This window comes from Staurois parvus, unplaced genomic scaffold, assembly GCF_062004578.1.
Source record: "Staurois parvus isolate SC_StPar_1 unplaced genomic scaffold, SC_StPar_1.0 ptg001314l, whole genome shotgun sequence".
Taxonomy (NCBI): Eukaryota; Metazoa; Chordata; class Amphibia; order Anura; family Ranidae; genus Staurois; species Staurois parvus.
The window spans coordinates 1-144,179 of record NW_028319110.1 but is presented as its reverse complement, the minus strand read 5'-3'; the positions used below and the strand labels follow the sequence as shown (position 1 = coordinate 144,179).

The 144,179-nt window shown below is 38.9% G+C and overlaps 2 protein-coding genes across 2 annotated transcripts; both read right to left on the bottom strand.

Moving 5' to 3' along the window:
* Positions 1 to 10,634: 10,634 nt before the first annotated feature.
* LOC149437112 (forkhead box protein I1-ema) lies at positions 10,635 to 12,900 on the bottom strand. The gene is made up of 2 exons (XM_089661112.1): positions 12,255 to 12,900; positions 10,635 to 11,761 (listed from the first exon to the last, which is right to left on the bottom strand). Exons 1-2 carry the CDS (start codon positions 12,826 to 12,828, stop codon positions 11,223 to 11,225), a joined length of 1,113 nt encoding a protein of 370 aa, XP_089517238.1. The 5' UTR covers positions 12,829 to 12,900; the 3' UTR covers positions 10,635 to 11,222.
* Positions 12,901 to 41,524: 28,624 nt separating this feature from the next.
* Positions 41,525 to 144,023, bottom strand: LOC149437111 (dedicator of cytokinesis protein 2-like; the record flags this gene model as incomplete). Its single annotated transcript, XM_089661111.1, has 24 exons — positions 41,525 to 43,720; positions 47,858 to 48,000; positions 52,333 to 52,453; positions 55,126 to 55,309; positions 61,984 to 62,105; positions 63,273 to 63,410; positions 68,483 to 68,566; positions 90,962 to 91,138; positions 93,619 to 93,705; positions 98,860 to 98,944; positions 99,636 to 99,717; positions 101,880 to 102,021; positions 104,732 to 104,836; positions 109,329 to 109,418; positions 111,787 to 111,906; positions 117,169 to 117,259; positions 118,748 to 118,788; positions 121,110 to 121,266; positions 122,139 to 122,224; positions 124,864 to 125,012; positions 128,585 to 128,643; positions 134,315 to 134,415; positions 139,433 to 139,511; positions 143,929 to 144,023. Coding segments are annotated over 24 exons (2,613 nt in total), but the record flags the coding sequence as incomplete, so codon positions are not given.
* Positions 144,024 to 144,179: the final 156 nt, after the last annotated feature.

The window sequence follows — 144,179 nt, the reverse complement described above, 5'->3', positions numbered from 1 at the left end:
AGACTTCTCCATAGGAACAAAATTCTATGTAACCTATTTTGTAAAGAAAGCCTTTTTAAAATAGATCCTTTGTTCCACTTCTGCACCCAATGTGTAATGTAACACAAGTGAGCTATTTCATAGGACTGTCTTAGGTTTTGGAGGATAATGCACCTAGTTAGGTCAAATTTTCAAATTAAATTGTTAGTCCACCCAAAAGTAATTTTTTATTTTTTAGGAGATGATTGGATGGTAAGCCACCTAAAAATTTCTAAAGTCTTTCAGGGACTCTGTTAATGCAGATCTATAAAATAGTCGTAGTAAAGATTAAAGGGTCACACCTTCCTCACTGGATGTATAATTTATTTTATATTATGAAGCTTGCAACAGGAGATGCAAGAACACCCAAAACTCAAAGGTGGGTTGGCAGGTGGAAGTAATTTCTTTATAGCTAATTAGGTCTCAATGAAATTGTTACATCAATATCTAAATAAGATAGCATAATTTAAACAAAAAAAATTAATTATACAGTATATGAAAAACAAATCATGTGCAAATTTCATGAGCTGTAAATATACATGTTATGCTATATCAATGAATATAATCAAAACAATACTGTATGTGCAACAAGCATTGAAAATTGGCAAAAAAGTGCTTAGTTCAATAAAGTGACTAGTGCAATAAATAATCAAAAATTCCTATTGAAAAAGTTCATCAATGATGTTTCAAACTGAAGCAGATCCCCCACTGACACTTAACAGCTACTTTAGTGCACCTCAATCACCCAAGTGAGCCCAAAGCTTGCTTATCAGAGATCAAGGCCTTAAGAAAACAGGTCAAAAACATTTAGATATGTTCCTCTGGCAACCACCAGCAGAGGAGACCAATTCTTCAAGCTGTGGACATGCTAAACACATCCAAAGTGCTGAAGAGATTAAAGAAATTGCAGAAAAAGGCATGGAATTTTCCATCCAAATAAACACATAGACAAAAAAATGGTTGTAACCAATAAAGGGTGCCAAGAAGTAAAACAAAATAAAAGACTAGAGTAAGTAACCAATTTCCAACATCTTGGATGGTGGGTTAATCCATTTGATTCCCTTGAATTAAGGCTTACATCAGCAGTAGTGAGGGGTTCTAACCCCCTATGTCAGCCCCTTATGTCATTGTGATAAGCTAAATGAAAAAAGTTTTAAAAAGTTACCCAGGCGTATGTACACTCACATAAAATATAGACTCATGCATAGGGGGCACCTAATTTTTAAAGAGTCAATTGTACTATACACAGAACAGCCACCTTTATGACCACCCACCTAATATTGAGTAGGTCCCCCTTATGCTGCCAAAACAGCCTTGACCCATCAAGGCATGGACACCACTAGTCCTCTGAAGGTATGCTGTGGTATCTTGCACCTAGCTGTCAGTAGCAGATCCTTTAAGTCCTGCAAATTCTGAGATGGGGCCTCCATAGATCATACTTGTTTTTAAAGCACATCCCAGAGATGTAAGATTAGATCGAGAGTTGGAGAATTTGGAGGCCAAGGCAACACCTCAAAGTCCTTGTTTTATTCCTCAAACCATTCTTGAATCATTTTTGCAGCATGGCAGTATGTATAATCCTGCTGAAAGAAGCCACTGTTATAAGGGAATATTGTTTCCATGACAGGGTGTACTTGCACAGTAACAATGTATGGGTAGGTAGTATGTGTCAAGCAGCATACATATGAATGACAAGACCCAAGGTTTCCCAGCATAACATTGCCAAAAGCATCACACTTTCCCTGCCAGCTTGCCTTCTTCCTATAGTGCACCCTGGTGTCATCTCTTCCCCGGGCAAGCGACACACATTCATCCATCCATCCACCCACATGATGTAAAATAAAATGTGATTCATCAGACCAGGCCACATCCTTCTTTTGCTCCATGATCTAATTCTGATCCTCTGTGCCCATTTTAGGCACTTTTTGCTGTGGACATCATAGGCACTCTGGCTGTTCTGTGCCTACGCAACTTCATAAACAACAAACTGTGATGACCATTGTCCCGCTTTCAACCCATCAATTTCAGGGACAACATCTTTACTTGCTGCCTAATATATCCCACTAACTTGCAGATTTTATTCACTTCATCTGTCAGTGATCATAAAGTTATGGCTAATCAGTGTAATTTATGGTTAATTCTAAACTAATCACCTGTAAAGGCTTTGAAAGTGTCACCTATAGAATATTTTGTGTATCGAAGTTTGTCATTATTTCACAGGTGCATGCAATTTTAGGGCTTGACATATTTTTTATTTGTTTATTTGATGCAACCTCATCTTTTATTTTTTTACCAGCAAATTGGGTAATATTATTTATGTGCACTAAAATTAACTCTGACGTATTCTTTCCTGAAAATATACATTTAATAAATTGCCAGTAAAATTTGACCAAAGCCAAACAAAATTTCGGGAGATACAAAATGCTGATGAAGGATATTATCTCCCCATACACACAAAGAAAAGATCACTACAAACACAAATATGATCTGTTCTCAGGTGTGGTACAGAAACATTTTCCCTCATAATGTAACAAAAAAGATCACAAATGTTGAACTATGGTACTACAGAAGGACCTGGAAAATTAGCTACACGGACATGGTCACGAATGAAGAGGTGCTGCAAAAGAGTCAAAGAAACAAAATTACATCTATTGGAAGGACTGGTGTAGAGAAAGGCAATTTTTGGCCATATTGCAAGAAAATGAGCTGGAGTGGAGCAAGATTGTGGAAGAGTGCAAGCTAAAGAAAAGAAGAAGACCATGTGGATGGATGACATCCAGGAAAAGACACGCAATGCCAAATACAAAGCAATGGTGGAAGTAAGGTTCACAGTTTAAAGTTCATCATAGACCACAAGATGTCATATAGTGAAAATAGCAATATTTAAAAGAAGACTGATGCATGTGTGCTTAGTACTCTACTGATTTTGAGACTCTGAAGGCAATGGAACGCAATTCTTATGAATATAAGAGCAGAAAAAAGAAGAGCCCAGTGATGGGACCTGTCAGAAGTACAAATGTGTGTGGCTCTGATGTTGGATTCTTCTGCCCTTCCCAGTGGTGACCCACCCTAACTGGACCGGAAATTCACCAACACAGCAGTAGTATTAAGTGGGCTTTATTTAAAAAAGGAATACATTTTCTGCCATGGTAGTTTAGTTCAAACAATAGCAATGATAACAGTGTTAATCCTAATAGTACAAGCAGTATCAGTACAAAATAACTAACAATGCAATAAAACAAGTAGCCTTAAAAAGAAACTTGGTGGGAGGCAACATTCAGGGAGAGATTTACTAAACATGGAACATGCAGAATCTGGTGGACCTCTGCAACAAATCGGCTTCCTTGTTTTATTGTCAAAGCTTAATTGAACAAGCTGAAGTTAGAAACACAGCTGCATCAGATTCTGAGTGCTCGAGGTTTACTGAATCTCCCCCACAGTATCTACAATTTTAAGGCCCTAACTACTCTTATGGTCAATGGAATTTCAGATATGAATCTGCCAGCAGTAGGCCCCCTAACTCTCATAGGAGCGCTCACTGTCATGGCAAAAGTATTTTGAAATATCCACTGTCATGTTTCCTTAATTTACGGCTTTTCGGTAGTCAAATCCCTGCAATAGCAACAATTTGGTAATACACTGGTTAAGTTTCCTCCAGTCAGCGGTCAGTCCACACTTCCTCCCCGAAGGGCAGGTGAGAGGTCTCATCACACTAATGAGCTCCCCTCTTGTTCTTTCTCTATCAATGGGGTCCTTATTGCAAATCTGGGACAAGCCCTCTGGAGTTGTCTCCTCTGCGGTCAGCTCAGCACAGTACAGTAGCTTGGTTCTTTCTGCTCTGCACCCAGCACTACACAACAGCCCTGTTTTCTCTCCAGGCTCTGTTGATTGCAGGACTCACAGCTTAGTCTGCTCTGCCGCCTAGCAGACTTTGCCTCTCCTGCTTTCACTATTTTGTTAAAAGGATGCTCTTTCCACAGAATCCACAGACCTTCATAGTTTCTACTGTAGTTACTAAAGTAGACAAAACTTTAATTGATTTATGAAAGCCAAAAATGTTATTTTTAGGAACTTTGTAACCCTACTTAATACACTGCATATCCTTCGTTCTTTTTAAGATTGGTCCCTGAGAATCAATAATCTGAAAGAATAAGCAAGGTCTCTCAGTATAAAAGGGTGGGCTCCAAGCAGCCATATCATGAGTGTACTGTATGTTGGAGCTAACTTTGGGCACATCTGTTTCAGGAGAAAGTGGGAGTGCTATACAGTACTATGCTGTGTTATATTGTGCCATACAATTCTATACGTTTATAGTGCCACAGGAATACTGTCCAGGTTTTCCCACAGCCAGGCACATAGGCTCATTCACACAGGCCTCTAGGGCCTCTGCTTAAAATATATATATATATTTGAGAGTTTGAACTAATTTTCTGGCAGATGTTTACATGTAAACAAATTCACTCATCCCTGTGTTGGACCACATCAGCATTAAGCCAATTAGCATAACAATGTTACTTTATATACACAGTTACCTAATAGGTTTGCTTTCTTTTTCTCAGTCACTAACTGACCCGCATCCTAAGACTATGGGGTTGACTTACCAAGGGCAAATAAGCTGTTCACTTTGCAAGGGAAGTTTCCCTTAGATTGTTGATCGAGGAGAAGACCAACTGACATCCATCATCGTCCAATGATGTGAAAAAAAATGCTGTTTTTTTTCCTTGCATGTGGTTGGGTATTCACTGCAAAGTGAATTTTTATCATATTCACTAACCTTTGGTGTTACTTATATAGAAGTGAGGCATACTGTATATTGTCTATTTTGGGGACACTCAGGATCAGTGCATATTGGGATCTGCAGTGTAACCATTATATATCCCAGGATTCTTAGCGCTCTGCATAGAAGTCTATAGGCTTGCTTGGCTTTAGTTCTTCCCCTGCTGGCCAGAGGAGGATGGTGCAGCATAACATCAGTAGTAGAGGATATAAGAATAAGGGGAAATGTCTCCATCTCCATAGTGCTGTATCCCAGCACCTGGCTACATAAATATAAAGAGTAACCCTTTTAACAGATTCCTGTCCTATAAATGCTAAAATAACATAACAGGCACTTTTTCAACTGTGACCTATATTATTTTTTGGACTATACATATACGCAAATGGTTAGCACTTCCGCCTGGCAGCACTAGGGTCATAGGTTCAAATCCCAGCCACGGCACCACCTGCCTGGAGTTTGCATGTTCTCCCTGTGCCTGCATGGGTTTCCTCTGGGTACTCTGGTTTCCTCCCACTTTCAAAGACATGCTGGTAGGTTAATTGGATCTTGTTTAAATTGTCCCTAGTATGGGTAGCTAAGAATGTGAGTTAGGGACCTTAGATTATACACCCCTTGAGGGTTAGAGACTGATGTGAATGTACAATATATATATATGTGTAAAGCGCTGCGTAAATTGACAGCGCTATATAAGTACCTTAAATAAATAAATATACACTTGCTAAAAATTAGTACTATTTATTTTAATCATGTCATACTCGCAGCTCACATGTGCATATTGCATTAAAGTGCCCTTTCACAATTACTGGCCAGATGTAGATGCCTTCTGGCCTAATATACACAGAGATGAGGATAGCAGTAGAAGATTTTCTTACATACCTGGAATACAGTGAGTAGTACATACAATAAAAAAAAGTTCTCACACTTGAAAAAATGGAACAGGCATCCATCAACCTCAATCCATCCTAGACTTTATAAATTAGCTTAAAATACTTTTACATTTATTATTGTTATTATTGTTATTATTGTTATTATTATTCTTTTTATTGTTATTAATATATTAAATGAGAAATGTATATTTACCTACAAAGGGTTGTCACAACATTTGAAGACAATACTTACAAGCACCAGATTCATGTATAAAAAAGCAATGGTGGAATTATAGTTATAGTAGCCCATGCAGTGCTTATGAAGCCAAAACCAAAAGTAGGGAGGGGGTCTGTTCAGGGTCTCTGAGATAAGAAGTACTGGGCTGAAAGAAGTTACTTTTGTGTATCCTAGCTTCCAGCACACTCTGCAGAATGGTAGCTGTGCCCAATGCTAGAATGCTAGTGTTCCTGCACCAAGGACCACTTGTCTTCTTCCAGTCATGTGACCTCTAACAGGAATAGAGAGAGATTGAAAGGGAAGTTTCATTATCACTTCCTGTGAGGTGTCCATACTGACAACAGGTCTAAACAGTAACTGTGTGTAGGTGGGAGAGTGAGGGGGGGGGGGGCATGCAATCCCTTTTTTGCAAGTTCCACTCCCTCTACTTCCTGCAGCCTCCAACCCTCCACAGTGCTTTTTAGCCCCCTCAAAATCGACCTTCTCACTAATCCCCCTGCTAGCCACAACAACCCCCTTCCCCAACTTACCTCCTCGCTGAGCTGCTCAGCATCCCCCGCAATGCCCCTATAGCCCTCTGCAGAACACTTACCCTCAGTAGGGCTCCCAAGATTGCCCCAGCATTCTCTTCCACTTATAAAGTCTTACAGCCCCCACTATGCCCCTTAGTTTGCTGAAGATCTCCAGCCCCCTGCAGAGCTTCACAGTGCCTCCCAGCTACCAACAGCATCCCCAAGCCCCCACAGAGCTGCTCATCCCCCTGCAGAGTCCCTAATATTTTTCCTCCCACTAGAACTAGTGGCAGGGCATTTCTTCTACTGACCGCCAATGCTGGTACGTTTTATGCCTACTGACAACTGGAAAGGTATTACCTTACTGACCAGACCACTGCAAGACATTTTTTCCTCCTATTGACCACTGATGCCAGGATATTTTTCCTCTAACTGACCACTGATGAGTAATTTTTTTCCTCTACTGACCAGACCACCAACAAGGCATTTTGTTCTATACTGACCAGACCAGACTAGACCACTGACAATGCAGTTTTTCCTCCTATGGATCATTAATACCAGGGCATTTTTTTCTACTTGCTGGCCACTGACGTCAAGCCATTTTTCCACCACTGGCCGCTGATGCCAGGGTATTCTTTCCTCTACTGACCACTGGTAAGGCTTTTTTTTCTTTTTAATGACTACTGACACCAGGTAATTTTTCCTCCTACTGATCACTGTCTAGGCATTTTTTCCTCTTTTTGACAACTAACACCAGGGCATTTTTTTTCCTAGGACTGGCCATTGACAACAGAGTATTTCTCCCTCCTTTTAAACATTGATGACAGGGCATGTTTTTCTTTGACTGACGACTAATGTGGGCATAGGTTTTCTTTCCTCCCGCTGACTGACAGGCTTTTTTCTTTTCTTCTAACCACTGATGTTGGAACATTTTTCCACCAATGAATCATTTAATTTTACTTTACATCTTGGTTTAAGTATATGACCTAGGGCCACTGGCTTCAGCGCCATGAACAACTGCTGTTGATTAGGGAGCAAGACAAATGTTGATATGGAGCCCTTTTATTTCCCTTTATGCCCCTGCAAACAAGTATTGTGTTGATTGCATAGTTGAATGAGACTCCATATATACTTGCTGCTATGGAACCTCAAAATAAATCCCCAGTCCATTGTGCTGTCATGATTATGAAAAAAATCGATTGTTGGCTTATTTATATCTGTCTGTATATGACATGACAAAAATTACTACCTTGAAATGAACAGTGTAACATTTAAATGGCAGAAAAAAAACACCAAAGGTGCCTTCAGGAGAGGAGCTGAAGAGCAGAATGCAGAACTAAGCTAAATGTGCATAAATGCTAGACACGTCTAGGGTTAGTTAGAGCATTAATACATTGTGATGGGAAGAAAAAAAAATGAATAATTAATATTCTGATCAGTATAATGCATTAACACTCAAAAACTAGATGCCCCTAAATGTGCCTAAGCACGTGCAATATGCTGCTTTTAGCGCATTTTTAGCGCATTTTTTAAGCATCATTTTCCTGCCATGAGTTCTGGAGTCCAGAAAGGCTTTTACAGATGCCTCTTGTGCATGGGGCCTTTATTTATTTCAATGCAAACTGTTATAATTATATGAATTTGACTTGATTTCAGCCTCTTTTAAACACCTGTACAGCAGCACTCAGACTGGAGGGGGAAGAGCACTAACACAATCAAGTGGCTCTAATTTACATATGCTAACAATGAACATACTGATAGGAGGATAAAACTTCAGAGAAATGATCTCATTAGTATGTTGCTGTTCCTTCACTGTCCAGTCACAGGCTGGAGTCACAGAGGTATCCTAGAAAAACAGGTCACCAGGCTGGGTGTTCTGTATGGTTGGGCTGTATAAGGAATGGATAGCGTAAATACATATAATTTGGCAATTCTAAAAGCCAGGATTGCTGCATGTCAGTTCTGCAGCTGGAATATTGCAATATGAAGTGCCCTCTTAGATTTTAGTATTGCAGTTCCTGTAAAGGTGCTTTAGGTCAGGCATCACTAAATGGCAGACAACAGTCTGGATGCGGACTGAGCCATTGTTCCATCACAGCACAGAGAGCGGGAGGCAGGGGACAATAATGAATAGAGAGCAGGAGGCACAGTCACACTGGATGGAGGGTGGGAGCGAGAGCTGCATGAGTTAACTTTCCAGATTAACTAGCAGGTTACTCGTTGTTAGGACATGGCGTAGGACCAATCACCAATCACCAACCAATCACCAGCTTCTTAATAGGAGTTAAGCTCGGCAGCTCCCTGCTCCAAACCTCCATCTAGTGCTGCTGTGCCTCCTGACCGCTCTCCACTTGGAGTGGTAGGCAAGAGGACATGGCTGTGAAGGAGGCATTGCTGTGTGTGTGTGGGGTGATTTGAATGGAGTAGCAGATGTGAAGCAGCAGAGTGCACTATTGTGTTGGGAGAGGGTGAGGGAGATGTGAAAGGGGAGCAGTACTGTGAGGGGAAATGTAAATGGGGGGCAGTACTGTGGGAAGGGAGATGTAAAGGTGAGCGGTGCTGTGGGGGGAGGGTAAAGTGAAGGGGAAGAAAGTGCTGGTGGGGAGGGGAGATGTGAATGGGGGCAGTCCTATGGGTGGTGGCGGGGTGATGTAAAGGGGGGCATTGTTGTGGGTTTGAGATGTAAACAGGGTGGGGAGTGCTGTGGTGGGGAGATATAAAGGGGGGCAGTGTTGGGGGGTAAATGTAAAGGGGGCAGTACTGTGAGGGGAAATGTAAATGGGGGGCAGTACTGTGGGGAGGGAGATGTAAAGGCGAGCGGTGCTGTGGAGGGAAATCTGAAGTGGGGAAGTGCTGTGGGGGAGATGTGATGTAAAGGGGGCAATGCTGTTGGGCGGGTGATGTAAAGAGGGGCAATTGCTGTGGGGTGGGGTGAATAAAGGGGAGCTGTGCTGTGGGAGAGTGATGTAAAGACGGGCTGTGCTGTGGGGGGGCAGTGCTTTGTGGGGGTTATGTAAAGGGGACAGCAGTGCTGTGTAGGGGTTGATGGGAAGGGGACAGTGGACACTAATGTGAAGGGGACTGATGTAAGTATGGGATTGTGATATAAAATGAGGGGGCTGTGATGGGAAGGATTTTAGACATCGCACAAACATTGGACTTCTGCTGGAAGAAAATTTTACTAATCGGACCTAGTGGAAATCTGATATCCATGACATTGATTTTATTTTCTTTATTATCATAACGATTTATTATGCTTCATTGGTCATGATTACTTCTACCTAGTTTTATTCCTATCATATAACATTCTGAAACCTAGCTATATATACTACATGTTTCTATCACAGTTAACCTTTAATGTACAGTATATGCTATGAGATTGGGTGTGTGCAAAGTCTAGCAAGGCTCTATAACAAATTACATCTTCATGAATGTGGCATGATGACATCATTACATTTTTCTCTTCACTAATGAATTTAATGCAAGAAGGGGGCTTATTGCTTCTATTCCTATGCATAAATAGTAAAAACATGTTTTATTTTATTAGAATCAATATTTAAATTGATGATCTGTTGCTATAGGAGGTGAGGGTTTGCCGGCTTTGAACTGGGAATACTAGATTATATAATAGAGGTAGGTGGACCCATAATACAAGGTCATGTTTAGTAAATTCAGCATTGCCAGGGACCAGTTGGAGATTAACATAACCTTAGTACCTCTGGGGGTCAGACACCATTGGTTCTGCTTCTCCTCAATATATCAGATTGAAGGAGTTATTTTTGGTACAATGTCCCCCTCTCTCCTAAAGTCTAACACATCAGCAGCAACTGCACTCACTGCTCCTATATAGATTTACTGGTCCATATTATGTTTATTCCCATGTGTAATTGATTAAAGAAAACCCATAGAAAATTGTATAGATATAAACGGTGCAATATGCAAAGTGCTAGTTGCAAAGTGCAGTAACCCATAGTCATTGGTTTGAAGTAAGATCGTTACAGGGTAGATTCTGGTAGCCTGCAATGGTAACTAAACTTTACAGTTAGTGCTTTGTTCTTTGGCCTGTTTCACAGAATACATTTAAAAATGATGTAATTATACACTAATGATGTATAGTGGTTCTAATTTCAGTCCACTCTGGTCCTAGCAGCAACAGAGAAGAGGTAGTTATGATGTAAATGATGTTCTACATACAACTAACTGAAACAAGAGCACAGACTTCATTCATTTTAAAAGATTTTATTACAAAATAACCCATTTCCCCTCAGTGATGTCTGATCAATATATAAAATATTTAACATTAAAAAAAAGAAAGACAAATGTATTTAAGTCACTACTGTACTACATCAGTTGCCCCTACCCAGGTTTTTTACTCCACAGTAAACATCTATCAGTACAGACTGTAGAAAAAGGACCTTATAGTAAATGTATACCAGCTAAAGCATTGTCTTTCAACACAGTGACAATTTGCATCATCTTGCACAGTAATATTCAGATAAATGAACATATTTTGAAACAAGAACATTTCTAAAACATACAGTATGCACTACTTAAAATGTATAGCAGTAGAAGGCAGTGTGTAACCAGAGGGCAGTCCAATGTGACTGGAGAACAGTTAACTACATAAAACTATTATTTGAAGTACATACATACATTGTGTGTATGTTTTGCGTTAGCATCAGCTTGTGTGTACCCATAAATACTATACACATACACAAATATTCAGGTTATCTGGTACAGTGATATTTTTTGCTGATGAAGGTACACTTCATTTCAGTATACTGTAAGGCTTTTCTACCTTATTCTGGTGCTTAGACCTCTGTGCCTTCTCGGGAGAAAAGAGTATTGTTGGTGATGCTGTTGTAGAAGTGGGGATTGAACTGATTTAGTAAAGAACCAGTGTAACCAAAGGGATTTGATGACATAGTAGGGGACCAGTCTGATCCTCCGTGACTTGGTATGTTTGTAAGTGGTGAGTATGAGCTGAAACCAGTTGTGTTCTGTGCCACTTTGTCAGATGTTTCATTACTGAGTCCAAGTGGTACTGATCTACTTACAGGACCGGCATTGTTAACAAAAGCAGTCATGCTAGAGAGAAAATTGTTAAGGCATGGTGTTATGGCGGGTGGAGATAGTCTTTTTTCAGTTGAGTCATCAGTTCCTGGTGAGGAACTCTCCAGCATGTCTTGATGTTCTCCATTTTTTGGGCTGTCAGGCAGTGAACTCCCTTCTGCTTTATCTGAGGTTAGCTGGCCATTGGTGTCAGACTTTCTCTTTCTCTTTCTGCGGAAATTTCCATTGTCAAACATTTTTTCACAATTTGGGTCCAGAGTCCAGTAATTTCCTTTTCCTATTAACAGAAAATATAATGCTTAGGATATATTTTTCTCTTTAGATAAAAGAGCATTTAGATCATATATGGTACTGTATGTCTAGTTTAAAAACACTTTAACTTTATCAGTAAGTTTCATCAATATTTTACTGGTATTCAGATTATGAAATGTGCGGCTGGGCATATGATATAGAGCTTTAGACACAGCGATGGATAATAATCAACTAGGGACACAAAGGAAAACAAAATTGACTTCAGCGTGATATTTTTTCAGTCCTAAAATACACAAAGCATCAATCTACAGCAAGAGGCATAGACATTTCCTCATAGTTACTGTTTAAATTCCTTTGTTGTTTTTTTTTAAGCACACTTAAGCATTTACATTTTGATGATATTATAGCATTTATTTCAGATATTTCATCACTTATGAGAAAGGCATTTTATATAAAGAAAAAAGGGTATATTTTTATTAGGAAACATTACTAAGTGTCATAAAATAAAAGTCACTTACCTGGATCGTCTTCATCCCTTGGAACTTTTTTGAAGCAATCATTTAGGGATAAATTATGCCGGATAGAGTTTTGCCAGCCAGCTTTGCTTTTGTTGTAGAAAGGAAAGTTGTCTGCAACATACTGATAGATTTGGCTGAGTGTCAGTCTTTTATCTGGGGCACCATGTATTGCCATTGCAATTAGGGCTGAGTAAGAATAAGGTGGTCTCACCAATTTCATGAGTTCTTCTTGGGATGGAATTGGAAGCCAGCCTAACTCAGATCCTCCTAAGCCATGCATGTTAGGCAAAAGCTGTCTCTGCATACCGTATGACTGAGGCATGAAGTGGCTGGTGTTGGATCCTTGCAGGTAGGGAGGTGGTGTGATGGATGGCCCATTCAGCCATAGATAAGGATTAGCAGTAGTGCTGTAATCTCCAGTCTCAAAGTTTGAAGGTCGTTGAGGACTAGGCATAGTCTGAGGGTGGAAGATGCTGTCACAGTAGATATTGATCTCTGGAGGTTCTTGCCCAATGTTTGGAAATTGTGGCCCACAGCGAGGTGGAGAATGTGTCTGTGGATCAAATGCACTCATGGTAGAAGGCTGGTAGGCTGGAGAGCCAGATGCACCTGTGCTTGCAACTATCCCTGAAACAGGTGTATCACCTGTGCCCTTCCTCAGCACTTCTTATACACCTGTCAGCAGCTAGGTTTTTGAATATGCTCCGCCTAGCTTTCACTGACTGGCTGGAGATGAAATGATATCCCTTTTTGGAATGCTGGCAGCCTATAAGCCCATTTAAAATTTATGAGAGTTTATCTTTCAAATGAATGGAATATTTTTTTCAAGTTCTCTAAAAAAATACTACAGTTTCATACAGATTTCAGACAGGTAAAAGTCCTAACAGAGATTAAAAAAAAAGCAGTAACAAAATCATGGCAATACAAAAAGGGACATGATGCATTTATAACAACATGGTAACCTTTTATAGATGTGTATAAAAGGAGATTGTATTGCAAAATATGTAGGGCAAAGTGTTCTTATTTTAGCAGAAAGCGTGTTTTACATCTGATACTCTGCATTCTCTATAACACAAACACTTAAAAAATTCTTGCACATGTATAATAAAGAACAGCACTTATTTATTTTATGTCAGAAATGCATTTCTGAAATGTAAAACATTTACTGCTACTACCAGTGTACTGGCTTCTGTTTACAGTCTGGAGTTTGTGCTGTTTAATTACCATATAAAGAGAGATAAGCATCACATATCATCTTTACCCTTCATAATGTTTAGTTTCCTGCATACAGTGTTTGTGCAGACCTATTGCCATACAATGAAGTGTGCATTGATTCATGAATATTTCCTCCTTTACTACTTTGTTGCTAGTGTATTAATGGCTTATTGTAATTACAACTAGTTTTAGTGTAGTACAATTTACATACTGCTGTAAAAAACAGTGCAAAGGAAAAGGCAAACATTTCACAAAGAATACACATTACACATGCCTTTGGGGGCTTACAGTCTAATTGTCATTGAGAGCAAGAATAATAGTTAAGGAGCTAGTTGGAAAAATAATTGTATTTTAACTTCTGCACTAAATTCATAAATCAGATGTGGGGGGTGGGGGGCTTTTAAAGCTATCTTTCTTGATTTCATATTGCTTTAGATTTTTTTAGGCTGTTTTAAAAAGAGCACAAAATATATTAATAACAGAAAGTATTTGTATGGTCCAGATAAAAAGAAGATTTTCCTGTTAATATTCTACATAGTTTTTATAGCATGGGTAAAAAAAAAAAGATTGCATGATAATTTTTAAGTGTTAAAAAGAGTACCAGTTTAAAAATATCTCGCTAGACTGCAGAAAAAAAATCTCAAACACTGTATTCATAAAATCTTAATTTATTGGAATGTAATAATGCATGCAAAAAAGTAATGTGTACAAAAGCAGAAAATCATTTAATTTATGTGCACATAATTTGTTTTGATTTAAAGCCAGATTTAAAGGCCTGAGTGTAAAAAGAAATGTGGCACCTAAGTTCCATCTTTATTAAGACGTTTATATGAAATGTATATTTTAAAACAACTGTCCACATCAGCTCCAAAGGGATAGTCCCAGGTAAGTCCAAGAATGATAGCAAACCTTGAGCTATTCTGTGACATATTGTTTATATCTGTTTGGTTGTTGTTTTTATCAGATAAGAATAATGGTGTTTATGTGATGCAGTAGTCCCACTGCTGGCTGTCTTGTCTTTGATGATGCTGTCTATTCTGTTTGTACCATGAGTGCTACTGAGTGCTACTTCATTACTGATAAGTGTCTGTGTTTGTTTGAAGGGTGGAGATGGCTCTCAAGACAAGAAATGTTCCCTGTTCTCCACATCTTAGCACCTGCTATTCAAAGTGTGGACATGGGAGATACCAGACTGATAATTTTGGATTCTATTTTTTTCCTAAAGCCCTGTAAACATGATGAGAATATCAGACGCAGGGGCGGACTGACAACTCATGGGGCCCCCGGGCAATAGGGGATCATGGGGCCCCTGTGTCCTTGCCCAAACTCAAAGTAGACTATGAAAAAGGTACCAGGGGCATCTCATGGGGCCCCCTACTGACCCCGGGCCCTCGGGCAGTGCCCGAGTTTCCAAATGGTCAGTCCGCCCCTGATCAGACGAATGATCATCCGTTTTTTTTTGCATGCTAGGCTCATAACAAAAGTGAAGAGTTCACTAGAGTTATGAAAATTCTTGCACGACAGAATAAAAATTTGAACGGGATTTAATGTATTGTATTTATGGATGAAAACTGTCCTGATTAAGTGAAAATTGTACGATCTGGTATAGTATGAGAAAAATTTTCAAGCTTCTCCTTTTGGATAGTTTCAAACAAAAGCTGTGTACTAACGATTAGATTATCGTACAATTGCTTTGAAAGCTTTTTTTTGTATGATTTTCTGATCATGTGTACTAGGCTTTAGTGCAACCTCAGTGACATACTTGGCCATACAGGGAGGATTTTGATTAGAATATTTTAAATTAGACTCCGGAAAGAGTAAATAAGCATAAGGTAAATAAGCATCTCAGTAACTAAAGAAAAAATATACATTTTAGCCAGAAAAACTTTAGATACAACCATTTAAAATTTCAGTTGCATAGGGTCTAATTATTCATAAATCAGTCATTAGACCCCAGTCTTATCCTATATGTATGCATGCTGTAAAGTACACTATATTGCCAAAAGTTCATATTGCCCAAATCATTGGATTCAGGTGTTCCAATCACCTCCATGACCACAGGTGTATAAACTCAAGCACCTAGGCATGCAGACTGCTTCTACAAACATTTGTGAAGGAATGGGTTGCTCTCAGGAGCTCAGTGAAATCAAGTGAAGTACCATGATAGGTTGCCAGCTGTGCAATAAGTCCATCCATGAAATTTTCTTGCTACTAAATATTCCACGGTCAACTGTTAGTGGTATTATAACAAAGTGGAAGCAACTGGGAACAACAGCAACTCAGCCATGAAGTGGTAGGCCACGTAAAATGACAGAGCGGGGTCAACGCATGCTGAAGTCGCCAACTGTCTGCTGAGTCAATAGCTAAAGACCTCCAAACATGGCCTTCAGATTAGCACAACAACCGTGCGTAGAGAACTTCATGGAATGGTTTGCAATGGCTGAGCATCTGCATCCAAGCCTTACATCACCAAGTACAATGCAAAGCGTTGGATGCAATGGTGTAAAGCACGCTGCCACTGGACTCTAGAACAGTGGAGACTTTTTCTCCGGAGTGACAAATCACGCTTCTCTGTCTGGCAATCTGATGGACGTGTCTGGGTTTGGCGGTTGCCAGGAGAACGGTACTTGCCTAACTGCATTGTGCCAAGTGTAGAGTTTGGTGGAGGGGGGGATTATGTTTTTCAGGGGTTGGGCTTGGCCCATTAATTCCAGTGAAGCTGATTGTTGAATGTGTGTACTTTTTATAAACAGTTTTCAATATTGCTGGTCAAATCAGAATTTTTTTTTATATATTTTTGCCTTGAGAATAGAAAACAACTTTTTGGGAGACAATTCCACCAAACGGAAGTCAGTTTAGCCCCATATTTTATGTAGCATTTTGGTAACATAAGTAATAAAAATATTATTGCCAGATCAATAGACCCATTGATGGAATGTAAAAAATTGCTATGAAATCTAGTATGCTTGCCAGAACTGAGTTTATTAGAGCACGTGGCTAAATGGTTAGCACTTCCGCCTGGCAGTACTATGGCCGTAGGTTCAAATCCCCTCCATGGCACCACCTGCCTGGAGTTTGCATATTCTCCCTGTGGCTGCGTGGGTTTCCTCCAGGTACTCCGGTTTCCTCCCACACTCCAAAGACATGCTGTTAGGTTAATTGGATCCTGTCTAAATTGGCCCTAGTATGTGTATGTATGAATGTGAGTTAGGGACCTTAGATTGTACACCCCTTTAGGGTTAGGGACTGATGTGAATGTGCAATATATATGTAAAGTGCTGTGTAAATTGACGGTGCTATAAAAATGCCTGTAATAATAATAATACTTCATTACTGTACCCTTACGGGGATTGGCCCTGAAGGCATCTGATCATACTTGCAAAATCAATTGGTCTCTACTGTTTATGATCATCTAAATGTATCTTGTATCTCTTTACAACTTAACCTGTTTATGCAGACAGTATGCAAATATGTAGCCTCTCGGCGGCTGGGCCTTGATGCCGAGCAGTCACATGTTTGAGTATCAAAAGTAAACAAACATGTGGCAGGAGTGCATACCCTGCGTGCTCCCAGCACATTTACTGGCGCCTCACAGAAAGGTCCCGAAAGATCACTACCTCGATCACCCTGATTAGGACCTTTCTGCTCATGTGACTGCTGTGACAGCCAATCACAGCAGTCACATGACCCTAAACCCCACCCCGCCTCCTGGTATCATAAACCCCTTAAAGGGCTGGCAGGCACCAGTGCCAAAGGGTTAAACTGATCCTGTATTCTGTAGTGACAAAGCAGCTAGTGGATGAAACCACAGTGCCCAGAGGAAAGTGCTTTTTGGATAGCAGTGGTGCCCCTTGCTTTTCAAAAGAGCAAAGGTTTAGGCAAATTTCCTGATGAACAGTATTCAATTTTTTTTATACTGGCTGTTTGTCAATTTTATTTTTAAGTGTGGCAGCAGTGTTGCTTTAAGGAAAACTGGGTTGTATGAAAATCTAACTATACAGTCTTAATGTATAATCCAAATGTGCACTGGCACAAAGAAATGCAGGCACAACAGCCCATTCAAATAAATGGGCTGCTGTGTCCTCCCAAATGCAACTTGCCACTTAGGTGTGAACCTAGCCTTAAGGAAGGATTGCTAAAATTTTGAAAATCACCACGTAACTGAATCAAAATATACTGTATGTACTATATTACTACTATTGCTGTCAAGATCCTGCCTGTTTTCATGAGATTTAATAAATGCTTTGAGGGCTGTTGTGCCATTGAGGTTTTGTATTTATGATAGCATTTGCCTCCTCTGTGTGCCCAGAGGATTGGTACAGCAGCACAGGACACACAAAAGGTAATTTTTTCTAACTAAAAGAATTAACATGTTATACTTACATGTTCTGTGTAATGGTATTGCATAGAACAGCCCCACACCCCTTCATCTGGGGTCTTCCACAAGTGATTAAAAAAGGTTTTTGGGCTTTATAATCAATTTATTATCTCAAGAAGCTGGCATCATAGCTGGTTATATATGCAGCACCATGGCAACTGCATCAGCAGACTCTGGCATAACTGTTTGCATACTACAATACACCCTTACACATTTCTAGCAAACCTTTGCATGAAAACTGGGGTTCACAAATGCTGAAATACATTTTTAAGCTGGCCAACTCTGTCAAAGTAATCCCACTCTGGCTAGTCCCTATACCACACTTCATCAGCAGACTTTGTGTGGATCACCAAATCATTGCACAGCTCTTCTTACAGTAACCATTGTGGTAGTTCCAGTAAGAGTGAGGAAGTGGTCCCAATCTGACAGGAATAGCTTAAACAAAAAAAAGGAAAGTAGAGCCATGCTGGTCACTGATTTAATAGAGTTACAGTACTATATATTTCTAAACATGTGTCAGACCATATGTGGTGGAGAGTGGGCCTCCTTTGCCTCCCTTCCATGCTGGAGGCATACCAGAGACCATCTGGTACTGTTCTTCTTGCCTATCTCCAGCATCTTCTGTTATATTGCACCTCTTGTCCACTCCAGTGTACTGCTCCTTTCACTCCTCCAATGTACGTATTGTATTCCTTCATTTCCTATCTGTTTTTGTACTGCTGCTCTCATGCTCTCACCTGCTTCCACCCTGTTGTACCTTTCCTCTCTTCTTGTCCAGTACTCTCCTCTCTAGACTACTCTTCTAGTCCACCTCTGGTACTCCTCCAGTACTGCTCCTCTCATTTACCTCAATTTACCCAATCTGTGCTGCTTCTCTTTTCCACCTTGAGTGCCCCTCTGTACTGCCTCTCTTGACAACCTAAAGTACTCTCTATACTGCTCTTCTCATCCACCTCCAGTTCTCCACTTCTCTGCAAAGCTTCTTTTTCTCTACATCCTCACTGTACTGTGTCGTTTGTCCATCTCCAGTGCCCTTCTGTTCTGTTGTTCTTATTAAGCCAGTGGCTGCCTACAGGCCTCTTTTGTGTTACTCCTCTCATCTGCCTCCACTGACCCTTGTACATCTCAACTGCCTCTGGAGTCTCCCATTTCTGCAATTCTACTCTTGACCTCTATCACATCTCAGTACAACTCTCTAGTCTACCTTCAACACTTTCCCCAAAATTATTTTTTGTCCACTATTCCCTCCCCCATACCCAATCGGTACTTCTCATCTTCATCCAGTACCCCACTGTGCTGCTCATCTTTGTCATTTTACATGTACTATACTCTTCTTTGCCTTCTCTATAGATCTTCACACATTATTTATCTTTATCTGTTTGCCTGTATCTGGCTCTGCAGCTCTAGGGGAGGTTTGTGTCCCCGAAGCTGTTAAATTTCAGGTGACTTCTGTCTCCAGGCACAAGCTGAGTCAGACACCAACAAAAAGCGGGAGTTGGTAAAATGTAATAAATATACCTTCATAGTCGTACTAATATTTTCAGGTTATTAAATAAGCTCAACAGTAATTGGCTCCATTTGCCTTATAATAAATACACCATAAAGTGATAGTTGATATGAATGGCAATACATGATAATCTGGCTTGAAATTCCCCTTGAAATAATGTTTATTGTTTATGTATAGTCACCTTCATATTTCTCTAAAGATTGAATATCAGTTTTAGCAAACGTTTCAGAAAAATATTTAAAACATTTTCCTGATACTGTTTATATATTTTGTCCTCGGTATATTTCACCAGCTCCTAGAAAGTGTATTTTTTACAGCAGAAATCCCATAGTTAAACATACAAAATGGAAGCACAGTGCTCTCCTCCTGTACTTATCCACTCACTAAAATGCATATGTGCAGTAACCTAAATCTTGTTTGCCTATGATGTAATTGTGTTTAGGGCAGAGAATTCACAGCAGGTATCTCCTTGGCAAGATTAAAAAGTGTAAGGAGGGCTATACATATGCAGATAAAAGTAATCTAAACAACCTTTTGGAGCACTGCATGCAACAAATTAGCTACTTATAGGTTCAGTAAGAAGCAGTTCTCTATGTTGGATGAGACCACATGAAGAGGGAAAAAACATCTTAATGACTGGTAGTCAACTTTTTCTAAGGAGAAAAGAACAACAAGGCATTGACTACAGTTTTTGCATCAATAAAAAAATAGTGTTGAGCTCTAGCGGCATGTGACTTGTGGAAGTACAAACAGATGTCTCACCAACTTTGATTCTTGGTGAGAATGTTGAACCCTTAGTTGAGATACTGCATTGCCTTTTTGTAGCAGAAGATCTTTACATATGTTCACTTCCAACACAAAACCCCAAAACAATGAGCTTAGTCTCTGCTTATGGATAAATGGTTGGAGTCATAAAAACCATTTCATTTTGTGCCTCTTAGCCATCTGTGCACCAGAACCAATGGTATATAGCACAGTTATAGACATACTTTAACACATTCAGTGTTTCCACCTTGTATACAGCTGTTTCAGGATTCTTTGCCCTCCTCAGTGCAAGATATGGCTTTATTGGTTCTATGATGTATGGTTTGAGAGCCCGGGGAAGAATGCAACCAATAAGGCCAAGGACGTAAGCACCCATAAGCAGAGACTGAGCTTCCAGCCCTGATCCAGAAATACCAAATCGGAAAAAGCACATAACATAGTTTCCTCTGTTCACAATCAACCTGCCAGAGTTTCTCAGACTGCAGCTTTGAGAATACATTGTCACTTTTATGCCCATTTACACAGGCAAGGCCTCACACTGTAACAATACTTTCAGTTACAAGAAATCAATGCTTTATCTCACAGTACTTTAGAGGTGGACTTTTTGGAACCTTTTATATTGCCTCACTGCAACCAGACTGTAGAAAACCACATGACTGGTATTCTAGTTACCACTTCTATAGATACACAGGGTTTGTATTGTTCTTTTGAAGTGTAACGTGCTCTTTCTTGAGCTTACGGTAATTTATAAGAAAGAAAATTATCATTTTCTGTGGGTAAATTGTATTTTTACAGATAGGATAGACATCAGTGAGATGCAGTGGGACTATTATTGACACAGGAGAGATGCTTATGGTTGCCATACAGGCTACATGAATCAGCAAACAACTGAATAGCCATAACTTCTCTTCAGACCAATTTAGGCTTGAAAAATCATTGATCATTTTATATTGATTAGCAGCACTGAGATACTTTGTTCATGAATATGATCATATTTCGACTAATTGGACTATAAGATTACATGGTGGAAACAGGGATGTGATCGATAACTTGCAATTGTAAGTCACAATCATATGTTATGAGTGTATCTTAACTATTAAATATAATCCACTTTCCCATGTGTGTTATATTGATTTATTGATTGATTGGGTTGTTGGCTGGAGATCGATTATTTCAATTGGAGGACCTTTTGTATTGAACTGTATCGTTGCTGTATTGTCACCCTTTTTATTGTAAAGCGCTGAGCAAAGTGTTGGTGCTATATAAATCCTGTATAATAATAATAATAATAATTGGAGGAATCAATCAATTATTGTATCAAAGAGTGTTTGGCCACCATAAAACTAAAACCGTTGGCTCCACAGATCTAAAGGAGAGACCAGTGGGGCATGCTGGTACAAGCAGTTGAGTTATAGTATATATGATACTGGACTACACTGGTACTAAAAACGTCAATATGCTCTAAAGTTTTTTATGACAACTTTGTGGACAGAGGAACGTAAGACATAAGCAATAGAAATAGTCCATAAACAGAAGACATGATATGCAAAGAAGTACTCAAATGCACCTATAACTATGCAGCCTATTTCCCATGTCATGCAAAGTACAAGGTCCAGTACAATCACAATAAAAATTGTAGTTCAGCAACTGCTGGAATGTATTTGTTACCCAGGTCTGTGTCAGATGTCTAAATGCCCCAAATTTTAGTCTCTAGTACTCATAGTTTAAGCATCTACCAAGAGGGTACATTCACTGAAAAATAATGGAGTGGCTGCAGACAATTTATGATGCAAATGTATTAAATGGTTTAAAGTCCTTCTTTGCAGTGTGCATTGTATGGGGTTCAAAGGAATTTCTCCCCTCCTCACTGGAGTTCACAAAATCTAGGCAAACTTTTGGTAAAAAACTCAAGAAAGTCTTATTTTTAGTGACTGAGAGAGGATGAGCTTTAAATAGAAAAATATTATTTCACACTAGAGGCCTCAGACTTGTATAAGTTATACTTACTGAACTTCTCAATACAGAGCGACAAGCATACAAAGCAGTGTAAAGACACCTAGCATTGAACATAGTTGTGGATTCATGAAGAAGGAGGCAATTCCATTTTGTGAACTCTTCACTGCTAAGCTTAAGTTTTATAACATACTGATTTGACCTACTGTGATAGAAGCACGGTATTGTGAAAACAGCAAAATGGTGAATTAAACTGAAGCTTGGGATCAAATACCATTGTGAATGTACTAACTTTCTGTCCTTAATATATGATGCTGTATTATACATGTATAAAAAATTATTATCACTACTATCGTGAACGCTCTTCTGTGATTGCAAATTAGTTCTCAGATTAAAAAAATATTTTTATGCCCAAAGTAAAAGTAAACAAAAACAAAATTGCAGAACCTCCACATAAATACCAGCTTGGGGGGTCAAATTTAGTTAAAATGAACATCAACATTTCAGTTCATTTTGGGCAATATTTCAATATAGCAACATTGACATAAAGCTGTTTTTTAAGCAAATAATGAACTGTTTATCACTTTTGGTTTAAATTTGCATACTGTTGAATTTATCTACGTTGTAACTTTCAAATTCGGATTGTATGACTGCTATGGAGTGGTTGAGATTTTGCAGCTGTTGAACTCTGTGCATGGACTCTTGTCTACATTGTTGTATCTTGAATGTGTCTTGGGCTGTGCAAAACTATTTTTTATCACTCTGCCATGGTACTTCGGTTTGCAATGTTTACATGACCATATTCACAAAATTACAGCTGACCATGAGTTTGTATGTATCTGAAAAAAGTTCAGTTTATTTCCTTTAAAAGTTAATAGTTTATAATTGGAAATAGTCAAAGTAAGTTATCTAAATGTTCATTACCAGAATGTCGATGTTTACCCCCATTTTGCATTTTGGAACAACACTCCCATATTTTGGAAATCATGTAATCCACAATGTAATAAAGTATATCTGTCACAAATGAAGCATGAGAATGTAGAGCAGACTAAAACAATATAGATTTTTTTTCTAGTGTTATAAAATCCTATTGACATTATTGAGGAATTAACACTTGGACATTTTTTATATAAATCTCTGCTTACAATTTAGAGCTTTCAGCACTACTTTGAACTGTAAAACTACAAATATTTATTCAAATTGCCATGCTTGCGGATGTTTTTCTTTTTTTCACACTTTTATTTGGAGTCTATCCATTATGAAATAGCCTTAAACAGCAAAGTATTTTTGTTGTAAATATTGGAAAACTGCTACTTATTCTTAGATCAGTTTAAAGTACCATACACACTAGTCATGTTTAGTGTTTTGACTTTATTTAGGCGGTCTGAAAATTTATAGTAAATAGACATCACAGTATATTTGGTTATATCGAAAAACTGCGACAAAGAGTTAATGATTCTTTTGTGGTGGTGCGTGGGAAAAGTCTTAGTTACACAACAAATTTAGTTTTGAACCCCTGATCTTAAGCTTTGCCTTGTAATGATAACAAACATTGTCTCTAGTATATCGTTTTAGTGAATTATGAGAAAAACATGAGCAGGTACATGAAATTGTTTCTAACTTGAGTCTCACACGGCCGTTATTTACCAAACAACTTGTAAAATCTGATGTCCTAAAATAAGCGGTACTTTTATATTATTATGGCCTTCATGAAAGAAAGAAGTGTTGAATTGACTGAAACGATGCAGCAATTGGGTTTATTTTTGGAAATTCCTACAGCCATTGCCAAGTAATCACAATTTTCTGTAATTCATCAGCCCTGAAGTAGATAGTTGGTCAGAAACTCTGAACATTGAGAGGTTTATTATCAATTTTATTACGAATTGTGTAAAACATTATGTAAAGAGAATCTGTCACCTACCAATTAAAAAAAAAATGTGCATGAATTAATTTATCACAAAATGTAACAATTTAGGTTATGTTTAATTATGATCTTATATGACTTTGCATGATTAAAAATCATACATAGAAAAATTATCATTTTTTCAGAACAGAATTACTAAAAGTTTTTTAGATTTTTAGTAAAAATTTAGTTTTTGCTATACTGTTTAACATACTTAGGCTATATAGCAAATTATAAAAAAAATTAAATGAATAAGTGCAAACAAAAATACACAATTGAGTATAAGGTTGTCCAAAACCCCCTATTTTTGGCCAGTGAACATGTATGTCTGGATTATGACTCTCAATAATTTCTTTGTTTGAATCCCCCATCATTGGTCCTCTGCCATGTCCCATTACTACAGTCACTATTTAGTCAAGTGTCAGCTAAAACACTGCATTTGTAGTTGTATACATTTTTATACGTGCAGAAAAAAACATGAACTAAATTATGAACAAAATTCCAATTACTGTTATGCAACTGTAGATATTTAATAATAATACAGCACAGACTATATACTTATTAATTCCCTAAAATATTAGAAATAATGTCTTGTTTGCAAATGTGTTTGTAGGAAAATTCTGTGTGACTTTGAATATAAAACTAGAATATATTCTGTTTGGATTATAGTTATTTGAATCTCAGCTTCCACAATTAGGACCTCTAGATAAAGGCTATTCATATTAAACATAAGAACCTCTCACAACGATTCTTGAAATAATTCTTTAAAGAAATTTCAGAAGATAGAATTGCCACCCCAGAAATTTAAATTTGATAAGAATCACTCTCATGACAAGGATCACTCTCATGTAATCCAGAAATATGTCTGGGGACACAATTTTCCTTAATGGAACCTGAAGAAGGTATTAATCCTAATAAGTACTGCAAGGTATAGTGTAAACATTATACTCCAATCCTATACGTAATGAATATAAACAGTACTATACAAATCTATGAAATGGTTGACTGTAGTAATGCTGAAAAAGGTTAAATTGTAAAGACAAAACCTGGAGTTAAACTATTACAACATTAATTATGACATAAGAACAAAATAATTACAAAAAACAAATAATGCTTCCATTGGCATTTTGGCTTGTTGAAGTGTGCCATAATATCACACTACATGTTCACTAAGCCTGTCCTTGTACATTACAGCCCAATGTTCTCTACTCCTTTGGAGTATCTTGGTGGATATAAAAGGTCAACTTTTGTTTTCAGTAAATCTTGAGCATAATGCAATCCTGGCTTTGATGAGCAGTTCAGGATGGTTTATGCCTGTGGCAATGTGTACTTATTTACAGTAAAAATATATAAAATAGATGTTTAGTACTGAAAAAAACTATGAGTCATCGCAGTAGCTCTCAGTCATATGACCGTGGCGTAAGCTGAACAACCAGATATAACCAGGAGACACAGTGCTAGGGTAAAGAATTCTGAACAGAATGTACAACCATGGAACTGGTCCAATTGCTTCTTTATATGTCAGCAGTGACAGTAATCATATGGTAAGGGCAATTTTCATTAAAGCCATCAATGCACTATGGGGTTGATTTACTAAAGGCAAATAGATGGTTCACTTTGCAAGGAACTTTGCTGACTTCTACAAGTGATGTGAAAGCAAAATTGTGTTTTTTTTTTTTTTTAATTGCACCTGGTTGGGTATACTTTGCAAAGTGAAATTGCACTACATTCACTAAGTCCTGAGGAAAATTCCCTTATAAAGGGCAACTTTCCTTGTAAAGAGAAAAACGTATTTGCCTTTAGTAAGTCCTGAGGAAAATTCCCTGGTAAAGGGCAGCTTTCCTTGTAAAGAGAAAAGCTTATTTGCCTTTAGTAAATTATCCCCTATGAGATACTGAAATGTCTGCGATACCGAATAGGAAGCAATGTCCACAGAATTGCTACATAAATATTTACTTGTGCAAGGCCATGTCAATAAAATGTGTGTCTTAAAGTTTATCTAAAGTCAAAGACTTAAAGCTGAACTCCATAAAAAAAAAGAAAAAAGAAAATAATTGCACACTAGCTATAGTATGTAAAAACGTAATTAGCATTAATGATATGTGTCCCATTGGTAAATGCTACTGTGTAAGACTTCCATTCGTCCCGACACTGCTGCAAGCACCTAACTTACAGCACTGAGATTTGAAGGCCTTGCCCCAGTACACCACGTCCAGTGAAAAGATAGTAGGTCACTCACACTCCACCTCTTCCATTCACAAAAGGTCTTCTTTTTACAGAATAAAGCGCATTCTGTGATTGGACAAGGGTAGGGGCAAATGAACGTGATGATCTCCTCTCATTCAATCACAATATACCTTGTATTCTGTGAAAAGAATACAAGTCCTTTGGGAATGGAGGAGATGGGGTGCAGATGGCTCACTATCCTTCACTGCATAAAGTGTACTAGAGCTATGATTGTAAATTTCATCCCCAGAAGTTCAATGCTTACATCAGTCTCAAGATATATGAAAGTTGGAGTTCTTACTCAATGCAACAGCCTCCATCAATGAGACTCCCATAATTAGGAGTAAGTAATTTTTACAAAGCTAATGTGCAAAAGTAGTTTTTTCCTAAAAATCACATTTAAACCAAATACGATGTTGCACATGTTACTGTAATGTCAAAAGTTTGTAATTAAATTCTACAAAGTGAATCAAGAGGCCCTTCCTTTCCTAGAGTGGCATAGCTTTCATAGTTCAGCTGCAGCATTGTCACTCTTTCCTGTACACTCCTAAGGGCCTGTCACACTACCCTGGACAGCTGCTGCACTGCAGAGGTTGAATGTGCGGTAGCTGTCCATTCCCGCTGCAGTGAACTGGAGGTAGGCGGCAGAGTGATGCATGTTTCAGAGCATCACATAGTTCCCTTTTTTTAACCAACTTTATTTGAAGTGCACAAATGTGACATTTCAAGCACAGTGTGTTGCGCTGATGTACAGTGACATGTGAGCCATTCTGTACCTCCAGGGTGCATCGCAATGTGAATAGGACACAGAAAACAATTGTTTGGTTTGTGTCCCACTGGTAACCTGCATTCATCCAGTGCTGTAAAATGCACTATGTGTGAATAGGGACTTAGCTTGACTACAAGCAACCATACCTATGCACAGCATGCTGACAAATTCTTCTGTAGTCACAGCAGGAAAATAGTTATGTTCGTATCTAGTGGGGTGCATACACATCCACAGGCAGGAACTTCATGGAAAAGGCCTACGGGTTGAGCACAGTGCAGGTAGAAAAAAAACATAAAAAGTAAGGGAATATTGTACTTTTTTTTATTAAAAAGGTCTAGTTTTAAGGCTCCATTCACACTGGTCATTTTATTAACACTGGTAACATTAGCTGTGTAAAGTCATGTTAAAAACATGAGTTTTTCAGCGTATTTGTATTGGTGTTTAACGGCTTTTTGACGTGTTTTTTCACTTTTGCTTTTTTTAGTTTTTTTTTTTACCAAAAACACTTTCAAAAACACTGGTTTGCCACGATTTACAGCGGTTTACCGCATTTTGCAGCATTAGAGCATTTTTACAGCTAAAAATTTCCTCTAGAAACCCACTAGTCCTGGGTTTTTTTTCCAGACAAAAAATTTCCCTGACAAAAAACGTTGATTACAGTCTATGTGTGTATGGACACATAGGATAACATGCTGGGGAGTTTGCTGGCTGTAGAAAAAAACATCAAAAGCCAAAAACAGCAGCTGTAAAAATGTCCATTGTACATGAGGACTAAAGGTTTTCACACATGTCTTACAGGATTCAGAATTTTTCCAGCCAAATCCCATTAGAAATATTATTTTTGAGAGTTTAGTTCTACAATGAATTCAAGCAACTTTTTTATTATTTTATTTCAGGTACTTATATAGCACTGTCAATTTATGAAGTGCATATATCATACATATGAATGTGAGTTAGGGACCTTAGATTGTATGCCCCTTGAGGGTTAGGGACTTATGTGAATATATCAGTCCCTAACCCTCAAGGGGCATACAATCCAAGGTCCCTAACTTACATTCACAAGCCAATTCACCTACCAGAATGTCTTTGGAGTGTGGGAGGAAACTGGAGTACCTGGTGGAAGCCCACACAGGCACAGGGAGAACATTCAAACTCAAGGCAGGTTGTGCTGTGGTTGGGATTTGAACTAACAACCCTAGTACTGCTAAGCAGAAGTACTAACCATTTATCCACTGTGCTGCCAACAATATATTGTAATATAATGTTCAATTTATTTAATTAGAAGTCCCCAGTAGGTTACAGGGCTCATTCACCCCACAGCACATGTGGCTTTCTACATTTTATACATTTGTTTCTACATTAAAAGGTATGTACATGATGGAATGATTTGGGATAGTCTCAAAAAAAAAATTGCTTACAGAGGTTCTTTATATAATTGTGTCAAAGCATTCTGAGGCTGATATATTGTAATTGGTGATATTGTTTAAGCACTGGTTCACACCACAGAAACACAAACCGGATGCGTTCTGGATACATTTCTGCATTTGCATTTCCATGCATTTTTGATGCCTCACAGATGCATTTTTTTCTCTCGTTTTTTTTTTTTTTTTTACATTTTACTTTATTTTCCTTGATTTTTTGCAGTGTATTATTGATGCCTTACATATGCATTTTTTCATCTTGTTTTTTTTTTCTTTCCTTTTTTTAAACTTTTCTTCATTTTCCTTGATTTATTGCAGTGTGTTTTTATGAATTTTTGATGCCTTACAGATGCATTTTTTTGCCTTGTTTTTTCTTTCCTTTTTTTCACATTTTTCTTCATGTTCCTTGATTTTTTGTGGTGCCTTTTTGACACTTTTTTCCACGTTCCAGTACAATTCATTGCAGAAAAAAAATGCAGCATGTTCTACTTTTGTTGACTGTGCTGTAACATATTGCTATGATTTGAATTTTGTTATTGCATTCTATGTAACTTACTGTTCATGTGTTTTTGTTGCAGAAATAATGCACTGGACTGCATGCGGCGTGAACCAGCTCTTAGGCCTTTTGCACACAAAAATAAGAATGTATTGATTTTTTTTACTCAGGATCTTGTTGACAGAAAGATAAAATGGGTAAAATGTTTAGTAAAGACCTAGTGTAAAGGCATGTAAAGGCGCATGTACTGTACATGTGTAAAATTCTCCTTCCAGTTGCTAGTGTTGCAATATATGATGTCTTTGTGCAAATACTATACATGTGCAATATATGTTTATATATCCAGAAATTACTCAAATGTAAAATATTCACACAGCTGTGTGCATTGTTCCATAGACAACAAAGTACCTGTGTTCAGATTAGTGAAAAGGTGGCATTTTTTACTCCCGTGTACAGGAGGCCTTCTACTTCAATAAACACCCCAGAACCCATTAAGTATTGCAGACCTTTTTATTGTAGAAATTAATGGACTTTCAAGCATATTCTACAAGTGCTGATCCTATACTGCCAGGATGGATGGTGCCCGGCAGCAGTATTTATTTGATTTGTACGCTTTCTACTTTGATCTCTGCTTTGCAAAGTGCTCTCATATGTGTTCAAATAATTTTTTAAAATTCTTACAAAAATTTGTATCAGTTATATTTATTTTTTCTCGCATTTATTCAGTGGAGCAAATATATGTCTAAGGCATATATCAGTAGATTCTTTCATTTTATGGTGACTTTACTTTCCAGCTCACTTGTTGGCCAATATATACTTTTGTGGAAAATAGTCTGCCTTTAACATGACCAAACACCTGAGATGATATGTTTGCTGTAGTATTACAGGATATTTCAGAAACATACATATATTACATTTGTTTCTCTTAAATTAAATGCTCATTTTTTTCTTTCTATAGTAACCTACGTTTGAAATAATTACTCTTTACAGGTGACATTTCCACAGCTTATGTCTCCCTCTAGTGTTCTTCTAATGCATAACACAGAAAGTTAAAGTAGCATTCCAGTCAAATCCTAACTATACCTAAACCTGCTCCCACCCCCAATCTACACCTATTCTAACTGCCCTGTGAAAGGAAAGATCTTACCTAGGCTGAGGAACCTCCGGTCCAGTCATATGATCGCTTCCCAGTGCTGGCTTCAGTGTAGAGAAGGAACAGCTGACAAGGGATGCCCCATAGTAATGGCTCTGTAGCCATTGTCTGCGATATCTTCTATACACTGAAGTAAAAATACCGTGCAGCGGTACACACTATAAATAAATGATTAATAAAATAATTAAATAGTGAATACTATAAGTGATAATCATATAAAAGTCCCAAAGAAATTGCTTTTGAATGGAATATCCTTCCTCCTGTGAAAACCTGGTGCTCCAACCGCAAAAAATGTGCACAATTCCTCCACCAGATATCTGCTCACCTCCAGCAGTGCGACTACACATGTATAATGCTCGGTCTAACCGCACTTTTGGTCCGCTTCAAAAACACCCTTCATCGGCAGTATTCCTCAAATAAAAAGCTTCACATAGTGTTTCCCCTTTAAAAAGCTTTATTTAACACAAAACCTTCCACATATTCACTCACATGTGACAGGTGCCAGACCGCACCAAGTGTAAAAAACCTCCAATGAATATCTCCACAATCTTAAGGAATCTGTGTCTTCCGAGTTGTCTATAATCAACCGCAGTGGTATGTTTTCCAGCATGACACCAGGTCATAAGGAAACCATGGGACACAATAGCAACCAGGGCCCTATAAGTATTACCAGAGTGTCCCATGATCTGTAGAGTCCTGGAGAGATGTACACCACTGCTATGAAAAACGCCAACTCCTCGTGCGTCATGACATCATCCACAAGCTCCTCCCCTTCTATACACTGAAGCCAGCTGCTGGGGATTTAATGTGGCTGGACTGGAGCGCTCTTAGGATAGGTAAGTATAGATATCCATCTTTCCATAGGTGTGCACAGCCTATTGCATTAGGCTGTGCACCCCAAAGCTGAAATGCACATACGCGTGTGTGTGTATATATATATATATATATACAGTATATACACTGCTCAAAAAAATTAAAGGAACACTTTTTAATCAGAGTATAGCATCAAGTCAATGAAACTCCTGGAGTATTGATCTGGTCAGTCAAAGGATAAGTTCACCTTTGGGAACATGTTACATGTTTCACATGTTCCCATAGCTGCAGCCACACCTGCCATACCCCCTCCCTCTGACAGATAGTACAGGGAAACGTCCCCCTGTACTATCTCAGATTTGAAAACAGTGTGGCTGTGCGGGACTCCAGCTACACGGCCATGTCACTCATTCACAGAGTTTTGTGAATGAGGGCCTGCAAGTCCGGCAGCCTTAGCGGCTGTCGGCTTGTAGTTTTCAATGAACTACCATGGCAATGTGGAGTGCCGTGGTAGTTCATTGAAGCTTCCTGTCAGAATATCTGCTTGTTTGTACATCCCGTACAGCAAGCAGATATTCTGACAGGTCTGCAGGAGACCTGCATGGCTCCAGCAATCTACTAATCAGGAGCTTTCCAGGCTCCTGCAGGCAAAAATAATAAATGCACATTTTTTACCTGCAAAAAAATGTGTATTTATTATTTTTGTCAAAAAAAGGTGAACATATCCTTTAAGTAGCAGAGGGGGTTGTTAATCAGTTTCAGCTGCTTTGGCATTAATGAAATTAACAACAGGTGCACTAGATGGGTAACAATGAGATGACCCCCAAAACAGGAATTGTTTTACAGGTGGAGGCCACTGACATTTTTTTCCCTACTCATCTTTTCTGACTGTTTTTCACTAGTTTTGCATTTGGCTAGGGTCAGTGTCACTACTGGTAGCATGAGGCGATACCTGGACCCTACGGAGGTTGCACAGGCAGTCCAACTACTCCAGGATGGCACACCAATACGTGCCATTGCCAGAAGGTTTGCTGTGTCTCCCAGAACAGTCTCAAGAGCATGGAGGAGATTCCAGGAGACAGGCAGTTACTCTAGGAGCACTGGACAGGGTCGTAGAAGGTCCTTAACCCATCAGTAGGACCGGTATCTGCTCCTTTGTGCAAGGAGGAACAGGATGAGTACTGCCAGAGCCCTACAAGATTACCTCCAGCAGGCCCCTGGTGTGAATGTCTCTGACCAATCGGAAACAGACTTCATGAGGGTGGGCTGAGGGCCCGATATCCTCTAGTGGGCCCTGTGCTCACTGTCCGGCACCACAGAGTTCAACTGGCATTTGCCACTGAACACCAGAATTGGCAGGTCCTCTACTGGTGCCCTGTGCTTTTCACAGATGAGAGCAGGTTCACCCTGAGCACATGTGAATAGATTCCCTCAAGAGTTGGTTCTGGCCAGGTCAGTGGATTGCTTTAAAAAAGGCCTGGATTCTTTCTTAGATACACAGAATATAACTGGATACTAACATTTATAGGTAAAGTTGATCCAGAGAATATCCGATTGCCTCTCGGGGGATCAGGAAGAAATTTTTTTCCTTGCTGGAGCAAATTGGATCATGCTTTGCTGGGTTTTTTGCCTTCCACTGGATCAACTGTGGGTATAGGATTATAACTTTTTTTTTTCAATATGGTTTAACTGGATGGACTTTTGTCTTTTTTCCACCAGACTATGTAACTATGTAAGGGTACACCCTGTGTGCATGCCTATGTATCTTTTGTTTATAGGGTAGTTAGAATAGACTACTTGGCCTATTAGATGAAACATTATGGCCCAGATTTATCAGAAACTTTATTTTTGGCTTGAAAACAGATATCTCTTAAATGGATGCATACTTCTGCACCTACTATATCTCAATGGTTACAATCTTATTTATTTATTTCAGGTACTTATATAGCGCTGTCAATTTATGCAGCGCTTTTACACATATAGTTGTGTTCAAAATAATAGCAGTCAGACATCACTAACCTGATCAATCACTGTTTTTGGTAGAAGTGATATTTCTACATGGCAAATAATTTACTAGCAGGTGTAGTAGAGTAATAGAAATCCAACAGACCCAACAGTCATGACATGCATGCTGCTGATTCTGTGTAATTGAACCACTAATTGAAAGGGGCATGTTCAAAATAATAGCAGTGTGGAGTTCTATTAGTGAGGTCATTCATTCTTTGAAAAACAGGTGGCAATTATTGCCCTTATTTAAGGAAGGAAGGCAGCAAATGTTGTACATGCTGGTTACAGTGCATTTCTCTCTGAAATTCTGAGGAAAATGGGTTGTTCCAGACATTGTTCAGAAGAACAGCGTACCTTGATTAAAAAGTTGATTGGAGAGGGGAAAACATATAAAGAAGTGCAGAAAATGATAGGCTGCTCAGCTAAAATGATCACAAATGCTTTAAAATGGCAACCAAAACCTGAAAGACGTGGAAGATAGCGAAAAACTACCATTTGAATGGATAGAAGAATAGCCAAAATGGCAAGGACTCAGCCAACAATCAGCTCCAGGAAGATCAAAGAAGGTCTAAAGTTACCTGTGAGTACTGTTACAATTAGAAGATGCCTATGTGAAGCCAAGCTATCTGCAAGAAGCTCCCGCAAAGTCCCACTGTTGAAAAAAAGACTTGTGCTGAAGAGGTTACAATTTGTCAAAGAGCACATTGACTGGCCTAAAGAGAAATGGCGCAACATTTTGTGGACTGATGAAAGTAAGATTGTTCTTTTTGGGTCTAGTGGCCGGAGACAGTTTGTCAGACGACCCCCAAACACTGAATTCAAGCCACAGTACATTGTGAAGACAGTGAAGCATGGTTGCGCAAGCATCATGATATGGGGATGTTTCTCATATTACGGTGTTGGGCCTATTTATCGCATACCAGGGATCATGGATCAGTTTGAATACATCAGAATACTTGAAGAGGTCATCTTGCCTTATGCTGAAGAGGAAATGCCCTTGAAATGGGTGTTCCAACAAGACAACGACCCCAAACACACCAGTAAACGTGCAACATCTTGGTTCCAGACCAACAAGATTGCCATTATGGAGTGGCCAGCCCAATTCCCGGATCTTAATCCAATAGAAAACTTGTGGGGTAACATTAAAAATGCAGTTTCTGAGGCAAAACCAAGAAATAGAGAAGAACTGTGGAATGTAGTCCAATCATCCTGGGCTGGAATACCTGTTCACAGGTGCCAGAGGTTGGTTGACTCCATGCAACACAGATGTACAGCAGTTCTCAGAAACAGTGCTTATACAACTAAATATTAATTAAGTGATTCAAAGGAAAGCAAAATCTTCAAACATTTTTCAGTTTATATAGTGAATGTTTGAGTTTGTAAAGAAGAATACAAACACTGCTATTTTTTTTGAACAGTCTAATATTCACTTTTCTTCAATTTGTTTAGAGGAACAACACAAATTTGATATATTTTTCTTCATGTTTTGATTTGGAATTGAATGTGTAGTGTTCCTAATGCATTTGTGTGTATGGAAATAAAAGCTATTAGAAGGATTTTGAGCTTCAGTCACTTTTTTTAACACACTGGTATTATTTTGAACACAACTGTATATATTGAACATTCACATCAATCCCTAACCCTCAAGGAGTGTACAATCTAAGGTCCCTAACTTACATTCATACACATATTAGGGCCAATTTAGACAGGATCCAATTAATCTACCAGCATGTCTTTGGAGTGTGGGAGGAAACCCACACAAGCACAGGGAGAACATGCAAACTCCATCCAGGAGGTGCCATGGTTGGGAATTGAACCCATGACCCATTTACTGCAAGGCAGATGTGCTAACCACTAAGCCACTGTGCCACCACCACAATCTGTCAATTAAATCATTTTTAATGAGAAAATTATTTATAACCACAGAAGATGTCCCCACAAATTCCACCAAATTTGAAATGTATGGTATAACTTTGATTCTACTCTAAATGCAAATAGAAGGTAATATTTGATTTATCCTATTCTACTATCAAACGCATCAACTTGTGCAAAGATTCTTAATCTTATTGTTAGAATTAAAGCAACTGATTTTTTAACAAACATTTTTAGCACACCTACAGTAAAAATCTTGTAAATCAGCGTGGGAAGCAGGGGGCACCAGGACAAACACATAACTAGTCCATGCAGAGGCCATCACGCGGGAACAGCTAGGGGCTGGAAGCTGTTTGGTTTCTATGCACAGCTGCACAAGATTTTGAACTCTACAGTTTTAGTAAATCAACCATAAAGTGTTAAATCAGAGATGACCACATAATAAGCATTTTCAGGAGAAAGGAGGTCGGCAGCAACAGCCACCAAATTTTTCTTTCATCGATTAAAACAGGCAAGGCAGTTTTTGTTTAACGTTTCAGGTTTCTCTTGGGACGCTGCTATTTTTTTAGTTTTTGGACACTGTTCATTTTATTAAAAATGAACAGAAACAAAAGCACTGTATGAAAGGAATGCATAGAATGAACTGAATATGATTGTGCGTGCTGTCTTGTGGTACACCTTATCCTGCTGCTCTATACTGTATCTAATAACACTGTCAAATATCGCCATCTTGTGGAACTAATGAGCACTACATTTATCCATATATATACTGTATACTGTATGTGTAGTATACAGTACAAAAGTGACATTGTATATAGTACAATGCTGTCACCTTTTTGTAAGCTTTAAAGTTAGTAAATAACTTTGATCATCTAGTTAAAATGGTATCTGAAATTTGGTGGGATATACAGTATTAGCGGGCAAGTAAACATGTTGTCCCTGAAGTTAATGTGTTCAAAGCAGAAGATATAGGCTGTTTGTTGTGTATGGGGCTGCGTAACCATAGACCTTTCAGGGTGCCCATGCAGACCAGTGTCCACAGATAATAGTGTCTACAATGGGCACGTGAGCAACTGGAACTGGATCATGGAGCATTGGAAGATGACAGCCTGGTCTGATGAATCATGTTTTCTTTTACATCATGTGATGTGAGGCTGGGTGGTGTGATTTGCTTACCTGGGGAAGAGAAGGCACAAGGATGCACTATGGGAAGAAGGCAAGTTATTGGAGGCAGTGTGATGCTTTAGGCAATTTTCTTCTGGGAAACCTTGGATGTTACTTTGACACGAACCACCTACCTAAACATTGTTGTTGACCAAATACGTCCCTTCATGAGTATTCCCTGACAGTAGTGGCCTCTTTCAGCTGGATACAGTAATGCACCATGCCACACTGCAAAAATGGTTCAAGAATGGTGTGAGGAACACAACAACGAGTATGAGGTGTTACTAGGCCTCCAAAATCTAAAAGATCTTAATCCAATTGAGCATCTGTGGGATGTGCTGGTAAAATAAATCCGATCCATGCAAACTTCACTTTGAAACTTACAGGACCTAATCTTTCACTGTCAGGTCTGTACAGACCTACTTCTAGCTGGCCAGGTTTGTAGGCTACATGGATCTGCCATTCCTCCTTCTGCTATAAGCTCATGGTCAGAGAAGTGACCATGAGCTTATAGAAAAACTATATAGCTCTGACTAGCGGCTATCTAGCTGCTGATCAGAGCTATTCACCTAAAACGTGACACCCCCCCCATATCTGCTGCCGCTTCTCTGCCTCTCTCTCCCTGCTTCCTGATGCCCCTCCCCATCCCTGCCCCTAGTTGCAAAAATCCTCCCCCCCTCCTTATTGTCCCTTTCCTCCACCACACCTCAGTACTGGTCCAGACAACACCAATCCCCTGTGAGGGACTGTGTTCAGTCCCTTCCTCTATCTCCAAAAAGAGGCAGTATGGTTCTGTTTAGACCCCTGATATCTCATCAAGCCCCCCCCCCCAAAAAAAAAAACATATAAAAAATAAAATAAAAAAACAAAACAAAAATAATAAAAACAAATCATAGTAAGGGTAGATTTAGACATGCATCTTAATCCCCCTTGCCTCACGTTCGGATCATACTCTAGAGCAGTGGTCTCCAAACTGTGGCCCAGGGACTGAATGCGGCCATCTGCATACCTTTATACGGCCCTTGGGGTACTATTCCTCCCACTTATATGAAGCACTATTCCTCCCACTGACACCAACAATGGGGCAATAATTCCTGCACTAATACCAACAGTGGGGCACCATTTCTTCCACTGACACCAATGATGGGGCACTATGCCTCTCATTAACACTAATGATGGGGCACTATGCCTTCCACTGACAGTAACAATGGGGCACTATGCGGACACACAAATGGCAAGGGCTTTCGGCGGGCTATTCGCCACCACGCCCTACAATGCACTGCACTCTCAGTGCATTGGGATTGGCCAAAGCAATGCACCTGACTAATGCTCTGCCCAATTGTTTACATCTCACTGGTAACTGTCAGATCTGTCAGATTGCTGCTAGTGCTCGGAGGGTGTGGACGGGTTGGCAGGCGTCGGATTTTTGTTTATTTCATGAGTTGGCATCATTGTGACAGCGCTGGACACCATGATGGATGATGGACTACAATGATGGAAAAAAATTTTTGGTTTTTTTAATAAAATAAAGGACTTGTCAAAAACTTTTGTTTTGTTTTCTGTTCAATAAAGGATTTTTTCAAAAGACTTGTCTCTTTTTTTTAACTGTATTTAACCCTTTAGTGAATGGGTAGGGGTACAGGTACTCCTTACTTGTTCACAAGGGAGGGCAGCATCAGGGTGCCCCCTTATTTGAGGGTGAACCTGAGAACCTAGAGAACCTGCCCCCTTATTTGAGAGTTCCCCAGCCTGCAGACCCCCACAACCACCGGGCCAGGGTTGTGGGGAAGAGGCCCTTGTCCCCAAGCCATGCCGAGGGCAGGTGGCCTAGTAAGCCGTGTGGAGGGGGGGTGCTCGTTTGTCCTTTTCTGGCCTGCCAGGCTTGTGCTTGGATCAAGAGTCTGGTGAGAATTAAGGGGGGATCCCATGCTTCCCCCCCATTTTGGGGGGTGGGGTTCCCCTTAAAAGTCCTACCATGCGTAAAGGGCCTGGTAGCTTTTAGGGGAAACTCCATGCACTTTCCCCCCCATTTTTGGGATGTGGGGTTCCCTTAAATGTCCAGATCACTTGAATCTGCAAGCATATATTCAATATAATAAATCTTTTTGATTTTTTATATCTCTCAAGTCAATTATCACTAGGAAAGATCAGAGTACAAATAAAACACTCTGAGAGGTTCCAAGTGCTGAAGTTTTCTCAGAATGACTTGATATGACAGGATTTGATACAATGTATGAATAAAGTAAGGATAAAGACACAAGACAAATTTTTGATGTGCACATTCCCTGCGGCTAAACATCTGAATTAAAACATTCTGTTTATGCAATATAATTTTTACTCTTAAGTATGCGTACATTTATAAAATATATTTATTAAACATATAAAAACGGTACCAAATAACCCTCGTATAACTGCATCAAAAGTAAACATTGCTACATCACTTTTATAAACTGAACACAAAATGCCAAACAAACAAAATATAGATTAAAGTGTTACTAAACCCAGGACCTTGCATTCACTCTGTATGGTCTCCCACAGTACACGCTACATGGAAATGCAATTATTTTAGTAAATATAAACTGCTAAATACATTTTTTCATCAGCAGTTAAAGCAGTCTTGTGACTTCTATCAGTGTCCAGCAGAGCACTGGTTAAAGCTTGTAGGAGGAGTTTTCTTTCTGCTCTAGGAGGATGCAGAACCTCTGACCTCTGTCTGGACAGTGATGATTGGCCTTGTGCTGATCACATGCACTCTCTCAAGAAAAAAAAACTCTCTAGCAATACACACCAAACTGAGCATGTCCAGAGTGTTTCCACACATGTCTTATGAGGAGATAAGAGGGAGACACTGGAAGAAGGGGAGGATCAGAGAATTCAGGATCAAAGAGCGTTTTTACAAAATGCAGACGATTAATCCCTTAGGTTCCACAGTGAGTATAACAAGCATGCTTTACTACATATACAGACTGATTTTACTGTTGTGGGTTTATTAAAACTTTAAGCTGACTCTATTATATTTTTCCCCAAGTCAACTAACATATGACTTCAACTTTAGGACAAAAAAAATATAATAAAATAAACCATTCAACATCTTCATTTGCAAGATTTGCAGGATGCCAAAAAAGTGTGGTCACCAAATTTCCTATAAACTAGGTAGGTATAGTAACCCCGACTCTTATGTGAATTTGTCTTGTTCATTCTTGGAAAGAATGCAATTTCTGGACAAACCTAACTTAAGTGAAATATGACTTTCATATGTATGTTTACTGCATATTACTTATTTTATCTATACTTTATAAATGTAGTTCTTACTGATCAGGCAATTCAGAAAAGGTGTCATTCTAGGACACCAGAGAGGTGAAATATAAACAGTGTTATCATCCCTACTTTCCAAGCTCTTCTAACTCTTTCACTGCCAGGTCTGTATGGCGTAGGGACCTACAGCAATACCTCTAGCTGGCCAGGTCCCCCAAAACGTTCACCCCCCCCCCCCCCCCCGCTGCCACCACTGGTACACTGACATTTCTCCCCCGCTGTCACCTAAAATACACCCTTTCCACACTGCACTGATCCCCGCAGCACTTCTGTCTATCTGCCTACACACACCCCTGCACCAATCCTGTTTTGATGAATATTACATGCACAAATATAGTGGGGCCTAAAAAAAAATCAGAAGCATCTTCTTTTTATTCTACTGGTCCTATTCTTTCAGAAAATGTATAGTTTGAGAGGTCTTTCACAAACTCTGAAAGCTGTAAGTGAAAATTAAAAAAAAAAAATTTAAAAATTGCAAAAATGGTCTGACCACCTGAGTTTAAATGTGGGGCACAGGGCTTGGAAGTGAAAGGGTTAATATTGCCTCCAGAGAAAATGCTCTTTTTTTGCCCTTAACTAGAACAAATAAACCTGATAATATTTTGCTTTTATAATAGTCCTGGTCACTTTAATATGACATTTGCTATTATTTCTGAAATAAATACAAATATTTGGAGTACCATACAAGTTGGTAAAATGTCAAAATTAAAATGTAAATGCAATTATCTTCTAAAAAAGTATCTAAAATATAGGACTGTGTGCTACAAGATTCAGCTTCTAACTTATCTGCAAGGAGATGACATTATCCAGACCAGTGGTTCCCACACTCTGTCCTCGGGTACTCTCAACAGGTTGGTGGAGATTTACTAAAACTAGAGCACGCAGAATCTGGTGCAGACGTACATGATAGCTTGTTCAATTAATCCTTGGCAATGCGATTCAACTTGCAGATAGTGTATGTCTTCATCAGGGGCTTTATTGTCACTGACAATTTCTGTAATACATGTATATATGTGTTGATCTATACATGTATTACAGAAATCGTCAGTGACATTAAAGCCCCTGATGAAGACATGCGCTACTTGCAAGCAATGCATAAGGAAAGCTGACACTCCAGTGCAATGGCTATAATCAAATGCTCTTTATTAAAGTTTGTGTGAAACAGTCATGTAAAAAGCTAAAACATTTCTGTCATCAGGCCGTAATCATGGCTAACAAATTATGCAGTATAAATTATGCATACATAAGAAGACTTTTTCATATGTATGCATGTTTTATACTGCATCATTTATTCCTCCCTGCTGGAGTCATGTGGTCCTGGGAGGCAGGATTGACAATTATGTTTGTACTATTTATTAGAGTCATGTTAACTTGTTTGTCAGCCATGATTAAGGCCTGGTAGCCGAAACACATTGACTGTTTCACACGAAATTTAATAAAGAGCATTTGATTATAGCCATTGCACTAGAGAGCCAACTTTCCTTATGCATTGCTTGAATATTGGAGGATAACAAAGACCTTGCTAGCTGGAAGCCTGTGCCTGCAATCTGTTGATGATTAACACCTTTCTGCCCGGCCTATAGTAGATTGATGGCCAGGCAGGACACTCGTCATTGTGACTGGACATCATATGACATCCTGTCAAAATGAGCTGCTCGCGCGGCCGCCAGACTGCGGAGCAACGCGATCTTTCACTGGCTGAGTCCAAGGGACATAGCTGATGACATATCGCTACACCGGCCCATTGCCAATGTCATGTGACCGCTGTGACCAATCACAGCAGATCACATCAATTGTATACAATGGATAGCTTCCTGTCATGCCATCCATTGTATACAGTTATGTTGTTAGCTGTGACTGGTCAAGGCAGTCACATGATACAGGCAGGGCCAATCACAGCCCATCTGTATCATGTGATCAGCTTTGCCCAATCACAGCTAATCACAACAAAAGACTGAATGAATCAGTTTCATTCAGTAACAATGATTGCAAATAACAATTAAATACATTGGTATTAGCAATCATAATGTGTTAAAAAAAAAAATACTGATCACTTCCCAGAGTAGTTCAATGTTACTATGGTAACATTGTATTGCTTTGGTCACAGTGTGCTGAAAAATAAAATAGTAAAAAAAAATTAAAAAAATGTAATAAAAAATAAAAAAAATAATAGAAACATTTGAAAAAAAAATACAAATTCCATTATTACTATTATTTTCACCAAAGAAATGTAGCAGAATACATTTTGACCTAAATTTATGAAGAACTGTTATTTATTTGCAATATTTTATAACAGAAACGAAGAAAAGTGCATTTTTTTCAAAAGTTTCTTTTTTTGTTTTATTTAGCAAAAAATAAAAACTAAGTGGTGATTAAATACAACCAAAAGAAAGCTCTATTTATGTGAAAAAAATTATAAAAATTTCATATGGTTACAGTGTTGCATGACTGCGCAATTGTCATTCAAAGTGCGACAATTCTGAAAGCTGAAACTTGGCCTGTGCAGGAAGGCGGAATAAGTGCCCGGTAGACAAGTGGTTAAGGAGGTAGTAGCTCTGTTTCACCTGTTCTAGCCTAAACGCTATCTGCAAGTTGAAATGCATTGGGGCTCTATTTTTCTACATCTGACACTCCCCTTTTGAAGCACTGGACGTATGTTTCAAACAATGGATCATTAGTATTTTATATGTTTATATGATCTTGATACAATATGTGTTTGTGAAATTGATATAGCCCCATGAGTAATTTTTTTAATGTTTTGATATTGAATAAAAGCTTGTAATTTTTACTGTATCGAATGTATATTTTTTTATATTTACATTGGGTGCCTTAAATTCCTGGGGAATTCCCCAGTTTTGAAAGATTTTATTGATTTGGGATTTGGCACTACATTATTTTGGTTGAATAAAGGAACCTGTAATTATAAATCCTGAAGGCTGATTGGTTTCTCTGCAGAGTTACGCCAAATTGTGCACTCTCCAGTTTTAGTAAATCAACCCTGTTGTGTTTTAGGGAATTTCCTTTAGGTAAAATAGCGGTCATAAATACCGAGATGTTGGCATTGATGTAAAGCACCTGCAAGGTGAAAGCAAGCCTGAAAACATGATTTGTTGTTGGGTGTACTTGAGGATGACACAAATACCTACTTTCTTTAGCCTACACACTGATTTTCACAAAGTCAAGGGTCTCAGGACAAGAACACATCTTTGGTACAGCTAGCCACAAGTTAAGACTGAACTCTGGGAACAACAAATTTTACTTTTTTTCATCTCAATAACTACAAAGGAGATAAATTATCTTTGTATGTAACAAATATCTTTGCAAACACAGATATTAGCTTGTGAAAGTAATGGTGAAATCATCACTGTGCTGCACATAGTCTGTGCAGAGAGCAGCCCAGGGGGGGGATCCACAGCCTGTGATCAAGGCTATCTGCTGAAACGTGTTCGTTTTTTTACTCATTATGATGTGGAAATAAAGCAATGTATATGGACTTGGAGTTACCAGCTCTTCTCTGCATTTCTTCTTTGGAATGTACACTGAGCTGCACAGGCACCTATGTGCCAGGATGAGTGCACTCAGGAAGTGACAAGTACGCTGCGTCAACATGTATGTTCTGTAGCTGATGAAAATGTTTGTAGCCTGAACAATGGATATTATTGCAGCTAACATATCTAAGAACCTGAACATTGCAATATATTACTTTTTTGTTCTAGGGTTAAAATATGTAAACCCACCAGTTCATATTCTTAATATGTACCTGCTGTACCATGTACTTTTATGAAAATGTATTCTTTTCTCTTTATATTGCTTCCTTTGTATGAAATCCCTGGTGATCTTGGCAGTCCCTCTGCTTTCCTATTAAAAACTGACTATACTAGACAGGAGAGCACAGCATGGTCAGTTCTCTCTGTGCTGGGAGCTAATCCAATGATCAGGTTTGTGCTCACATGCCCCCTCCTACACAAACATTCACTAAGAAACCAGTGTGCTTCTGTTTCTCCTCTTCCAGCTCTCTGAGCTCCTTAGAGAACAGAGGGTATGTGATCACTTACAAAAAAGCGGAAAAAAAGGTATCTATAATGTTTTTTTATATGTATACACAAATGTTTTGCCTTTTAGTTCTATTTTAAACTGAATGTGTTGTTTTACAAGGTGAGGGTTTACATATACTTTAACTCATCCTATAGGCACATTCTGCTAAACTGAGCATGCATGTTACAGTAATGATACAGTTTAACATATTTACGTAAGTTCATTGTAATCGTGTTAGTGTATTTCTAGCAAAATACCAAAACATTGTGGTTGATATGGTTTCAGTTCCCCACCCCCAATTTTTTTTTCTCATGCCAGGATTTTTTAAGACACTGATTATAGTTGTAGTTGTAGTTGTTCCACAATTCTTGTAAACAGCTTGAATACTACCAAAGGTTATTAGAGGTCTATTGAAAGGGATTCTGTTGGCAAGTCTGTAGGTTGTTTTCCATCATCAGTAACCTTGGAGGGACGCTGCAAATAAAAATAAAAAATTTATGAAATTATAATTTTCCAAGAAAATCAAGGGTTTTAGGACAGCCTATGGGCTGTCTGCTATGACAATTTAGGAAACATTATGGCAACTGTGTTTTAAATCTAGAAAAAGCTAGGAAAACCTGTATGTTGCTCTCATAGCCTTCATTAGAAATCCCCCCCAACCCCCCCCCCATACCACAGTCTGCAAAGGACCTGCAAAGCACATAAACTCAGATTTAACTCTTTATTAACATGCCAATTATAAAGCACCATATGACATCCCAGAGCAGTGGTGTTTGGGATCCACTGCCAGATCCCCTCTAAAACTTTGACACACAACATCACACACCACAAATTTGAGCATCAGCTTTGTAAGCCCCAGCCCACTCCAAGGTCATTTTTCAGCTGTAGAAGCTGAGTATCCTGCTGGGTAATAACATGATTTGTCTTTAAAGTGGCATTAGAGGTTCAGCTTTTGCACAGATCAGCCCCAATCCTCTTTTCAGATCCCTAGCTGGCACTCCTGGCTCCTTCCCCTTTGACCAGTGCCCCAATAGCAAGACACATAAAGCCATGGCTCCCCCCCGCCCCCTGTTATCTCCCCATTGGCTCACTAGCTGTGATTGACAGCAATGGGAGCCAATAGTTTCCACTGCTGTCCCAGTCAATGAGCTGAGGGAGTCCCAGGACAGCCAAGGCTCTCATGCACATCGCTGGATCAAGAGGGAACTCTTCAAGAGGGTAAGTATTAGGAGGGCTGTAAGGGGAGCAGCACACAGAAGGTTGTTGTACCTTCATGCATAGAATGCATGAAGTTAAAACACCTTCAGCCTTTACATTCCACTTTAAATCTATTCCTCACCACCTATTTCTAAAAATCTGGCTAGAAAAAGAATCTGTGAATACTCAGTGCTGGAGGCCCAGGTTTACTTCCTACCAGGGATCTAAGTGCATGAAGTTAGCACGCCCCCTGATACTTACAGTATGTTAATTTTCACCAGCTTTGTTACAGTAGGGTGATCCCTTGCACTTTGTTGGATGCTGTATTGGGCAATCCACAGGGATGCCCATGGACCACAGGAGGGAAGGGTTTAATAGGACACCTGAATGTGATTTTGCAGTGAGAGGCCTCCAGATTAGTGAGGCTGTAAGTGGAGCTACGTATTGGGCCCAGAGGGGACCAGACTGAGGAAAGGGGCCCACAGGACAGCTAATGCTAATGGCAACAGCAAGGACTGGGTTAAATGAAGTACCTGACCAACAGTCACCCATGAGGACTAACGGGACCCAGTGAGGTGCCCTGGGGACATGTGCTTAGAGGCCACAATACACACAAGACATTGCATCCCAGGTAATCCACCTGCTTTCCACTCTCCTCTCTGTTCCAATTATCCAGCAAATTGATCCACCCCCTGTGTGTGTGTTTCGTTACCCTTCGCTATTTTTCTATCTAGCAACAGAGCTACTTTAACAAATAAAATGACTGGCATCTATGCTTCATGATTAAGGAATTAATCTAGACTGGATAAATAGAATATAAAAATGTCCATGGTGCAAAATACAGATATTGATATTTATACAGAGAAAACTATTTCCCTTGTGATGAAAATTCAAGCAGTAAAAATATTTAGCGTGTGCAAAAACCTCAGTGCTAAATGGATGTAATAAAATACATAAAAAGCTAAATCAATGGTGAAAAACTAACTAAATAAATATTCATCCTACATAGTTAAATAGTGCACTCCAGAGCATGAAACATAGATAATATAATGTAAATTCTCAAACTACTGTTGCCACAACAATATAATGTGAAATAAACCCTTCACAGTGGAGCTATAGGCTATAAACATAACAAAAATGTGCAAAACATATAAATCATCAGGTGAAATAGTGCTTGATAGGATTAGTCTATAATATCAACAGTGCAAATAAAGTGCTCCAACTGTCCATAGACTTGCTGCTTTCCACCCAAGACACCACAAAGTGTTTGTGAAAAATCACTCCCCTCTGGGTAAACACTCACCGGACCTACATGCCTCCCACTTTCATGGTTGGCATGATTCACTTTGAGACTCCACCTAAGGTTTCTGATGTATTTACCTTCACAGAACTCCTCATTCCATTCCACCAGGTATCATCACCATGGAAAAATAAAAATAACCTCCAATGGTACAATAACCAAGACAAAATGCTTTATTATAAAATAGAATGCCACTCACAAGATAAAGTGTATTAAAACCGCTCATCATATACATATGATATGACATATGTGGATAGGTGTCAGGTGTGATAGTATGGTAATGACTCTCACCACCACAAGACCACTGAATTCGCATTGCCATATGACTTCTGGTTCCGGTACTGACGTCACATCCAGTTGCTGCACAGCCACGTCCCAACGTGTTTTGTCACTTCCGACTTTGTCACAGGGGATGGCTGTATGGTGCGGCGACCACCCATATATACACTCCTCCTCATCACACTTGGCTAATCACTACCGCTAGACAACGGAGCACAGTACTAACCAGCCAATATGTTAATATAGGACACTGCACAATCCCAATGGTTTATCCGACTGTGCATTTAACCCCCATATTGCCGGAATATAACAAAATAAAATACCCCCACACTGAAAGACCAAATAAAAATAGAAATGAATACCAATAATGGGGTAATACAAAATTAAACTAGACCATCAGGGGGGATATTTTTACATATAACCCAATTACCATAAGCCATATTTTATAATGAGGAGGAGGTAGATTAACATAACTTCTCCCATAGCATGACAACCAATATTTGATAATACATAAATAAATACATTAAAATCTTAACATCCAGTTAAAATTCCATATATGTTAACTATCTTTAAGCCCATTAATATATACTCTACAAATCACTTATAAAACAGTTGATATCCAGCTATATATTCAAACCTTCAGGTGCTAATGTATGTACAGTAAAAATCCATGTTGTTTCCTTCTTGGAGAGGTCCCTGATTCTATTGGACCCTTCCAAGAGGGAAAAACCCTATCAACCCCCCAAAATTGTAATTTAGATGGATCCCTAGCATGGCACCGTGAAAATGGTCCAATATACTATGGAATCTGTACCCCTTCATTATATTTTTAATATGTTCAGCTATTCTTTTTAAAGGTCATTTATTGCATCCAACAGAAAACAACCCACAAGAGCAATGAAAAGCATAAACCGACGCATATGTGGTGCAATCACTGTTTGAATATGCGTTTCGGGACTTAAGTATGTATTCGTATTTGCACATAAGTACAGGGGGAGGGGAGATTTAAATTCTTAAAAAATTTTTTATTATTTATTTTACTTGAATCTTTTTTACACTCTCTCTTTAATTTATTTATTTTTTTATAAACTTTATTACTTTCAGAAGGGATGAACAACATGGGCCATGACAGGTCCTCTTTATGGAGTGATCTGGGGTCTATTAGACCCCAAATCTGTCCTGTGGCCTCCAATGCAGCCGATCAGACACAGATCAGTCTGCCCAACTTATTACCTAGCCACTAAGGCCAGGTAAACAAAAAACCAAAACCATAAGTGATGAAATCTTTGTCACATCTGGTTTCTGAGGTCACAGAATGGGAGGAATAACATTTCTCTCTGTGTAGTGCCACCATTGCCACCAGTCGCAGCGACCCTGGGAAAGGTGGAAGTGGGAGGTGGGACACCATTCCGCCACCTGCAGGAGTGATCGAGTGGCTGTTCAGCCACTCAAATCACTTCTTCTGTACAGAGAATTGTGGGCAGAAAATATTGCTACTGGGATGATACCAACAGGTGCAGGAATCAGGATGTCATATGATGTCATACTGACAGGAAGTGGTTAAATGAAGCTAGTATAAAAAACAAAACAGTAACAAAAAATCTCTGATATAGTTGCTTCCTATGATTCCCTGCACAACAGCACTCAGACTGGAGCAGTTCTGGTCAATGCTAGTGCTTTGCATAGTGCTATCAGTTTAGGCATGCTTACAGGAGGAGAGAACACAGAAATGACATCACCAATCTCCTGTGACCTCTACCCAATCAGCAGGCTGGGAAAGGAAAAGTGACTGGGGGCTTTTTTGTAATCTTTTCAGATAAAAATGAAAAACTCACCATTGTTTTAAAAAATTGATTCATCTTGCTTTTCTTTATAGTCTTCTTATCAGTCTCAAGTCCAGCAAAATTCGATTGGCTCACTCTGGGACTTTGATTTTGGTCTTCATATGTTGGGCAATTGGCAGTGGAAAATGTTAAAGCTGAACATAAAAATAAAGACAAATAGCTGAACAACAGAACTACATGCAAGAAAATACTACAATTAGAAAAGGTCCATTTGCATAAAACATTAAAACACTGGTATGCTATTTTAAGAAGCTTAGGCTCCATAGTTGCAATGCCTATGAAATGTGTTGGCCTTGGACCCTTTGTTTCCTGGGTAATTTTTACAATAAAGCATTGTTGCCCAAATGCCAGGAGCATGAGAGGTGACTGATGTCAGTTCTCTAAGCCAAAGGAACAGAGTTACAAGATATTCTGCTTACAGTAATATAAAAACTTCTTTATGGAATTGAATGTGTTTATGAGATCTAGTAATGTCACATTAGAAGATAAAGACGTCTGCTTGCTTGAGAAGTTAGAAATCCTTACGTTTAGGGTAGATGAGAAGAAGTTTGGGGTAGATGAGAAGAAGTTTGGGGTAGATGAGAAGACGTTTAAGGTAGATAAGAAGCTGAACGGAAGCAAAAGTGTGACTTTTCAGATAAGGATGTGGAATTAATATGGTGGCTGAGCGTGACTCTGTTATCCTCGTGGAACCTTCCTGCTAGCTCCTCCTATGGTGGGTGTAGCACCACTATTGGAAAGGTTCCAGAAAAATGGTTTAAAAGCCGGGAGTAGAAGCGAGACCAATAGGACGCCCCCTAGTGGCCGGAGGATGCTCTGACTCTGGGATTATTGCCAAGGCTATATGGGCTCATAAATTGTTTGCGCTTATGGCTTCCCCGTGACCCCCTGGGCAGTATGGTTCCAATGGGATTTGTTCTCTCCCACTTCCACATAGCTTTAGTAATGTATTAATTCTATGCTGTGATGCTGTCAAATGATGTGTCTATTTCATGCTGTAATGCTCACATTATTATTGGTGTGTGTTATTATCAGGGGTGGACTGACAACTCATGGGGCCCCCGGGCAACAGGGGATCATGGGGCCCCTGTGTCCTCACCCACACTCAAATCACAACCAAAAAAGCCTATGAAAAGGTACCAGGGGCATCTCATGGGGCCCCTTACTGACCCCGGGCCCTCGGGCAGTGCCCGAGTTGCCAAATGGTCAGTCCACCCCTGGTTATTATGCAGATTGTGTTGACTATAAGATATATACTCCTGTTTGTCGTGTGAGAATAAAAGTTGAGGTTTTGACACTGCAAGAATATTGCAGTTGGATTCTGTTATTTCTTGGAGTGCCGAGTGAATGCTATGATGTGCCAGGGCAGGTATTCATTAGAGGGTCTTTTGTATGCGTAGAATATGTAATGGTGTAAATGCTGATTAAAAGTACCTGTATGACTATGTTGATTGTGTTGATTGTCTGTGTGAATATGACTTGCTTTTAGTTATTGCACCCAGCATTTGCCGTTACAATAGTTTATGAACAATCAGGACCTCGTGGATGAGGTAAGCCTCATGAATGGCTAAGTTTGTTCATCTAAGGCAGTGGTCTCCAAACTGCAACCCAGGGGCATGCTTTTACCCAGCCCTTGGGGCATTATTCTGTCCACTGACACCAACAATTGGAATTGGACTTGGTTCCCCCCATTTTCTTCCAATGACACCAACAATGGGGCACAATTCATCTCAATGACACCAACAATGGGACACAATTCCTCTCAATGACAGCAATGATGGGGCACAATTCCTCTCAATGAGTCCAACGTTGGGACACAATTTCTCTCAATGACACCAACAATGGGGCACAATTCCTCTCAATGACACCAATGATGGGGCAAAATTCCTCTCATTGACACCAACAATGGGGCAAAATTCCTTCCACAGACACCAACGATGGGGCACAGTTTCTCCCAATGACACCAACAATGGGGCACAATTCCTCCCAACAACTGGACACAATTCCTCTCAATGACACCAACGATGAGGCACAATTCCTCTCAATGACACCAACGATGAGGCACAATTCCTCCCAATGACTCCAACAATGGGGCACAATTCATCTCAATTACACCAACGATGGGGCACAATTCCTTTCAATGACACCAACGATGGGGCACAATTCCTTCCACTGACACCAACAATCGGTCATATGTCCTTCCACTGACACCAATGAAAGGGCAATATTCCTCTTAATGACACCAACGATGGGGCAGTATTCCTACCACTGACACCAATAAAGGGGCAAAATTCCTCCTGAAACCAAGGATGCGGCAGTATTCCTACCACTCACACCAATGATGGGGCATTGTTTAGTCCCACTGACACCAAGATAATTTCTACTCCCACTGGCCTCAGTCCGGCCCTCCTGCAGTTTGATGGACAGTATACTGGCCCCTTGTTTGGAAAGTTTGGAGACCCCTGATCTAAGGCTTAATTAACCACATCAGCTGTGCTATATATCTAAGTATGTGTTTAGACACAGTTACACACATTTAGGCTTATCAAACATTTTTGACCGTGGAACACTCCTCTCCTTAACACACTGGTCTTAGGTTTTTTTCTGCCTCTAAACGCCTATAAAACACCTACAGTATGTGTGCATGGACACATAAGCTAACATTGAGAGGCATTTAGGCTAGGTTCACACCTATGCAGTTTGTGTTTGATCTGTTTTTGCGGTGCGTTTTTCCACATGCATTTTTGACGCGGTTTCCTTTTTTGTTCTTGTTGCTAGGCAGATTAAAACGCAACAAAAAAGCAGCAAAAACACATAAAAAATGCAGCAAAAACGCACTACATGTTTTTCTGCAGCATTTCCATTGAAGTCTATAGAAGCAAAAACACAACTTTTTGCATTACAAAACCTCCTAATCCTTTCCAAAAAACGCATGGCGAAAACACGGGGATGTGAACGTGTCCCATAGGAAATCATGTTAAATGGACTGTAGTGCGTTTCTGCAAAACACAAAACGCTGCAGAAACACTTAGGTGCGAACCTAGCCTTAGAGGCAGAACAAACCACAAAACGCCCCCATAAGCGGTATTTACAACTTCATAGTTAGTCTGGCTGAAATGAGACAAAACTTCCTGTGCACAAGTCCTAATTGGAAAACACATTGTACTGCATCACTGTTTTTTTTCATTCTTCTTTATGTTTGATTTGTTTTTGTTTTGTTGTGATACCACCATTTTTGATGGCTATTTTTCTCTGTTGAAAAATATGTAAACTTATAGTCGCTGCCTGTGCTAGCCCTGGATTCATGATTCTTCTAGTTTCTCTTTCCTCCATGTTTTTTTTCTGATTCCTTTTTTTTTTTTTTGTCGTTTTATGTTCTTTATCCTTTCCTCTAACCTTTTTTCTTTTCTCTTCTTTTTCCGGTACTATGTTGGATTACTGCTGCTATTATTTGGTTCAGCTTTTTGCCGTCCCTCCTTGATGTCATTTATCATTGGACATTTAGTTATTTAGGTAATACAAGTCAGCAGGATGTATTTGTTTATGTGTTATTGTTCTGCTCTGCCCCTGCGTGGGCGTATCTTGAGCTTGTTATATTCTTAAAACAAAACTTTCTTAATAAAAAATATTGAAACAGAAAAATATGTAAACATGTTTTCTAAATCTTATATAACTTTAATAAAAAAATTAAGTAAATCATTTCATGCATATACTGATTTTCAGAATTATATGAGAAAATTAAATAAAAAGAAATATGTTTTAAACAACCAAGGTCCTATCCCAACATTAAATACTATAAAACAATATATTAATAATTGCTTGGATAATTCATTGATATTTAATCCTCAAAATAATATTATTCAACATACAGAACTATTTACGTAAGTATATGGTAAGAAAGAGAATAAAAAAATGAGAGTAAAAAAAAGTACACAGAAAATATCAGAGCAGGTGTTAAAAATGTTATACTAAATAAGGAAGATTATGACAAGGAGATGAGGAGGATTTTGAGTGATAAAGACCCAGGCATTCTCTTATATAGAGCATGCCCATGTTTAAAAATAAAGCATAGCTAAAGTAATTACTAAAGAAGAAGAAGGTGTTTTAAACGGAAAAAGAAGCTTTATATTTGATACCTTTGAGCTGACAAATACCAGTGAAAGAAATACTTCCTTACCCAAAATAGATAAGAACAACCAACACACATCTGGGAGACCAATTGTTAGCTGAATTAATTCCTTACCAGCACAATTAGAAGAAGAAACTTTTTATCTAGCCAATAATAGCATCCACCCATATGCTTAGCTTAGAGGCAAAAGTACCTTTTGCAAATTTAACAGAAGGTTAAGTTTACAAAAGTATTTATTTTTGCTACGATTTTTTCTGATTAGTCAGTAATGCAGTTCCATTCATTCTAAATAAACCCATTTGTGAATAGGAACAGATTAGCATAAATTGAAATGTACCTGGAATAGTTGGCATGGAGCGGCTTGCAAAGCTCATTTGTTTGAGAACAGAAGTCTGGTTTGAAGGAGGATGGTCAGAGAGATTGGTGTCACTCATAAACTCCTGTTTTCTAGAAAGCTGCTAAATAAACAATTTGACAATAAATATTGTGCATTCTTCAAATGTCAAATCTTATGTGTGTCTATCTTATTATAACTGCTTCCCACACCAAGAATACACAATACTCATTTGACAGGTTGTACTGCTATTTTGTGGCTTTTCCCTATTTACTGAACTGTGGTAGCCAAAAGTCAAAAGCATATTATTTTATTCCCTGTATTAAAATAGGTCCTATGTTTGAATACTCATGGGTGATTTCACATTCTTATTACTGCTTTAATTAACTTAATATCCACAACAGGTATCAGCAACCAAGGAATAGTATTTGAAGGAACCAGTGTATACTAAATTTTCAGGGCTTTGTGTCCACTTTCATTGCTTAACGATAACAGAAGATACAGGGCTATATGCAGCAATACATGGCAACATAAGTAATCATAAACAATTTCCAGCCTTCTGGCTAGGTTTTCATAGTCTTAGGTGCCTTGTTCAACTCATTAGATCTGGTCTATCAACATGATCATGTCTCTTAACAGTCTCTCAATTCAGACCTTCAGCCTGATCAGTTTCTCTGGCTGTTACCTCCTTAGACACATGTGAGATTCAGTTCTATATGCCTTCTACCCCTCAAATACACATATCCTAGAGACTTTCCCAGTCTCCTACAACAAGATGGCTTCCAGACCATCTGGAAATCCTGGTCTAGAAAAATGCCACAGACTGGGTGCCAAATAATTGTCCTTCCAGATTATGCCTCAGACTATACATTCCGTTGGGACTGTCACCGTAAAAAAGGTAAAAAAAAAGGGTAAAAGAATTTCTGAAAACTATCCATAACTCTTTTTTTTAAAAATGTTAATGGTTTATGGGGGCTAATTAAAGTGGAATTAGTCTTCCAGGTATTTAGGACTTAGCAGAGACTGGTGGTGCATATGCGCACATGCGATGGAATTTTTGCATGTGCGCACAAACGCTGCCAGCTTCTGGCAGACTGGCACTATACTACCCTGCCCCATTTCTGCACATACACACACACATGCTTCCTGGGATAGCTGTGCTATACCAATCCTAGAAGGCAGCATGACCAAGCCTAGGCTGAACAAGCAGAAATGCTGGTTTGATGCTCAAAAAGAACTAAAAAAGGTGAAAAATGGACTAAAATTTTTTAGACTTTGTGTAAGAGGAAAGGGGGAGGGATAGAAATTGAAAAAGGTTGTTGCAGCGAGCTTAGTTCTGCTTAAAGTATAATAAAGGTTTCAATAGAAGATTTTATTTAAACACAAAATTAAAATGTTTATTCTGCTTTTGGATTTGTTTGGCCATCCTGTGTGAAAAAAAAACACAACAAAGAAAAAGCTTTGGAGAGCAGCTATCACGTACAGGGCAGAATCTTAGCTGTGAATGTGAACAGAATCTTAGCTGTAATTGTTACATATCCACACCCTGCTTGCTAAAGCTGAGAAAAAATCCTTTGATTTTATGTTTTAAAAGGATGCAGAGAGATGGTTCAGATAAACAGGTACAACATATGTTGGAGGATTTGTTTGTATCACCTGAGACTAGACACTTCAGTGGGTATAAGTAAATCCAGCCATACATGGATCAAAATTCATCCGGTGTAGCAGGGACCAGCTGAATTTTGATTCATATAGCCAGGAAAGTTGTACAGAAGTCAATCTATCAATCAACTTCTGTACAACCGCCCTGACGGATATTTGCTTCTCGATCAGGTCAAAGCCAGCAGCACTGACGAGTGTATTCATATAGCAAGGAAGTCTAACCCACTATCAGAGTACAACAGCTTGGCGGGAGGATTCCCCCATCTACGTGTGGATGGGGGAATTAGGTAATCCATGGGCTGCTTAAGGGTTTATAACCAATTTAAATTAATCTTGTTTATTAGTAAAAATGTTTACTTTAGGAGCATCCATTAGTACACTGTGAATAAATGGTAAGATGTGATGATGCAATGACCAGGTTGGAGGAAGGTAGGTATTAATTTACTGTAATAGTGATCTGTTGCTTGATTATAGCAGTGAGGATGAAATCTCCACTTCAAATCATTTTTTTTTGATTTGGTAAATGGAGAAGCTTGATTAGATTCCCATCCAGGTTAAATAAAAATACAACCAAAGTTTTAACATTATATATAAGTGAAATAATAACTGGCATCTCATGCACATCCCCTTGAAGCTTAGTGACAGGTCATTTTCTTTACATTGCATTCCTGCATTTTGTGTAAACATCAAACACTAGTACAGGAATGTTCAAGATCAGTCTGTCCCATTTTATATAATATGTTGAGCACCAGGCCTTATGATACAGGGGTATAATTTTTATTTGTGTGTAATAGCAAACATTTTTAATAACATTGTGCTGAAGGTTTAATGGTCACATAAGTACATTCAGAGCATCAATTATTGATCTGTTGCTGCACTGAAAGGCAAACGCTCCAAGTTGCTTCAGAATGGTATCAGATGACATCACCAGAATTCCCAATATAAGTATAATATGACATTACTGTGGTTTCATAGTGATGCAGATCACTAGAGAGCAGAAAGTCCAGGAGCTTATTGATTGAGTTCCTGAGCTTAGAACTAGAACTCAATATTACCTAACTGCCTGAGGTTTTAGTACAAAACCCTTCCAGGACCCGTCATGGTCTGATAGTTAGTAAAAGTAGCAAAACTTACTCTCTTAGACTCAGATAAAGAAGATTCAGCAGCAGTTTTTTCATCAGCAAACACTACACTGCTCCTTTTTGTTTTTTTACGAGACCTTCGCATTTTTACTTCTGTTTCACTTGTTAAAGGAACTGGACCCAGTTCATTTCCTTGAGGTTTGGATTTGGCCACTGTCACTTCAAAGTCCATGCTACTAGAAAGTAAATGATATCATGATTAACATGGTCATGCCACAAGAGTGTATTCAAAATAACTTACTCATAAATCATCAACATTTTAATTTTACAAATAACTGTATAATAAACCATGGAAAACAACTGCAAAATTAAAGAGCAACTCCAAGCTAGTCCTAACTATCCAAGATAAATACCTCCGCACACTTTTAACTCTGAACCCAATCACATGTCTCGCAAACTTCTTACTCCAAATCCCAGTAATTCCTTAGTCTATCACAAAAGTTTCCCCAGGTATCAATGTCTCATGTAAAACATAGTTTCCGCACCATGGAAAGCTCTGGACGACATTTTGGAGGGTGATAAGAGGTAGGTGTCATGCATGTTTACATCAGTGTGTATACTGATGATGGCAGTCTATTTTATTGACTGGATACATGGTACTGTATAGAAACAGAATTAATTGACTGTAAGACTGGAGCATGTTGCAAAGCTACTTCCAAGGCAAAACACCTACCAAATGAGCAAGGGAAGACTGGGAACCTTTAAGTGTGCTTCACTACTATAGACATTTATCAACATCAGCCCCTTTGTTGGTTTTTGTGTTCATGCAGAGCCACAAAGGAAATTCCTTTTGCTAGACAATTGAATCACAGGGAGCAAGTAGATATACAATGCCCAATAGGTCTCATTGACTGTGGGTCCCCCTCTAATCCATGTCCGAATAAGGGAGTATCTCCACTTGGGGTCACCACCCTAACATATAGCAGTAATGATCATGGGAACAAATACTCCCCCCCCCCCCACCAACCCAGTTGTTCCCTGCAGAAGAGCTGCTGACCAAGGGATTACAATATTAGTTTGAAATATTTAGTTAAAGTGACCCTGCTACAAAGCATTTTGGTTAAAACTGCTTTGAGGGCCAGTTCACACCACATGGGGTCCATTTTTTCTGCATCAAAAATGCATAGATAGTAGGTTATATGTATGGTTTCCAATAGCATAGTTCACACCAGTGCAGTCAGTTCCAATGCACTCCAGTTCCAGAAAAAAAAAGTAGAACATGTTGCATTGTTTCTGCACTGAACTGTATTGGAACATGGTAAAATTAATCAAAAATACTCCCGAACGCACTTAAAATGCACTGGGATGAACATGCCCTAATTTAAGGTGAAGAAATAAGAAGGGAAAAATGCACCAGAACACATCAAAAACCGTAGCAGAAAACATTAAAAATGTGTAAAAACGCACATGCATAAACGCATCCGTAATGCATTTCTATGGTGTGACCCGACCCTTACCTTTAAAAGACGGCAGCAAATACTCACCTTTCTTAGTGCCAATGCTGCCACTCACAGATTAAATCACTAGAATTCATCACCCGAAGACTGAACATCTGAATGCGTGTCAATCATCTGGATCCCCCACAGCTCTCTCAATTCTTCCCTCTGAACTGGCATCACCACTATATCCGGCAGTTACTTGCTGCCAGAGGAAGGAACCAGTGAGAGCTGCAGGGCATTCAGAATATTGACACTCCTGGAAATGTTGGTTTCTCCATGGAATTTAAAGTGACTAGTTCTAGAGATCAGCTCAGACACCAGGAAGGGTAATATGTACTGCCTTTTTTACAGGTAGCAGCAGTTTTAACAGGAAAAAAAATTGTGGCAGTGTCACTTTAATGAGCTGATAAGACAATCAGTGCACGGTGTGTACAATGTGCAGTGTGTACAGTAGTCAGATAAGAAAAAGGTAATTTTCAGCATTCTGATTTTACAACAGAAAAAAGATTTTAAGCAGTGTGGTGACCTGGTTCAAAATAAGATTTTCTGGTTAAAAAAAATGCTTTTTGTGCATTTTAAGATTTATTTTCAGTCCTGTGTCAAAGGATAAGCCTTTTGCAAGTGTAGTTGTGATAATAAGACTTTATCTAGTCTGCAAAGGTAATCCAGTACCTTCCACAACATAAGTGTTGAACGACGGCTTGGATGAAAAAGTGTTGGGCAGGTGCAGTCATTTAGGAATATTATATGATTTTATTGTTTAACCAAAAAATGTTAGGTAATGACCATTTTTTGTGATGTTTTACTAGCTACATTGCTAAGGAGGAAACCACTTACAGTAATTGATCGATGGACCATCATCAATTCTATATTTTTCTTCATTTTATTGATAATTTTATACTATTCCTTAAATAATTTTATACAAGTGATACCACACACACATTTTAGTCCCCACAGTCTGGATATTTGCAATGCTGATTTTTCCATCAAATTTGTAACAGATTAAACAGATGCCCTATTTGGACGAATTAATTAATTTATCATAAGGCAGGTTTTTCTGAAGCCATGATTTTCCTTAGTTTCCTAGAGAATCATTGAGAGCCAGTGATGATGACAGTGATTCTTAAATCATGTATATTTAATAGGTAGACATGTGCACAACAAAAAAAATTGTTTTGTTTCGCACTAACATTAACAATTTCATTGTGTTGCATTAGTTAAATTCAAATGATTCGTTTTTGTGATCTGTTTCGTTTTGTTTATTCATTTTTGAATAAGTTAGAATTTTCAGATGTAATCCAACTCAAATCGAATATCCAAACATTAGTTAGAAATAAAGTAAAGTATGAATACTTTCAAAAATGAACACTGTATTTTACTTAAAAAATGCAAAACGAGCAAACAGAAGAAAAATCTAAATCAAATCAATGTTTGAATACCCTTTGGCTTCAAAACATCAATTCTTTTAGGTACACTAATGCACACAGTCTTTGAAAGAAATCAGCAATAGTCAGCAATATGTTTACATTTCAAATTCATTTTTGAATTAGATTTTGTTTTTAATTTTGATTCAAAATTTGATTTTAATTCAGATAATTTGTTATTTTGGACAAAATTTAATTTTGTTATTGTGGTTTCGGTTTAAATTTGTTACTATTATAATTAAATGAAAATTTCACCCGAATTTCGATTTGGAACTAAATGAACTGCACATGTCTATTAATAAGGCATTTGCTGTATTTGAGAGACTTAATCTCTTTAATGAGTCCACAAACATTAATACCAATTACTTAAAAAAAAATAAACCAATTGCATATGACAAATCAGCACTTTCAATATTTGCACACCTACTAATACAAGTCTATAGTGCGAGGATTGCAAGCATCATTCAACAACGACCTCTAAAGAAATGCAGGATGTTATCCAAGAAAAAAAAGAAAGAAAGAACAGTCAACGTTTTGGTTACCTGTAAAATCTTTTTCTTCGAGTACATTACGGGACACAGGGTATCCTCAAATTCATAATGATAAGGCATGCTGGCACCTTCAGGTGACTGGACACTAGTGAAAAAACAGACAGGAAATCCCCTTATAACCCCTCCCGGTTAGGCCAGGCTCCAGTTTTAATAGCAAGCCATGAACCACCAGCAAGGGGGGGAAGGATCTCTGTGTCCTGTGATATACTCAAAAAAAAGAATTTTAAAGGTAACCAAAATCAGATTTTCTTTTTCACATATCCCAGGAAACAGCATTCATAATGATACGGACTTCCTAAAGCAATGAAATGAGGTGAGGGCACATTGTAACCAACTACCAACCTACCACCTGCAAAACATACTGACCATAAAAAGTGTCCTCAATGCCATGGACATCCACTTGATAAAACTTAGTATAATATGAACCAAAACCCAGGTAGCAGCTTTACAAACTTGGGTTACTGAAGCCTGACTATGAGTAGCCCAGGGAGTCCCAAAACTCCCGGTAGAATGGGCTTTTACCAGAAATCTGTAATCTCAACCTTTAGGAGATAAGCCTGAAAAATGATAAAATTGGAAGCTGATTGACCCTCCTTTGGACCATCAAGAAGCACAAAGAGGGAATCCAACTTTCAAATAGCAGCAGTTGAGTACAGGTAACACACAGGTACAGGTAACACCTGATGGCACGAACCACATTCAAAGTGTGCAAAACTGTGTCCCCCGCCATCTGAGGATTTGGGCATACCATATCCTGGTTAAGACGGAGCCAAGAATGCACCTTACACAAAAAGTCCAATCATCTGAAGATGCCAGCATAACCCTATAGTTATGAATTTGAAGATGCTCTGTGTCTGAGGGTGTATAAAAAAGAAAACACATTTTTTTCTGCAAACATACATGCATCAGACCTGTTTGGCTACATAAGTGTTGCATTAGCACCATCCCATTTATCGCCAGTCAAGTTTACGCCAAACAGTGAATAGCATGCCCAACAGCTATCTCATATAAAGGAGTAAAATAGTGACATAATAGCAGATTTGTGTTTTTTTCAAATGTAAATGTTAGTTGAATTACACTCTAAAGTATTGAGAAATTAGCATCTGTCATCCCTTCCCCCATCCTTAGAGTTTGTCATTTAAATAGTATGCTATATTTGGATAGAAATGTCTGCTTGTTGATTGTAATTTATTTCACCCATATAATGATTGTTATATCATTGCATGCCTCACTAGTGTTGATCTCTAACTTTTAAAAAACATTTGTCATGTTTAACAAACCTAAAAAATATTGCTAGTATTTTAAAAACGTTTTAATATTTGTTTGAAAGTGGGGTAGGGGATGTGTCTATTATGTGGGTGTGATAATATTTTTAATGTTGTGTCGTTAAATACCTCTTTTTTTGTCCCACGGTTCAGGCTTACCTACACTCTACTGCAATTCCTTGTATGATGTTACCAAGCTGTTTTGGAATAACTCCTTGCCTCTGCCCCTACCTACCTCTGAGCACCGTCACTTGGTCACCCCCTGCCCACCTCCCAGTACTGCCCTTTTAAAGAATAGAGAACCAAGTAGCATTTTGTTATGCTAAGTAGTTTGTATGGAATTTTTACTGATAACAATAGACCCCCAGCAACAATAGATTGACCCCCACAACAATAGACCCCCATAGCAACAATGGGCTGCGACAACAAAATACCACCCAGAAGCAATAGATCTCCCCATCAACAATAGACTCCCCCAGCAACAATAAACCCACCACAACAAAATACCACCCCAGCAGCAACAACATATCTCCCAGTAGATCTCTCCCCGCAATAACTGGCCCCCCCAAACCACATAAGACCCCCCAACAACAGTAGACCCCCACACAAATATATCTTCCCTCCAGTGACAATAGATCCTCCAACAGCCAGCATCAATAGACTCTCCAGCATACCCCAACACCCCTTGCCATTACATGTGTTCAGTGCTGCAGGTGACTGAGTTCCCCCACATTCCTGCCAGAAAAAAAGCCCTGTATAAATGTATTTTATTTTAAACATTAGTTTGACATCACTGTCCTCTGCATAGCAGCATACAGTCAAAATACATAGTTAAAATAAAAAATGAATTCTAAAACCAAAAACTAGTACTCCTCATCAATTATTCTTAAAAGTCCCACTTAATAATAACCTTGCTTTGACAGTTCACTGAAGCTGTAGAGAAAAAGCAACCTATTAGTCTGAGCCCATATTATTCAATAGCTTCCTGAAGGGAGTATGGAGGGCCACAAATGGCCAGGATGTGTAACATCTCTCATATATATTTGCAGCTCATTTGCGAATATGGCTCAAACCTGAAAATGGGGACACAACTGAATATAATGTTACTAAACTATGTATATTTATATAGTTTTTTTTAAAAAAGAGCAGTAATTATTTGCTGATCTTCTTTATACACTTTTACTCTCTTCTGGGGTATGGAAGCATGCAAGTCAATAAATATGGTCTCCTGTGATTCTTTAAAACAATAGGCCACTCATAGTTGTGTAAGTGCAAATTTCCCCTTGAAAATATCACCTTTGTCTAAAGAATAGAGTGCAGCAATTGTGTGGACCCTACCTTCTCTTAGCAGACCAGGACCCGTACTTTTTCTTTTACCTTTCAAAAAGCAATGTCCCAATGTTGCTGAATACATGTCTGTCCAACATATAGGGTCTCCCCAAAAAGTGTTTTAAATCAACACAAGGGCAGATCAAGTAATAAACATCCTGATTAGTGAAAAAAATATAGCCCAAAATAAATACAATTCAGAGAATAGACAGATAAAGTAAGTACAACCTCAGATTTGTTAAGTGGAATAAATGAACCAAATTTTAGTGAACAACACACACATGATGATGTAATGTCAACAGGAGAGGCCGATGTGTAATTGCCATACCTTTCCTTAATGTGGGCAGTGTATAATACTTTATGTGCTCAGCCACAGTTTGCCATGGATATCGAAATGCAAACATGTGTGTGCAAAACCATGGTTGGCCAGGAGCATGAGACAGTTTGGGGGGTTATTTACTAAAATTGGAGAGTGCAAAATCTGGTGCAGCTCTGCATAGAAACCACTCAGCTTTCAGGTTTTATTGTCAAAGCTTAATAGACCAAGCTGAAGGTTAGAAGCTTAATGGCTACCATGCACAGCTGCACTAGATTCTGAGTGCACCAGTTTTAGAAAATCTCCCCTTTGTCTTAACTTTTATGGCTTACAGAAAAACATAATTTATGGTTTGAGTGGTAATTTGATATAACTATAGGTGTCTGTAAGCATTATGTGATATGTTCCCTGCCCAATCATTTTTGCTAATGACTCTTGTGAATCAGGCTGAACCCGAAGTTTATCATACAGAAGCCAAGTGCTCAAGGCCAGATGCCTGTAGCTTAGTGCCAGAATTTGGACTAACCTTTCTGTCTTGTTTGGAGTGCTGCATTCAGATCCAACTGAGGACATGGAAATAACAGACATCTGTCGATAAGATCTTAGCATGGATCTTGGCCTGCCCACTCGTCCATCATCAATGTCAGGCTGCAAAATATTTGTGTGATCTTAGATTTACCACAAAAGTATAATATATCTATTTTATGGAAGAGTCTAATGGAAGAATTGTTTCAGACAATTTTTGCCACCCTGAACAACCAGTTATAGTCTCCTTTTATTTCCCTAATCCTGCAAATTCAGAATCTGCTATAGAGTCAGCACAGATTGTTGAAATCAATTATTCCTTCAGGAACTTTCATAAATTAAACCCGCTCATTCAGCATTATATCCTTGCCTTCCCCTATGGTGGGTGGTGCTTACTGTTGCACTAAACAATGCTCATGTATTAATATGTAAACACTGTTCAGTGTAGTATTACACTACGTCTAAGCTGGAGTTATACCGCCACCCCAGGTGACTGGCCCATGGCAGCCTGGGGTCAGAGCAAATGCATTAAATGACACTTGCTGACTTTCACCCCTCAGTCTGATGACAGAATTCAATTACTAAGGGGGACAACTGCGGATAAAATTTGAGTACTGCAGTGAAATCATTTTTTCTTTCTTTTTTGTTTCCTGGACTATTTCTTTTGTGTTGTCTTCATTTAAAAAAACTGCAGTTTTGCTTTAAATACACTTATGCCTTATCTGCTGAAATGTCACAATAATCAGTAATAATATCTGACATCACTCACTGATGAGGAAATACTCAAGCATGTCTCCCCAACTCAATAAATTACAAATAGAGCTAATCTGCTTTGCAAGCTTGCTAATAGATTGCTGATTCTAGATATTGCACTGAATGGGGGCACAGGGATTGTATTTACTTTCAATTAGAAAGTAAAGGAGATGCTCCAGGTGGTACTGAAGGGTCATGTCACTATGAAAAAGGAATGAGCTGACACTTAACACTTATTTTTTTTTGTATATCACATGAATTTGTGGTATTATATTAATTAAATAATATATGCATGATTTCACTTATTTATACTTATGTTGGCACGGAGTGAGTAATATTTACTTCACTGATTTGTACACAGTGTCACTGTATTATTTGTAGATATTTACACTGATTTATTTATACAGTGTGGTACTTTATTATTTGTGGATGTATATACTTATGTATCTTTAGTTAGTGAGTAGCGCTACATTGTTTATTTACATTTATATAGAGACTGAAAATGCTGCATAAATATCCAGTTAGATGGACTCATACCAGTTCTCTCACACCGTATTGCTTTTCAACCTTCATTTTCAGACTTTTAAAACACTCCTCCATTCGATCATGGAACGGGCGAAGATCCTCAGTCACCCTTTTCTCATGTATTCGTATTCCAGCACCAAGCAGGGGTGTCTAAATTACACAGAATGGTGCAGCAGTGATTATTCTCATTTTCAGATAATAACAAAATAAAACAATTTTCCATTATATAATTGTGTATCTGACATAATGGTTAATATTTACATGTTTGTGATTATTTGACATTTGATCTTTATGAGTTTAAATGTCTCCATAAAACAAAAAGAAAATTTTAAGCAGAAATCTAACATGACAAATATATTCACACAGTCCAATGACCCATTTTCAGAAAAGAGTCCCAGTGTTATGGTCATACACAGTGAGCAAAGCCCACGACCCTTTGGAAGAAATATTAGTTGCACAAAATAAGCATACTAGTGAATATTTATAGAACCTTATTTCAGTAGTAAAGGGATGCTACAAATAAAATAAATTTTACTCAACAATAAAGTGGTTTATCTAAGCCCAACCAGTGGTATTATTTCCAAAGGCTGAGAGAAATGGCAGTTTTTGACTGTTCACTAATCTATACATATAAATTCTTCCATAGGTTTAAACAGTTAGGTTTCCCAATATATTAGCTATATTAACCACATGCCAGCCAGCCACTGTAGAAATACGGCGGCAGGGCGGCACGGCTGGGCAAAACCATGTTTTAAAACGTGTGTTTTCAAAACAGGTAGGGGGCGCACGCGAGGCATGCCGCCGCCCTACCTGTCCCGCCGATCACGGATGTCAGTCGCCGGGTCACAGCCGATCGTTACTGGCTGTGTCCCGGCGATTAGCGGCAATCACTGACAGAGAGCAGGGCTGCAGTAGCTCTGCTCTCTGTCAGTTCCCTGACAGCTCCTGACATGCTGATCGGGACAGAAGAGTTTATCTGTCCGGATCAGTGTGTCTCCCTGCAGAACACACCCCCGCCCCCTAGTAAAACACTCCCCTCACACAGTTAACCCTTTCACTGAATAATAAAGTTAACCCCTTCCTCCCCAGTGCCATTAGTACAGTGTCAGTGGTTTTTTTTTTGCACTGATCACTGTATTGGTGTCACTGGGGATGTCAGTGACCCCAAGTCAATTCCTCCCCAGTGTCAGAATGTCCGCCGCAGTCCCGCCGTAAGTCGTTGATCGCCGCCATAAGTCACTGATCGCAGCCATAAGTCGCTGATCACCGCCATTATTAGTATAAAAAAAAATTAAGAATCCCAGTATCTTTCCCGCCATTTGTAAACGCTATAACTTTTACGTAAACCAATTAATTTACACGTATTGGGGTTTTTTTTTTAGCAAAGACAGAATGCATTTTGGCAGAAATATATGACTAAATTTGATTTTACATTTTTTTTTACTGGACATGTTTTATAGCAAAAACTCCAAAATATTGTTTTTTTTTCCTCAAAATTGTCAGCCTTTTTTTTATAGCACAAAAAATAAAAAACGCACAGGCGATCAAATACCACCAAAAGAAAGCTCAATTTGTGGGAAAAAAGGATGTAAATTTCATTTATGTACCGTATTGCATGACCGCGCAATTGTTCGTTAAACTAGCGCAGCGCTGTATAGCGAAACAATGGCGTAAATTGCAGTATCTATACCATAGTTTGTAGACGCTATAACTTTCACACAAAGCAATCAATATACACTTATTGGGATTTTTTTTTACCAAAAACATGTAGCAGAATACATTTTGGCCTAAATTTATAACTAACTTTGAGTTTACTATATATTTTTTATAGCTGAAAGTAAAAAATATTGTTTTTCTTCAAAATTTTTGGTCTTTTTTTGTTTATAGCGTGAAAAATAAAAAGCGCACAGGTGATCAAATCCCACCGAAAGAAAGCTCTATTTGTGTGAAAAAAAGGACATAAATTTAGTTTGGGTGCAGCATTGCATGACTGCGCAATTATCAGTTGAATTAGTGCAGCGCCGAGTAGCAAAAAGAGGCCTGGTCATTAAGGGGGGTAAATCCTCAGGAGGGCAAGTGGTTAAAATGTGCCCACAACATACACTAGTTACATAGTTAGGTTAACCACTTGCCCTCCAGAGAATTTACCCCCTTCCTGACCAAGCCATTTTTTGCAATACGGCGCTGAGTTACTTTAACTGACAGTGGCACGGTCATGCAAAGCTGTACATAAATGAAATTTATGGGTTCTTTCCCCACATATAGAGTTTTCTTTTGGTGGTATTTGATCACCTTTGCATTTTTTATTGTTTGTGCTATAAACAAAAAAGGCCAACAACTTTGAAAATTAAAACAATAGTTTTATCTTTTTGCCATAAAACATATCCAATGAAAAAATTTAAGAAAATCGAATTTCTTCATAAATTTAGGCCAAAATGTATTTTGCTACATGTCTTTGCTAAAAAAAATCCCAATAAGTGTATAATAATTGGTTTACGTAAATGTTATAGTGTCTACAAATTGAGGTATATATATATATATATATATATATATATATATATATACAGTATATACTGGAATTTTTTTTTTATACTGGTAATGGCGGTGAACAGAGACTTATAGCTGGACTGTGGCGGGCATTCTGACACTGTTTGGGAACTGACTAACAGCCACTGACATCCCCAGTGACACTAATACAGTGATCAGTGCTAATAAAAAGCAGTGACACTGTACTAATGACACTGGACAGGAAGGGGTTAACAAATGGGGCAATCAAAGGGTTAACTGTGTGCTGTGTGTGTTTCACGTTGTGTGCTGTGTTTTACTGGGGAGATATGCTGCTTTGTATCTCTCTGCTGTGCAGAAAGATATAAACTAGCATATCCATGCTGACAGGAGAGAGATCTGTGTTGTTTACACACTGATCTCTCCCCTCTCCGGGAATAGCCAGATGGGACCCAGTGATTGACATCTTCAGCTGCCAATAGTGGCACGAGTAGGGCACGCACAATCTCGTTATCCCTACCTGGAAATGAAAATCAGTATACACACATGATTTTGCACAGCCATGCTGCCGTGTAGCAGTACTTCTGCTATAGGGTGGAGGGCAAGTAGTTAAAAAAGTAATTTGAGTCTAACCAATAGAAAGAAATTATGGCACTGGTCATTTACAATATAACCATAAATGAGTGAAAGCAGAAAAAAGATCAAGTGGTCCATTAAGTCTGCCCTATTTTAATTATTTATTTATCTGAGCATAGATCTATGTTTGTCCCAAGCATGTTTGAATCCATTTACTGTTGACTGGCTTATTACCTCTGCTGGAAGTCTATTCCAAGCATTAACTACCATCCAGGAAAATAATGCTTTTTGAACTTTTTTTCCTGCTAGTTTGATGTAATGTTCCAATGTTCTTTTCCTTCAGCTAGTTTACAAACATGCCTGAATGAACTGTTTGTTTGGGAAACCCTGTAGCAAATGTGGTTTAACCACTTCAGTTCCGGAAGATTTGGGGGTTAATTTACTAAAGGCAAATAGACTGTGCATTTTGCAAAGTACAGCTGCAGTCTGCAACAGCAGTTGCTCCAGAGCTTAGTAGATGAATAGAAGCTCTGCTGATTTCCATCATCCAATCATGTGCAGGCAAAAAAGTTGTGTTTTTATTTTCCTTGCATGAGATTGAGTATTCTTTGCAAAGTATAGCTTTACCTCATATACCAAGTTCTGGAGAAACTGCTCCTACAGTGTGCAACTGCACTTTACAAAGTGCAGTTTTTTTTCCTTAAGTAAATTAAACCCATTATCACCTTCATGACCAGGGAATTTTTTTTGCTATTCGGCACAGCGCTACTTTAACTGGCAATTGCATGGTCATGCAACACTGTACCTACTTGAAAATTATATCATTTTTTTCACACCAAGAGCTTTCTTTTGGTGGTATTTGATCACTGCTGTTTTTATATTATATAAATTAAAAAATAACTGAAAATTTTGATTACAAATTATATTCTCTATTTTCTGTTATAAAAGATATCCAATGAAAAAATAAAAAAAACTAATTTCTTCATACATTTTGGCCAAAACGTATTCTGCTACATGTCTTTGGTAAAAAAAATCCCAATAAGTGTATATTAATTGGTTTGTGCAAAAGTTATAGTGTATAAATGATGGTATATATACTGTATATCAGAATTTCTTTTTTTTTTTACTAGTAATGGTGGTGATCAGTGACTTATAATGCGACTGTGATAGTGTGGTGGGCAATCTGACACTAACTGACGCTGGGTGGGAGCTGACTGAATGACACTGACATCTCTAGTGATCAGTGAGGATCATTTACACTGTCACTGTACTAATGGCACTGGCTGGGATGGGGTTAACATCTAGGGCAGGGGTGTCAAACTGGCGGCCCTCCAGCTTTTGTGAAAGTACAAGTCCCATCATGCCTCTGCCTTTAGAAGTCATGTTTGTAACTGTCAATCTTGCAATGCCTCATGGAACTTATAGTTTGACAACAACTGGAGGGCCGCCAGTTTGACACCTGTGCTCTAGGGGCAATCAAAAGGTTAACTGATTTTCAGGCAGACAAAAACAACCACATTGCTGATCTCTGTTGTTAGTAAACACAAGGCTCTGAACTGTCATTTGCTAAGCTGATCAGCAGGTCCCACACAAATCATTGCCCTGGACCTGCTGATCTGCTAATGCCACAGTAAATGACAGCACAAACGGGGCAGTGGACACGCATGCAAGTGCCCCTACCCGGAAATGACAGATCATGAACATGTACGTGATCTGGCACAGCGGGGCCACTCTGCCTGATCTTTTTGCTATTGTAGTTAAGATTTTTTTTGCGTCTGTCTTACTTTCTTTAACAACCTGTCATTCATTTTGATTTTTTTCAATCCTGATTTCCTTTTTTACATATTTTATAATAATTTTTCTTACTGAATAATTTGTGACCATTTTCAATTTCAATGACATCATAGTGGAGGAGTGGGCTAGGAAGTCTTTTGCTACACAGTTGAAAATGTTTGCATTCCAGAAGTAAAGTTATAATAGCAGAGCCTACAGAATGATCATATATAGACATTATAGAATGCACACCCTTTAGTGGGGGATATAAAGTGTGAAAGCATGAAGAAGATACAGTAAGTAGGATCTTCAATTTACATCCAGTGTAATTTTTTAAAACTGATCTGGAGATGCAAAACATACTATACCTGCCAAGCAATAAGATCTTTCAGTTTGCTCAGCTTCTCCCAATCTTCAGGATGTTGATGCACATAATCATCAGTAAAGAAAGCCTAAAATTGAACAAAGAAAATTACTAGAGGCCATGTAGTAAAATTGTTAACATTGTTATTCTCTCTGTTTTACAACACACAGAATAAGAATATTGCAAAGAAATAACTAGAAACAGCTGAATTCATAAATTGTTTTAGATTAGGACAGTGAGAGGTCAAATGATATACACAGGCAAACCCCTACTTTGATTATTGTTGCAATTATTATTACCCTTCTTTATCAACCAACACAATTTTACACCGGTTTAATTTCAAATAATTACAGATGTAAACAACAAACATTGAAACAAAACAAGCACAAAAGATCCAACAGCAAACCACCCACCATCTTTATAAACACTGTTTAGATGAGAGTTACAAAAGTGACATTGTTACTTTCTTATCTACTCTTGTTTATCTGTTCCAATTTAACCCCTTCTCCCTTTACTATTTTCTTGCTGATTTGTTTATTTCTAATTTTGTAACCATTACTATTTTTTATTATAATATTTTATTAGTTTTTTTCAAATTTCAGCTGTTTCATACAATAAAAATAATCAGCTCTCTTATTCATTAAGTCATTATTAACATTTAAATACACAATCCATATGCAATTTTATCTACCCCCATACAAAAAACCCATCCCTACCCCCTCACTCCCTCCCCCTCCCTAGTCTCTATTTCTTCTCTCTTTTCCCTTTTTTTTTTATAGCTCCACGTTCTTCACTTAACATGGAAGTCCTTGGGATACCCTCTATTTCTTACATTTCTGCATATTGATTTGATTTCTTAAAATCATCCCATTTTTCCCACCTTTTATGGAATCTCTCTATTTTATCTTCATCTATATGATATAGTCCTTCCATGCTATATATATCGTCCACCCTTCCTATCCAATCCTTTATTTTTGGTGCCTCTTGTTCTTTCCAGAATTTGGGTATCAAACCCTTTTCTGCATTTATATAATAAAATAACCCTAAGTTTTTAAATTTCTCCACTGTATGCTCAGTTCCATGCAGAAGACATGTCACTGGGTCTTTTGAAATTTTTATCCCCGTTATCTCCTTAATCTGGTGAATTATTCCCTCACAATACTCTTGAATTCTAGGACACTCCCACCAGATATGTGCCATTGTGCCCCTTATCCTACATCCATGCCAACACAAAGGTGAATTATCTATGCATTGTCTATGTGCTACACTCGGTGTAATATACCACCTAAACATTTATAGTTAATTTCCACCACCTTCATATTTTGCAGTCCCATGTGTTAATCTATAAATCTTTCTTTTTTTCTCATCTAGTAATACACCTAATTCCTTTTCCCATTTCTCCATATACAAAGGCCCAGTGACACCTGTCATTCTAGTGAGAATTTTATAAATTCTAGAAGTCCCATGTTTCCCATCCCCCCCGTGTACTACGTAATTGTTCAAATGGGTTCCACTCAGCTTTTGTCTTTAGAGGTCAGGGAGCTTTCCTACAAACTGTTTTAATTGAAAATATCGCCACTCATCCAATCTAGCAAACAACTCATTCCTATTTTTCAGTTCCAGAAAGGAACATATTTCTTCCCCCTTCATTATGTCCCTTAATTGTGCATCTCCTTTCTTTATCCATTTCCCCACAATACTTTCTTTTCCAGGTGGAAAAAAGTCTGTGTCCACTATAGGCATCAGCGTAGAATTAAATTCCCATCTCATTTTCTTTGTGAACTATAGCCCAAATTTTTAAAACATTTTGTGTATATATACTTGTGCTTTCTGCCAACTTACGATAGGGTGGTGGCAACCATATTATCCTATTCAAATGTGTCTCACTTAGTGTATTTTCTATATTTATCCAACGTTTCCCCATTGCATTATGTGTCCAATCAAAAATTTGTGCTAACATTACTGAGTTATAATATCTCTTAAAATCTGGAACACCCAGTCACCCATTAGCTTTATCTCTACATAGAACTTCATAGCTTATTCTAGGTTTTTTTATTTCCCCAGATATATCTTGTTAGCATTCTTTAAATTATTCCAAAATACATTCCTGGAAGCTTTATAGGCATCATGTGGAATTTATACAGAATTTTTGGGACAATTACCATTTTTATCAAATGTATTCGCCCTATCCAAGATAGAGCGCTTGTCCCTAATTTTCTTAATTCATCTTTTATCTTGTTTATTAATGGGATGTAGTTTGCTCTATACAAATTCTTTGGGGATGTGGTTAAATTTATTTCCAGATATTTTTGTTCTTTTTCCTTCCAGGAAAAGTGAAATTCTCATTGTAAATTTTTTTTTCTCTTTAATTGGAAGGTTAACATTTAAGATCTCAGTTTTAGTTGAATTAATTTTTAAGTTTGACAATTCACCATACTCCTTCAGTGTTTTCATTAGGTTAGGCAATGTTATCCTTGGGTTACCCACATAAAACAGCATATCATCAGCATATGCTGCTACCTTATGCTCTGTCTCTCCTATCCAAATCCCTTTGTCTATATTTTTCCTTATCGTTGCTAGGAGAGATTCCAGGGACAGAACAAACAGTAAAGGTGACAGTGGGCATCCCTGTCGTGTCCCATTATACATCCTGAAGAACTCTGATAGCTCTCCATTTACCTTTATTACAGCCGAGGGTTGACTATATAGCTTCCTTATCCATTCTCTCATTCTGGGACCTATCCCCAAGACTTCCAATGTATCTAGTATATACTCCCAGTTTAACCTATCAAACGCCTTTTCTGCATCCACGGCTAGTAACAATGCGGGGGTTTCTCTCTCTTGCTTCTTTGGATAAGAAGTAAAGATCTCAATCCATTGTCCCTACCTTCCCTCCCTGGGACAAACCCCACCTGATCCATATGAATCCAATCTGGTATTAAGTCTTTCAACCTATTTACCATAACTTTTGCATATAGTTTAGTATCTGTGTTGAAAAGCGATATCGGTCTATAAATAGAGCACTAAGTACCGTCTTTTCCTTCTTTCTGTATGATTGTAACATGAGCTTGCAAGGACTCCTCCCTCATTTTCATCTCTCCTCCCAATGCGTTCATATATATCTTCAACTTGGGTATTAATTGATTTTTACACTTTTTATAGTATCTCACAGTATACCCATGAGGTCCCGGGCTTTTCCCTGCTGTTGTACTCTTCAATGCTACCTGAATTTCCTCCTGCGTTATTGGTTTTTCAAGAAATATTAACTATTCTTCTCTTAATTTGGGTAATCCCTCCTCTTTTAGGTATATCTGTTTTTTTCCTTTCTTCTTCTCTTATAGTCCTATGGGGAGTGATATTACATAACTTACTACAGTATTTTTTAAAACCTTTTGCAATCTCCTTAGTTGAATATACTAATTCTCCATTCTTATAGCCTATATTCTCTATATAATTCCTAGTTTTCTTTTTTCCCTGTGCTCTCATTAAATATTTCCCTGGTCTATGTCCCCAGCAGTATCTCTCACTTATCACCCTATTAAAAGCTCTCCTCCTTTCTTCCTCCAGTAAAGTGCTTAGTTCTTCTCGTTTATCTAACATACTCTGCTCAATCTCTTTTGTTATTCTCTTTTTATGTTTCTGTTTTAATTCACACAGATCCCTAAGAAGCGTATTTATTTTCTCTTTTCTTTCTTTTTTTTCCTCACTCCAATCGCTATCAAAACTCCTCTAATATAGGCCATATGGGCTTCCCACACCGTTGCCACTGACACTCCTTCAGTCTTATTTCTTTCAAAATAGTGATCTATTTCTTTTTTTATCCTCTGTTCCGTCTCCTGATCCTGAAGGAGTATATCATTTAATTTCCAAGTGTTTAACTTATTTTGCTCTCTTCCCCATATTAACTTCATTGTGACAGGTGCATGATCCGATATTGTTATGGCTTCTATGTTTACTTTAACCAGGGACTCCACGAGTCTATGGTCCAACATTATATAATCTAACCTTGAATACGTCTCATGTGCATGAGAGTATAATCCCTATCTTTCAGATATTTAATTCTCCAGATATCTACAAGTTGACATTCTCCTTATAGTTTTCAAGGCCCTACTTCCCTCTCTCTGCAGACATGACATCATATCTATCTGAGGATCCATGCAAAAATTAAAATCTGCCACAATTATTTTGCCTTTTTTAAAGTCCAATAGCTTCCTCAGAGTATTTTTTAAATAAACCTCGGGTTTTTTATTAAGGCAATAAATGTTTGGTAATGTACATTCTATTTACCCGTTTTTGAACAGGAAATGCCCCTCCGGGTCCTCCATCTTTTCTTCCAACTTAAACCTTATATTTCTAGCCAGACCTATTGCCACACCCTTAGCACGTTTGGTCGGGGAGTCTGCATAATACCAAGTTGGATAGTATCTGGAGTATATCTTCACATTTGTTTCCTGCACTAAATGTGTTTCCTGTATAAACACCACTGCAGTACATTTTTGTTGAAGTTCTCTTAGAATATTATACCTTTTCCCTGGACTATTTAACCCCTTAACATTATAGGTCACTTCATGCTTAGTTTACCTCTATCCTTCACTCAAAGCACAAAACTTACCCCTACCCCCCTACTCCTTCCCCACCCTTTACCCCGCTCATAACCCTCCCTAACCTCTTTTAGGCTTGTAAATTGCCTATGAATCATTTGTGGTCCTAATCCCACCATTGATTCAACCTTAAGGTGGAGCTCAGACCCTGCACACCTCTCCAGTTTGCCTGTCCCATCTCCAATGTCCCACCTTACGCTAGGAACCAGAGGAGAGGCAAGAGAGGGGTGAAAAAAAAAATTCCCCCCTCCCCTCTCTCTCCCCCCCCCCCACAGAAACAGGTGTGGGGATGAGGGGGCAGAAGGGGGAGAGCGGGAGAGAAGAAAAAAAAATATTACACCTACCCCTCTTTCTCCTCCTTTCCTCCCATTATTATTTCTACTATCTATTCCCTCTAGGAGCTACCTGCCACCCCTCTTTTTCTATACCTCCCATCTCCCTCTCCCCTTCCTCCCAACCAGGAATAACTATTTTCTGCAACTCAAGACTCTCACAAAAGTCTCTCAAATCTTCTGGGAATCTCAGTCTTGCTGAACGACCGTTTTTCCATTCGATTAGGCATGCTGGGAATCCCCAGCTGTATCGAACGTTCTGCTTTCTCATTTGTTCTAGTAATGGTTTCAATGTTCTCGTTCTTGTTAAAGTTTCCACTGCTAAGTCAGCATATGTAGATTTACTTCGCCATATTTTATTGCTGCTCTTCCTTTTATCCTCTTCCAAAGCTCTTCTTTATCTCGATAGTAATGGAATTGAACAATCACATCTCTCGGATCTTCCTTTCTACCTTCTTGCTGGAATCTTCCAATTCTATATACTCTATCAATTTAAGAGGCTCTGTTGCAGTTCTGTCCATTACTATATCAAGCATTTTTCCTATTGTTTCCATCAAATCTTCTCCTAGAGAGATCTCTGGCAGACATCGTATCCTTATATTACATCTTCGATCCCTATTCTCCTGGTCGTCCAATTTATATAGCAGATTCCTCTAATCTTTTCTCATTTCCGTCATCTGTTTTTCTAAATTCAGTATAACTTGGGCATGTTTATCCAATTTTTCTTCCGTCTCTTCCACCCTTGATAGTACCTGCCCCAAATCTTTGTGTATTTCACCATTTCCTGTTTTATGGATCTTTCTAGTCCTTTAAACATTTCTGCTATTTCTATGTTAGTGGGCAATTGTGAGGTCTTCTCTTGTTCTTCGACGTTCTCCGAATCCACTATTTTTTCTATATCTCCAACCTCCTCGATCCCCTACAGTCCGGCTTCCGTCCCCTACACTCCACCGAAACCGCCTTACTCAAACTCTCCAACGACCTGCTAACCGCCAAAGCTAATGGCCACTATTCAGTGCTCCTACTCCTTGACCTCTCTGCGGCCTTTGACACAGTCGACCACCCCCTCCTCCTCAAAAAACTACACTCCCTCGGCCTCAGAGATTCTGCTCTCTCCTGGCTCTCATCCTACCTGTCACAACGCTCTTTCAGCGTTACCTATAATGCCACCACCTCCCTCTCACTCCCCCTCTCTGTTGGGGTCCCCCAAGGCTCTGTCCTCGGGCCCCTTCTCTTCTCCATCTACACCTCCTCCCTTGGCCAACTCATACACTCTCACGGCTTCAACTACCACCTCTATGCCGACGACACACAAATCTATCTCTCAACCCCCCACCTCACCCCCTCGGTCTCCGCCCGAATCACACACCTGTTGAGCGACATATCAGACTGGATGTCGCTCCACTTCCTTAAACTGAACCTCTCCAAAACCGAGTTTCTTGTCTTCCCTCCAGCCCGGACACCACCCCCCATTGACTTCTCCATCATGTCCAACAACGCCACCATCAAACCCGCCCCGCAGGCCAGAGTACTTGGTGTCATTTTGGACTCCAACCTATCCTTCCAGCCCCAAGTCCACTCTTTAACAAACTCATGCAGACTCCACCTCCGCAACATCGCCAAAATCCGCACGTTCCTAACTCCAGAAACCACTAAACAGCTCATCCACTCCCTCATCATATCGCGACTCGACTACTGCAACTCCCTCCTCACTGGCCTGCCTCGCCGCTGGCTATCCCCGCTTCAGTCCATCCTGAATACGGCTGCCAGACTCATTCACCTTTCCAACCGCTCCGTTTCCGCCACCCCCCTCTGCCAATCCCTCCACTGGCTTCCGATTGCGCAACGGATCAAATTCAAAATCCTAACACTGACGTACAAAGCTGTCCACCATACTGCCCCGAACTACATCACTGACCTAATATCCAAGTACCGCCCAGCACGCACACTCCGCTCCTCACAAGACCTCCTTCTCTCTAGTTCCCTGGTCTCCTCCTCCCATGCCCGCCTCCAGGACTTCTCCAGGGTGTCACCCATCCTCTGGAACTCCCTGCCCCAACCCATCAGATTATCACCTACTCTCCTCTCCTTTAGGCGCACCCTGAAAACCCATCTCTTCAGGGAAGCCTACCCCGCCCCCTGCTAACTTGCCGACCTCCTCCACTCTTCCTACCACTCCATCCCCCACAGCTATCTCCTCCTGTGCCACCATCCCCTCCCTCCTAGATTGTAAGCTTGAAAGAGCAGGGCCCTCGATCCCCTCATGTTTTGCATTGTATTGGTATTGTTCTGTCACATGTTCTGTCCCCCTTTGTAATGTACAGCGCTGAGCGAACTATTGGCGCTTTATAAATACTGAATAATAATAATAATAATAATAATCTTCTATATTTTGGCTGATATTAGTCATTCCCAGGGATAGTCTGCTGCTGTCAATCACTCTCTTAGCTCCTTCTTCCTCCACTCCGAGTGAGACAGCTTCCGATGCTCTCTCCTGGGGGGGATGGTTGCTAGCTTCAGTATTCCCTCCAGATGACAGGAGCCTTCAGGGGGGGGGGCTCCCTCAGTATGTCTCCAGAGGTCTCGGCAGCAACAGCTACAGTCCGGTAAAAGAGAGGGGAGACCTGAGGCTTCCCTCACTCCTCCACGGCGGTTAGCTTCTCTCACCTCCCAGTATTCCCTTGCGGCGGGTCACGTGACCACTCGGCATCCATTCAGCTCCTTCCAGCTGCCAGGGATCTCTGCTCTCCTCCTCTACCTCAGCTCCGTCTCCCTCCATCGCTCAACCCAACATGGCAGGGTCCGCAGGACACACACTCCTTCAAGGGGGACTGTACCCGCACATAGGTAGGTCTCAGCAGCAGCTCCTCAGGGATTTCTTTCTTTATCTGACGGGACATTGGAGGCTCCTGGTGCCGGGAAATCTCACATTGATCTTCCGCTCGGCACATGTTCAGGCTCCTCCCTTTGTAACCATTACTACTTAAACTTTTTTGTTTGTTTTTTATTTAGTTTGTTCATTAACCACTTAAAGTCTGCCTTATAGCAGTAATACTATTACAGGGCGGGCTCTCTGTGCAAATTCACATATATACTCGTGTCTGCCATGATCCGGTGCCCAAGAGATCAATCAACAAATTCAGTCCAGTGATGTTCGGTCTGGATCTGCTGATTGATCCCTGGCCTATCACACATCAAATGAGGCAATCTTCTCTCTCTGGCGACTTCAGATATCGTTAGAGTCAGTTAATGTTCCTCCCAGATAGCATCAGATTGCCCGCCACTACAGTCGTTACATTTAACCTCTTGATTGTCAGGAACACGCTCACATACACAATAAACCTCCATTGTTAGTATAATGACTGAACGGATCAATATCTTTGATCAGATCAGCACTATACCAGAGTTCACAATAGTATAGTGTCCCCAAAAATGTAGAGTTAGTGGGATCAGCTCCAGCACCTGCCAGCACCTGTGTTTAGCCCCTATGCTTAACACCCCCTTTCTCCCCCAGAAAATGCAGTGTCAGTAGATCACTGTCACTTGATACAATGCACACAAAACTGCAGTGTTTGCAGAATCAGGTTTGATCTCTGTTAGCACCTGCAGGTAAATTTTTTATTTTTGTAGCGGTTCAAGCAGTCCCTGACAGCCAGGTGCTCTTTGTCCTGTGAGTCGCACTAGGTACCTATAAATTTAGTGGACAAAATGTCCAACAAAAGGTACTCTAGTGAAGAGGCCTATAGGGGTCAGGAATGGACTTGCCAATAGTGGTGGGACTCACCTGCCTTGTGGGCTGCAGTACCAGGGCTGGCCAGCGGGTGCTCTCAACAACCAGAGGTTCACTTCGGCAATTAGCCATCACCTGGGGCTGATTGCAGGTAGTGTATTTAAGGGATGGCCAGACCTGCAGTCTGTGCCTTGGTGTGTGTTTTTCCATGGGCCCCTGTATCTTGTAACCTGCATTCCTGTTCCTGTTTCTGCCTGACTTGTTGCCGACCCTGCCTGATCCTGACCTCTGCTGACTTCTCCTGTTTGATCCCTGGCTTGTGACCCTGACCATTCTCTGCCTGACCCCCTGTACCTACCTGTCCGTTAGTTGCTGTACCCGGCTCGTGACTTGACTACTCTCCGCCTGCTCCTGTACCTACCTGCCCGATAGTTATCGACCCGGCCTGCCTGACTACGTTGTGCTCTATATGTGTATGTACCTGTGTATCTGTATCAGTTTAGGTTTAGGTTTATTTCACCTTGTTGTATGTATTTGTGTTAGCTTGGGGTTTGGTGCACTGCGTTTATGTTTGTATTGTTAGTCCTAATAAATTGTCTTATTTATACCATATCTGAAGCTTGCGTTTCCCTGTGTCAGTCCACACACTTCTGGTCACACCCGCATCCCTGACAATAGGATTCTGAGCATGTCAGAGGAGAGCGAAGGGGAAACCTCACTGACAGAATCTGCCTCAGAATAGGAATCTGTAGGACAGAAGCGGCACCCTGACAGATAGCTCAGCTGATGGAGTACAGGTGCCTGCTAAGGTCAGGCACACCCGACCCTGTTTCCAGGTTGCTGAAGTGGTACAATTGCATGATGATTTCATATGTAGCAGAGTGCCAGTACTAGTGCCGCTCTACCTTCTGGTGAACTGCTAAGCACCAGTGGCCTTGTACATCCTGGTCTTATACATACCAGGACTGCAGTATCACTTGGTGCCGTGGCCAGTCCCATAAGTGCAGTACAATCTGGTGTGATGGCAAGCACAAGTAGTGTCCCACAGCCACTAAGAATTTGCACACAGGTCCGTACAGCCCATAATGTCGTTCCGGATGTGCTTGCAAATCCTGATTGGCAGCCCACAAATTCTGCAGCACCCATACTTCCCCTATTCACTGCCCAACCTGGAATTCAAGTGGAAACAGCAAATTTAACTACTCCCCTTGATTTATATGCACAACAGTTTATCACCGCCAACCCAAATTCAAACCTTGCCAGACCATTTGCATGGAAACCTATTACAGTTTTCGAATTTCAAAGTCATTATGGGTCTAACCCTCAACATGGGCATTACTAAAAAAAATGAATTGCGGTTGTATTGGTCCACAGACCCAATTCATCATATGCCCATGTTCTCTGCTGCCATGGCCAGGCATAGATATGAATATGAGAATATAATGCAATTTATGCATTTCATCGACAATACACTCTGTCATCCTCGGGGTGACCTTGAATTTGACCAGCTCCACAAAATTCAGACCCTTGTAAATCACCTTAACCAAAAATTTGCAGATATCTATAGTCCCCAGCAAAACATCTGTGTTTTTCTGGCTGCCCTGTATTCAAAGAATTTCTCCCCAGCAAGCGTGCCAGATATGGGGTCAAGATGTATAAGACCTCTGAGAGGGCAACAGGCTATATATGTAAGTTTTTGATTTAGGAGAGAAAAGATAGTCACGTGGAGCCCCCGGATGCCCAGACTACATGGGGAGCAGTAGCAAGATAGTTTGGGACTTGGTGTTATACTTTTTCCATATGGGTTTTACTACTTATACATGGACACTTTTTTTCAAGCGTGCCACTATTTAGACATTTGTACAATCTTGGAGTTGGGGCAAGTGGCCCCATGCAACATAATCACTGGGGTTTCCCCCAACTGCTTGTAAATACCCGTCTTAAGAAGGGGAAAAAGCCTGCTTGAGAAATTATGAATTGCTCGCAGTGAAGTGGAAGGACAAACAGGATGCAGGATGTTTTCGTCCTGTCTTCCATTCACGCAGATAAAAATGACCATCCAAATTCCCACAGCAGCTGGTGTTGTTGAGAAGCCCATCTGTGTCCACGACTATAACCTTAACATGGGAGGAGTGGACTTCAATGACCAGATGATGAAGCCGTACTTAGTTTCCCGAAAAGCCAGACTTTGATACAAAAAAGTGTCTGTTTATTTAGTTCACTTGGCTCTATATAACGCTTTTGTGCTTTACAAAGCAACTGGACATACTGGATACTTCCTAAAATTCCAGAAAGAGATCATCATGGCCTTTTGTATCCAGAAAATGCTATGGTCCAACCCCCCAACCCAAATGCAGTTAGCTGGCTGCATGACAGGCATTTTGCTGATTCCATTCCTGGTACCCCAAAAAAGATGTCATGTCTGTAGCAGTCACGGAATTAGGCGTGACACCTGCTTTTTTTGTCCTCTGGTCTCTGCCTCAAGGACTGCTTCTGTCCCTACCATACACTATTAGTATAGGACTATTAGTATAGGGTACAGCATGGCACAGTCTAGGGCACATACAGTATATACCCAGGGTCTCAAAAGATGTTAGGTATTCAGAAAACTGGCTATCGCATTTTAAGAGACCCTACCATCTGGATTAAAGTAAAAAAAAAAACAAATTGAACAATTAAAAAAACACAAATAGTTGTTTTATTGTTTTCGAGTTACTGTACAGTTCAGTTCAGTGCAGTTCAGTTTTGGGCACCAATTCACAAAAAGAACATTGGGAAACTGGAGAAAGTACAGAGAAGGGCAACCATACTCATAAGAGGCATGTAGGAGCTCAGCTATGAGGAAAGATTAGAAGAACTGAATTTATTCTCTCTTGAGGAGAAGAGATTAAGGGGGGATATGATCAAAATGTATAAATACATCAGTGGTTCATATAGTGAACTTGGTGTATAGTTATTCACCCTGAGGTCATCACAAAGGACAAGTGGACACTTTCTATATCTGAAGGAAAAGAAATTTAATCTCCAAATATGGAAAGGTTTCTTCACAGTGAGAGCTGTGAACATGTGGAATAGACTCCCTCAAGAGTTGGTTCTGGCCAGATCCGTGGATTGCTTTAAAAAAGGCCTGGATTCTTTCCTAGATACAAAGAATATAAATGGATACTAACATTTATAGGTAAAATTGATCCAGGGAATTTCAAATTGCTTCTCAGGGTATCAGGAAGGAATTTTTTTATCCCTGCAGGAGCAAATTGGATCATGCTTTCATGGGTTTTTTTGTGCCTTCCTCTGGATCAACTGTGGGTATAGGATTATAACTTTTTTTTTTAAATGGTTGAACTGGATGGACTTTTGTCTTTTTTCAGCCAGACTAACTATGTAACTGTTTTACTGTTACAGTTTTACTGTTACTGTTTTTTTGAGTTACTGTTTTATTGTTAACCATTGCTGTTTTATTTGCAGGAGTAAGTGTGTGCAGTGCTGTTGGATGAGATTTTTCATCCGCAGTTAAAAAAAGAGCATATATGTCCAAGCATGGGGTCCTGGGGTGGCAAGTGGATGGATATATGCTTTGGCATATATCTTTTATAATATTTTTTGGTACATATTTCAATTTAAAAAGTTGTTCTATTGAGTTACTGTTTTATTGTTAACCATTGCTGTTTTCTTTGCAGGAATGCCATTCCGTTGCAGCACTAATCTATTTATTTTGACAGCAACAGGGTCTTGCTCTCAGAATATACATAAGCAAGTGTGTGCAGTGCTGTTGGATGAGATTTTTCATCCACAGTTAAAAAAGAGCATATATGCCCAAGCATGGGGGCCTGGGTTGGCCAGTGGGTGGATGGCCCCTATGCTTCGGCATATATATTTTATAATTTTTTTTGGCAGTGATTTCTTCATCCACATTGATTGATGTGAATAGAGGAATGTGTGCCCGCCATTAGAAATGGATGGATGCAGAGCGGTATAGTCTAATAGTGGGCATACCACACAGTTTTTGTTGCAAACATTTCTTCTCTTTTTTGCATTCAGCCCACAGGCTGCATAAAAAAAAGAACATGGCATATATACCCAACAAGGACCAGTGATGTACTGGTATATCATTGCACTTTGAGTGGTTATACCAGGATGATGCCTGAAGCTGCAGGCATATCCTGGTATAATTTTTTTCAGCCGGCGATCAACTTTCATGTAAAAACAATTCTAATGGCTGATTAGCTGCAGGATTTCTTTTACAAGCAGCGGGAGAAGATGCCCTCTGCTGCCTTCCATGGCTTTCTCGAGCAGTGCCGTGCCATTGGGGGAACCTGAGAATGCAACCGGTGTTTCTACCAGATGACCATAGAGCTGATTGGAGACCGGAATGGTGCCAATCATCTCTATAGTCTAAGAAATCGGAAGCTACGAGCATTTCATCACTTCAGTTTCGCAGGCTATAAACACCGCCATTTTTAAATTAGGAAAGCATCTGATTACACTGATCTTGATGAGATCAGATGATGTAAGGGCAGAGGAGATATCTAGAGTCTAATAGACCCCAGATTTCTCAAAAAAGAATACCTATCAATGCCTTTTGCAGTCACAGGGGATATTTACATTCCCTGTGATAGCAATAAAAGTGGTCAAAAAAAAAATTAAAGGGACAGGGTAAAATGAATAAAAAAAAATCAAAATAACTAACCCCCCCAAAAAAATAAAAAAAGCACCCTCACCCCTCCCCCATGCGTGCAACTGTGTGTGCAAACGTTGACCCAGTGGCGGTATGTAAACAGCGGTTGCACCATGCATGTGAGGTATCTCCACGAATGTCAAATCGAGGGCAGTGATTCTAGCACTAGACCTCCTGTGTAAATCTAAAATGGTAGCCTGTAAAGGCTTTTAAAGCATCGACTATGGATATTAAAAATGTATGCAGTTTGTCGCCATTGCACGGTGCAGTTTTAAAGCATGTTATGTTTGGTATCTATTTAACCACTAGCCTACAGGGCACTTATACCCCCTTCCTGCCCAGGCCAATTTCCAGCTTTCAGCGCTGTTGCACTTTGAATGACAATTGCGGCACTGTACTCCTATGAAATTTTTATCATTTTTTGTGACAGATAGAGCTTCATTTTGGTGGTATTTAATCCCCTCTGGGTTTTTTATTTTTTCTTAAACCAAAAACCACTGAAAATTTTGAAAAAAAAAGTTTTTTCTTAGTTTTTGTTATAAAATTTTGTAAATAAGTGATTTTTCTCCTTCACTGGCATGCGCTAATCAGGCTGTAGTGATGGGCACTGATAGGCTGCACTGATGGACACTGATAGGTGGCACTGATGGGCACTGATGAGGAGGCACGGGTAGGTGGCACTGATGGGCATTGACAGACATCACTGATGGGCACTGAAAGGCAGCACTCATATATGGCACTGATAGGTGGCACTGATATATGGCACTGATATGCGGCACTGACTGGCACTGACTGGCGCTGTTAGGAGGCACTGATAGGCAGCACTGACGGGCACTGATACACACTGATAGGCGGCACTGACTGGCATTGATAGGCGGCACTGACTGGCACTGATGGGTGACACTGAAAGGCAGCTTAGATGGGCACTGATATGTGGCATTGATGTGGCACTGATGGGCACTGAAATGTGGCACTGATGGGCACTGGCAGGTGGCATGGATGAGCACTGAGAGCTGGCACTGATGGACACTGACAGGTGGTGCTGCTGGGGCTACACAGATCATCAGGGCAAACTGATCATCAGTGTTCTGATGATCTGTGTACATGTCCCCTCCGAGGAATGCCGTTTACCGGCTTTCCTCTCCTCTCGAGATGTCAGTGTGACAGCTCGTGGGGAGAGAAATGCCGATGATTGGCATTTCCCTGTTTACATGTGATCAGCTGTGATTGGACACAGCTGATCACATGACCGAGCCAACATCTTCGGTTCTTTCTGTGGATCGGTGATCCGCTGTGTCTGAAAAAACACTGGTTGACTAATATGTAAAGTAAAAAATTGCAGCTCCCACCATTTTATTCACTAGGGTGTCTGCTTTAAAAAATATATAATGTTTGGGAGTTCAAAGTAATTTCCTAGCAAAAAATACTGATTTTTTTTCATGTGAACAAAAGGTGTCAGAAAAGGCTTGGTCTTCAGGTGATTAGAAGAGTGACCCCCTCCAAATGACCCCTTTTTGTAAAGTAGACACCCCAAACTATTAGCTGAGAGGCATGCTGAGTCAATAGAAGAATTTTTTTTTTTACCACAAGTTTTTGGAAAATGACAAAGTTGTCACTTAAATGATATATTGCTCACACATGCCATGGGTATATGTGGAATTACTCCCCAAAATACATTCTGCTACTTCTCCCGAGTATGGGGATACCACATGTGAGAGACTTTGGCAGTCTACCCGCGTTCAGGACCCCAAAAGTGCTGCTGTAAATATGTGAATACTATATAATAACTTAATTGATATAATAAAAAGCAAAAAAAGCAAAAATAACACTGTGAAAGGAATAAATAAGTCCCAGTGCAAAAGGACACTGTGAAAAGTCCTTGAATACATTCATATGTTTTCAAACACTAGGATGGTCATATATGTCCAAGTGCAGCACATATCACCCCACTCAGTGTAAAATATCCTTAAGTGTAGTTATATATCTTCAATTAATATGGTGATCAGATACATCCAAGTGCAACAAGTGTCATCCCACTCAATGCTCAAGGGAGGCTTACCAGATAAATTTGACCATCATGATATAGAGTGGTCAAATAAGGCACAAATATGATCAAATGGCAACCGCTCCAGCCTCCTCCACAGCCTCCAAACGTAGGTCAGACAGCATATACCCACTCCATACGGATCATCAGTGTCAAGCATGTAATGGGCATGTGCATAGAACAAAAACATTTAGTTTTAAGCTTTTGGGCATCGTAACAAATTTGTGAAAATTCATGAAGTCCAAAATTCATGGAGTCCAACAACCAGGACGTAAGCCACAGTCGTGCATCAAGGGTCCTCTGTATACAGTGGCCCTAACTCTAAAATTTCAATAGTTCCATAGTAGGAACTATTAATAGAACTTCCATAGTAGGCGCACATATACCAATGGAGAGATCATGGGTGCCCACATAACTTTCACACAAACCAATTAATACGCAGTTATTGGGATTTTTTTTACCAAAGATATGTAGCAAAATACATTTTGACCTAAATTTATGATAAAATTAGATTTTTTAAATATATTTATGACAGAAATGAGAAAATATCTTTTTTTTTGTTTATAGCGCTAAAAACCCCAGAGGTGGTCAAATACCACAAAAAGCTCTATTTGTGTGAAAAAAAGGACATAAATTTCATTTATGTACAGTATTGCATGACCTTGCAATTGTCAGGTAAACTAGCGCAGTGCCGTATAGCAAAAAAAAGGCATAAATTCCAATATCTATACCACCATTTGTAGACAATATAACTTTCACACAAACCAATTAATCTATACCTATTGGGATTTTGTTTACCAATAACACATAGCAAAATACATTTTGGCCTAAATTTATGACAAAATTTGAGTTTATTGGATATTTTTATAACTTTCGCACAAACCAATTAATCTATACCTATTGGGATTTCCTTTTTACCAACAACATATAGCAAAATACATTTTGGCCTAAATTTATGACGAAATTTGAGTTTATTGGATATTTTTATAATCGAAAGTAAAAAGTATAGTTGTTTTTTTTAATTTTCTGTCTTTTTTTGTTTATATCACAAAAAATAAAAACCCCAGAAGTGATAAAATACCACCAAAAAAGGACATAAATTTCGTTAGGGTACATCATGACTGCGTAATTATCTGTTGAAAAAGCGTAGCGTCATAACGCAAAAAATGGCCTGGTCAGGAAGGGGGGGAGGTAAATCCTCCGGAGGGCAAGTGGTTAATTTGTGTGTTACATTCATTTCATTTGGCCCAGAATCATATTTATGAAGAAAATATACAAGTGCAAATGTTTCAATACCTAAAATCGATACAATTGTGGTACGATTTAAGCCCATAAAAACTGAATGGGCTCGAATCATACTGCAAAAAATCATATGTGATTTGAACAGAAATGCGGTACGATTCCTGTTCAAATCACATGTGGTTTTCCTGTGGGTTCAGTGCGATTTGAGACACACAAAATGATTGGCTCATAGTACACTGCAAATTACCCCTCGTCTGAAGGGAAACATGTGGCATGTGATTCGGACAGGAATCGCACTCCATTGTATATCTAAAAAATGTGTAGTGCTTCTAACAGTCAGTGATAATTTGAAAATGTTCAATACATAAAATAAATACGTGATGATCTACATAAAGGATCTATTAACCTCCCTGGCGGTATTCCCGAGTGTAGCTCGGGGTAAAGTTTCAGTACCAAAAGCAGTAACCCCGAGCTACACTCGGGCTTACCATGTGGCGTTGCTCAGGGATTCCCTGCAGCGCTTACCTTGTCCTTCGCTCCCGTGATGTGTCCCCTGCCACGTCCCCGGCCATCTCCTCCAGCTGATGCCGGCATCCAGCTTCCGTGTTCCGGTCCCTGCGAGCGTCGGGAAGAAAGGGACGTACGGGGGCCAGAACGGCGGTAAATTTTTTAATTTTTTTAAACTGTCATTTTCTTAGAAATGAATTTGACATAGTAAAACATTCCTGTATCAAACCATTTCACATACATTTTGTCCCTACTGCTTTGTCCTGTGCCCTGCCTGCATTTTGACTGTTCTTTCTGCCTGGAAACGTAGAAAAGTCCAGGGCGTCCAAAAAGCGTTCTTTTAAGTCAAAAGCGGTTTTAGACCAGCTAGAGAACAGCGATAGTAAATCAGAACCACTTGCAGAATTGAGTGATAATGATTCGTGGGGAAATTCATCATCAGACACTGAAAATGATTTTGCGACTTTGCTCAGTGATGTGCGAACTTGGTGCTATATTTCAAATTTCAGTGTTTTTGGTTTGATTATATTATTGAATTAAATTTATTATTATTATATTACTTTTATGATTATTTATTAAATGATAATTTATGATTTTGTGTTTCAAGTTCTATCCTACCCGGAATGTTTACAAGACTCTTGTTCGGACAGATTTCAGTGAGTTATTCCTGAGAATTACAGGCCTACAATAAAAAAAATACACATTTCCATGCAAAAAAATTTACCGCTTTCAGCAGAGAAATATGGACATAATCATACCGCTAGGGAGGTTAATCCAAAACCACATCAATCTTCCATATTACATCATAAACATCCCATAGAAAACCCAAATCAAAAAATAAAGTTCATAGTGCAGTCCATTTATAAAAATTCTTCACTTGTAAATACTCTTGCCATCTGTGAATAAATTCTATCCAACACCAAATATGAATCACATGAATGCTTTCTGTGCTTTCAAAACACCACGTGCTCCCAATGGTCTCCCAGAACTGTCACCTCCAATCAACACCAGCATAAAAAATCAGAATTTCCAATATATCACTGCAGCCTTTGTCCAGTGGGTTCTGCCCTAGGCTGTCTGTTCATATCTTCCCAAACAGTGTCTGAGGTGCCTGTGTCTTTAAGATGTTATGAATACTCATGCAATCGTGGCTAGAGCTCTCAATAGAATAAGCACATGAAAAAGACTTCCATAGTGTAGTATTCTCAGGGTGCACAGCGGTTACAGCATGGACCGGAAGTGATGCACGGAGTCCGGTATCCATGTATTACATGTGGTTTATTTTTAAAGGTAGTTTTAAATCCATTTACAAAATCCAGTTAGCTTGCACTATACCCAGCACTCTTGAATACACCCAGGTGGGCGGATCCTTCTTTAATGCCATTGGATGAGTACCTGCGAGCATGTTGCTTCATCTAAGCCTGAATTACTGAGGTGGGCCTTGGGCCAGCAGGCCCAAGAATACTACCATTTCAGTGGGGTAGTCCTTTATCTTTAGCTGACTCCCTCTTTTACAACTATCTCTGGGAATTCTGCTGCTACCTGGAAATGCAAGCCACAGAATTCTTTCACTTGGGCTAGCGGCTACAGCCAGCCTGCTTGTGAAAGAGGTGTTACCCCACACACCAGTGTTGCTAACTGTCAGTATTTTCAATTGGCAGCTAGTAAAAAATGGGCACTTTTCTCCTGCCAGTAAATGCCAGTGACAGGAAAAGGTTGGCAGTTAAAAATATGACTGTGACACTCAGCTCATGCACAGTTCTTGTCCAGAGCTGGCTAAGACTATGCGAGTACCTGCTACAGTGTGTTTGGGCAGCACCAGAGAGCTCTGGTGGAGGCCGAGCATGTCATGGTGCAAGGGAGCCGAGCTAAGGTCCATTGTGTGGGCCATATGTGTGTGTCTAATATCTTGCCCCACTGAATCCTGTCCCTGAGCTACTTACTATATTGAAAATACAAAAATAAATATGTTTTTTGCCTTAATATCTACCTTAAAGTGCATTGCTGATTGCATATTGTACTTGTTTCTAGCCTAAATCCTTAAATTTGCACTTAAAACTGTAATTTTTTTTTAAGTTTTGGAAATGCCAGTAAAAACTTGACTGTGCCAGTAAAATGTTTATGTCGTGTCAGTGAATTTCAATTTGGTAGGTTGATATTCACACCCACACACATACTCAGTTCTCTTCAATACGCATATTCTGCATTGTGCTGCCACCTAGTATCTTTATTGGGACCCACCCTAGGCAGGCCTGTACTGCAATTGTTTCACTGCTTGTTATACTTTGTCTTATGTGTGTTAAAAACCTTTTTAACATTGGTCTATGTCAATTTGCCTTGTTTTCATACAGTAAACGTTACATTACTAGTCATCTGATTAGTGTCGTCTGATCATTTGGCTGATACCTCCTCATAACAAATCTACTGCTACCTACACCTACAGACCCTGCAAATTGCTTAAATTGAAGTACTGGACCCCCTGGAAGTAGGGCTTTGTTCAGAACCCAGACATTGCTGAATATAGTGTGGCAATGGTTGCTGAGTGCGTTCCTTGTCATGACAGTATTTTCTTTGCATTTACCCTTCTGCTTTATCACCTAAATCTTTTTCCATGAAAACCATGGCCAAACCATGGCCAAAAGATGCCTGGCACAAAGCAGATATTTTTGTATTAATTATTTAAAATGGCCGACACTTTCACTTTAAGATAATGTTACTTGAAAAAGTTACATTGTATTATTGAGAGCTTTTTTGAGGGTCTCTCTCTACCTAAACTGGACCAGTCTAAGTTGGAGATTCTGAACCAACCTATATCAGATAATGAAGTGAGGGCCACCATTAAAGCACTACCGAAGGGGAAATCGCCTGGGGCGGAAAGGTTTACTGCTGAATATTACAAGGAATTTCAAGACATCTTATTGCCCCATATTAATAGAGTGTTCCTGGAGGCAGCCAGTATGGCGGCTTTTCCCCCTGAGATGTTGAAAGCAATTATAGTTACTGTGCCCAAACCAGGCAAATCCCCAGACTGTCCTCAGCATTTTCGCCCCATATCCTTACTTAATATGGATCTTAAAATATATGCTGAAATCCTTGCTACTAGATTACTAACAGTGAACCCTTCTCTTATCCAATCAGACCAAGTAGGTTTCGGTAAAGGTAGGCAGGCAGCAGATAGCACACATAGAGTGCTTAATTTGTTACGGATTTCCAAACTCCGTAACTCGCAGACTGTATTTTTGGCTTTGGATGCCAAAAAGGTTTTCGATAGAGTTCATTGGCAATATCTCGACTCTACTCTTGGCAACTTTGGTATGCATGGGTACATCAAATCAGCTATTACAGCGCTATATACTGTGCCCTCTGCGCAAGTCTTTACATCCAATGCTCTGTCAGAACCCTTTTCAATTACAAATGGGACTAGACAGGGATGTTCTCTTTCCTCTATCATTTTTTTCACTAGTGATGGAACCCTTGGCGACCTCAATTAGATTGAATCCCTTGATCTTCGGTATAACGACAGAACATATGTCCCACAAGATTGGACTATTTGCGGATGATGTTATACTTACTGTAACGGACCCTTTGACTTCCCTGTCAGTAATTTCCTCTACTCTGTATACGTTTAGCATGGTTTCCTACTATAAACTCAATATTACTAAATCTTATGCGCTTCCTATAGGTATTTCAAAGAAACTTTTACAATGCCTTAAGGATACGTTCCTGTATAGCTTGTCCACTAAAAATCTAGAATACTTGAGCATATGTGTGTCTTTTTCCTCTTCCAATGTGTTTAGAGATAATTATGAGACACTGTTTCAGGCACTTTTAAAGGAGTTGTTGGCAATTGGGAAAACTGAGCTCTCCTGGTTGGGCAGATTAGCGGCCTTTAAGATGTTGATCATGCCTAAACTCTTATACTTTTTCAGAACGATTCCGCTCCTCATTCCCCATTCCTACTTTAGTAAACTAGATATTGCATTGAAAAAATATATTTGAAAAGGGAAAAAACCTAGAATTCCGTTCTCCGCTCTCATTAAACGTAAATCTAAGGGGGGTGTAGGTTTCCCTGTAATATCCACCTATTACTACGTGGCATTATTGGATCAACTCCAACATTGGTTCATTCCCTCGGATAAGTTATGGGTACAAATAGAGAGGAGTACAGTCCCGGCTCAGGACCTCCAGGCATTAATAATTGCAAAAGTTATTTCTCCGAAGTTAATACGTACCTATCTTCCTTCTATCTCAGCAATGTTGGGTGCCTGGCTAATGGGTTTATCTAAATCTACTTTCGCTATCCCTAATATTGTGGTTCTACAAATTTTTACAACATGATCCAGATCATTCCGTACTAGCGTGTGTGGAAAAATGGGAGGGATCTGAATAGATCCTTTACTCCAGAGGAATGGCAGGCGGCTTGGTCCTGTAATATAGGTAATTCAAAGTGCACTAATCATTGGGATAGCTCCCTAAAAATCCTACATCGCAGTTATCTTACCCCATATAAACTTTCAAAAATGTATCCTGATGCATCTCCTTTATGTTGGAGGAATTGCGGTGGTATTGCAAATTTACTACATGTGTTATGGGACTGTGGGTGCATAAGGAATTTCTGGAGAGATGTGTTTAATTTGATTTCTCCAGTGTCCAGAGTATATACGAATCCCAACTCCCATTTGGCGTTATTAATTCTTACGTTGAATTTATTTCCAGTGGTTGCTCACATTCTAATTGCTGCCCGATTAACTCTTACTAAAGCATGGAAATCCACTACATCTCCTTTAGCTTTGGAAGTTGTCAATAGAGTACGCTCTCATTACCTGTATGAAATTTCAAATCATACTATACAGGTTTTTGATACTAGATGGCTACGCTGGAATGTTTTGTTCAAGCTCTCTGGCCTCTGATAACAATGGATATTATAAATATATATTGAAAAAAGATGCACTCTGTTAGATCCTTTATCTTTATGGAGTTACAGCTTCCTTGCTACTCCATCTCTTCTTTGTCCAAGTTCTTTTGGATTGTTTTCTCACTGTATAAACTTTACTTTTTTGTGTGTTCAATTTGTATTTTGTTGGGCAACAAACTGTGCATTGTTGAGTTTTGGGCATATTATCAGCATAATACTTTATAACTTTTGTATTAATTTTGGAGATGTCACTGATATCATTCTCGGTTGATTATATGTTGACTGCTGTGTCCAGTCAGCATACGTTTGACATGTATGTGATAGTATTTCTGCTAATGTCACAGTTGTTCAATCTTTTGTTACTGTCTTTGAAAAAACTTTATTAAAACGAATTGAAAAGAAAAAGTTACATTGTAAAAATATATTTGTTTTCTCACCTTTTCATAGTTTGCAAAGCCACCCATAACTGCAGGATCCACTATACCATTCAGACACATTGATAGAGGATTAATAGGAAGGTTTTCATCCCGCTGGTACTGATTGATGAGCATTAGAATCTTTTCATTGGTTGCAGACATTGTTTCAATTGCATTTTCCAGCGGGCTAATGGTTGTCTGTCAAAAAAAGGATGCATCAAATAATATTTTAACAAAATGTTGCATGTGTAATACACAATCTTTAGTAGAGATTGGCTCTGTTCAGTAAAGTGAAAACTGCCAAAAGATTTCTCTCTTTAAAGGGTGCTATTTTCATCTAGCGATCCAGGCAATAACACATTTCCTGTCTTAAAGTGTCTCCACTCTGAATGGAGGCGCAACGGAGACACCTCTGCAGGTCAGCCATCAGAAATTTTGGGGGCCCTTACACAGCTTTGGGCCTCGGCCCCTCCAGGCCTGACCACCAACATTCCCCAGGGCCCACTCACTGGCTGCCCCGAGTCCTTCAGTCCACCCACTTTTATTTTAACACTCTTACAACTAAATATATGTAAATGAAAAGTGTATTCCAAGTCATCAGTTCTTGTATCCCCATATATTCAGCAAAGAGATGGCCCAATCCAGCAAAGAGATGGCACAACCCAGCAAAGAGACATCTTCATTTATTCAGCAAAGAGACTGGCCAATCCGGCAAAGAGACATCCCCATATATTCAGCAAAGAGACTGGCCAATCCAGCAAAGAGACATCTCCATATATTCAGCAAAGAGACATTCTAATCCAGCAAAGAGACATCTCCGTATATCCCATATATCAAAGAGACAGTTCAATCCAGCAAAGAGACTTCCCCATATGGCAATTGTTAATAAAAGATGGCACATTCAATACACACAGCCAGGTCCTTCTAGTGCCTCCACACCTTTCAGATGAAAGCCCCCCCTCCCTGCACACACAGCCATCCTAGCCAGAAGAATCTCCCAGAAGGAACCTGGACATGAACCTGGGACAACATGAACATGATTGTCCCATGTTGCAGAATGTGAATAGCAGCATGTCCATTCTTTCACCTAATGCCAGACAACAAGGCTGCCACATATCTTACTTTGAAGAAGAAAGGACTTCCTGGACTCTTGTACCCTTTGTGACGTGGTTTAGGCAGAAAGTGGACTATTTCTTCAGTTTTGGGCGCAAATGTAGTAGTCTCCTGTGCCAGACAAGTACATTACAGTCCTTGCCTCTTCTATAGCAATCTGCCAGGCAGAATGGGGCTGTAATGTACTTGTTTGGCACAGGAGATTAAGACATCTGCACCTGAAAGTTAAGAAATAGTCCACTTGGCTGGGGAAAGTTTTTTCTCTTTTTGATTGCTACAGATACACTCTGCCTCCACCCACCCCCCTCCTCCCTGCTGATTTGGCTGGGCCAATACAAGAGGACCGAGAAAACAGTGGGAGCACTTTTCCCCACAGAGCAGCCAAAGCAGCCTGGGGGAGGGGGGCCCGGCCATGGTTGAGGCCTGGGTGGCTGGCCCCCTCAGGACGCCCAGGCCTCCTACATTTGTATGTGCTCCCCCCCCGATGGCGGCCATGCATCTCTGGACAACAGCATTGTCAATCTAGGGAGAAGGTAGTGTTAGACTAGCAGTTTTAGATGGACTTTACTAATAAATTAATGCTGAACCCCAGATAACACTTTTTATGCAGTTACAGCATCAGGTGTGTGTTTTCCTTTTTTGGATAAAAGTTTTAAATAAATTAATGAAAGCTGACTATTGTCAGCACCCCTGTCAGTGCCTCAACCCTCTAATTGCCATATTTGCTGGACAGCTTGGTCTGTTACAGAAAGTAGACAAATAACTGGCCACATCAGCAGATAGAAATAAAGGAAAAAGAAAATAGGAATTGCTTGTTTAGAGACCATGACCTGACACGCTGGAAATTTTGGAACTGAAATATTATGTGTAAGTTAGCATAACATATCACAGAGAATCATCCCTTGAATCAAAGAGCTGAGCTTTTTTTCTTCCTGAAATGTAAACTTTTTTTGTAGATTTCAGGTTCCAGGCAGCACCATCATGAGTTAGCATGCAATTTAAAGAAGCCAGGAATCATTTTATCACAATACAACAGGCTCAGAAAAAGATTTGCGAGTTTTAATTTATATGCACGTTGGCTACAGTTAGAGACATTGGGACCTGCTATGTCTGTATTAGAGGTATCTATCTTTCTTTCTATCCATTCAGTCATATCCGACCCTTGGCGATTGCATGGACCGTCACTCACAAGTGACTTCTTCCATGAATTCTCTTAGCAATTATTTTACAGGGTAGGTTGCCAGGTCTTTCCCCAACCCCTACCATGCAGGATATCCCGCATGGCCAGGGATAAATAGTAAGGATTTTCTTTCTTAATAGTATAAGCATATTAGATGTTTTCAAATCTCTGCAGAGATAGCTATAAACCAAATTACTATAGCAGCCTAAAATGGATGTGGCAAAGCTACTGTTTTATATGCCAAAGATCTGGCTGATTCAAAATTTATTATGAATGCTGAAAAAATTAGTACTATGTCTCTCAGATAGTTCTCTATTACATAAAATCATTGCCTGAATAGATTTCTAGTGAAAATAAAACTTAACTATATGAAAAGGGTACGTACTTGTGAAATTGATATAACCTCAAACCAGCGTAATATGCCAGGAAGTTTGTAAGCTGTAACAAAAGTTGTTCTCTCAATCCACATAGACTATAAAATAAAAGAAATAATGAATCATTAATGGTTAAAACCAGAAAAGGCATATAAAAGGGTTTATGTTAATCACATTCAAATGTTAAAAATTGCATCCTTAGAAATTGTTTCAGAGAAAGGGGAAAAATGATATAGACTTATTTCAATTTGCTTTAACAGGAAAACATAATTCTTCCTGACCTAATGACACTTGGAAATATTTTTAATTCATCCTGAATGTTTTAATGTACGTTTATCATTTTAAATGTTTAAATTTTTTTGCTTTTTACGTTGTGCTTTTTGGAATACACATTACTCTATTTCACATTTTTAGAATCTGCTAGGATCAGTTCTTGTTGAAGTCTATTCCACACTATTATAGGCCTTAGGGTGCACATACGTGACTCGTTCATGACAAACAGGTTTCACAGTTTTCAGACTGCCTTGTAAACTAATAGGTTGTGACATTGTGTACCTCAAGCTGTTTGTATCACAAAAGATGTTTTAATTTGTTTTAAGTCTATGGAAAAGTATGAAAGCTGTCCCTATTGGACAGGGGTTGTTGCAGGTCACAGAATCTTTAAAGGGTGAGTAAATATCTTCTCATATGTTACTATAAACACAAATCTTCCCACCAGTGGGCACCTGCAGACTTTGAGCTTACAAGGTATGCCCTAAAGTACATTTGGCATGCCTTGTACACCCTGAAGTCATTCGCCTTTGTTACATCACATGGAATAATAAATAATACATTATTTTAAAAATGGCCTTTATTTTCTTAGTAAACAGCATTACCATTTGTAACAAGAAACATTGTTTTAGTGTCATTATAAATTAGAATAAATCACAGAACAATATTTGCATTTTTTTATCTACAAGAATATGTGTTTTAAAACTAACAGTGGTCAAACAATTTTTTTTCATTTTGCTGTGTTTGTTTTTTTGTCTCCAGGATGCACAGAATATAAAATGATATTGTAATTATTCAAAAGTTTTTTTTTTTGTGCTTTCACTGTCCCATCTGGGAGATTTCCATTTTCTTCCTGTCCCAGAGATACAACAGGAAGTGAGAGGAAAGCTCTACAAAATGAGGGGAAATCCCTCCATAGACAGTTGTCATTGAAACAGATATCCCCATTAGTAGATTTCTCTTTACCTTCTATTCTGGTGATGAACATAACATATTGGATTTCCAATCACTTTCTGTCTCTGGGACATTAGGCAAAAAGGATGAATCTCCCCTGCATCGACACAGATAGCTAACGAACCTGACAAAGGTTCTAACTCATCCCTATACTATTTAAAACTAATACAATTGTAGATGTTCCACTACAATAGGTTGTTAGAAGCAATCATTGTATTTTACCAACCTAGTGAAATAATCAATTCTGCTATTGGCTTTCCTGTTGGATTTGCTTGGTTCTAAAGTACCTTATAGAAGGAATATTTAGATACTTGGAGTTAGCTTTTTCAAAATATCACAGAAAAGGTTCCTAGAAAAAAAACCTTAGTGGAGTTTTCAGTTAAAATAATATCTGTACTTTGTTGAAATATTCAGCTTTATTTATTAACACAACCCTCCACCATTTATCAGCTGACTTCACAAACAATTCTTTCTTCTCTAACAGCTGATGGATGGTGTGAGCTGCAGCACAACTGATGAATGGAAATATTGTAAAAATGAAAGGCATAGCACAATATGGTAACGTATATCCAGGGTTCCATTAGAGATATATCTCCAATGAGGGTGGTGAGGGTAATTTAGGAATGCCTAATCAGTTTGTGGTAATTGGGGATTCTATGATCAGAAGGACTGATAGAATAATTTGTTACCAGGATCTCCTCAACCAAATGGTTTGCTGTTTCCTCAGTGCCAGAGTGAACTGGGTTTACAAACTGCTGGGAAAAGCTGAGCATAGCCCAGCTTTCTTGATCCATGTTGGGACCAATGATAGAATACATAGAAGGCACAGGATCCTAGAGAATCAGTGTTGATTGGGGAATCCCTCCCACAAAGCTACTGTTTTTTGCCGGGGGGGGGGGGGGGATCGGGGAGACTGCCCTGCCAGTAGAACTCCCTATTAGTAGTGGCTATAGCCACTAGCAGTAATAGCATGTAAACATCCTACTGCTAGTTGTACTTAAGTCCTACAACAACCGAATTGGGTACAATCAGCCCACCCATAGATGGTTTGAATCTTGGATGGCCCCTGCTGAATCGGCCAAGATTTAAACCATCTATGGCCAGCCTTTATGGGAAGGCTGGAGGAGTATTTAAAATAGGAGGGGAGGAACAATTAAAATATAATGGGCAGGAAAGTCAGACAGGGGTCAGACACTAATGGAGGAAGGAATAGAGGAATGGCTGCGTATGGTTATTCATATTTCAAAGTTAATTATTGGAGTTTGTTACTAGCCACCCAGTGTTAATGAGGAGGTGGAGAGATAATAAGAGCTGCAAGGGCTGACACAATTATAATTATGAAGGATATTAACTACCCTGAAATTGTCTAGAATAATGGCACTGCTGGAACAGAATCAGGGAGGAATTTTTAAACCTATTACAAGTCAATTTTTTAGGTACAGTTTACAGATGCTCCAACTAGAAATTATACTCTCTGGACCCAATAATCTCAAACCATGCTGAGCATATTTTCAATGTTCATATAAAAGTACATCTGAGCAGTAGTGACCATAACATGATTTAATTTAATGTAGGCTGTAAACAACAGGTACATAATAGAAACATAAAAGTTTTTCCAAGGATGAGCGCTGCTCTCCAAACAGACTGGGAAGGAATATTTTCATTGAAACACACAGAACAGAAATGGCAATGTTTTAAATTGACTGTATGAAAACACACTGCAATATTCAGTGTATTTTCATGGGCAAAAAGTTTAAAAGGCTAAAAATAAAACCAAGTTCACTTATTGCAAACAGGTGGATTGCCCCTTTACCCCCCTCCCACTCAACTTGGTATAAACAGTAATAATTGACATAAACCAAACGTGGTTGTCCGTTTGATAAATTATGGGACTATAGCACTCTAGGTATAGCATCTAAAGAAATTAATATTAGACAGGGTACTCTCTTGATATTATTCTAATTGCCCCTCTTTTTATTGGTAGTTTTTATAATGGTAGTCTTGTGATGTTTACCCCGCTTTACAGGTTCTTAAAGTGATAATAAAAGGTTCAGTTTTATTTTTGAAATAGGAAACATATTATACCTACCTGCACTGTGCAATGGTTTCGCAATGGTTTTGCACAGAGCAGTCCTGATCCTCCTCTTCTCATGCATGGTTCGGCCCTGCCCTCTGCTCACTGGCTGTAATCAAAATCAGTGGGAGCCAATGGTTCCCACTGATGTGTCTCAGCCAATAAGGAGGGAGAGACCCAGAACAACCGTTGCTCTCATGCACATCGCTGGATCGAGATCAGGCTCAAGTAAGATTTAGGGGGGCTGAGAGGGGAGCTGCACACTGAAGGTTTTTTACCTTCATGCATAAAATTCAAGAAGTTACACAGTTAGTCTGGCTGAAAAAAGACAAAAATCCATCCAGTTAAACCAAAAAAGTTATAATCCTATACCCACAGCTGATCCAGAGGAAGGCAAAAAAACCCAGCAAAGCATGATCCAATTTGCTCCTGCAGGGAAACAAAATTACTTCTAGATCCCCCGGGAGGCAATCGGATATTCCTTGCATCAACTTTACCTATAAATGTTTACCTATAAATGTTAGTATCCAGTTATATTCTATGTATCCAAGAAAGAATCCAGGCCTTTTTTAAAGCAATCCACTGAGCTGGTCAGAACCAACTCTTGAGGGAGTCTATTCCACATTTTCACAACTCTTACTGTGAAGAAACCTTTCCGTATTTGGAGATTAAATCTCTTTTCCTTCAGAAGTAAACAGTGCTCCCTTGTCCTCTATTGGCCTCAGGGTGAATAACTCTACACAGAGTTCACTATATGAACCACTGATGTATTTATACATGTTGATCATATCCCCCCTTAATCTCCTCTTCTCAAGAGAGAATAAATTCAGTTCCTCTAATCTTTCCTCATATCTGAGCTCCTCCATGCCTCTTATCAGTTTGGTTGCCCTTTTCTGCACTTTCTCCAGTTCCCCAATTTTCTTTTTGTGAATTGGTGCCCAAAACTGAACTGCATATTCCAGATGAGGTTTTACTAATGATTTGTACAGGGGTAAAATGATATCTCTCTCTGGAGTCTATACCTCTTTTATTGCAAGAGAGGATTTTGCTCGCTTTAGAAACCGCAGCTTGGCATTGCATGCCATTATTAACCTTGTGATCAGAACTCCCAGATCCTTCTCCACCATTGACTCCCCCAGTTGTACCCCCCCTATTATGTATGATGTATGCATATTCTTATCCCCCAAGTATATAACCTTACAGTTATCAACATTAAACCTCATTTGCCACATAGTTACCCAATTAAACAGTGCATTGAGGTTGGCTTGTAAGTTGGAGACATCCTGTAAGGACGTTATTCCACTACAAAGCTTGGTGTCATTTGCAAAGACTGAAATTTTATTGTTAATCCCAGACCCTATATCGTTTTTAAATGTATTAAAATGTAAGGGTCCCAATGCTGTAAGTAAGGTAAAAAAAACCTTCAGCCTTTAGAACCACTTTCATGTATGACAAGATATTTGAATGTTCTGTTGTGGAAATATCGGGTGTTGTATCTTTTGTTACCTGCTAAGATAATATAAAGATGACACTGGTTTACTATATAAACATGCCTTTATTTTATGGTAGTTGTTCCTTCGTTCCGTTTATGGAGAAATTCTGAAGAGGTGGGATGATTCTTTTTTGTATACCATGTCAGTAAAATTATTTGATTTAATAAAAAAAGGAATTCAAGGCAACAAAAATTCAAAATGAACGACAAGTTGCAAAAGAAAGTAGGACAACCCCCCAAATTATTCAAATATAATAATAGTATAAAGGTCAGGTCTTAGAATGTAGGCCCTTTACAAGATAATTTAGAGTATTGACACAGCGCCAGAACAAACTCAATGGCCCAAAATTGATATGGTCCAGAAACATTTAGACAAAATAAAGGTGAAGGCTTACACGCACATGTCCTCAAAGAATTGAGCTCTGTTATTTTACAGCAATACAGGAAGTTTAATATACTTACAGCAAATTCATTCTCTGGATCAATGGACCCCTTCCTAACAGGTCTTGAGTAGTGGAATCTCTGCACATAATTTGACTTATAAAAGCTGTAAAACATGAAGGAGTTTTAGGTAAAATAGACAGTGGCGCAAACTTTATCTCTTGCTCATGATCATACTATAATTGAATGCCCACTTAGAAATCTTACCCCATAGAGCCATACAAATAATAACTGCATTAATTTTATTGATTTTTTTTTTTTTGCATTTTAGATGACATAATTAGCAACAAAATTGTGAACTCTCACTTATACTTGTAACATATGAGATAATTCACAACAGTGGCAGTATCTTTTTGATAAGGATCTACAAATGATAAAAGGTTATAGTGGGGATTTTGCTTTAATGTGACAAAACAAATTTGTAATATAGATATTTCATTTAAGTAGCAACTACAGTAAGCATGTAAAGCAATTCACTGAACTGCGTATGCAATCCAGACACCATTGCAATTATGCTAGTTAGAATACTTACCAAGTTTTAAAGTACCTGAAAAAACCTTGTTGGAAAGACAGGCTTGTAGACAGGTGTAACCAGGGGCGGACTGACCATTTGGAAACTCGGGCCAGTAGGGGGCCCCATGAGATGCCCCTGGTACCTTTTTCATAGGCTTTTTTGAGTTTGGGCAAAAACACAGGGGCCCCATGATCCCCTATTGCCCGGGGGCCCCATGAGTTGTCAGTCCGCCCCTGGGTGTAATGCTGCATTTACTAAAGGTAAGCTAGTGATTGATACCTACTTTATTATCTGGTCAGGCACTGGTTTGTTTCTGAACTGGGGTTGCTCTTCAAGCACAGGTTGCACTGTGAAACATTGAATGTCTGCAATGCCAAGTTGTTAAGGCAATATTGAATATTATTTATAATTATAATTAAAATAATACTAAGATTTTGGCAAACTTGATGTAAGTACTGGAAAATGAGACAAATACTGAGTTCTTTGAACTTTATACCTGAGCTAATGATGGAAATGCAAGTTGCTTCTGAACTGAATAAAAAAAAAAATCTAAGTATTCTAATGATAATCTTCAAATGTATGAGAACTGATATCGCTGATGTATTAAAGTAATATTAAACCCCTTAGTGCTTTAAGCACTTTCAGCAGCTGATTGAATGATTTACTGAGTATGTATTTTCTCTATCTTTTAATTGCCAATGATAAAAACTGCACTGTCCACATTTAGCTCTTTCTTGTGAATACCAGAAGCTTAGGGAAGCAGCACTGAGAGAGCAGGAGCCAGCAGCATTGAAAGTTGTAAACTCATAATGCTGGTGTAAGAATTTTAACAATGTTTATGGGGAATGTTTATTTTATTGTACTCAATGTGCTATAAAGACCGTTTAATACTGCTTTATGATCTGTCTTTGATATTTCACATTTGTTTTCCTTGTTTTAATACATTTCAATAACAAATAGCACGATTACAAACCATGTTGTGCTCAGGACATGTGAATAACAGAAACATACTGTGCAGCGTAATCTCCCTTCTTTATTATATCCTTCAATTCTTTTATTTTGTGTGTATTTGATATTACATTACGTCTACCATGGCCATTTGTAATTTTTAGTGAACTTCAAACCAAGAACCTTGCTTCTACCATTGCTTTCTATTTGGACTTGTCTTTTGGTCAATCTTCTGCCTCATAGCTGCCTATCATTTCCTGCCTCCCCTTTCCTTTCTCTTATCTGCAATCTAGCATAGCTCCTCTCCAGCTACATTTCTTGTGATATAAACCAAATAATAGCAGCACAACTCTTTCTACTGCATGTTCATGTTTGGCATCAATCTGATAAACACTTGTTATATATAGTGGCTATGAGACTGACATCTTTTACACACACACACACTCCCTCACACACATGCACACCACTTTTTGACAATGTTTCATTAAGAATGTTATGCTCAATTCAATGCCTTGATAAAGTCAATAAGGCATAGATATTACTAATTGATCTGATTTGATTGCAAGATTTTTTTTGTGGTGATGTTGTCGATGGTGCCAACTTTTGGCATGTCTGTAGCTGTATCACAGTGGGCCAGTTTTCTGTTTTGAAGCTATGCAGTTGTACTTTTGATACAAGCTTAATTGCATGTGAAATCAGGGCTATTGTCTGAAGCTCTTCTCATTTTATGGTTCAATATCACAGAACAGACAGGAAGAAAATATTTTTAGGGGCTTGTAAGGATGGTGGAGTGTTATAATATTATGGCCCCCTATCTCCCTCTGTAAACGGTAGCTAGTGTTCTGTTACATGACTGGAGGAAAATCTCTTCCAATCAGGAGACATGGCTCTGTTTGCTGGGCAGTAAAGTAGCTACAAAAGGCCTTGGAGAAGGTATCATTAGAGAAAGACGGAATCTTGCTCCTGGGGGAAAATACAGACAATGTACTCTGTTCCTCCAGAGATTACTGAGGGTTGAGTAAAGGCAATTTTGAGAGATTTTGTAGTGAAAGATGCTACAACGCAATTCATGCACCAACTAGTGTTTTTCAATGACAAAGGGACTGCAGATTAAACTTTATTTTACCACCTTTAAGCATGTGTTGGATCTTTGGGTAATGATCTACCACCCTTTTCTACCTAGTCGCAGTAACTATATAACCAAACAGCAGTGGTGTATTCCTGTGTCTCCAGTTCACCCATAAAAGAACTTATGTGAAGGGACATATGAGATCAAATAAGTGAATAGAAGAACCCCTTTCCCACAGTCTGTATATGGCATGGTTTATAAAAAGTAGGTATCTGATTTGTAAAGAAACTACAATGGGATGACTTTACATTGGTGCCACTATGGAGCTGCCATTACCTTGCTTTACCCTGCTTCCTGTGATATCATGTTACTGGCTGAGATTTCATTTAACTAAACAGATATCCATTCAATATGTCATGATCATAACTGAATAAGAAGGGCACACTTTATGAATGCAACTAATAGTGTATACAACATGTAGAATAGCAAAGTATGTAAAATTAAGGATACATTGTCCATGAGAGTTTTTTATATCATCTCCTGGGCATGAGGTTGTATTCAGTTTTTCTGAAAATGGAAACTGGCCCATTAGCTGTGTCAAAAAATCTTCTCTCCGCTCATATTCTTTTCCTCGGTAAATAAAAACTTTATTCTACAAAATTAAGAACATTTCATTGTAAAAGTTAGTACTGTTAAATAGCACACACATCAAGAGTAAAAAGAAAAATAATAGAAAGTAAAAGCAAAACGCAAACGCAACTGTGTTGGTAACTACTGTATATTTGTAATGACATGGATCATAGATCAAACCCCTTACAAGCCATGTTTCAAATCAGCTAATAAAAAGGCAATTGTCTACACTTAATTAAATTACCATTTTGAGTAAGCAATAAGACTCCAAAAAAGAAACTTTACAAAAAAACAATAGCTGGACATACTCTCAATAACATTGCCTATTTTATTCTGGGTGAGCACATAGTGCAAGTTAAGGGGCATTGCACCAACAGACCTACAATATAAGATGGGTTCTTTCTCCACAGACTGATAGTGTAAGGGGGCACTTCTTCAATGATCACCATGTAAAGGAGCACTACACTGACTAATCTACATAGTACATATCCCAGACATATTCTGACCACTGAATTCAGTAATCTGTGCCATACATTACATACTCCTTACTGCTTTAATCTTTAAACTCTGCTGTACTATATCTGTTTCTTATTGCTGCACTTTGTAAACTGCACACATCTGACTAACATTCATTGTATCAGTTGCTAGTTACTAAGTATCCCTATTTCAGAAAGTTATTTCTTAAGGAAGAGTCAAAGGAGACAAAGTTTTAAAAAAACATACTTAATAGAAGAGGTTTTGTTTTTTTTTAATTATCCCTTGTCTTGGGGTTTACAGTCTGTGTATCTATGAGCATCTCCCCTGTGTCACAGTAAATAAAGCATACTTTTTGGGTACAAGCACTGTACCATATGTTCTGTATACCATGTATACAGTGAACTCATGCTCTAGCTAACCATTCCCCTTGAAGCAATACAAACATATCAACATGATATAGCCACAGACACCATTTTTCACAGATTTCCCTGTGCAGATTGACAAAGGTGCTCAAAGTCTTTCATAATCCTTGCAATATTCCTGATTTTAAATATGTTTGCCTATTCATTTCTAGGTGTTATAACATTTATTTCACCATCTTAAATAACTGCAAGTACAAGCACTGAAAAATCAGGTATTTTAAATGCTTATTTTTAGTATTTTTCTTTTCATAAAAAATTGTTGTTCACCTTTGAAATTACTAGAAAATTTGACAAGTACAAAAAGAGTCAATGCCCTAATATAACCCCCTCTACTCTGCAGGTCATGAAAAAACAAAGGAGAATAATATAGTGTGTTACTTGCGTGACCACTCTGAGTCTGTTGGCACTAGCACATCTACTGTAAGATGGCAGTTTCATACAGCAGTGTACCAAGCATAAATAGACATATAATCTTATAGGAAGATCTTTGCTGCAATGAATGGTCTAGGGTCTCTTTGAAGAAGTCTCACTTCCATTCTTTTTAATGTGTTCTGTTCCCTGGGATACGACTTGCATAAAGTACAGTGTGGTACATTGCAGTAATGTGTGCATTTCTGCAACATACCAGGCTGGTAGGTTATTGACCTTAAATCTATATAATGATCTTAAAATATCATCCAAGAAAAAAATTAGGGAATAAACTATTAGAAGTAAATCTAGTCTCTTGGGGTATTGGTCCCTATTATTATATTGTAAGCTCTCAGGAGCAGGACCCTCCTAACCCTTGTAATTTGAGGTGATTAAGCTCTTTAAGGGCTTGTTCACACTTGGCTGTTTTACCAACGCTTGCCAAACGCCCCTATAGCGTTTGGCAAGTGTTGGTCCGGCATTTGCGGAGCGTTTTTTAACGCTCGGCAAACGCTCCGCAAACGCCGCATGCGCGGTTTAGCGGCGGTTGCTAGGTGTTTGCCGAGCGTTAATAACGCCCCACAAACGCCTATAATGCAGTTTGAGTGGTGTTACCACTCCGCAAATGCCCTGCAACCGCGTCGCAACCGCACCGCAAACGCCGGCCGGGCATTTGCAGAGCAGCACCATAGACGAGAATAGCAGGCTTCAACGCCTCCTGACTCGACCAGAGGCTTCCGTTTTGCCGTGACGCGACGCAACGCGACGCAAACGCTTCCGTTAGAACAGCACCATGTGCTGTAATATGCAGAATTGGCAGAGGCGTTTGGGAAGCGGTAAAAACGCTTCCCAAATGCCTCTCTGCCGCCTGCACACAACGCTAGTGTGAACGTAGCCTAAGTGAGATTGCGTCAGTCTGAACTGCTTTTTAAAGGCATGGCAGCCCAATGTTATTCAAAACAAAGTGTAAAGGAAAGTCCATGCAATGTAAGTTTTGTAAGCCTTGTTTACAGCAACCCTGCACACCTATGTCACACAGTCTGCCAGCGTCCAGCAAAACCCAGACAGAGGATTGAAGGTTCTGTCCCAACCGAGATACTTTGGAACCTTCAAACTCCAGGATTACAAAACTCAAAACACAGCTTTCTCCACTCAGAAACAAGTCTGGAACTTTGCATGAAGCCTTAATGAAAATTCTTTGTCATTTCTACTTTAATTTCCTAAACTCACATAGTGGCAGAGCCTCGCACTGTCTCACCCTCCTGCATTGAATTGTATTGTTTCTCCCTTTATAATGTAAAGAACTACACAAACAGTTGGTGCAATATAAATCCTGAATAATATTAATATTGGGCTTGCTCATTTTACAACTCTAGTGGCACTCACAAAATTAGTTTCAATCTCAAAAAAAAAAAAAACATGTACCCGGAGGAATGTTGGGAAACCTTGGCCATAATATCCAACTGCAAAATAATCAGGCTTTGGGCGAAGAATTTTCATTATGTTTTCATAAAATTTTGCTTGCTGAGTCTGTCAGTGTTATAAAACACAGAAAAATAAGTTGAAATACTTAATGTAATGGCCATAGCAAAGTTGTTGATTTTTACGTTCACTTTATGTAGTTATACACAATAATTACATTTAAACTAGGAAAAGAGAAAGACACAATAAAATACAATTGACGATTCATGAAAAATATAAAAACTACCTTTTATCCACATTTTTATATACTGTATATAAACAATAAAGTTACATAAATAGATTTGCAAATTACAAATATTGAAATATGCTAACATTGACTTTTCAAAATGTTTAAAATTATATTATTGTTCATAAATGCACACAACATGGTATATACAGTATGTACACACAGTCGGCACACTTAATAAATCTAACAGCAGCAAATAATCAACAGGTAGAATTGGTTCTCTGGATTCTGACAGAAGTGCATGCTCATACGATTTCCAGATGTTGGGGGCAATTTCCTAAGCAGCATCTTACCGAATCCGAGTATTCAGTAAGATACTGCACAATATTTTAAAAATAAACTTTGGCATTCAATAAAAAAGCTACTAAAATATCGCATGAGTTATTTTATTAAGTCATGTGCTATTTTAGTAGTGAAAACATGCATTAATGTATCAGCTGTCAGCAGGGTTCCCCACTTCCAGCTGAATGTAAAAAAATGAAATGTCGGTAGCTAGAAATTAAGCAAAGAAACAGTGTAAACCCCCCCTAAACCCCCCTATCATTACCAAGCCCTTCAGTTCTGGTATGGATTCTGAGGGAAACCCAAACACAAAATTAAAAAGACATGGAATCACCCTCAAAATACATACCAGACCCTTATCTGAGCATACAGCCCGGCAGGTTGTTAACCATTAGCCACCCGGCCAATGGCCGTTTGGCGGCTTCGAAAGTGTTCCTGCAGTCTGGGTGCACGCCATTTGGCGTGCTCCCGCACATGCGCAGTTTGCGCTAATGCAGAGCGGCGCAGTAGCGCGATCTGTCACCGGCCGTGCACCTCGGACACGGCCGATGACAGATCCGAGTACCGGCTCCCGTTGCTGGTACCATGTGACCTGCTGTGACCAATCACAGCAGGTCACATGACAGTTGTATACAATGGATGGCTTCATTCATGATGCCATCCATTGTATACTAGTGCCTAGCTGTGAATGGTCACAGGTAATCACATGCACATGTCATGTGATTAGCTGTGACCAAATCACAGCTAAGCACAAAAAAAAAAAAAAAAAAAAGCTGAATGAATCGATTTCATTCAGGTAAATGCTTGCTTATAGCAAAGTAATTCTTTGCTATAAGCAAATTGTGTAAAAAAAAAAAAAAAAAATACTGATCACTTCCCCAAAGTAGTACAATGTTACTATGGTAACATTGTACTACTTTGGTCATAGTAAAATATGAAAGAAAAATCTTAAAAAAAATAAAAAAAAATGTAATAAAAAATTAAATATAATAAAAAAAATAAAAAAAATTTTTTTTTTCATACTGTCACCAGTCAGTGTCCCTGTTCACCGCCATGCCAGTTATATGATGACGCTGTACTGCACTGGTGACAGTATGTTAAAAAAAATAGTGAAAATAATTTTTTTAATTTTTTCATTTTCCGAAAAATGACAAATACAACTTCAAAAAACTCGCCATGCCTCTTATGAAGTACGTCGGACTGTCTACTCTGCAAAAAGGGGTCATTTGGGGATATCTGTACTATTCTGACATTCTTGCACCTCAAGAAATTAGATTGGCTGTCAGTACTTCAGGATTGATCAATATTCAGATCTATACCATAGTTTGTGAACTCTATAACTTTCCTACAAACTAAAAAATACATCCTAATTTGGGTTATTTTCACCAAAGACATGTAGCAGAATACATCTCGGCCTAAATTTATGAAGAACAATTATTTATTTGTAAACTTTTATAACAGAAACAAAGAAAAATGTGGGTTTTTTTCATAATTTTTGGTCTTTTTTTATTAATTTAGCAAAAAATAAAACTCCCAGCAGTGATTAAATACCACCAAAGAAAGCTCTAGTTGTGTGAAGAAAATGATAAAATTTTAGTTTGGGTACAGTGTTGTATGACCACGCAATTGTCATTCAAAGTGTGAGAGCGCTGAAACCTGAAAAATGGCCTGGGCAGGAAGGTGTAAAATTGCACGGTATTGAAACGGTTAAGGATGCGGCGGCCACCCATTCCTTAAAGTGTTACTAAACCCAGGACCCCGCATTCACTCTATTTGTTCTCCCACAGTACACACAACATGGAAACTCAATTATTTTTAGTAAATATAAACTGCTAAATTCCTTTTCTCATCAGCAGTTAGAGTCTTGTGACTTCAAGAGAGCACTGGTTAAAGCTTGTAGGAGGAGTTTTCTTTCTGCTCTAGGAGGATGTGAAATCCTTGACCCTCTGTCTAAACAGAGCTGATTAGCCCTGTGCTGATCACATGCACCCTCCCAAGAAGAAAAAAAAAATCTCTCTAGCAATACACACCAAACTGAGCATGTGCATGTGACTACAGATTCAGTCTGTATCAGGTGGACATTTCAACAAGTGGAGGGGCAGAGAAGACAGGATCAAACAGCCTTTTTATACAATGCAGAGGATTAACCCCTTAGGTTCCACAGTGAGTATAACAAGCATGCTTTACTGCATATACAGACCATTTTTACTGTTGTGGATTTAGTAACACTTTAACAACCATGACAGTACTGACAGTTCTCAGTACATACCACATGCCTGGACCACTACTTAATTACCGGATGCATTTATTTTATTTCCTTTTGTGAATTGACTTTAAGGTCTTTTTATGTGGTATTTACCAAGTGTTTTTGCTATTTTCGGTAAATACCGCATACTAGCAATAGTGAATTGACATTTTCAGTATTGCATGAGATATGTGGTCATGTGACTGACTTAATTCATGTGATAACTTTTAATGAATTGTCCCCACGGTGCATATTCTTTTGACACCATATTTATTAGTTCAAGAAACCGCCATATCCTGAGGATGTCATCTGCAGATATTTGTGGCCACAGACATGTTGCTTGCTATTATACTATTCAAACCTGGACTTCAGGATTCACTACAAATTACATGTGATATGTGTATAACAAGAGATTGATTCTTTATTTTCTTCTGATTCATCATGCAAATATATTCTCACATGCAAATGTACAATATAAGTTATGTACTGTGCTGTTGAAACACTATAGGTTGGTAACACATTTTTATATTACATTTAAAGCATATGTCAAGGCAAAGTAACAAACCAAATATGCAGCACATACTGTATTTGCAATGCATGCACATTTCCCTTTGTTTTATCCCTTTAAAAGACCCTGCAAGTACAGAAAAAGTACCTGCTGATCTGCCAGAAATGCACTAAGCTCCTAAAGTTTCATGCTCTCGTCCACATAGAATAACTTGAAAAAACTGCTGTTTTGTGCTTGCATTTTTTTGAAAACTCTAAAACTGAAGATTTCCTCTGCTATGAAGATGGGACTCTGTAAAGTGGAGGGGGCCTGGGAAGTAAATGTTTACCATAATTAACCTTGTCAGTACTGTGTTGGCAGATCTTATTGTCAGTTTTAAACTAGATTTTGACTACTGTCTGCCATAACTGTCTGCCATGAAGGGTTAAATATCTAGAAGCTGCTCTTCGGCATTGTATGTTAGTGAGGGAAAACTCAGTGCGTCCCTCTTTTTTAGTAGGGACAGATTGAATTTGCTGTCTTTTCAAATCATCCAAAGTATCTTGCAACCTGATCAAGGCCTAATCCAAAACAAACACCTAGAAAGGTAAATAATGTTTTTTGAAATGATTTTTGGGTGTGAATGAGAACACATAACAAACATATAGTGGGATTTTCTCAAACTTGACTGCAAAAGTGGAAATATACTTTAATGCCTACTGTGGGCTGACAACACACAATATTTTTGTGGACTGAAAAGCACAGTAAAAGTGTGAACCTAGATTTAATCCTCTTAGCAGTCACAGACAGCGGTGCCACAGATCTCACACTGCAGATATACACTATAACTCTATAGGCACACTCACATACCAGAAAGGGAACTGCTATTTTTAGGGGGATTCTAAAGCAAAAGGTACATGTTTTTACTTTCAAATATTTTAAATCTGTAAATTTCATTAAAATAATTTTTAGTAATCCTTCAATGCTTATTAAAAGAATGCCTAGTGATCCTGACTTAGGTACTTCCTGTTCTGGGGTTCCAGAGGTACCCCAACAGTATTAGATGGAAAAAAAAATATTATTTAGGAAAGCGATAAAGGAAATTAAATGTCCTCATGTTCAGATTTAGATCTAATTTAAATTTGCCCCAGTGAACATTGAACATTTCATACTAAATCCAGTATTATGCAATGAGTTATTTACATTACAGATGCAATAAATTTAGTAATATAAAAAAATCTAATTCTATACATGCACAATCATTTAAAATTGCTGTAAATTATTAAAACAAATATCTTACCAAGCACTGGCTCAGAAGCTCATAGTCAAATATTTCCATTTCATACTGCTCTGTCAATTGTTTGCACAGAGATATTGCTTCCTCCCACATCTGTAATGTAATGTAATGTAACATAATGAAATATTAAACTATACTCTATTAGTAATTGTAATAATTAAATAGGTATCACTAGAGCAAATTTGCTGGGTTCATTTCACTTGTGATTCGTCTTTTTAAAGTCCACGAAACCCGAACTTAGCAACATACACTATTGCAGTCTATGGGGGAAATATTGATACCAAATTTTGGAAATTTTTAAGACTAGGAGTCAAGCTATTGTCAGAAAAAGCACATGGGGAGCTGGGCACTGTTTAAATTACATGCTTGGGAGATGCCTTTAAAGTATATCTAAAGCCAAAAGTAACTGTGGACAAATATTAGTCTTTTATTGTGAGGGGGCCTGCTTATTTAAAATCTCCCTTTTTGGCCCTCCTAAGCCAGCTGAATTAGCTATAAAGTACTTGATCTAGTGACTTCTAGCAATAATTCACTAAACTGCTAATTTCTAACAGGATTCAAAGTCAAATCTCATCTCAAGTTGCCTGTCCTCAATAATCTCTTGGTTTTGTTGATCCAAAAAATCATCAAGCACCACGTGATGAAAACATCAAATAAAAAATACACAGAAACAACCACATTTGTGTGTACTGTTTATTTAATTTATTCACAATTTTTTCTCACTTAAAAAAAAACAAAAAATTTTATTGTTTGACTTTTTTCACAGTAAGAAGAAATGAAAAAAATAGTAACAGTACAAATGTAAAGAGACAACAGAAAAAAAAATGCATGTGGTTTTTTGTTCCTTCAATGCAGCAGGCTGTTGGGAATATTATTCTACATTCACAGCAGCTACCAACCATCATTTTGTGCCAATACTAGCCATCAAACCCCACTGCCACTGACAGATTTGGTCCCCACTAACACTGACAATCAGCTATAACATATTGCCCCATGCATGTTCAATACTTTCTTTAGAAAGTCAATCAGTTTATTATTGTAATTGTCAGATATAATTACAGTAAAAAAAATGAATTTAATGCATATGTTTAAAAAATGGTATTGATTTGTTCTACTATAAAAAAAAACAGAGCAGGGTTTTTCATTAAAACAGTGTACTAGATAAAAGCCTTTCATGCCTTTTAATCACTTTTACTCTAACACCTATCTTTACATTTGCAGTATGGGCCCAGTGATTTGGCAATACCTTTGCTTTGCATAGGCACAGTTCAGAGAACACTTTGTATTTTTCAGTGGATAAAAAGTGTTCTCTTATTGGATGAGGTGGTGATCGTGACATCACTGACCCACCTCTACACCTTGTCCAATCAGATATTGCTTTGCACTCGTTCAGAAAAAAACAAATTATTCTCTGAATGGTGCCTGTGCCGAGCAGGTGACCTCCTTTGTTCACAATGCAGCAGGGTAGCAAGAACATAAATGCTAGTGGAGATCACTGTACTAGTGGTGCTTATTACAGTGGATTCCAACTTCCATGGGGATACCACAGGTATGGTACACAAATAATGACATTGGTACAAGCTGGACCAATGTAACAATGTAAAAACTGCCAAAACTTAAGATAAAAAAATGAATGTACATATATATTTTTTCAAAATCAATAAAGCTTTCCTTTTGACATTGTTTTGCAAAACTTATTTTATATATTTTTTTTCTTTTTATAGACAAAATGCATAACAAAAATTGGTAACTTTAAGTATGCAAAAAATAAATGTACTCTGCATTTATAGCAGTTGTCAACACTGGGTATATGGTCACATAGATGTTACAATAAACATATCAGGGTAAGCATTTAGAGTAAGTATCAAACCAGCTTAAAGCAGAACTCCAGTCAAAATGTTTATTTTCTCATGCAGTGGGGCTGTGCCTGAGCTGCATGGGTTAAGTGCTTGTTTCGTCCAGGGGCTCAGGGAAAAGGCGTACTTACCCATTCCTCTGATCCTCCAGAAAACCGTACTCCCCCACGTCCAGCAGTGGATTGTTCCTGCTGTCCACACGTCCAGAGCTGGTCTATGGGCATGACAATGTCAGGAACAGCCCATTCAAAAGACTGCTAGTATGCGTGTGTGTGTGTGTAGAGGGGGGCAGCAGGATTGGCAGGGACTGTTCCTGCATACGGAGGATTGGTGGATTAGGTAAATTTATCATTGCTTTATGAGCCCCTAGAAAAAAACAAGCATTTAACCCATGCAGTGCAGACACAGCCCCACTGCATGGGAAAATAATAATTTTGCCTTGAGTTCTTAAATTTGTAATTATAGTAATAAAACATTTTATTAGCTAAGCAGTCTAACATGCTCCGTTTTATCCGTTTAGTTTTTGAAATTTGATGGTATTTTGGGAGATTATATACTTTAACTTGATTTGAGATATACCTAAAGCACATGAAAAAATAACTCACCTTTCCTTTGTCAAAGTATCCAATGATGACTTCATATAAGTTTTCCTTTAGCTGCCGCTGGGTTTGTGAACTCTGGAACTCTGTCTGCAACACCTGAGATGAACACTGTTCATCTGACCACTTAAAGGAAATAATATTCATATGTTACAAGTTACAGTAGAATGGAACAAGGCAGAGCCCATAGCTGGTTAGCTTCCCAAAGCATCTATTGATATGTTATGCGGTAATATATCATAGTGTAAAAGGAATAGTGCAGCGCTGTGTATAAAAAATGATCTTATGAATACAAGATATTATGAATAAATATCAGACAGTGGTATGTTACCACCTGTGGGTGGTTAAAGTCTTTGAATTGCAGGTTATAAACTCTGAATTCTATCAGTTCAAGATTCGAGGACTATAACTTTTACCATATAATGGTATTGAGAAAATTATAAAGATGAATGAATAAATTGCGCACTCACCAGAAGTGCGTTTATCAAAGCGCATTTGAGAACATACTCATCTCATCAGGTCAATCAGGATAGTTACTTCCAGGTGTAGTCAGGTTCCCACACTTGCATCTTTGAGGACCCCTCCAATGGTATCACGGTTTCAAGACACCTCTAAACTGGTCTCTGCGAGTGATGAAACTCACAGGCAACCAAAGAATAATGCCACATAACGTGATACTGCATTCAATGGGGTAATTTTATTCCAACAAAGTTAAAATACATACAAGGTAAAGAACTGACCATGTGTAGCAAGATGACCGCCGTTTAACTTTCTTGGAATAAAATTACCCCATTGAATGCAGTATCACGCTATGTGGCATTATTCTTTGGTTGCCTGCGAGTTTCATCACTCGCAGAGACCAGTTTAGAGGTGTCTTGAAACCGTGATACCATTGGAGGGGTCCTCAAAGATGCAAGTGTGGGAACCTGACTACGCCTGGAAGTAACTATCCTGATTGACCTGATGAGACGAGTATGTTCTCAAATGCGTCTGTGGTAGCTATAAGTGTCCAAGCTGCTCTCGCTTTATATTAGCACTCGCATATACCTATTGCCTGGTAATATATCATACAATGGGTGGAGATTAGCATCAACTTTTACAAACCTTCAAAACTAAAAACAAAATTGCAACAATGTTTGCATTTTTACCCACATTCACAACAACATACTGTCTCTATTAGGCCCTGTTTCAACAAATGTTTTATGTTTTTAGTTTAGGAATGTGTGGGGAAAACAGTTCTCTTTTTTCTTTTCTTTTTTTTTTTGCTCTATGACCTCAGTAACCCATCACTTTATGTCCCTTTAACACCAGGACAACAAGAGAAAGTTTCTTTCCTAGACAAGAGGACAGCATCAAAAACTTATATGATTGGGAGGTGCAGCTCTTCCAGAACACCTCTCTGAAACAAAATATTACTATACAAACCAGGATCCCTAGACATAAATGTAGACCCTAATACGAAAACTGTTATACAAAAATATATACCAAAACAATTGTCACAAGTTAGCCTGCAGTTTCTTGTTTGTGTTCTTACCTTCTTGCTGCAGTCCTGTTCCTGATCCCTTCTCATGTGTTTGTCTCTGCTCATCTATGGGCATCATCTGCTGTCCTCTGGGTTTTATTTCCTTCCCTTCCATCACTTCCTGACCCGCCTCCTTGTTTGCATGTCTATATAAGTCGTGCTCAGACTAGGCCACTTTGCCTGAGCAACTTCCTAGTTGTTGGAGCTCCCGTGTGTTACTACTGTCTGAATCTTACATTGTCTACTCATGTACCGACCCCGGCTTTGTTGTCTGACCTTGCTTGTTATCCGCCTGTCCTGACCTCAGCTTGCCTATCAGGTTCCGTTTGTCTCCTCCCTTTATACTCTGCTCCCATGAGCGGTCACCTCAACCTCAGCTGGGCGTACCTGGGGGCCGCGACCTGGTCCCAGCTTGCTGCAAGTCCATCCCCACCATCAGGGGCTCTGGTAAACACGCAGGCTGGGGCTTAGACTTCGCGCCCTGGGGAACACCAAGTTGAGGATCAATAAGAGCTCACTACCACAGGTGCTGACAACAATCATCATGTCACCAAGACTGCCCTACTAAAAACAATAAAAAAAATCCTGTGGCCTATAATGCATGTGGCAACAATTTACTGTTCAAAGCAACAATGTTTGTATAGACTTGTCATCCGAAGTATTAACACAGGATGAAAGGGAAAACAGAAAACTCAAGTGAGGTTTAAAAACCATGGCTCAGCTCATTACTATTGCTTGTCCCTATATCTCAGAAATATTATGTACATAGAAAGTAAGCATACAGTGCAATCTCCACCATGATAGAGCCCAGTGAGTAATCTCTCAATCATCATCATAAAATGTAAATAATGGGTTCAGTCTATATATTAGCTCATAGTGCATACTGTACATAGCATAGCTAGAGGAACAAACATATGGTAATGCAAAAAAAAGTAAAGCAACAGATTCTTCTGAATGAGCAGATGCTATAGTTTAGTCAGTTAGTTTCGTAGCATTTTCAGCTCAAAAAAAGAGCAGTGCTTCAGCAGTCAAAGTCATCATGTTAGCAAAACTCCCATGATACCGTATATTAAATTCATTATGCATAAACACAATTCATTTAGCATGCAGATCAAATTGAAGCATAAGTACAAGCAAATTAGCCGAGGAATATGGAGCATAGATACCAAAGATTTTGTTAGTTCAGTGTGATCATACTATATATTGTATATTAGCCATAATAATTCCACTTCAATATAGTTCAATGAATGTAGCACCCCTCCAGAGCTAAAAGAAGGTGAAGGACAATCTACACGCACTAAGTCACTTTATTAAGTACAGCTGTTCAACTGCTTGGTAACACAAATTGCCAATCAGCAAATCACATGGCAGTAACTCAATGCATTTAGGCATGTAGACGTGGTGAAGACAAATTGCTGAAGTTCAAACCAAGCATCAGAATGAGGAAGAAAGGGGATTTAAGTGACTTTGAACATGGCATGGTTGTTGGTGCCAGACGGGCTGGTCTGAGTATTTCAAAAACTGCTGATTTACTGGGATTTTCATGCACAACCATCTCTAGGCTGTCCAAAAAAGAGAAAATATCCAGTGAGCGGCAGTTGTGTGGCTGAAAATGCCTTGGTGATGTCAGATGAGAATGGGCAGACTGGTTGCTGTGACATTCATATGGCATGGTCAGAATTTGGTGTAAACAACATGAAAACATGGATTCAGTGTATCAACGGTTCAGGCTGGTAGCGGTGGTGTAATTGCAGTGCGGGACATTTTCTTGGCACAGGCAAGGTGTACCTAATAAAGTGGCTGGTGAGTGTATGTATAGAGCCATGCAAAAAAAAGAGCTCTGAATTCATTGGTAGATGGGATTTCCAATGAGGCTAAATATGTCATTCCCAGAGATAAATTAGCTGTCATAACAATTTGTTTTGCACTTAGCCTGTATGGACAACCCAATTGTACACTTGTAAAAGCAAAGAGCCATTGCACTGTTATGTAATTAATGTCAATATGCTTAGATATGAGTACAGATATTTAGTACTTCATTGTAAACAAAAAGAAAACTCAAAATTCAAAAGACAAAGTGGAAGTGGAGGGAGAGCCATATAGCTACAGGAATGTCCTACTGTCCCTTGTCCATGTAGGGACAACACCCAAACCCATGCATTTGCTGTCTGGGAATCCCTAGCCATGTAAACAAAGGGGCAGGGATAGTGCTGACATCACTGACCAAATATGGCCACAATGATGTTGGACAATGATGTTGATCCATTATGGTCATGCCTAATTGGTCATTTACATCACTGGTATACCCCACACATTTGTTTAAATTTAGCGGTATGACCCAGAGCTGTCATTCTCAGCGAATGTACCAATGGGATAGGACATGTCTGTGAGCAAGTCAGCATGCATTGTTCATGTGATTAATGTGGATCTGCAACTCTGGATGTGATTGTTGATGGATTTACATTTTGGGACTTTTTTTATTTCATAACAAATGACTTTTCAAAAAGTTTGTGTCTTTATTTATGTTTTTGTGAATGATTGGGGGGCCTATGGAGCCTTTACTCATTCATGTGACAGGAAGCCGTTATCTGAGAGACCCTTTATTTTTAAAAGGAGCTTCCAGATTCCAATAAACCCCCTGCCCATTGACCCCCCTTAACCCCCTGGCCTGTTGTGCATGTCAACTAAATTCAATGTCAGAACCAATGTCATGTTTTTTGTGTATTTTGCATGGGGTCTCCCTTGACATTGATACCACACCCTCATCAGAGATAAGGATCTGCAATGTATTCTAGGGGGGAACTCCATGCCATTTGTTGTGTGGGCTCCCTTAATAACATCTAAAAACCCTCATCTAGAATAAAGGTCTGGGATAGATGAAGAGACTCCCCAGTCACTTTGTTTACAAACAGAAGTAAGTGGCCAGGAGCTTTCATTTTCCAGCAATTTAAATGGCTTCCCCGATGCATGGTATTTAAAGTAATTTTACTCTTAATGTTTCTCTTTAGGCATTATTAAAATTGATGCCCTCTGCCCATGTACATGTTCCTCAGATTCATACACAGCTTCCTGCCATCTCTTTCTCAACCCCTAGCCTAATATCCTAGGAAATATCCATTAATATTTTTAACATGAAGCTCCCATTGGCTTCAGTATGGTTTGGATTGGGCAGCTGAACCTCAGTAATGTTTGCTGAAGCTACTTTGAACCAAATCCAGGTATGTTTGGCTCGTCCTTACCTCTGAGATATATGGACATCAAGCAATAGTTAGGAGAGATAAGTCACATTTTAAGGAACTCGTTTGAGCTTTTTCTGTTTTCCTTCCCTACTTGAGTATTGAGGGGAAATGATGAAGTGTCTATGTTGTATTTAAGTCATTGTCAGACATTGATATTTTGAATGGGGGGGGAGGGGCGGTTATTGTTGTAGCCACAGAAATTATCTTTTAATATGTTAGTTGTTTTTAGTAGGGCACAATAACACAATCATTTTTTTTTAACATGATTTTTTAGGTATTAAGATGTTTTTGCAGGCAGTGCTCTAAACGTTTTGCTTTGTTGCTGTCTCCATCCTGTTTGGGGATGCATCCTGTCGCACCCTTTGATTAGGACAAGTTAGAGGAAAGATTTTCAATTGGGATATAGACAGCTATAAAACTCTCCACCATTCTGTTGTCAAAATCTAAAAAGATTGGATCTGGGCTTTAACTGACACTAATATTTTAAAAATCATTCAGGTTTCAGCAAGAATACAAGCATGTGTAATTCCCTTTGGTTGTCACCTAAATCTATGCTTGTGGCTACAGAATATATCTGTGACAAAATATACTGTATTTTAGCAGACATATTTTAATTTACAACGTTACCTTTAGAAGCCTTGTGTGGAGCAAGAGAGTGTAAGCAGCCTCAGTATAATTCTCACAGTCCAAGTGGAGGTCTCGAAGCTTGTATAAGTATCTGTAAAACAATATAAAAAAAATTAGAAAGTTTAAACAGCACTTGTTATGGTGTTATTGTAAAGCAGCTTTTCAGTCTTTATCACCACTGGACAAGGTTCCAAGCCAGCAGTTGGTGAGCCTCAGTTGTTCCCCTTAAGACATTATTGAGCCATTATTGAGTAAATAAAAAGGTAAGTCCTCAAAACTGATACTTCAGTGTTAAGTAAACACCTGCCTTATCTACTGTTCAGAGTTCCTGCATATCCTTTTTTATATAATATATAGATATAGTTTTTCATTAAATAGGCTGTATTTGGCTGCATATAGATCTCCCTTTATGTAATTAAAAAATGCAGCGCTAGAATAAATAATTGAAGTGGAAAAATAGGTGATGATTGCGCAAAATGATGCGCTAATAAGTGATAACAGTGGTGTCTTATTGAAGGCAGCAGATATTATAAAGTGACAACCATATCATATAGGTGCATTATAAGTCATACACAAAATAAAACCAATAAGAGTCCATAAATATGCTCAAAATAAATGTGTCAGCTTTTCCCAAAGCAGGAAGATAACGAACATTCTCTTAAACTTCCATCGTACAATCATAAGTGCACGTGACTTCCGTGATTAGAAAGAAAAGGGGTGTGCTTGCACTCACCAGACGTAAAATGATTTTACGCTTGTAGTAAAAGGGACACTGATGCTCATCTGGAACCTGGTTGAAATAAGGCACTCCGATGGCACTTGGTATACCCAGGAACAATCCTCCGGGCCACTCAAGGACCACAAAATGATAATTGGCTCTGTATTCTCTATGAGGATCTGTACTGAGAGGTGGGTAGAGGGTTGAACTAAGGGACTGTGCTCAGAGATGTGTAGGGAGACAGAGACAAGACATTATTTAGAAGGGGGGAGTTCCTGCACCTATTCTCTGAGAAAAAAGCCATGGCCCCTATAATATATAAATACTTCACAATTCTGCTTTCATTCCTATAGAAGAGCACTGATGTATAAAGGTTTTTTTGTTATTTACATGATATATTTATAAAATTATTTCAGTTATAGTTTATTGTCAGCTCAGGTACAGGTCATTAGATTCACCACTGGCATAGGAACAATTACCAAATACACAACCCTTGGAGGGTTGTTTTTTACTGCTCCAAATGGTTATTTTAAAAGTGTTTTTCTCTATATTTTTAAGACTACTTCTCTCTATAGCCAAACACAGCGTCTCAATGGCCAGAAGGAGGAAAGAGCGCAGCTCACTGTGTGACTGGGATAAGCGAGAATGTAGGTACCACTTTACCAGCCAGCAAACCAAGCACCTGATAATCTCAAAGATAAACCGAAATATTTGGACTAATCACAGACAATTCTTGGTTATTAAAGATTAAGGAGAATAGGGCAGCAGTGCTGTAAATTAAATTATTAATTTTTATTAACTTGGAATCTGTAGGAACAGTCACCTGTGCTGTAACCCCAAAGTTTAGCTAAGCATTCTTACCTAATGTACATTGCTTCACGGTTAATGTCTTTATAAAAGTTCTGAAAGGAAATATCATTTTCAATAACATTAATATGTTTAAATAATATACAATTCTGTACAGATACATAGTGCATTGTCTAAAGTTAGTTAAATATTTATCATTATTGTAAGTCTGTTGAACAACTACTGCAGGCTGTAGACTATGGTAGCATATTAAAACGTGGCAAACGATCCTGGTTGTCTACTTTTGATTTGTTGGAAAACTCACTGCAACATGATGCATACAGTAGATAAAATGCAACTGTGTTTTTAAATATAAGCCTGTAAGTTTCCCCAAAAGTAAATTTTCATAGCATGGAATATTACAGCTACATGGTAAGTATGAAACTTTCAAGTTAGGTCAAACTGTAAAAAAATCATCAGAAAAGCTAGCTCCTAATACCAGAAAAAAATACCCTATATATCTTAGTCTACATCACTTGATATGAAGTCATCTTTTACTTTTGTCTTCTAAATACAGTCAACTCTTACCCATTTCTTCTAAAAACATGCATAGGTAGACACAATAAAGCACACTAAAGTTAATAATAGGCATACAAAAATCAGCTGTCTGTGGGCACGCATGCTAGTGACTAACAAAATAGAACAGCTAGATTGATCTAAGAGAGAGAGAGATTGGAAATTAATTTCTTCAGTTCACAAGAAACTGGATCTACATAGTTGGAAAGGTCCAAAGGAGAAGTGTTCCATACACCCCCTACTGTGCAAAATGAATGTCACATTGTAGCTGCCTTAGAATTGAGAAATATGAAAGTTTATAACAAAAAAGAAAATAAAAAAAATGTTCCTTATATTGACACATCAGAAAAATGTAAAAAATATAGAATTCATATCATGGGAAACAACATACTGTATATGCTCCAACCTCTCCTTACTGCTACAGCAGATCAGTAACAAAAACATACTGTATCTCATATCACTGGCCTAGTAGCCAGTGAACATCAGCAATGTGGGCTCCTAAATTCCTATTCTAACAGATTCCCATTAATGACACTCTATTCAAAAAATATATTTATTTGTTCAAACTGACATTAATAATAAGTTGCTATTTAACCCTCTTAATGTGCAAATCACTAAAATTATTTCAAGTACTATGCTATTATTGCTGACCCAACAAAAGTTGTAGGCTTGACAAGCTTACCCTTTTGTTTCAATGCTTTGATTTGCTAACCTGGAATAAATATGTAGATAAGAACTTCTGACTTTTCTCTGACTTTCCTATCTTCATATTTTTCCAGATTGGGGACTCAGAAAGTATTAAAGACAGAGAGTAGGAACAACAGCTACTTTTAACTCTTCATATTATGCTAAATTGATGTCAACTTGATCCACCTAACAGCAACTACTCTCCCACAATTCTCTGTCCACTAAACGTGATATGCTAAGTACTGAAGTGTTTACTAGGGTGGGGGGCAGCTGCTGCTACTGATTGTAGGAATGCTTTTTTTTTTTTTTAAATGATGCCAGGTATAGTGGGGATACTTTTCAGCTTTGAAATAGAGATATACAGTATGTAGGCAACATCCTGTTTACTATTATGAAGTTTATTAAATTAACATTAACTGAAAGCCAGTTCAGAAAACACATCCAAAACTATTATTATTATTAATATTAGGTAGATGCTGCACTAATAGATCTGTTTAAAGAGTCATAAACATTTTCACTAGTGCATGTATTGCAGACACAGGTTATTTTTTGTTGTGCAACGTATTTTACAAGTAGATTATACGTTTTTAAGTGTTTTGGGCAAAATTTAATTGTTTTATATTTTTGTATACTCAAGCTTTTTTGTGGCTAAAGAAAAAAATAAACAAAAAAAAGAAAGAAAGTGTGTTATGTTTAATGTGTACATGTATTTCATTTTACATATTTAAAAGTAGAAATCATGTCTCTAAGCTGACACCATAAAATGCCTCTTAGGCATAAAAGCTTCTTCTCTTCACCTGTCTAATTTAGTTTTACCTACCTACTGGATTTGACTTTCCCTAATCTATTGGTTCAGCTTCACCAGCTACCATTATTCTGCCCCTACTAGAGGTAGTCACAGTAGACAATGGATTGGCAGTTAGCAGGACTTAGCCAAGTTAGGCTCCAATAACAATTAACTAAACTAAATTTGAAGAAGCTTTCTTGGCTTATAAAAACATTGCAGGCATTGTGCAAGGCTAGCTGTTAAGAGTATTACAAAATGTTTAAAATATAGTACATATTAAATTTAAATCTAGCAGTTGCTTTTTTTTCTTGCATTCTGTACAATACATGTTATGAGTGAAAAGCTTGTTGATCTTGGCTAGCATTAAAAAAAAATCATTCCACTTACGAGTAGGTTAACTGTGCAACTCATGCGGTTGTCTTTGCTCTCATCAGTTACCACTGCTCTGTAATCCAATAATCTTTCCAAAAGGCCTTTTATCAGTGTCACAAAAGTACTGACTTCTTTAGTTATGGATGAATACCTTTCAGCATAATCCAGCAATCTGGAAAACAATAAAATAAACTATACATCAAAATAGCAACAGAGTTTATTCTAATCAGAGATTAGTTCAAACAGACAAAGAACCCAAACATGTCTTTATTTAAAAATTCAAACCTTGATCTTGTGCCAACTATACTGCTTACATTTTAGAGGCACTAGGGAAGGTTTTATATCAAAAAGGATTCTTGGCACAAGTTTGGCCCATAACACTGTATATTAAATCAATTGTCCAAGACTATTCCAAGTAATCATGGTGCTAGGATCAGTGACATGTTAACAAAAATGTAACAATATCCAAGCTACCAGAGGCAGAAAAGGGCCACATCATTGTTATGAGAGATGTAACAATACTGAGACCAGATCACCAAATGCTCTTTCATTGTATTTGTTGCAGTTATATGTTACATTTACATGAATGTTTACAAGTTACAGTTACTTTTTGCATGCTGCAAAGCCATGCCAAGTTATAATAGCTAAAGCAATGCTTTACTACCAGAATAAAATCATGAACATCAAGTATATAGCATATTACAGAGTGATGATATTTAAAAGAGTTAAAATTTTTTATTATAACTAGTTATGGGAGCATTGACTGAAAATCAGTTCACACCACTGTTAGCTTTCAGTACTGAATGGCCTAAATGTGGAGGCACGAGTCATTTGGAGGGTCTTTCTAAAAAAATTGCACTATAACCCTCAGGTAATAGTGGTTAAATAGTGGCCAGTGGCACCAAAGTTTGATGGCATCACCAGAAGGCCTAAATGTGAAGATACAGTATAAGCCAAAGAGAGGTGAAGCAATTATTTTTAGCATTGCCATGAAAAACAAAATGGAACATGCTTGTGAAATGAATAAAATATGTATTGTCTCACATGTTTTCAAAAAGCTGCATGTACTGCCAGTCTCCACGTCCTCCTTCAACTTCATGGTCAAGTTTCAATATTATTTCATTTTCAAACTGTAAATGAAAAGTATATTTTGACTGTTGGTTTTAGCAAGATATACACATCAGCATCAAAAATTAGGTCAGTGAATTACAACATACAAGTTATGTGAGGATGCACAGAAGCAGAAACATGATATGGGGGGGTTGGAACATTGGAACATTAAGGGCCCGTGGAGGACCTCGTGATGGCAGCAGGAGTATAGAAGTGAAGTGACATCAGGATCTCAGTAGATCAGAGGTAAGTTTGTGGTGCAGTTTTAGAGATAGCAGGGTGCCCTGACAAAGGGACCTACCTGCCTTTGCAACACTAGGCATTATGCTCTCCCCCCTCAAGTAGGCCACAAACATTGTTGGCTTGAAAGTGACTGGTTTTATTGACATGCTACCACTGCTGTTCTTGCTGTACTGGAGCCTAGAAAACCTGCTCAAGATCACAAATAGGAGGAGGAGGAGGAAAGCATTTCAAGGTAGCACATTGGCAGGATATGACCCATATAGAAACACAAAGGGCTAAGGGCTGGATATTACCTCTAAATGTATTTTTACATTTGTAACATGGAGAAGGGGGGTGTCATCCCAAGGTGCTGCCATTGTCTGCTGTGTTTTAGTGTGCATGCTAGAAGTAAGGACAGAAACCTTTACTGAAATTGTGCTAGGTAGACTTGGTAATCCTTAAAGTGCTGCTTCCATTGCTTATGTTGAAAGTTATCTAAAAAATTGATTAATGAAGGTCTGTAACCTAAAAGTTATGTCACTGTTTTTAAGTCAGCCTATCTTCCTGATGGCAATTTTCTGTTTCTTAGCCCATTTCCAATGGAAATGAGGGCCTAGCATCCTGGGTTAGTGTTGCTAATTTTGTCCATGCTTCTGCCTACTGCCAGTTGCATAATTTCTACTCAATTCTGTCTTGGGTTGCTGAAGTGGCAGTGTTACCACTCCTAAAAGGTACAGTTCAACTTAGGGTGGGGGGTTCAGGGTTTCGTGATTTAGGTGGAGAGAAGGAATGAGGTTCAGATTCACTGTGACTATGGAACTATGGAGAATGCTGTTGGTTTGAAACGTATGCTTCCATCAAAGTGTAAGTGCAATTTCGCCAAGTTGCTGTAGGGAGAGGATATTGAAAGCTGACTTATGTAGAGATTAGGGTTAGTTATGAAACTTTGTGAAAATGTTTCATTCTAAATTGCAAACTCTTTGGGCAATTACCCCTTTACTGCATTTTTTGTATTTTTTTTTGCGGGGGGGGGATTTTTTTGTCTTTGGTTTGTCTGGGGGGCAGAGGTCATCTTTTGTTTCAGGAAAGGAGGAAGAGGCAATTTTGGGATTCTCATTTCTTTTGTGGGTATATTGGGGTTTTTTTTGTATGCAAATAAGTATGCTAATGTATGCTAAAATGCCTCTTTTTTAAGTTTGAAATGCTCAAATGTAATATTCACTTGCTTTCTTACCATCTGTTCTTTGAGCTGCCTTATATTAGCAGCACACTGCATCATCACTCGAAAGACAACTAAGTGCAAGAACTAAGTACATGAAACATCTCACATTATATCACTCACAATTCTATTCTCAAAGTAAATGGAAGTTAAGGTTACAGTGATCCTCAAGTACATTTCAGCTTTATCTGGCTCACTGAAAATGTCATCATGCTGGCAAATTTTGTACTGCTTTATCATCTACAGTCTCTTAATTCTTGTATGTAGATGCCAGTGCTTAATTTAGATGTCCTTGCCCTGTGTCTTTAGTAAATTGGAAACATTTTTAGTAAATTTTGAATTAGCCAAAATAGGGACAATTGACAATCAATCAAAACAGGCCAATCATCGCCTAATAAAATAGCTTAATGAAATGTGTCACTGCTAAAACAACCTGAAAAAAAGCTTTTTATAAAAAAGAAATTAATCAGACTGGGTGCTGCTGCTGTATGTACGCCAAACTATCTAAAAGTATCAATTCCACAGCCAAATATAAGCTGCAAATTTAAACTGTCACTAGACCTGTGTGAAAATTGTACTGCTTTTTTTTTTTACACCACACACAGCTTTAAGGTATACCTGAAGCTTATAATTTAAGGGATTTGTTCTTTTTCCTGTGACACTTATTATTATATTAAAAAATTTGCATTGATACATGTCTAATATGGCAATGCCAAGCTCCCCTTGCCTTTTTTGACATTAACGTGTTTAATTGCCAGCATTTACTAAAAAGATCAGCCAAACCCTCAGCAAATCGAACCCAAGTAGTTTCAGAGATCTCTAGTGAAGAACAGACACCATATAAAAAGGCCCAGCTCCATTTCTCGATCAACGAGAGTGGGGTAGATATTGCACATGAGCATATATTGTGTGTGTGTATTGGTATTTTGGTTCTGAAAATTAAAGGATAATATACAGTATGTTACACATTGAATGTCTATTCCCTACCTTGAAACAAAATCAAAGGAGGTTGAAATACTTAACAGTTTATAAAAGGTCTTTCTCTGTTCTTCAAGGAGACAGGTGTAGAGAAACAAAACATGTTAGGATTTTACCAACTGTGCTTATGTATACTCTGAGCAAACTGGAAAAAATTACAAGTGCTAGCCCTAGTTAACAAAGATATTTTATTACGTTTCTGAATACAATTATACATGCATTGGCTTTGTTTTGTGTTACCTTTCTAAAATCTCCAGTTTGGTGGAATTCACAGAGCATCATATCAAAAAAGATTGGGATTGTGGATTTACGTAATTCAGTTTCTGGTATAAGAGTCATTTCTAGAATTGGTCCAACCATTCCAGGAATAAAGCAGATCTTGTGTTTATCTAATATGACAAAAGATACCATAAAATATAACTGATGTGATATCATATAGCAATACCATTTGATAAAATATCACCTGGTTGCTGTTAAATTTCGACAAAATTGCTACCCACATGAAAGCCTTCATACTACAGTATCTGCTAAAAGATATATTTATCAAGCCGTTGTTCTGAAATTTCTCACAAAAAAGTAAGCAGCAGAAAATACAAACACTTTTAATGCACACAATTAAAAAATACATTTTAAGAAGTGTATGCATAAACCTTGTAGTATTACTTATCTTGCGTGGGGCTCCTGTATAGTCAAACTAAAGATTGAGGTGGAAGCAGTAGACATTGTTAGATTTACTGTTACTCCATAATAACAAGTAACTTTTTATTATTTTCTACTGATAACCTGGAGGAGATTCACCTCTTTATTTGTCCTGATGGCCACTGCCACCAAGGTGGAAAATGAGGGAAAGTCAAATATGCGTTGTTTCCAAAGCAAGAAACGAGAGACGATCCTTCAATGGGTCATTTATTATATGACAACCCTTTAAGATGGGAATTACATTCATTTTGGTGAGTTTTTCCTCTTATTTCCTGTTGTATTCCAAGGATAGGAAGCAGAGGGAATGTCCTCAGTAGGACACAGGCAGCAAAAATATAACCTGATAGACATTTTAACTATTACCTACAGTATCTATCTAAAACTAAACTGAAGAGTTTTGGTTTTACATACATCTTAAAGCAATCTGTTGACAGGATAAAAACTAGCTATAATAGAACCACCCTATATCTCATATGACCTCTTATGATCTTAAGGTCCTAATATTTGGTAAGAATCCTTATTTCTAGTGGTGGTGGATAGCATTCACACAGAGGAGTCTTCTTATTAAGGATTTTGGAGTGGACTGTTTTTGATCACCTTTTACTTTGTTGCACTACAACAATTATTTCATTTGTACTTGTTACACGTTGTTTGTATGTTATTATTTATCAAATTGATAAGTTCACTTTATTCACAATTTATATTTAAAAGGTTAGTACAGCATATTTGGGGAATAATAAACTTCAAAGGTGTGAAGGAGGTCTAAACCATGCTGCCCAGTCTTTTTGCAGCATCTCAGATCTCTGGGACTTAGTGTAAATTCTAAGCCTTTCTACCCCCACAGCAAGCAAGTGCTTAAATAGCTGGTCCAGTGGTCAGTATAAAAAAATTTAATTTAGAGATGTAGTAACAATAATAATAACTATCAGGATATTTTATATGACTACACTTAAAATGTTAGTGCTCCTGCACAATGTTACTTTATAAACGTATTATAAATTCATTTATACTCAGGTTCTTTGTAAAAATCTCAGCTGTCTTAGTAGGTTTTAGCAGAGACACTCTATGAATTTATTACAGCCTTGGGAAGACTGCCATAGGCATACAGGGATACTCTAATACTACGTTAATTACATACAGCAGAAATTCTAAGCACACATAATGGCCTTTCTGCAGTGAGATCACACCTTCGGCGCACGCACACACACACACACACACACACACACACGCACTAGTCTTTACCCTCTCTGGGACTGATTACTGTGTGCAGTATGCACACTCCACTCACACAAATTGTATATTGAACACTGCCCCTATTTCTTCCAACAGCACACACACCTCACTTCCCAGTAACCATGCCGACAGAAAGATGCCCCATGCAGTACACAGAGTTTAGTCAGAAAAGTATGTGCATTAACCAGTCATGGGCCAGTCTGCTGTATATGTGCATTGGACCTTCAGTGAACATTCCCTACATAACTCCAGGCAATCAGAAATTATCCCATCTCTCTCCAATCCATCTCTAACTCATCATGATGGGCTATTTTGTTGTCTTACCTAGTGAGACAAAACTTCAGTGACCAAATCCAGGTAATGAGGAAATTTCCCATCCCTCTCACCAATCCATCTCTAACCCATTATGAAGGGCTTTTTTGTTGTCTTACCTAGTGAAGAAAGGGGTACTCAACTAAGCCAACCATCTGAGTCCCTTGCCAGCACCGTTTCCTGCTGAAGAGACTGCTTGCAGTACTCACAAGGCTTGAAGAGATGTATTGTCAGTTTGGCCCCATGCTGACCTCACTTCCAGCCTATTCCCACAGGTATACCCACAGGTATAAGGTGGGCGTGATGTCAGCTCAGGGGCGGACGGCCTATGCATCTTCTCCAGGCTTGTGAGCACCACAAGCAGCTATGCATGCCATGCCTGATCAGGTAATGCCTTGCTAAGACAGAGGGGGGCCTCTGATTGCTGGGAACATTCTTTCAGATACTAGATGATGGGAGAGGATGGAGATCTACAGACCACTAGAAAGTCAAAGATACTAGATACAGGAGTAGGGCACAAAATGGGTGGCAGCAACAGGGTTTAAAAAAAAGCATAGGGGCTTAACAAAGAGGAAAATTGTGAGGTTGACCTTACCTGTATAATAAGTCTTTGGGCAGAATAGATCATAATCCACTGTGCCAAGCCAAGGGTTTATATCCACATCGTGTTGGTCATGACTCAGGACGTTCAGCACTGCAGACAAATGACAGCTCCGGAGCAGTGGGGGGGAAACCACATGCAATTTGGACAGGAATCGCACCACATTCAATATGCAAGTGATTCTTTGCAGTGAAATTTGAGCCCATTCATTTTGTAGGGGCTCAAATCACACTGTATCGATATCAGTTTTGGATATGGGGGCATTTTCATGAGTATGAGTACTCATGCAAGTACTCGATATTGCTATCGGTGCATCCCTAGTGCTGAGTGTAATATGGTGTGCACTTCCAATATTTATGTAATTTATCTGTATGGCTATGACCAAATGTTTTGTGAATGTGTTGATCATTATGGAACAATCATTTGTGAGTCAAAGGGTTAAGTATACTGCCTGTTTTGACACACTGTGAATTTTTCTCCTGCACATACTGCCCCACAGTCATACCCTCTGCATTACTCTTCTGCACACACTACCTGTTTTCACATACTATGAATTTTTCTCCCCCACCCTTTGCACTCCTCTCTTTATCCACTCAATTTAAGGAGGAATGGGACACTGCACATCAATGACAGCCACATCAATAGACCAATAAATGAAAAGCAGCTCCAGCCTGTCTCCTCCTAGGCCACACCCCTCTGATGTGTTTCACCCTGCCTACAGAACTTACTTGTTCTCTACAATCAAGCTCTGTGGGTGGGGTGAAATGTGTCAGAGGAACGTGACCTGGGAGGAGACAGGCTGAAATTGCTTTTCCTTCATTCATCTATTGATATGGATGTTCTTAGTGTGCAGCATCCCATTCTTCCTTACTGTGAAGTAAGCCGGGATGAGCTTCTTGGATGCCGGTACCCACTAGTGTGAATCACTGGATGGATTAACATAGGTACTTTGAGTGGTGCTCCACAAGCTTTAGTTCACGTTGTTTTTAAAACCCCCTCAACCTTGCCCATTCTGGAATGAGCATGCATTTACTAGTATATCATTAGGTGCATCTGACTTGATACATTTGTTTGTTTTTCTTACAAACATGCAGTATTACTTTTTGTCACACTTACCAAGTTTGTACCACATATCACGAATTGCAAAGCCAATTAAACATCTCATGTCTTCGTACCTAACAGAAAAAAACAGATGTTTCTCTCAGTAATAATATTAATCTGTTTATATATCTAGAGAATTCTGCTAGGCTTCTGGGGAACACCTACTAAGATATTATGAATACATATAATGCATAATAACACAAACTGTGAGCACTAGAAATAAGCAAATCAGGAAGAAGTTGCTTTGATGAAATTTCACCATAACTTGGAACATTTTTTATGTGGAAATATACTCATTGTGATCAGTTAGATTGAAGTGAGTTTTGGTACATAAGTTTGTAATTTAGTGAATAGAGTTGTAAGAAAAACTAATTTTAAAACATACTTTTATATGAATCCTATATGAAAAAATAAAAAAGAATAAAAAATCTAAATATGTTTTGATGAATTCATACTTATTAGCTAGCTTCTGGCCTTACAAAACAAGTTTTTTTCTTATAATATTTGGATTTCCCAGTGTCTAAAAACTATTTTTGGCTTAACAGTAATTATTATATCCTAAAAAAGATTGTGACTATGGGAGTGAAGTTTGCTCCCAATTTGGTGAATTCGGGAGGTGAGTAACATCTCAAAAAATCATCTTTAAAGTTACAAAAGATTTATCATTTAATATAATCTTTTTCTGGGGAGGAGAGGGAACTGAATTGGAGGACTATATGGCTGGATTAAATACAAAATAATGATGGTATTAAATTCTGTTTTGGAACTAGTGCAAAAAATGCAAACTTCTTGAATTGAACTAATTCAGTGAAAGAAAATAAATTATGCTCCGAGTTCTCCTGTGTCCTTTTTGAGCATCTCGTTTTCTATAATTTTTTTTTGTGGGTGTATTTTGTTGGTGGCTTCTGAGCTGTGGTTATCAGTAGGAAGATTGCAGTGAAATTTTTATTTATAAAAAAAAAAAGCAAAGCCATGTCATGCAACAATAGGGAGTCTAACATGGCTTTATTTATTAACACAGCCTGGCTCTTGGGTAAAGGATTTCTGCATACTCTTAGCTTTTAAAAGGAACATTTTGTAATATTTCTATACAGTGCTGCAGTGCTTTGAAGGTGAAATCGCTGTATTTGCTGCAAAATCATGTTTAACTTGCTAAGACATTCAGGTAGATACAATAAAATAATAATAATCCTGTATATGTAATGAACTTTTACTTTTATTTCAGTTAAAGGAATACAAATCCTTTTACTGGAATTTACAGACTGTTAGCTTACACTGCTGCTTACAAAAGGATTGGAACATTGGCAAATAAAAAACAGTGACCAGACTAATATAACCCCTATACTCCCCACATGCCTCAGTTCTGTAAAAAAAAAATAAAAGCAGTATTAAGAGCAAGACAATCACAGAGGGTGGGCCTGTGCCCCTCAACAAAAAAGTATTTTTTACAATAAGTACCAAAATCCAAATTTCTTTTTCAATCATTGAGAGATACAGGAATTCAGAGACTGTTGGGACTTTCAAAAGTGGTCCAATAAAGGGTGGGCAACCCAGTAAAGAAAACACTAACAGGCCCAATATAACTACCATGAGCTGCCTGAAGGACCTTATACCCAATGCTGGCATCAGAAGAGGCCTACACATCCACCTGGTAAAACTCTGAGAATGTGTGAATATATGTCCAGGTGGTAGCCTGATAAATCTAGAAAACCAGTTACCTTAAAACCCAAGAAGCATTCACAGATCTAGCAATGTGCCTTGATGGTAAAGCATGGAACCCGACACTTGGAATCATAAACCTGAATGTTGATCTATCTGATCCACCAAGATATGGTGGAAGGAGAAGTTGGTTCCCCTTCTTGGGGACCACCAGAGATGACAAAGAGAGAGTTAGTCCTTCTAATGGAAGCAGTAGCTTCAAAGTAGACAGGCAAAGTTCAAACTATGAGCATTCTTCAAAAGGTTTCTGCACTGTTTTTAACATATACATAAACTTTTTGAAGACCCCTCATTAAGAAAAAGAAGAGAAATTTTCTGATTCACTGTAGACAGACACAGGGATGGAAGCACAATGTTCTGGATAACTCAAAAATCTTGTGCACCAGTTCCACAAGCTGCAAGTAAATAAAGTGAATTGAAATCCACCTCAAAATGTGTGCACATTAATAAATACATTTGTATACATTTGTATTTTTCATTTAGTTTCTATTTTTCTTAATTTATAATTTTATTAGCACAACAACTATTTACATGTTAATTTCCTGGATAAGCTAAACACCCATACCAATTTATAAAGAAAAGAATCTCTGGCTTTGCCCTTGCCCTTGTGTAAGACCAGAAAGATAAGCTACCAGCTCAGATGCATAGTAATGACAAAGAACAGAACCTTGTGAGTAAGAGTGGAATAGGCAATATCCCTGACAGCTTCAAAAGGAAGTTTTTGAAGTTCCACGAGAGCCAAATTTAAATCTGCTGGATTAACAGGAGATGACACTGGGTAGCCAAATGAGAAATAACCTGTACTAAGGATTATTTAAAAAAAATTTAAGGTTCATGGTCTTTGGAATAAGGTAGCAAGTGCTGGAGTTTGTTACTTGATGATACTCGGGGCCTTATGTTGATTCAAGCCTTATTGCAAAAAGGTCAGGATTCATCTACTGGAAAATGTATTTTGGCATGAAAGCTTCTTTTCCAGCACAAAGCAAATAATGTTTTATATGTGAGATAGTAGATCTTGCAGGAAGTGAACATCATAGGAATCACTGATTCGGAAAGACCCTGTCCCTCATGACCTGGGCAACATGCCATTAAGGCCAGTGGTTGCGTAGCAGGGTGGTAAAGTGATCCTTGGGACAGAAGATGCGGACTATCTGGAGCTCATGGAACATCTGCCAGACGTCTGATCATACTACATATGCCTGGGCCAATTTGGAGCTATGAGGACCTCCAGATTGCCCTCCATTTTGATCCAGTTGTGTGGACAAGAAAGGAGTTTCAGAAGAGGAAAGACAAATTTGGTTTTAGCAACCCCATCTCAAGCCAGACAATCTTGGCACCTGGAGACAAACCTATCCAGTTTGTTGTTAAATCTTGAGGCCAGGTGGTCCACATCTAGCATCCTATGACACAGGATCTTAAAAACATCTGGGTGTAGGGACTTACTCCAAGGTTCAGGTGTTGCTAGCTGAGGAAGTCTGCCTGCCAATTATCCATACTTGGTATATGAAAAGTGGACAAGGCTGTTAAGTGAAGTTTTGCCCAGGACAGTATATTTCTACTTCTCTTGCCACAGCAAAACCTAATGTTTGATGTGCGCCACTGCCATGAAATTGTCTGAATGGATCCTGCTTAGATGACCCTCTAGCTGAGATGTCCAACATTGTAGAGACAACCAAAATGTCTGAACCTCAAGAATGTTGATCAGGAGATCAGAGTTCCCTGTGTCCATGTCCCCAGCACAGATGAGGTGTTTAGAATTCCTTCCTAGCCTGTCAGGTTGTCATCAATTGTGATGATCTTCCAATAGATGGAAAAGAATAATTTCCAATTCCAGAGCTGGATTGTTGAGCCACCAAGCCAAAGACAACTTGGTATTCAGTGACAGGCAGATCAGTTGTTCAGAGACTAAAATTATTTGTCTTGTGATGACAGAATGCTGTTGTAGGGGTCTGAGTGAAACCGGGCAAACATGACTGCTTCACAAGAGGCTACCATCAGCCCCAGGGCTCACATGCAGAAACAAAGAGTGAGCCTGGAAGCAGATGGTTTGATGTTTTTATTCTGGAAAAAAACACTGGATTGCATGTGTCTAGGATCAGACTTAGATTTCCAAAAGAACTTTGGCTCCAATGCAGACTTCTGACAGTTCAAGAGCCAACTGAATCTTTTTTAAGAACTGAACTGTCCATGCCACATTGTTGTTTGGACTTGTGCCAATTGTTCCCACAACAATAGGTTGTTCTAACAATGGGGATGTACTGGAATTATAACAAGGCAAGCACAGGACCAACTGAGCTCATATACAAGATGAAGCCTTGAGTACTCACAAACTGTTGGAAGCAGGAGAGGGCCAAACGGCTGGAGGTTCATCTCAGGTGAACTGCATGTCACTTGTTTTAAGGAGCTACCTAACTCTGAATGGTGGGAACAGTAGTACAGAATGCCTGTATGTGACATGCAACCTACTGAGATAGCACTCAGTCCCTCAATATTACAACCCTTTTCATGAATAAACAATGGAAAATTGCCATAATAATAGCACTCCATAGTTCCTAAAAATTAAGTATCTACCACTGCTCCGATCAGCTGGCATAGTTGGAAGGGGGAACCAATGTTGGAGGCCCCAATGTTGGAGCATTCTTCCTTCTATTGACAGTAAAACAGGGGCATCTTTTCCTCCCAGTGAACAGCAATGTACAGAGCACTACATTACTTCTGTCCACTGCACTCTATACATTTTACAGTATTTATAACCACTACACTCTATAAACGCTATCTTGTACATTATATAGTCCTGATCACTGTGCTCTTTAAGCCTTGCTGCACGTTACATAGTTCTCCCCACTGTACTCCTGACCATCAGTTGCTGGTTTGTAAATTATTTCCAACTATTTAATGAAGTTCTTCTAACCTGCTGTTGTGAGAATAGGGCAAAATGTTCTTATGTTTTATCTTCAGGTCAAATACTTTAAAATGTTTAAGGCAGTAGTAAAAAAGGGTTCATTCCTAAAGAACGGAGTGAATCAGAAAAATACTGCATAATGACCACTTGATAGAGCTAAAGATTTTAGGAAATAAATACATCGTATTAAGCGATACAATGTAACAATTCTAGAGAATGCTAGAGGAAATTAGCAAAGAAACGGGGATCCTGTAGTAGCAATGGTCCCATTTAAACAGATGAAATAATTGCCTAAGGACATTTGAATTTGCCCCATTCTCCCAATAGCTGGTTAATTTTCACAGAGCAAATGTACATTCAATTTGTGCAGCTGTGCAATTTTTTTCTTTTATAAATAGACCCCACAGAAAAGTGAGATATATTTTGTATTATTATTTTATGTATGCTGTGTAAATGGAAATATATAACTAACATACAGTGGGGTTTTAGCAGATGTGACTGCAAAAGTGGTATTACAATTCAAAGTGTGTGTATCTGTGAAGCACTGGCTTGTTACATAGTAAATAAGGTTTTTTTGTGAGTACAGTGGTAAAAAGGATAGTGGTATGTGAAACAAACCATTTACTAAAGGCAAGTAATATTGTATGCCGATACTTCTAAATATGGGTCTCACACCACTGAATTACAGCACACATTGCTCCAAGCCTATTTTTTGCCCCGGGGATAATTTTGTCTAAAGTGTAGCAAAGCATAGGCTAAAAGGTGTAATACTACAAGCCAAGCAATAAGCAGTGAGGTCATGACCACTTTGAACACACCCTCATTTGGTGAGACCCCCTATGCTAATAGGAAGGCTGGAGAGACAAATAAAGAGTGATATCAGCTTCAATTATGCAATGTTCATTTACAAATTTCATTACCTGAGCCTCAGAGATGCTGCAGCTCTATGCATCTCTAGGCACCTGCTTAATTTTAAGTGTTAATTGTAAAGGGGCTTAACCACAGTGTTATTGCACTTAAAAATAAGTGCTTAAAAATTAATACTCATTGTTGCATAAATCTGTAACTTAATAAACAAGCATCAATACCAAAACTTCTTTAAAAATTAAAATGTTAACACCTACTTGTCCAGTATTTCATTTTGTTTGTCATGAGAGAAATTCTCAAGCTGTAGGGAATCCTGGGTAATAAAAGCCACTGCCAGATGAAAATAGTTGTTCCAAAGCTGTTACAAATATAAAATGTTATTTTAAAAAAGACAAGTAAAGAATTAAACAAAGAAAATATATTTTCTTTATATTTCAGGAAATGTTTAGTGCCTTAGGAACAAATGCTAGAGCCATTTCAATAAATAATACTTAGAATGGGAAAAAAGTTAATTATTATCTGAATTATTTTGGAGATCTAAGTACCGTATTTGTTATTAAAATCATTCAACGCTATTAAATAGATAAACATTTCATTTTATGGGTTTAAACACATTTAAACGTATACCTGAACTGTTCCAGATTCTGAGGGACTGTCACAGTATTTCAACAAAATCCCAGGATCCAAACCCTTTTCCCTGCTAGTAAGAATACTAACAATCCCACCACCAACGTCTCCAATTTTCACTTTTACAGAACTACTTTCACCACTGAAACCTTCATTTGACACTTCTGATGCCTGCATCTTTCTGAAGTACACTGTGGTTTCACTTGCCAGTCACTATATCAGTAGTGATGTAACAGCCGGTGGTGGAACCACAGAATTCAGGGGTGAGATTCAGGCATTTAACTAATTCAAAATGTCAGTGAAGAAGATTTCAGAAACTCAGTGAAATTGGAGGCCACTGTCATCGTCAACCACCAATGAAATAGGGCATTTCTCCACTGGTCATGAATACAGTGAGGCAACTTCTTTACTGAACACTGATGAAATAAGGCGCACTTCACTGATTACAGATGTAGTGATGCAATTTCAGTTTGCACCAGTGCAAGGGGCTACTTCACCTCTGGCCACTATATCAAGTCTCTTTTTTGCAGACCACTACTTCTGTACTGACCTTCAAAATAATGAGTGTACTTCACATACCACTAGTGCCATAACAGCAATTCACTGACGAATGATATATTTCCAAATATGCCCACTGACCTCTAGTGTAACAGGGCAATTTTCCACTGTTTCCACTGACGACTAGTGCGAAAGAGGACCTTTTCCACTGACCATCAATGTAAAGGGATCATATATCTACTGTCACCTGTATAATGGTGGCACATTTCTACAGAACAGCAGTTTATTGAGGCACATCAATAACCTCTGATGGGACCAGCCATCAATGTGACAGGGTAATTTCCCATGAACCAACAATTCAATGAGGCATGTCTCCATAGGCCACCAGTTTAACAGAGCACCTCTCCCTCAACCAACAGCATAAGGGTGGAGAACGTTTTCAAAAATGGAAAGATAAGTAGGCCTCGGAAAAAATGGAAAAATTGAAAAAAAAAACAGTTTTTTTCACGTTTTGTTCCAAAGCTATTTTTGTGTTTTTTTCTGGAAAAATTAAAAAAAAAATTAAAAAAGAAGCGTGGAATATATTTCTGTTAAAATGATAAATAATATAACTATGACATGGTATTCAAACTATATAACATGAAGACCTTAATGAGAGATTTCTAAGACTTTATGTAAAGTTCTCTAAGCTGAAGATATGCAAAGCCTGGAATACAATTCAAATAACACTGTACTTATCAATGCAGTTCTCAGGCAAGAGAAATTTGCATTTCTGCCACTAAAGGGCACTGCAGGGGAAAAGCTCTAGTTTAGTTTGCTTGTGGGCTCCATATTGTACCTCCTATGGTTGGGTGATTGTTGGGGTACAGTACATGATTGTTTCTGTCCTCCTCTCCTGCCTTAATTGACAGAAAAGTGGGTACATTTTACAAATTAGTTTATCTTTTTAACCTTTAAAACATCCTATAAATGTTCTCCACCATTACAGCATAATGTTTACTTATAGTTTGGTCAGTACATTGTTTTTTTCTTTTCTCCTTCTCAGTAAAATTGTGAGACCAACATCTAGAGCAGTGTTTCACAGCCAGGGGTCCACAAGAGATCCCCAGGGGTTCCTCCATGATCTACCCATCCACCACAAGCAGAAAACAGGTAAATCACATCCCCACATACCTGACAGTCAAGTTGCAGAGGTACAGAGAGAAACAACTTGCATCACTCTCCTGCACCGATCCCAGCCGGCCCTCCCTTCTGGTCTGTCCCAGGTGCCTGTGTGTGTGACAGCACTCAAGAGAGAAGGCAGGATGGGATCAGAATACCAGATATAATCCAGCAGCTTTCCTGAACTACTCTGCATGAGGATAACTGCTACAGACCCCAGTATTGTGCCCTCCAGTATTGTTTCATCCTGCCTCCCCACCTCCCCCCCGTATTGTGCTGTGCTATACTGACCTCCCTATACTGTTCCCTCCTGTCCCCCTATACTATTCCCTCTTGACTCCCTTATACTGTTCCCTTCTGGCCCCCCTGTACTATTCCTTTGTGGCCCCCCTGTACTTTGCTGTGCTCTTCTGGCCCCCATATACTGTTCACTCCTGGCCCTCATATACTGTTCCCTCCTGGATCCCCAGTGCTCTGTCCTGCTGACTCCCTGCACACTGCTTAAACAAAAGCACAAGTTTCACATTAAGGAGGTAAGTTTTAATATTTATTCTTTTGTTTAATGCTCTAAGAATATTTGTTGTTATATCTACAGCTTGCTGATCACATCAATGTTCCATTAGCTGTACATATGAAAATTATTTCAGGGGATCATCGAGATCTCAGACTTTTTGCCAGGGGTTCCTCAAAGGTAAAAAGGTTGAGAAACCCTTTGTTTGGAAACATTTCCACAGTGCAATTTCTGCTGAGAGCACAGCTGCAAACAGCACTGTAACAAAATGACTTTCAATTTGTAAGACTACTGCGGAATTATTTATTTTTAATTCTTCTGAAAATGTCGATTTTTTTTCCAGGGAAAAAAACAGGGAAAAGCATTTGTTTTCCTCTGGCTTAAAAATTTCTGAAAATTGTGCATTTTAAGCAGACACAGCTTTGTTACACTAGTGGTAGTGGAAACATGCCTTGTTTAATAATAGATTATTAGAAATAATAAACAGAAAATAATCCCCCCCCCACACACAGACACACACACAATAACACACAACACCTAAAGATATAAGTACCCAGGACATGCACTTGCAGATAAATGCCATTTGGTTAACACATATTAGGTAGCAGAATGCATGCCAGAGAGAGGAGTAATTCTAAGGTCATCATTTATGCTTGTCTCTAAATTGATTAGCTGGAAAAGCTTTTAAAGTGGGCAATTTTGGTATTGTAACTTTCTGGCATTTTGCAAGTACACCCAATTTTATAGTGTCATTAAACCCACATCATTAAAAACTATCAGTAAATGCTGTATTACAGTACATGTTGTTTATACTCACTCAGTCACTATAGGATTTGTTTTCTGTATTCTGTGAAAAACCTGGTTGATCCTGCTGTTCTCTGTGCCCCCCCCCCCTTCCCGGGTCACAGCCTTACTGACCACTGCACTGTGTACACACTGAATCTTACATAGTCTTCCCCTATGCACCACGTTCTCTATGTTGTTTTTCAGACTGCATTCACTAGATTGTGCATTTTACTTCTGCCCCCTGCGGTATATGTGATATTGTTATGTTATACTCCTAACCCCTCCTGCCCTTACTATGTGGTACTTTATATGGAGCATTCGCAACACTTTTGGTTCTGACAGTGACCCATGTTCAAATTCAGGTAGTTCTAAAATGTGCCACTTTTATAATGTGTTGCTTTGAATGCACCAAATGGAAAATTGGAGTTAGTTAAGACCAAGTCTCTTTTGGCGTACAGAGGGAAAAACTGGCTCAGACACATTTTGTGAAAGTATCTCACGTGCCTTAGTGCAGCATGAGCCAAATTAAAAAAACAGCTATAGAAAGGTAAATACATTTATTGCATTCCTCAGCATTTTTGGAATGCATGAGAGACACTTTTGCAAAATCTGCTTGCTTCAATCTTTATGAATTCCACAGATTGTCTTTTTACATATCAAAAGACTGGAAAAACATCCTCCATACTGCAATTTTCTGCAGTAAAATTGTGTTAGATTCGACTTCTGTGTCTTATAGAAGAGTTAAGCTGCCTGTGGATGGTTCAAGTCAACAGGTGACCATACTGTTTAGACAGACTGGGTTTAAGGAGTCATGTAAATGTAAAAAGCGGCATTTGAAACAGGACTTCAAGGGTGGACTTCAATAAAGCTGCTGTGCCACTTTGATCACTTTAATCCCTCTTGTTAATGTATCGCACCAAATTCATGAAGCATTTGCGATACTTTTAGTTCCAACATTGACTTGTGAGCCAAATTCAAATAGTTCTAATGTGAGCCAATTTAACTTTATGGCAATGAATGGCAATGAATACACCAAATTCAAAATAAAACACCAACAGTCTATATCTTACCAAAGTGGAGTTAATTAACACAAACTCTCTTTGGGCATATAGAGAGAGAAACTGGCGCAAACAGATTTTGCAAAAGTGTCTCGCGTGCATTCTAAAAGTGGAGCAGCATTTACCAAATTCAAGTAAAAGTTCTAGACAGGTACATGAATTTGGCACATGCTGCACTACTTTAAGGCTTGGTTCACATATATGCATTTTGCGTTTGATGCTTTCTCTAGTGCTTTTTGCAGTTTGTTTTGCATTTTTCTACACGCGTTTTTGATGCATTTTTGGTGCATTTTTACTGCATATTTCATTTTATTCAGCTTTTTTTTTTTAAAGTTGAATTTTTTTTGTTGCTGGGCAGATTAAAATGCAAAATACAGCAAAAACTCACTACCATGCATTTCAGCAGCTTCTCCATTGAACTCTATTTAACAAAAACTCTGCTTTTTGCTTTTAAAAAAGTCCCTGACCCATTCCAAAAATGCAGCAGATCAAAAAAGCATAGATGTGAACGTGTTCCATAGGAAACCATGTTAAATGGACTGTAGTGCGTTTCTGCAAAAAGCACTAAACAACGCATTGGTGTGAACGCAGCCTTAGAAAGCATGAGTCTTTATGATTTCCAGGGACTATGTTGTACAGTATAATCCTGACCTAACACTGCATTCACTATGCTGTATATTTTACTCCTGTCCCATGCACTGAATTTACTAAATATGATTAATTAACAGAGGTACCTGCACTTCAAAATTCATGTTATCAAGAAATTTCTGGTTCATGGTTCTGGCGAACTTGTCAATGGCTCTCAAAAAAACCCTGAAAGAAATACAGTAATTACAGTAATGTAAGACATTGTGTTTAGTTACTAAAAGAATACATTTTCTCTTCACCAATAGAACATGTTGGGTGAGTGGAAGCCAGCTGGTATTCACCAGTGCAACTTGCAAGCAGTGCAACACCCACACAGATGGGTACTGACCAGGGAAAGAGTCAGAATGATATGTCAAATTGATCATATCTTCCAATCTTTCCAATCTTGGAAACAGGTACAAGCCAGTAACAGGTTTGTTGGACAGGAAAGTAGGTGAGATGCAGCAATACCTTTAGCCTCCAGTCTTACAGAAAGGAGATACAACCAGACCATACAGTCAGGTCCATAAATATTGGGACATCGACACAATTCTAACATTTTTGGCTCTATACACCACCACAATGGATTTGAAATGAAACAAACAAGATGCGCTTTAACTGCAGACTGTCAGCTTTAATTTGAGGGTATTTACATCCAAATTAAGTGAACTGTGTAGGAATTACAACAGTTTGCATATGTGCCTCCCACTTGTTAAGGGACCAAAAGTAATGGGACAGAATAATAATCATAAATCAAACTTTCACTTTTTAATACTTGGTTGCAAATCCTTTGCAGTCAATTACAGCCTGAAGTCTGGAACGCATAGACATCACCAGACGCTGGGTTTCATCCCTGGTGATGCTCTGCCAGGCCTCTACTGCAACTGTCTTCAGTTCCTGCTTGTTCTTGGGGCATTTTGCCTTCAGTTTTGTCTTCAGCAAGTGAAATGCATGCTCAATCGGATTCAGGTCAGGTGGTTGACTTGGCCATTGCATAACATTCCACTTCTTTCCTTTAAAAAACTCTTTGGTTGCTTTTGCAGTATGCTTTGGGTCATTGTCCATCTGCACTGTGAAGCGGCGTCCAATGAGTTCTGAAGCATTTGGCTGAATATGAGCAGATAATATTGCCCGAAACACGTCAGAATTCATCCTGCTGCTTTTGTCAGCAGTCACATCATCAATAAATACAAGAGAACCATTTCCATTGGCAGCCATACATGCCCACGCCATGACACTACCACCACCATGCTTCACTGATGAGGTGGTATGCTTAGGATCATGAGCAGTTCCTTTCCTTCTCCATACTCTTCTCTTCCCATCACTCTGGTACAAGTTGATCTTGGTCTCATCTGTCCATAGGATGTTGTTCCAGAACTGTGAAGGCTTTTTTAGATGTCGTTTGGCAAACTCTAATCTGGCCTTCCTGTTTTTGAGGCTCACCAATGGTTTACATCTTGTGGTGAAACCCTCTGTATTCACTCTGGTGAAATCTTCTCTTGATTGTTGACTTTGACACGCATACACCTACCTCCTGGAGAGTGTTCTTGATTTGGCCAACTGTTGTGAAGGGTGTTTTCTTCACCAGGGAAAGAATTCTTTGGTTATCCACCACAGTTGTTTTCCGTGGTCTTCCGGGTCTTTTGGTGTTGCTGAGCTCACCGGTGCGTTCCTTCTTTTTAAAAATGTTCCAAACAGTTGTTTTGGCCACCCCTAATGTTTTTGCTATCTCTCTGATGGGTTTGTTTTGTTTTTTTCAGCCTAATGATGGCTTGCTTCACTGATAGTGACAGCTCTTTGGATCTCATCTTGAGAGTTGACAGCAACAGATTCCAAATGCAAATAGCACACTTGAAATGAACTCTGGACCTTTTATCTGCTCATTGTAATTGAGATAATGAGGGAATGACACACACCTGGCCATGGAACAGCTGAGAAGCCAATTGTCCCATTACTTTTGGTCCCTTAACAAGTGGGAGGCACATATGCAAACTGTTGTAATTCCTACACCGTTCACCTGATTTGGATGTAAATACCCTCAAATTAAAGCTGACAGTCTGCAGTTAAAGCACATCTTGTTCGTTTTATTTCAAATCCATTGTGGTGGTGTATAGAGCCAAAAATGTTAGAATTGTGTCGATGTCCCAATATTTATGGACCTGACTGTATGTTTGTAGAACTAATGTGCTAAAACAGCTTTACATGTTTGTGGATCTACAAGTGACAGAATAGCCTTGCTGCTAATGTATGGAACCACAAGCACCGGATGAGCTGCAAAGCTGATCTGAGACAGACATCACTTTAAATATAATGAAAATATTCAATCTGTCTAATCTGACACTATCCAAAAATGATTGTGAACTATCTCCAGAAAATGGACCCACTTATTTTATTCTATTTAAAGACCTCAATAGACTCATTAGAAATATAACAGTGAGGGGTACAACAATATATTTGTGGATGCTCAGTCCACAAAAATGCTGCGCTTTGTCAGTCCACAACAGGGAGGAGCTGAGTGCATTTCTGTCAGGTCAACAGGTATTTTTCTGTATTTGCAGGGTCTTTTAATGGTTAAAATATGGGGAAATGTTCAATGTCCAATCAGAGCTGATCACGATGTAAACACACTTGTTGGCAGCGCTTTCCTCACATTGCCACAGTGTTAAAGGAGACATCAGGGCATTGATTATCAGTGCAGCCCCAAAATTGCCCAGTCGTGCTGCCAATGTGTGCCCATCAGCACTGCAATATCTGTGCCCGTCAGTGATGCCGATCTGTGCCCATCAGTACTGCCAGTCAGTGCCACCTATCAGAGCCACAAGTTAGTGCTGCAAGTCATTGCCGCTTATCAGTGTCCTTCAGTGCTGCCCACTAGTGCCCACTACTGCCACCTATCAGTGCTCATCATTGCCTCCTATCAGTGTCCATAAGTGCCGCATATCAGTACCTCCTCATCAATGCCCACCAGTGCTGCCTTATCAGTGCCACCTCATCAGTGCAGCCTATCAGTGTCCATCAGTACTGCCTATCAGTGCCCATCAGTGCAGCCTCATCAACGCACATCAGTGAAGGAGAAAATTACCTGTTTGCAACAACTAAGAAAAATGTTTTTTTTTGGTCGTTTTTCAATTTGTTTAGCAAAAAATAAAACACCCATTGGTGATTAACCACTTGCCTACCGAGCACTTTCTCCCCCTTCCTGCCCAGGCCAATTTTCAGCTTTCAGCGCTGTCGCACTTTGAATGACAATTGCGTGGTCATGCAACACTGTACCCATATGAAATATTTATCCTTTTTTTGAGACAGATAGAGCTTTCTTTTGGTGGTATTTAATAACCACTGGGGTTTTTTTTTTTGATAAACAAACCAAAAACTACTGAAAAGTTTTTTTTCTTAGTTTCTGTTATAAAATTTCGTAAATGAGTAATTTTTCTCCTTCACTGATGTGCACTAATGAGGCTGCAGTGATGGGCACTGATAGGCGGCACTGATGATGAGGCACTGGTAGGTGGCACTGATGGGCATTGACAGGCATCACTGGTGGGCATTCACACACATCACTGATGGGCAGTGAAAGGCAGTACTCATATATGGCACTGATAGGTGGCACAGATAGGCAACACTGACTGGCACTGATAGGAAGCACTGACAGGCACTGTTAGGTGGCACTGGCGGGCACTGACTGGCACTGATAGGTGGCACTGATTGGCAGCACTCATAGGTGGCACTGATAGGTGGCACTGACTGGCACTGATAGTTGGCAATGAAAGGCAGCTCAGATGGGCACTGATATGTGGCATTCATGTACACTGATAGGCACTGATATGTGGCATTGATGTGCAGTGATGGGTACTGACAGGTGGCATTGATGGACACTGACAGGTGGCACTGATGGGGCTACACTGATCATCAGGGCACTGATCATAAGTGCCTTGATGATCAGTGTAGATGTCCCCTCTGAAGAATGCTGATTACCTGCTCTCCTCTCCTCACGAGCTCTCAGCGTGACAGCTCATGAAGAGAGAAATGCTTATAACCTGCATTTCTTTATTTACATGCGATCAGCTGTGATTGGACACAGCTGATCACATGACAGAGCCAAAGTCATCGTCTCTTTCTGCTGATCGGTGATCCGCTGTGTCCCAGGGACACAGCGCACCGCCAATCGCCGCACTGCACACCCCTGGGGCGCGCACGAGCGGTTAGAGTGGGAGAACATCATATGACGTCCTTCCAGAATGAGAGAACCACCTTGTGCCCGTCATTTCCTTATATGGCGGGTGGGAGGCGGTTAAATACCACCAAAAAAAGCTCTATTTGTGTGAAAAAATTATACAAATTTCATATGTGTACAGGGTTGCATGACTGCTCAATTGTCATTCAAAGTTTGATAGCACTGAAAGCTGAAATTGTGCTGGGCAGGAAAGGGATTTAAAGTGCCCAATAGGCAAGTGGATAAAGGCAGTCAGCAGCCATTTCAACCACTACTGAATTTGCAATATAGTAAACGTAAGATGCTTTTATAAAACTGTGCAGCAATTGATACATTTCATATTTGAAATACATGAAAATGAACAAATACTTCAAATTCTAACAATATTACCTGTTTTGGACCATGCTCATTGTTATCCAGTCTGAAGAATAAACATTCTTTCCAATAAGGTCTTTAAACATGATAAATGTTTCCATCAGGAAATCCTAGAGAAGAGTAAAAACAACACAGTCAGCTCCCTACCATGGACCTATTGTGTTCTCCCAGCAGGGGAGGGGGGAGGATCATGTGGGGGAGGCATCCCTGCCAGGAGAACATAGTGATTATTGCTAGAGGTTATAGCTAGAAATGAGCGAATTATT

What these genes read in the sequence shown, in the direction of transcription:
- LOC149437112 (XM_089661112.1), bottom strand. Translation starts at nt 12,828, where the DNA reads ATGAGTGCATTTGATCCACAGACACATTCTCCACCTCGCTGTGGGCCA. An exon ending in AAGGGATGAAGACGATCCAG is followed by an intron (nt 11,762 to 12,254) that starts GTAAGTGACTTT and finishes TTCTGTTAATAG; the next exon opens with GAAAAGGAAATTACTGGACT.